This window comes from Lagenorhynchus albirostris, chromosome 5 (assembly GCF_949774975.1).
Source record: "Lagenorhynchus albirostris chromosome 5, mLagAlb1.1, whole genome shotgun sequence".
NCBI classification, from domain to species: Eukaryota; Metazoa; Chordata; class Mammalia; order Artiodactyla; family Delphinidae; genus Lagenorhynchus; species Lagenorhynchus albirostris.
The window spans coordinates 11,781,995-11,926,173 of record NC_083099.1 but is presented as its reverse complement, the minus strand read 5'-3'; the positions used below and the strand labels follow the sequence as shown (position 1 = coordinate 11,926,173).

General features: G+C 45.2%; 2 protein-coding genes across 4 annotated transcripts; one reads left to right on the top strand and one right to left on the bottom strand.

Moving 5' to 3' along the window:
• Positions 1-25,362: 25,362 nt before the first annotated feature.
• CAPN7 (calpain 7) lies at positions 25,363-63,124 on the top strand. 3 transcript variants are annotated; one of them, XM_060149584.1, is made up of 21 exons: positions 25,363-25,652; positions 28,131-28,239; positions 31,923-32,080; positions 33,595-33,662; positions 35,656-35,856; positions 37,608-37,694; positions 41,216-41,342; positions 42,144-42,229; positions 43,491-43,584; positions 45,611-45,757; positions 46,961-47,067; positions 48,194-48,314; positions 52,718-52,862; positions 52,992-53,091; positions 53,376-53,511; positions 54,106-54,181; positions 57,724-57,869; positions 58,646-58,708; positions 59,294-59,424; positions 61,723-61,815; positions 61,909-63,124. In XM_060149584.1, exons 1-21 carry the CDS (start codon positions 25,551-25,553, stop codon positions 62,051-62,053), a joined length of 2,442 nt encoding a protein of 813 aa, XP_060005567.1. In that variant the 5' UTR covers positions 25,363-25,550; the 3' UTR covers positions 62,054-63,124. The 3 variants fall into 3 exon arrangements, with proteins under 3 accessions (XP_060005567.1, XP_060005569.1, XP_060005568.1); XM_060149586.1 differs by lacking the exons at positions 53,376-53,511; positions 57,724-57,869; XM_060149585.1 differs by lacking the exons at positions 33,595-33,662; positions 35,656-35,856; positions 37,608-37,694; ... (1 more) ...; positions 42,144-42,229; positions 43,491-43,584.
• Positions 63,125-63,949: 825 nt separating this feature from the next.
• SH3BP5 (SH3 domain binding protein 5) lies at positions 63,950-141,434 on the bottom strand. Its single transcript, XM_060149587.1, has 9 exons — positions 141,215-141,434; positions 139,440-139,502; positions 113,324-113,452; positions 77,880-78,044; positions 70,929-71,059; positions 68,535-68,577; positions 67,640-67,859; positions 65,809-66,069; positions 63,950-65,407 (listed from the first exon to the last, which is right to left on the bottom strand). The coding sequence occupies exons 1-9, from the start codon at positions 141,347-141,349 to the stop codon at positions 65,196-65,198; spliced, it is 1,359 nt and encodes a 452-aa protein (XP_060005570.1). The 5' UTR covers positions 141,350-141,434; the 3' UTR covers positions 63,950-65,195.
• Positions 141,435-144,179: the final 2,745 nt, after the last annotated feature.

The window sequence follows — 144,179 nt, the reverse complement described above, 5'->3', positions numbered from 1 at the left end:
GTTTTGGGGTTTGGGGGTTTTTATAATTGAAGTATAGTTGATTTACAATGTTGTGTTAGCTTCAGGTGTACAGCAAAGTGATTCAGATATATATATATATATATATATACACACACACACATATATACACACACACACACACACACATATACACATATATATATTCTTTTCCAGATTCTTTTCCCTTATAGGTTATTACAAAATATTGAGTATAGTTCCCTGTGCTATACAGTAGGTCCTTGTTGGTTATCTATACATAGTTGTATGTATATGTTAACCCCAAACTCCTAATTTATCCCTCTTCCCCTTTCCCATTTGGTAACCATAAGTTTGTTCTCTGTGTCTGTGGGTCTGTTTCTGTTTTGTATCATTTTTTTTAGATTCCACATATAAGTGATATCATATGATATTTGTCTTTGTCTGGCTTACCTGACTTAGTATGATAATCTCTAGGTCCATCCATATTGCTGCAAATGACATTATTTCATTCTTTTTTATGGCTGAGTAGTGTTCCAGTGTATATACACACCACATCTTCTTTATCCATTCATCTATCGAAGGACATTCAGGCTGCTTCCGTGTCTTGGCTATATTGTACATAGTGCTGCTATGAACATTGGGGCATATGTACCTTTTTGAATTAGTTTTCTCCAGATATACGCCCAGGAGTAGGGTTGCTGGGTCATATGGTAGCTCTATGTTTAGTTTCTTAAGGAACCTCCATACTGTTCTCCATAGTGGCTGCACCAATTTACATTCCCACCAACAGTGTAGGAGGGTTTCCTTCTCCCCACACCCTCTCCACTATTTATTGTTTGTAGACTTTTTAATGATGGCCATTCTGACTGGGGTGAGGTGATACCTCATTGTAGTTTTGATTTGCATTTCTCTAATAATTAGCAATGTTGAACATCTTTTCATGTGCCTTTTGACCATTCTGTATGTCTTCTTTGAAGAAATGTCTATTTAGATCTTCTGCCCATTTTTTGATTAGGTTGTTTTTCTGATTTTTGTATTGAGCTGTATGAGCTTTTGAGTGTTTTATTTTGTTTTTACTTATCAATATATCTTAAATATCTTCCCATGACATTTATTTTTGTCAAAGAATGATTCGTACATATAGCTATCGATTCTGCACGTACTTTGTTGTTTCCTATGCAAAGGGTTTACTCCTGTGTGAGGGCGTCAGTTAGCAAAATGAGTGAAGGAACAAGGGCAAAAACAGAATTTATAAGAGATGGGAAGACCATAAAACTTACAATGGATCTTATTTGCACATTTTGGTGGGACAATTTTTTAGCTGGCAAAGGCGCATCCTGCCCAGAGTGATTCTGTAGTTGAACAGACCAACCGGACACATGAATGCAATTTTAGTGGTTTCACAGATTATCTAGAAAACCCTGGAGCGAGATTGTGGAGCTTCACGGTAGCTGACTCCGGGGAACATCACCCAGGATGTCCTATATCACCTCCACCTGCTCCACCAGGTCCGTGACATTCACCAGGGCAGAATTCGTCCAACGTTAAGCAACTCAGAAGTGCTTGGTCAAAATGCCCTCATCCCACCCTCCCTCTGTGGGGACCCCCATCCCCCATGGAGCTGGCAGAGACCCCAAGAGAAGGGTGAGCTCAAAAAGACTGGCCACACCCCTGCTTAGGAAGCCTACGCTGTTGTTGTTGAATCCCTGGCTCCCTCCCTACACATGGCTTCACAGGCAGAAGCAGCAAAGCATCCTTGTAAAATCCTGGCTTGCAGAGGCTTATAAAAACAGCACTGTCTGGGAAACCTCCCAGGTAGATGGGGGGAGACCTTCGGGTTCTCCCCTCCTCAGCTTCCTTAGAATTTCAACCTCTCAGCCTCCACCGGAATATGGAGCCCCCAAGCATGGCTTTTCCTGCACGCTTGTGGAACACAGGGAATTTCCCACCGTGTACACGGATCTCTCTCTCTCTCTCTCTCTCTCTCTCTCTCTCTCTCTCTCTCTCTCTCACACACACACACACACACACACACACACACACACCCTGGCATCATACGTTCTGAGGAGTGACGTGGAGGGACCAGGATAAAGAACAAGCCTGACCCCATCCCCATCCTCCTAGGATATAAGTATAATTTCCTGTCACAGGGCAGGGCTTCTAGAACTCTAACCTGTACATGAATCCCAGGGAGATCTTGTTAAGGGCTGTTTGTGATTTAGCGGGCCTGGGTGGGACCAGCAAGGCTACATGTCTAACAAGCCCCCAGGTGTTGCTAATGCTGGTCCGGGGACCACATCTTTTTTTTTTTTTTGAGTTTAACTATGTCCATACTGATTTTCTGCCTACTGGATCTGTCTATTTGTGAGAGAGGGATGTTGAAGCCGCCAACTATGATAGTGGATTCATCTATTTCTCCTCACAGTTCTATCAGTTTTTGCCTCATAGCGTTTGAGCTCTGTTGTGAGGTACGCAGATGTTAAGAATTGTTATGTGTTCTTGCAGAATTGACTCCTATCTTGTTATGTGATGCAGGGACTGCATCTTGAGCAGTAAGGTCACAGACCATGTGCAGGGCATCTCTGGAACTGGAGTGCACGGCCTAGGAGGTTGTGGCCAGCAGCCCCAGAAGGTACATAGGTCTGGCCTCCAACCTTGTCGGCACCAGCTTTGAGTGCCCTGTCACCCTTCCCCTCCTCTTTCTATGGTCCCACGCCCAGCAGTCAGAACCCTTCCACCCAAGCTCTCCAAAGCACTAAGCCCAGGGCTTTCCTTCTGTTTTATCACACCGGAGGCTGAGTCCTTGCCTCAGAAGAGCCATCACAAACTAACCATGTGACTTGGACAAGTCACTAAACTGATTGGAGGGATGTCCTCCCCTTTCAGATGGGTAGTGATATACTTGTATATTTATCCATCCATTCGACAGGTACTTACAGACATTCACATGGGCCAGGCCCTCCCCTGACAGATCTCCCAGACTTTGTGAAGCTCAGAGAAGGTGTGTACGAAACTACATAAAAGCAAAAAGTACTTTTAGGGCTTCCCTGGTGGCGCAGTGGTTGAGAGTCCGCCTGCCGATGCAGGGGACACAGGTTCGTGCCCCGGTCCAGGAAGATCCCACATGCTGCGGAGCGGCTGGGCCCGTGAGCCATGGCCACTGAGCCTGCGCGTCTGGAGCCTGTGCTCCGCAACGGGAGAGGCCACAACAGTGAGAGGCCCGCGTACCGCAAAAAAAAAAAAAAAAAAAGTACTTTTACCCAAAGCTTGGTCACAAATGTTTATAGCAGCTTTATTCTTAAAAGTCAAACACTGGAAACAATCCTAATGTCCAAAACTAAGTGAATGGATAATCAAATAATGGTATGTCCACACAATGGAATACTACTCAGCAAAAAAGATACAAATCATTAATGATATACACAAGGACATAGATGAATCTTAAACATATTATTCTGAGCAAAAAAAAGCCAGACACAAAAGAATACAAACTGTGATTCTGTATTTCTAAAACTCTAGGAAAGACAAAACTAACACATAATGACAGAAAGCAGGTCAGGGCTTGTCTGGAGTTGGAGGGGTGGGAGGTTGATTTGGGGTGGGGTATGTGGAACTTTTGGGAGTGATGGTGTTTACATGGGGTAAATAATTTTTCAAAATTGAAATGTACACTTTAAACATGTGCATTTTATTATTTGTAAATTGTACTAAAAATAAAGCTGCTTTATAATCTGTAAAAAAAAATAGGAAGGACTGCATAAATATTAATTATTTATTTATTATTATTATTACATTTTAAAGTTGCTAGCCAAGCAATGGTAATTTGTTATTTCACTCAACACATTTTTTTTTTTTTTTTTTTTTTTTTGCGGTATGCGGGCCTCTCACTGTTGTGGCCTCTCCCATTGCGGAGCACAGGCTCCGGACGCGCAGGCTCAGCGGCCATGGCTCACGGGCCCAGCCGCTCTGCGGCATGTGGGATCTTCCCAGACCGGGGCATGAACCTGTGTCCCCTGCATCGGCAGGCGGACTCTCAACCACTGCGCCACCAGGGAAGCCCCACATTTTTTATTTTTTTAATTTTATTGAAGTATAGTTGATTTACAATGTTGTGTTAATTTCTTCTGTACAGCAAAGTGATCCAGTTATACATATATATGTATATTATTTTTCATATTCTTTTCCATTATGGTTTATCACAGGATATTGAATATACTTCCCTGTGCTGTACAGTAGGACCTAGTTGTTTATCCATTCTATATATAATAGTTTACATCTGCTAATCCCAAACTCCAAATCCATTCCTCCCCCCACCCCACCCCATCTTGGCAACCACAGTCTGTTCTCTATATCTGTGAGTCTGTTTCTGTTTCATAGATAAGTTCATTTGTGTCATATTTTAAATTCCACATATAAGTGATATCATATGGTATTTGTCTTTCTCTTTCTGACTTACTTCACTTAGTATGATAATGTCTAGGTCCATCCATGTTGCTGCAAATGGCAGTATTTCATGCTTTTTTATGGCTGAGTAATATTCTACTGTGTATATAACACATCTTTATCTGTTCATCTGTCGATGGACATTTAGGTTGCTTCTATGTCTTGGCTATTGTAAATAGTGCAGCTATAAACACTGGGGTGCATGTATGTTTTCAAATCAGAGTTTTGTCTGGATATATGCCCAGGAGCAACACATTTTTTAAATTCCATGGGCCAGGCACTGGGAGTTTTAGGAAATGGACAAAACAGTTTACCTAGTAGAACGAGAAAGACCCACGCCCAGGGCTTCCCTGGTGGTGCAGTGGTTGAGAGTCCGCCTGCCGATGCAGGGGACACGGGTTCGTGCCCCGGTCCGGGAAGATCCCACGTGCCGCGGAGTGGCTGGGCCCGTGAGCCATGGCCACTGGGCCTGCATGTCCGAAGCCTGTGCTCCGCAACGGGAGAGGCCACAGTGGTGAGAGGCCCACGTACTGCAAAAAAAAACCAAAATCAGCCCAGGGTAGTCTCACGTCATGTCCTAGAGGAAGAGATGCTTGAGTAAAGTCCCAAACGTGGAATAAAAGCAAATAGGAGAGGAAGAGAGGATGACTCAGGCTCAGCTAGAGGCCAGAGCATTGAGCCCTGGGCATGGGGAGGACTGTGACTCCTTGGGTTTGGCTGTGGGGAGGTGGTGGCCATGAGACCTGAGAGCCATGCTTCCCACACTTGGGCTGAATCAGAATCACCCGGAGGAGGGGGCCTGCTCATACGCAGATTGCTGGGCCCACCCCCAGGGTTTCTGATTCTGTGGGTCTGGGTAGGGGCCTGGAATGTGCATTTCTGACAGATTCCCAAGTGATGCTGATTCTTCTGGCCCAGAGGCCGCACTTAGCGAAGCACCTTTCTAGATTTGAAAGGAGGCATGGGAAACTCAAGTCTGTTCTCAGCCAAGACCCTTGACCGTGGCCCATGACCTTGAAATTCCAGCACTCAGGGACTCAGCACATTGTGATGATGGTGCCGAGACGGGGTGAGCTGATTTCCTTCCCTGCCGTCCTGCCTCTGCCGTGTGGGTCTGTGTCCTTGAAGTGTCTTTCCTTCCTAATCGCTTCTTCTAAGACCCTTCAGGGTACTTTGCTTTTGACCCTGCGATGCGTCTGACCAAGCTTCACCATCTCGCACATTTGTAAGGAGACTGAGCTTTGATGAGTCACCTGCGTGCAGGTGAGTAACCCCGAGGTGCTCCCATACCCCCTCCAGACCCCATCCCTGATGCCTCAGGCCCCCACTTCTTACAGAAACTGTCAACCCCAGTGACCCCCTTCCCTTCCCACGTAATGGGAAAATGAAATAACTTCCCTACCCACAAACACCGCCTATGACTTCCCACGTGTGAAAAGCAAAACCAACTGCTTGTCCTTGGTTTCTTGGTAATATTGGCTCCCTTACTCTGATAAGGGACCAATTTTTCATGTCATTGACAGATTGGGGGCATTAAAATTAGAAACTGATGGAATTCCCTGGCAGTCCAGGGGTTAGGACTCTGCACTTTCACTGACGTAGACCAGGATTCAGTCCCTGGTTGGGGAGCTAAGATCCCACATGCCACACCTCGTGGACAAAAAAAAAAAAAATTTAGAGGGAGAAGGTTCTAGTGAACGAGAATACAGATAAGTTTTGTTTTCTAACAGATATAATAACTTTGGTCCATTTGAAAAATGTTAGGTCCAACTATATAAAACTGCCATGTTGGAAGGCCAAAACACTCAGTTATTTGCAATTTCATATGGTTCAACATAACTATGTATTCTAGTTATATTAAATATATAAAATTCTATATACATCTTAATTTTTTATAAATATTAAATATATATCCAAGGTTATGCCCTAATTTCGCATCCTAACTATATATTTTAATAGATATTACATATTAATTATACATCTAATTTTAAAGGTATTTTAGCTGTGTTCTATTATATAATCCTATATGTACAAATCATATATATTTTAATCACATATATGTTACTTAAATATATGTATATATACACCTAATTATGTATCTTCTAATTTTAAACTCCAGTATTGTATATGCATGTGTGTGTATGAGTAGATAAAGACATATACAGCAAGATATATGTAAAATTATGCTATATTTATATCATTGAGGTTACGTGCGCACTGTCACAGCAGATGGAATTCAGTCTGGCCAGTAAGGAAGATCAGGACTGATGTTCACTTTGTTTGCATAGCAGGCGCTTGTGGATTTCTGAGAGCACAGCACCACTGTGTGTCTCCTTGCAGAGCTACATGTGAGTATCAGCGTGTTGCCCTGGGGAGGACTTGGGGTCCCTTGTTTATTCATTTAATAAACATTTATTGACCACCTGCCATGAACCTCGCAGTGGCATAGACTCAAAGCAGGAGTTTTCCAGTCTGAAGCCTCCCAGGGACTCTCAGGGCACATTAGCTCCACCCACCCTCAGGCAAAGGATGTCAGTGAGAAGCATGCTGGTTGGAGGACGGGAGTTAGAGAGTGCACGTCCTACAGAGCTGGGGCAGCACGGCTCAGGCCTAGACAGTTGCTCCAAGAAGGGAATATGGGCCTAGAATGTTTTTTCCAAGAAAAACCAGAAATTCAAGTGTTGGTTTGAAAAATCCCTGGTTTTTAGATAACAACTAATTCTAATTATTTCTAAATACCATGAGCCGACATCAGGCATCTGTGGACTACATTAAGCTCACACCCTGCCGGGTTTGAACCCTTGGTTTGTGTTTTCTTTAACCCTTCCCATCATTCTAGGGTGTCTCACCAATGAGAGGAGGCAAATGCTGATCCCTGAGATGCAGTGGTAAGCAAGAACAGACACAGCCCTCCTCTCATGAGGCTACAAAAACGGCAGTTTTCCCAAACTCCTGATTTATCCCTTGGGATTGACATCTACACATTAGTTTGTATAAAATAGATAACCAACAAGGACCTACCGTATAGCACAAGGAGCTATACTCAATATCTTGTAATAATCTATAAGGGAAAAGAATCTGAAAAAGAATATATATAGGGGCTTCCCTGGTGGCGCAGTGGTTGAGAGTCCGCCTGTCGATGCAGGGGACACGGGTTCGTGCCCCGGTCCGGGAAGATCCCACATGCCGCGGAGCGGCTAGGCCCGTGAGCCATGGCAGCTGAGCCTGCGGGTCCAGAGCCTGTGCTCCGCAACGGGAGAGGCCACAACAGTGAGAGGCCCGCGTACCGCAAAAAAAATATATATATAAATAAAAAAGTAAATAAATTATGCCATTACACAAATGAATATCATATGGTAGTTTTAAAGGAATAAACCATTGATACTGTACATTCAAAAATATAGATAAATCTCAAAGATATAATGATGAGTTAAAAAAACAGACTAAAAGAGCACATAACTACATGACTCCAACCGCATGAAATTAAAGAACAGGTAAGACTAATCTACAATGAACCAAGTTAGAATATTTGTCGTTTCTGGGTGAAGGGAGATACTGCCTAAGAGGTGACACAACAGAGTCTTCTAGGATGTTGAAGATGTTTTCTATTTTAATTTGGGTGCAGTTAAATGGGTGCACACAAATATAAAACTTTATTGAGTTATACACAAAAGACTGGTGCACTTTTCTAAATGATTATTATAACTAAATTTTTTAAAGATTAAGCAAATTAGAATCCTTAGGGCATATGTAATTTGGAGGTGGATATACTAGCAAAAGAGTGGCTGTTATTAAATTTTATATGAAATTGTTCAGACTATTGACCCTTATAGCAATCCCTGGAAATTGAGGGAGGGGATCTTGGAAAGTGATACATATATATTTATAGTATATCACTTTCCAAGGGGTTATGAATATTCGTTGTATATCACTTTCCAAGGTGTATGTGTGTGTGCATGTTTCACGTTAAAAAAAAACAAAAACAAAACAAAACAGAAAAAAACCCATAATTTGGCGAACACAGAGATGTTCTGCTCAGAACGACAAGAACTCAGTGCCCAGCTGAGAAGTGTGGTTAGCCCCTAGCCTCCAGGTGTTAACCCCGTCACATCTGCTTCAGCTCTCAGTGGAGGGCATGCTCTTCTTGGAAAAGCCCCCAACCAATAACCACGCAAGGCAGCAATACAAGGCCTGGCCACCTGTGCCCAAAGCAGCACACATCTCCAGAGCAGTATTTGCTCAGTGTCTCCATTAGATTGGAAGAGACTTTGTCAGGTCTACATGGCAGGCTGATGGCTCCCCTTCCCAATCTTTCTTCCTCCCGTTCTCTTTCACAAACGTTCCAAGTAAGACTCCTTTTTGTCCATTTCAACTGATTTCGTCTGATTCCCTGAGAACCCAAAATGTGACATATGAACAGAATATCACCAAGACTTTGCCTGAAAAACAAATGTTACAGTCTGAAATGCACTAAGGGAATGTCTTAGGATAATGCTGCTAACAGAAATATAATATTAGCCATGTCGATGGAAATAATCAATAAGCAATCTATAATAGGAATAGAAAAGAGTTTTCTCTGAGCCCAACTGAGGACTACAGCCTGGAATACAACCTCTCAAATAACTCTGAGGAACTGCTCCAGAGAAGCACAGTTTTCAGCACAGTTTTATATCTTGTCAGAAAAAGAACGTCAAACAAGTCAGGAGTACATTCCTTCAATGTTGAAAAACAAAACGGACCAGCACATACACAGCAAGTCAGCGTGTCCTTGGCACCTGGGAAGGGAGTCTTATCATCAAAGGAGGACTAGCATTGGAGTCCCAGGAAGGGAGGCATTTAATCTTTATTTTTAACATAGACATTCTTTACTTCTGGTCAATGCACACTTCTCTTTAAAAATTAAAGAAGATGTATAATGTATGTTTGATAGGCCACACACAGGCTGTTCTAGTTAGCATAAAATGCTAGTTAAATCATGTATAAGCCAGAATGACTTCCCCAGACCTCAATGTGTGACAATTTCTTTCATCAGCCACCTGTGTAATTTTAAATTTTCTAATAGAAATATCGTTCCATAGAACAAATATTTATAAAGGAAACCAAACAGGTGAAACTGATTTTTTAAATGTATTTTATTGAATCCAATATATTTTAAATACCATTTCAACATGTAATCAACATAAAAGATAATGAGATGTTTTACACTCTCTTTTGTACTAAGTCTTTGAGGTCTGGTATAAGTTTTATACTGCAGCACATCTCAGTTTGGACCAGGCATATTTCAAGTGTTCCAAAGAGGAGAGGTCTGCCAAAAATAGAGAAATTGAGGAGCATTGGTGGCAAAGGAAAAGAGTGGAAGTGGCATTTGTATTTATTGCATGAATTAATACGACTGTTTCCTTCCGAGGTTCTGACTAGGTAGCTTCACCCTACCAGCCTTTCTCTTTTTCACTTCTGTGAGGCAGAACACCCCTCCTTTTCATCATTATCAGATCTCAAACCTTAGTTTGTTTCCTTCAGACTCGAAGATTTGAGCACTCGACACATTGTCGTCACCAGGCAGAGTCACCGATGACATTACTACCTCCGTGGATACCCCAGCCAGTGTTCTCTGAGGGCAGCCTAATGTTGCCCGGTGGGAGGATGTAGTCATGGGCCTCTTTGGGGATCTTAAAAATTATGGACCATTTTTCAGGGAAAATGTTTATCAACAAAATTTGCATCTAATTTCATGGTATTCACAATACTCCTGACGCGGTATATGGACCCCAGGTTAAGAGGGTCTTCTTTAGTTTATTATTTCTTCCATAGAACAAAGTCCAAGTTCCTTTACATACCATGTGAGGCCTTCTGTGATCCAATACCTGCCACTGGCCTCATCTGCTGCTTCTCATTTGCACTGTTCACAAGGGCCCTGTTCATTCTGAAATTACCTTAGCTCGTTCTGCTGTTTAACTCGTCTGCACATTTGCACATCCTGTTCTCTCTATTTGGAACCCTTCCTTGCTCCCCAGGTGGACTCCTCTGCAGCTCAAATGTCAATTTGGAAAAACGTTCCCTGACTCACCCTCTTCTTATCATTAAGTCAATAATTTCTGCTGTGCATTTGCTCGCATGTGATACTTCTAGCCTCGCATTTGGTACTTTGTGATACAACTGTTTGCTTAAATGTCTGTCTTCTTCCACAAAACTGTGAAACTACACCTTCAGGGTAGAGACTCTGTTTTCCACATTGTACTGCTATCACCTTGCACAGTATCTGGAATATAATTAATGCTCAACTGATGTTGATAAAATACTGTTTACAGAAATGGTTTTCTAACCTTTAGAAATAGCTTAAACAGTGAGATGGTGGCAGATACATATGAATTTTATATATTAATTCTTACACTAAGGATATTTGTTTGGGCCTTGAAGTAAACTTGATTTCCCAGAAAGTTTAAATGTGAGAAGAAAAAAACATTTTTCTCTGCCTATACTTTCCCCTTCATTTTACAGGAGAAACATTGAGTGAATTCTGGACAGTTCTTTTAAAAAAATCAAGTCAACAAATGTTAAAGGAACACCACCTCCAATGAGAGCACTTTTTCCTCTACTATCTAGTTCCTTCCTGAAAAGCCTTGTAAAATTCCACAGCCATGTGACATGCCAGGACACAGGGAGACGGGAGAAAAAAATGGAAATGCTCAGTAAGTCAGGAACTAGCTGATGACTCACTGACATAAAGAATTTTGTTAATATATCAAAGGCAGGTAATTTTGTCCTCATTAGGTTTGTCCTACTTTGACGTTAGTCATAGTGTACAGTGTTGCTATTATGTAATTATATTATCCTATAGTTAAAATCTGAAATAAACTGATAAAATTTGTTACTTTTTAAAAATTTATTTTATTGAAGTACAGTTGATTTACAATGTTGTGTTAATTTCTGCTATACAGCAAAGTGATTCAGTTTCATTCATATTATACATATATACATATATACACACACACACACACACACACACACACACACACACACATACACACACATATTCTTTTTCATATTCTTTTCCATTATGGTTTATCACAGGATAATGAATACTGTTGCCTGTGCTATACAGTAGAGCCTTGTTGTTTATCCATTCTATATATAATAGTTTGCATTTGCTAATCCCAAACTCCCAGTCCAACCCTCTGCCACACGCCCTACCCCTTGGCAACCACAAGTCTGTTCTCTTTGTCTGTGAGTCTGTTTCTGTTTCGTAGATAAGTTCATTTGTGTCGTATTTTAGATTCTACATATAAATGATATCATATGATATTTCTCTTTCTCTGACTTACTTCACTCAGTATGATAATCTCTAGGTCCATCCATGTTGCTGCAAATGGCATTATTTCATTCTTTTTAATGGCTGAGTAATATTCCACTGTATATATGTACCACATCTTCTTTATCCATTCATCTGTCGATGGACATTTAGGTTGCTTCCACATCTTGGCTATTGTAAGTAGTGTTGCTATTGAAACTGCTAGGTAGCGTTTCAGGGGGCCTCTGAGGAGTTCCAGTCCTTTGTCTCAGTGCAGAAAGAATTCAGCAAGAGGCAAAGTGATAGATAAGAAATGATTTATTAGAACAGGATGCTTGTGGGATGTACAAGCAGGTGGGCGAGAGGGTGCCACGCCCCGAGAACTTAGTGAGCTACAGTTTTATAATCAAAGGAAAAGAGGGGAGGGGGAAAAGACCACCTTCTTCCTCAGTCTTGAGTAGATGTCACGCTTCCATCATCAGCTTCTCCTCCACATCAGGTGGGGGAGTTTTCCTGTCTTTACATGGTCAAGCCCAGTCTGTCATGGCACAATGGAAATGAGCAAAAAGGTGGTAACATATGCTAAAAATGGTAAATCATCTCAGGGTTTAGTATAACATCACCCTTTACTTACACTTTTGTCGTTAGTGCACGCAGAGGAGTTGTGTCCTAGGAATCATTAACTTACTGATCTCACTGGGAAGGATGTGGGTCTCATGCCACTATTGTTTTATTGTTTGGGGACATGTCTCATGCTTCTGTTGCATGGTTTTGTTGCTAAGCAAGCCTGCTTGGTTTGTGGTTAAGCAAACCTGCTTTCTTGTGTGATCATTAACTTATAGGGGACTCCCATACTTTTTTCTTTACTTACAATCCCCTAGTGGGATTAACTATTAAATCACCTATTTTGTCCCTTTACTCTGTCCCTATCACTATGAACATAGGGGTGCATGTATCTTTTTTAATTATAGTTTTGTCCAGATATATGCCCAGAAGTGGGATTGCTGGATCATATGGCAACTCTATTTTTAGTTTTTGAGGAACCTCCATACTGTTCTCCATAGTGGCTGCACCAATTTACATTCCCACCAACAGTGTAGGAGGGTTCCCTTTTCTCCACACCCTCTCCAACATTTGTTATAAAATTTGTTACTTCTAATACTCTGTAGTATGCATTCCTTCTAGACATGATACATGTTTCTGGCAAACCTGGAATTCTGCAAAATTAAGCACTGAAGGTTTATGGGGAAACACAGGCCTGTGAGTAGGTCACTCAGAACATAAACAACTTTGTCACCAAAGCCCTAACAAAAGAGATCATTGTTACCTTGAAATAATCATCTTGGCAGGTTTCCCTGGATGTCTAGAGACTGCCTCAGAGGATATTTGTAAATGCACGAAAACACCATGTGGGAATCCTGGATGGCATTCTGAGACAAGCAGGTGGAATCTCCATTCTCTCTGAGCCAGTGGCTTCTCTTACTTAGGGCCAGCACAGGAAGAGGTACAACCCACCAAGTAGTGTGTAAATCCTGCAGGTGTTCATTGTCAGTTTGTTTAAAATGGAGCTGAAGAGGCTCCTGGCTGGGTGGTAGCCATCTGAGAGCTTTGCCTTTTGTTTCCTGCGGATGTTTTAAGTTCTGCTTGTATTACCTGGTCCCCCATGCCTAGGAAGAATTGTGTATAAACCAACATAACTGTGACCTATTGGATAATAGGAATATCTGCTATAGCAAAACAAAATTTCTTTGGAAAAGGGGGGAAACAATCATATTTTCAGTTTCTACTTAATAAACCAGGTTGAGATCATCAGAAAAGTATAAACTTCCTTAATTTGATATCATTACACATTTCACCTGTGGACGAGGAAGGTCGGCTGCCATATCAGTAAACAAAGGATGTTGCGGCCATCAAGCCATCAAGCCCTCAGCCACTGCAGCCACCCCTGACTGTGCACCCTGAGAGGATTCAGGATGGAGAAAAGCAGGATACTGGTCCCAGGCAGCTGAGGTGCATATCAAAGGAATGATTTCAATGAGCCCAGACTCTTGCATCTTCCCATACATAGAAAAGCACTAAACTAATAACCTTGAGATGTCTGTTTTCTCTTTAATTAACAGTAATCTTTTGATGTTCCAACTACCTGTGTGTTGTTGCAAAAACGCCTATGCATCCTAGCCCCTTCCTTACCTCTGCGGAGCAGTTCCTCAGAGCTATTTGAGAGGCTGTTTCCCAGGCTTAAGTCCTCAAAAAGTCTGTCCAATAAAACATAATTCTCGACTTTTACGTTGTGCTTTTTTTTTTTCAGTCTACACACCTCTGGGAATTTGTAGAGTGGAAGCACTTTTAAGTGGCTACCCAGAGAGGGATTGTGGATGCTATTTTAGACATCAGCCAGATGGATGCTGTAACTACAGAAACAATGAGAATCCTGTCTTCTAGTCCCAAGAAACTTTACCTACTTTACTGGAAACAATGTATTCTTTCTTGGTTCCAGATCCTACAATCAGTTGGCAGAGTTAATTACATTGTATAATAAAAAACATATTTTAATTATGAGATAGAAGTTATTAGGAGGTAGAAACCATACAAGTAATTTGAATAGGGAAATTAAATGTGAAGAAACGCTAGCTCTTAAAAGGAGGTAAACTGCTAAAAGGGATTATTTTTAAGGGTTCTCAGTCCAATGGAAGTAGTGTTACCCAAAAACTGTGTTTGCCTCTTGGTGGGTGTTGAGCCAATAGACTCAACCAAGCCAAAGATCGGGAGAAGGAAGGATTTATCATTACTTACAGCAAGTAAGGAGAACACCAGAGACCTTTTCCCAAGCAGTATCTCCATGAACAGCGAAACTGGGGAAGTTTTAAGCTCAGGGTACATGCATATTCATGAGGGGGCCTGGGCAGAGGAGAATTCAGCATAGAATTGGGGCAAAGGTTGACAGAGTCCAAGCTTTAGTGGGTTGAAGTCAGGAGGGTCAATGTCATCATACCATCCTCCTCCTGGGTGGGGGCCTGTGTTCCATCAGGACTCAAAGATATATTATTATGGATATCCCTTGAGAAGGAATTAGGACTCTGCTTTATCACTACACTATTGTTTGACTGCTTTTTTTCTTTGTTCCCTTAAGATCATTAATTACTGAGACCCGTTCAAGGGCAAGCACTGAGGCCAGGCTTAGGACCCAAAATAGCTTAGGCCGGAAGTGTGTTCTCTTATGTCAAGAAAGCCATGCTGGTTCTCTTTCTCTGGGGACCCTCTGATCTATCTAATTACAGTAGCAATTGCAGAAAGCGGCTACTGCTTGTAGGGCTGAGAGAACGTGAACGAGGAGGAACTGAGAAATTTAGGCAAGGGCCACGTGCCCTGGAAGGCTGAGCTGCAGGTCTCTTTGCAGAGGGCGTGGCTGCACGGGGATGTGCATCCTATCAGAGCAACTTGCTGGAGGGCCTGGGTGGAAACTGGTCCATATGAGTAACCTGTCTTCAACCATCATGGCATCAGCTTGATCTCACCATCTACATCAGGTTCAGGTGCAGATGAGACCCGTTGGGTACAATTCACTGGGTGCTGCTCCTTTAATAAGAGTCCTTTGTATTGGAGAGCTGTTGATTAAAGAGGCAAGTAATCGGCTTCCTTCTCCCTCCCCCATCACATCCAACAGACAACAACAAGACAACTGTAGGATGGTCACTACAGAAAATCCCATTCAAAAGCAGGTGGGGGGCTTCCTGGTGGCGCAGTGGTTGAGAGTCTGCCTGCCAATGCAGGAGACACGGGTTCGTGCCCCGGTCCGGGAAGATCCCACATGCCGCAGAACGGCTGGGCCCACGAGCCATGGCCGCTGAGCCTGCGCCTCCGGGAGAGGCCCCAACAGTGAGAGGCCCACGTAACGCAAAAAAAAAAAAAAAAAAAAAAAAAAAAAAGCAGGTGGGGAAGGGGAGCACACAGCTATAGTCCACACTTATTCTGAAATCCAGCTGTGTCTGTGTAAGCAGCATTTTGCCGGAAACCAACCTCAGCAGGAAGCCCCTTTCCTTGTCACTTTAGCAAAGCTATATTGTCACTAACTTTTAAACGAGGCACCCCCATGCTCTACTCATCTATGGCCCAAGCACACCTTTCAAATCTTTTCATCACACAATACCTTGCTAACTTGTTGGTTTTTTCCACAGATCAAAGAAGTAGAAATGAAGAATAAGTAATTAACAGATGACCAGATCTCTTTCCTACCTTCCCCTTCAGTAGTCTCACAAACAAACCGTGTGACCAAACTGTGTGAACAAGATAACCCCTAGAGGAAGATCCCGAGGAGTTGACAAGCCTGCACGCAGTAGGGGATGGCAATGACTCTGACCCCTTATCTCAGTGGTTAACTGAGATTGATCTCGGGTGGCCTGCAGTGGCTTGAAGCAGGATCTCAGTTCCACAACCAGGGATTGAACCCAGGCTGCGACCGTGAAAGTGCCAAATCCTAGCCACTAGACCACCAGGGACTAGTAGCTAGGAGTAGCACCCTGGCTCTTTGTCTGCTTTGAAGAAGGAATTCAGCAAAAAGATGGAAAGCAGCGAAACAAGTAACATGTTTATTAGGAGAAAAAATGTATGTGTGGATAGACACACAGGTGGGCTCAGAAAAAGAGCCACGCGCTTTTGGGGTGGATTAAATCACTTATATCGGGGCAGTTCTTCTGGGTTTCCTCTGGTCAATCGTCTTGCTTTGTCTGGCTTTGAGTCCATATTTGGTCTGGCTCAGGGTCCTCCCCTGTGTGCACAGATGTCTTGTAGCCAAGATGGATTCCAGCGTGAGGGTCTCTCGGAAGTTAGAATGTATTATGGCCTGGCGCCACCTCCCTTTTCTGACCCATGAGGAACCTTTCTGTGCATGTGTAGGGTGGGAGGTCTCCTTGACCTCAAGAATGAGAAATATGTGCTCTTTTTATCTTGTATCAAAGCAGGACTCAGATCCTCCTTGATCCTGTCATTATCTTTATCTTGAAGTATCTGTCCACAGGAGACAGATTCCAGCTGCTCAGCCTGGGCCCCATCTATCTCCTGCCTCAAGATTACTTCCCTTTTTCCCTTTAAAACTTTCATGTTCGAACAAACTCTTCAGAGGTGGTTTTTGGGGACACTGAGTCCACCATCTCCCCAGATTACTGGCATTCTGATTAAAAGCATTTTTCCTTTCTACCAACATCTGTCACTCTCTTGAGTACTGATTTTTGAGTGGTGAACAGCCAGACCTGATTCAGTAACATCTGGGCTTCCAATTCCTTATCAGGACTCTCAGGGGGTTGTGTCCTGTGAATTCCAAATTCTGAAACACATCTGGCTCCAAGGATGTGATAAAGGACGGTAGACCTGCACTCATAGACTATAAGAAAAGGACCTGATAAACGCTCACGTTGCCTGTTAACAGTGGAGCTCTTCAGATGATGCTGTTGTTGCTTCTGTTTCCCCATAGGGATCAGTCTCCAGGAAATGGGACTCCAAGCAGCTCAGAGGCAAGACTGTTCCAGGACCAAACGATCTGTCCCTGAACTGACAGATCATTTCCTGAAATAGCCAGAAGAATAATGAGTACAGTCAAGTGGAGCAGGACAGAGCTTTGTCAAATATCTCATATTCGCCAGGCGCTGTGCTAAAGGCTTTATTTCATTCAATCTTCCAGAAACTTAGCGAGGTAGGTATTAACATCCCCCATCCATGTCAGCTCATTTGTCCCCATTTAGATGAGGAAATTGAGGCTTAGAGATGTTAAGCAGTGTGCTCAGGTTTGCAAACTAGAAAATCATAACAAAAATTGTGACGCAACTTTCTCTGTCAATTTTCTCATCTTTGCTATTCTGGTGGAAATTTAAAATTCTGATTTCTCAACTTTGTTCCATGAAACTGAAAGCATTAAGACTGCTGTATTGTTACAATGCCAATTTCCTGTTCAGATATTGTACAATAGATTTGCAAGATGTTACCATTGGAAGAAAATGGGTAAAGGGTACATGGGATTTTTCTGTATTATTTCTTACAACAGCATATTAATTTAAAATTATCTCAAAGTAAAAGTTTGATTAAAAAAAAAAAACTAAAACTGCCCTACAAAGATGGTTTCTCCAGACTTCTTTTATACCTTTTTGAGAGATGATGCAGTACTTTGGCAATGCAATGAGAAAACTGAAGGGTGATGTAATAGTGAGGATTTATTTCATTATTACTTCATTGATTTATGCATTCCATCCTTCTTCTGTTTTCCTGTTAACTTAGTATTTCTTAAGCATAGATTGGAATTATTAATAATGAAGTAATTTATAGAATGATAAAATAGCAAAATATTATAACACACAGAAAAAGATCCCCAAAGCTTGCTTAGATACTAAAAGGTAGCTGTGATCTCTAAAAAGATCCAATAGACCCATACGATAACTGCTAAATAGAATGATAGATTTTAGATAGATGGATGAATAGATAGATAGATAGGTAGATAGATAGTAGATAGAAAATTTTTTCTTGGTTCCTTGGAACAACTTTAATGAAGAATAAAAGTCATTGAAATATCAATCCCTACAAATAATTAAAATCCCTCCAGAAAGCAACTCAGAAACTAAAATTGGGTCTAGTGGTCCTTATGGTGTACTGAGGGTTAAGACAGAAGCCAAACGCTTAGCTTGGCCAACAAGGCCCTGCATGGTCAGCGCCTGCCCCCCAACCTCCCTGGCCTCTTTGTGCACCTTGACCCTCTCACGCTCTCTGCACCAGCCACACCAGCCTTCTCCCCAGTCTTGTTCAGTCTTGTCACAGGGCCACTGTACAAGCAGGTCCCTCCATCTGGAGGGACGTCTTTGCTGACCGCCTAGTTAAGGTCAGTTTCTTTTTCATAAGCTTTTACAGGATAGAGTTAATTACCTTTGGAGCACTCCCTCCATCTGTAACTATTCATTCACTACTGGATTTTTTTTATTGAGGTCTGTGTCCCCTGGGAGACCAAAAGCCTGTGAGAGGAGGGCTGTTCCCGTTTCCACACATCACTGCATCCACAGCTGTCAGCAGTAACCCACATCCTCCCTGAGATCCCTCTAAAATTATGAAGAGAAATAAAGTACAAGCCAGAGGATCAAAATGGCAAGATGTGGGTCCAAGGTAGCCTGCAGATCTGCACTGTTGGTTCATAGTGTTTAGAAAAACACTGGAATTTGTGTTCATTTAAAAATCAGAGATTTTCACACTAAAATTTGAATTTCTGGCTTCTCTTGATTAAAAAAAAAAATTCTGGGCCCACATTCCCTTGAACTTTCTAGAGCTGAGCAGTGGCTGCCCCAGTTAGCAGGGCATCTCTCTTCAACTCAGCTGTCTACCACCAGCCTGCTTCCATTGTCCCTATTTCTTGCCTCAGGGATGGAGCTATAAACTCCATAGAGCCCCAGGGAAGCTTGGGACTGGGAATCACCGTGCTCTTTAGGGATCATGGTAGGTGTTTTAAATAACCATTCATTGAAAGAATAAATCAGTGACCATAAACATCTGTGTGGTAACCTGCCACTATGCCATACAGCTGCAGTGTCACATGGAAACACATGGTGACAGTGTGCTCTCAGAAATTCACAGATTTATTGTGGCTGGTAATGCTTTGCAGTAAACGGGATGAACTGTCCTACAAACCCTTTTTGTTTGGTTTTCAGTTCTTGATATGCTTGTTTGTTTGTTTGTTTGGTGAGATGGCAATGTAATCCTGTGTCCAAACAAGCACTTTCTCAATTTTTATTGCTAGCCAGACTTCAAATTCAGGACCATATGAGTGTGTGTGTATGTAATTAGGATGCGTATAATATTAGGATTATATAAAATTAGGAGATATGTAAAATTAGCGTTATGAAATTTGTATCTTAAATATATACTAATAAATTTACAGTGTGTATAAATAAAATGAAGATATGTATATATAGTTAGGATATATTTAAAAATTAGAATAGAGAGATAGAATTAGGGTATCTGTATACATGTGTATATATGATATATATATACACATTCTAATTTTGTATATCTTCTAATAGTGTGTGTGTATATATATTTATATATATATATTCTAATTTTAGGTATATATTTGATTAATTGAACATATGTAATTTACATATTATATATACTTAAGCTATATATAATATAACCTACTATATATAATATGTAAATTACATATATGTTCAATTAATATATTATTTATATATAGTTAAGACATGTATAAAATTAAGATACATGTATATAATTGAAATATATATATATAATTTAAGATATATAGTTGGAATATATAGAAGTAAATAGGATATATATACATTTTGGGATATAAAAATAATTAGGAGATATATATGTATATCAGGTTGAACCATAGGAAATTGAAGATTGCAGCAGATATTCAACTGTTTTTGACCTACAAAAATGGCAATTTCATATAGTCAAACCTAATATTTCAAATGGGCCAAAATAATCATATCTGTTGGAAAATAAAACTCATTTTGTACAGTCTTCCCTCAGAATACTCTGTTGTCTGTTTCTAGTTCCAGTGTCCCCAATCTGTCAATGATTTGAAAAACTGGTCCCTGATCATACTGGTGAGCAACTCTAACAAGAAACCAGGATCCAATGAGGTTTTGCTCTTCCCATGTGGGAGGTCACAGGGTGCTGTTTGTGGGAAAGAATATTATTTCATTTTTCCATTATAGGCGGACCTCATTACAGATAGTGTGTTTTTTACTAATTGAAAGTTTGTGGCAACCCTGAGTCGAGCAAGTCTATTTTTCTAGCAGCATTTGCTCACTTGGTGTCTCTGTGTCACATTTCGGTAATTCTCACAATATTGCAAATATTTCATTATTATATTTGTTACAGTGATCTGTGATCTTATTTATTTATTTATTTATTTATGGCTGTGTTGGGTCTTCGTTTCTGTGCGAGGGCTTTCTCTAGTTGCGGCGAGTGGGGGCCACTCTTCATCGCAGTGCGTGGGCCCCTCACTATCGCGGCCTCTCTTGTTGCGGAGCACAGGCTCCAGACGCGCAGGCTCAGTAGTTGTGGCTCACGGGCCTAGTTGCTCCGCAGCATGTGGGATCTTCCCAGACCAGGGCTCGAACCCGTGTCCCCTGCGTTGGCAGGCAGACTCTCAATCACTGCACCACCAGGGAAGCCCTGTGATCAGTGATCTTTGATGTTACTATTGTTATTGTTTTGGGGCATCACACACCGTGCCATATCAGATGGCAAACTTAATCCATAAATGTTGTGTGTGCTCTGACTGCTCTCTCTCCCTCTCCCAGGGCCTCCTTATTCCCTGAGACACAATACTGAAATTCGGCCAATTAATAGCCCTGCCATGGCCTCTAAGTGTTCAAGTAAAAGGAAGAGTCACACATCTTCATTTTAAATCCAAAGCTAGACATGATTAAGCTTAGTGAGGAAGGCATGTCAAAAGCCCAAATAGGCTGAAAACTAAGCCTCCTGCGCCAAACAGTTAGCCAAATTGGTGAAAGCAAAGGAGTTCTTGAAGGAACTTAAAAGTGCTACTCCAGTGACCACACCAATGATGAGAAGGTGAAAGAGCCTTATTGCTGATATGGAGAGAGTCTGAGTGGTCTGGATAGAAGATCAGACCAGCCGCGACATTCCCTTAAGACAAAGCCTAATCCAGAGCAAGGCCCCAACTCTCTTCGTTTCTATGAAGGTTGAGAGAGGTGAGGAAGCTGCAGAAGGAAAGGTTGAAGCTTAACAGAGGTTTGTTCATGAGGTTTAAGGCAACAAGCCATCTCCATAACATGAAAGTGCAAAGTGAAGCAGCAAGTGCTGATGTAGAAGCTATAGCAAGTTATCTAGAGGATCCAGCTAAGACATTCATGAAGGTGGCTACACTAAACAAGACCCCAGATAAACTCTTCTTATTCACAGCTTGCTGCATTAAGTTTTCGGTTGACAAATTCAAGCATCCCTTCCTCTGGGACGCGGTGTGAGTGTCCACTGGGCTGATTTGGTTGCTGCTCCTCTGGCCCTCCCAGCCCCTGACTTACCTTCTCTCGGCAATTATTAAAGGCTGTTTGAACTGTTGGCTTATGCATGTCTTACTCACTACAGGGTGAGCTGTTTTGGTCATTTTGTTTTGATCCCCACTGTCTGGTCAACAGAATTACTATTTGTTGACTGAAGTAATAAATTACCATTACTGGGTTAGCAGCTTTAAAAAAGAGTAATACTACTACTACTACGATTATCATTACACTATTGCTACTATTACTATTACTACTACTACAACTCTGTTTTCTACTTACAGTGGCTCAGATGGTGCTATTTCCATTAGCCTCTGCAAGGCTGGATTTCGCAAGGATGCTTTGCTGCTTCCTCCTGTGAAGTTGTGTGTAAGAAGGGAGCCACAGATTCAACAACAACAGCATGGGCTTCCTGAACAGAGGTGTGGCCAGTCTTCTTGAACTCACCCCTCTCTCTAGGTCTCTCCCAGCTCTCTGGAGGGTGGGGCCCCCCCATACTTCAGGATGAAGGCATTTTGACCAAGCACCTCTGAGTGCTTAACGTTGGGCAAATTCTGCCCTGGTAAGTATCACAGACCTGGCAGAGCAGGTGGCAGTGCTACTGGACATACTGGCATACATTCCCCAGAGGCAGCTGTCATGAGGCTCCACCACCTCACTCCAGGGTTTTCTGGATAATCCATGATTGCAGAATACAATGTCAATATATAAATATCAGCTCTATTCCTATATACTAGCAAAAACAATTGGAAATTGAAACTAGATAAACAACGCCATTTAAAATAGCATCAGAAATATGAAATGCTTGGAGATAAATCTGTCAAAAGATGGATGTATAAGACCTGTGCCCTACAGAACATTGCCGAGAGCAATGAGAGAAGGCCTGAATACGTGGAGAGGTTTACCATGTTCATGGATTGGAAGTCTCAATGTTGTTAAAGACTGCAGATACTTTGAAGCTTCGACTTGCTTTTACCCAGCTTTATCTCACTCTCTCTCATTTGTCTTTGTATCTTCAACGTGTCACTCTGTGCCTGGCACCAAGCAGGCATCCAGTGTTCAATGAATAAGTGAACAAGGAATAAGGGAATAAATGAGCAGGTAACAGGAGGGGTCACAACTGCCTGGGAGAGTTAGAAAAGCCCCCTTCAAGGTGGGCTAGGAATTCTATAAGCTGAGATGAGAGGGGAACATTAGACACAGAAGTCCTCTTATGAGCGGGTAAAACTGCATTCATCTGCTGTAACTTGGGGATCAGTTCCTGCCAGACAGTGGCTGCAGACACCTTGGGAACACACCCTGAGCTCCTGTTCTGAAGGACCTTCCACTCTGTGTTAAGGAATTTCTATTTCATTCTTCAGAATAAAGATGGGGGAGGGCACATTGAGTATATTTAGTTGGGGAGTTCACTCACTCAACATTTTGAAATATTTATCCAACACCTGCTCTGGGCCAAAGCTTGGGCTTAATTCTGGGATAAAACTGGTGAAGACAGAAACCATCCCTGCTTCAGTTATAAAACTGTTGTAGCTAATGATGGGAACCATCTTTGTGCCAGGCAGAGTCAAATTCTCCACCTATGCTCTTTACAACAGTCCAATGAGATAGTTATTACTATTAACTTCACAAAATGTGAAGAAATGGTTAAATTAATTAAGAAATGAGTCCCACTTAAATGCAGGCCAACTGACTAAAACAATTTTATTGAGGTGTAATTAAGAAAAATTAGAAGCATGCATTTATCTTTTTTTGCTGTACAGCAAAGTGATTCAGTTATATATACATATATTCTTTTTCATATTCTTTTCCATATGGTTTGTATATACAGTAGGACCTTGTTGCTTACCCATCCTATATATAATAGTTTGCATCTACTAATCCCAAACTCCCAATCCTTCCCTCCCCCACCACCCTCACCCTTGGCAACCACAAGTTTGTTCTCTATGTCTGTGAGTCTGTTTCTGTTTCGTACATATCTTCATTTGTGTTGTGTTTTAGATTCCACATATAAGTGATATCATATGGTATATGTCTTTCTCTTTCTGACTTCACTTAATATGATAATCTCTAGATCCATCCATGTTGCTGCAAATGGCATTACTTCATTCTTTTTTATGGCTGAGTATTATTCCGTTGTATATATGTACCACCTCTTCTTTAACCATTCATCTATCGATGGACATTTAGGTTGTTTCCACGTCTTGGCTATTGTAAATAGGGTAGCAGCACATATTTAAAATGTACAGTGTGATAGGTTTTAACAAATGGATGTACATTTTGACATCACCCACCAAGATACAACACATTTCCATCACCTCCAAAGGTTCCCTTATCCCTTCCCAACCATTGATGTGATTTTGTCACTGGATGGGATCTCTTTGAGGGCGAGAGAGTGGGCTCTTGTCCAACACTCGGAAATAAATTGTCTGAGGAGACACAGCACTGACAAAGCGAAAGACTTTATTGGAAAGGGTCCCTCAGGCGGACAGCAGCAGGGTAAGGGAATCCAGGAGAACTGCTCTGCCTCATGGCTCGCAGTCTCAGGCTTTATGGTGGTGCAGTTAGCTTTCTGGGTTGCGGTTGTCTCTGGCCAATCATCTTGCTTTTGCCTTCATTTGGTCCAACTCAGGGCCCTTCCTGGTGCATCCTTCAGTCAAGATGGTTTCCAGCACGAGGATTTCTGGGGAGATTGGCAAGACATCTTATGGACTGGTGTCTCCTCCGTTTCTTGGCCCTTCCTGGATTTTCCCTGGGGTTGGTTGTGGGCCCTTCACTGGTTTTGTGTTCTTTTGAAGCATCCCGAGGTGGGAGACTGAAGCAAAGGTGTTACGGTGCCCCGCCAAGGCAGGAAGTTTTAGTCGATGGCTCCCTAACAACTTCTTACGTTATTGATTAGATTCCTCTTTGCTAGTGTTCCTTGTAAACAAAGTCGCTCAGTCTGTATTCTTGTGTCTTGCTTCTTTGACTTAGCGTGAATTTTGAGTTTTATCCGTATTGTGGAGCCTCTCACTAGTTTATTTTTATTATTTCTGAATTCGGAGTTTTAGGGGAGAGAGACACTAATCAAATAATCACCTAACTGAGTATTTAATTACAACAGCTTTAAGTTAACCTAAGGAGAAGTACACAGGAAAATGCATTACCTTGTTTGTTGGCAATTCAACCAATACCATACACTGGGGCATGTATACAGGGTTAATTAAGACTCAGCTTGTGGATATAAATATTATTAAAAAGTATCTAAGAATCGTATATCCTTACTTCACTCCCCTAATTAAAAAAAAAAGTCATCTCAGATGATGTTGGGAAGAAGCACTGCTCACCTTCTCTTTACACTCAGGGGAAAAAGTGTTCCGGGAGGCGCATGCGCCCCTCCTCCCAGCCTGGCCGGCAACAGGCTCCACAGTCACTGCCCGGACAGGCGGACTGCGAAGCCGGCAGCCGCTCAGACGTGGCACCTCTTTTGCTTGCCCAATCCCGGGCGCCCCGGCAGTCACGTGCACACGGCACCGCGCAGGCCGGGCCCTGCCCACCGCCCGCGCCTTCCCTCACCCTCCGGCGAGCCCGGCAACCCAGGCTACCAAAACACCTGCGCCGGCCCGGCTGCGCCTGCGCAGTGTGGCCGGTGGGCGGGACGGCGAATGCGGTGGCCGCGGAGCGAGGCTGCCAGCGGGCTAGGAGTCGGAGTTTTGCCGAGGGGTCGGTCGCGGTCCTCTCTCAGCCGCCGGAAGTGAGCTCCGCCGCTCCTTCCGTGCGGCCGGGGTCCTCGCCCGGCACTCGGGCGCGCGGCGGTCGGCGGGGGTCCTCGGCGTGTGGCAGCCATGGACTCGGCGGCGCTGGAGCGGGACGCGGTGCAGTTCGCGCGGCTGGCGGTGCAGCGCGACCACGAGGGCCGCTACTCGGAGGCCGTGTTTTACTACAAGGTGGGCCGGGGGCGGGTCCAGGTGCCGAGGGGACGGGCGCGCTCGACGTGGCGGTCCCCCGTCCCGCTGTCCCTCTCGCGGCGGGGCCGAGCTGAGGGGTCAGGCCTGCCCCCGCCCCAGGGTCCGGCCAGCGGCGGGCTTGGTCGCCGCTTTGGGGTCGGTCCTGGCCGGCGAGTTCCCAGCTGACCGCTCCTGAGGGCGGCGGCGGAGCTGGACTGTCAGCTCGCAGCTTCTCACCGTCACGGATGTACACGGAAACAGGGCTCACGGAAGAACGCAGAAAGTCAATCAAAAATAAAACATCGCGTATCCTGGTATTTGACATCTACGTATCTTTGGTTTTCTACGCATGTGTGTGTGCACACCTTTTTTAAAAAAACAAACTTGGATCAGACTGTTTATACTTCTTAAAATCTGTTCTTTGCATTTGAACTTTTAAAAATTTTTGAATTTTTTTAAAGTTTCATAGTATAAACTTGTTAATGATAGATGTATAGTATTCCATTATGTGGGTGTGTCATAGTTTATTTACAGACTCTTCTGGCCATTTTATGTTCATTATGGATCTTCAGCATCATAATACCCTTATAGCTAATGCTTTACACGTTTCTTTGGTATTTCTTTTGGGTAAATTACTGGGGCCAGAAATACTAAATCAGAGTAGGAGCTCACAGTCCACCGCCTGCTCCCCAATCCTGAGCATTTGCAAACACACCCCTCCGGCTCCCTGTGCAGATAGCTTTATCCTCTTGACATTGTCATCTTTTCTTTTAGAAAGAATTTGATAATACAGTAGTCGTAATTTTTTTCCATAAACCTATATGCTGTCAATAATGTGTGGCTTGCTTTTCTCAGATTAATATTTGATTGCCTTCATTTTGTAATCTATATTTAGAGACTTTGGGTGTGTTTCAGAATCATTCTTTTTGGACTTTTTTTTTGACAATTTCATGACGATGGTATTTCTTTAAAAGTAAAACTGTTTTATTAGTTTTGTGAAATAACTGACAAATGTTCATAGGTGAAAATAGTGCCATATAAAATAGCTTTTTTAAAGCGAAAGGAAGTACTGTACAGTGCCTCTTGTTTTGCTGTAGGATTACATGCATGTTGTTATGAAGAATTTCTTTTCCTTGAGAGAATCAGAAAAGTGGTTGTGTTTCTAGGAGCTATTTATGTAAACTGTATCAGATATTTAGTGTTTTCTGCCTTCATGCTGTTCTATTAGGGATTCCTTAATTGTTAATCACTTTAAAGTGTAAGCAAAATGAGCAAAATAAAGTTGATACCAACAATTTAAAAAATTAGTGTTAATATTTACATGTACAGTTATATTTTCCTCCCCTGAAATATCTGAATTGCAGAATCTGAGGAAAACATGTTTTCTATCCCCGATTTCCATTTGGATCAAACCTGTACTCTTCTTACTGATTTTGTAGGTTCAGGAAAACAAGTCCTGCTCCAATAACTGGATTCAAAAAGTGATGCTCAGGGCTTCCCTGGTGGCGCAGTGGTTGAGAGTACGCCTGCCAATGCAGGGGACATGGGTTCGTGCCCCAGTCCGGGAAGATCCCACATGCCGCAGAGCGGCTGGGCCCGCGAGCCATGGCCGCTGAGCCTGCGCGTCCGGAGCCTGTGCTCCGCGGCGGGAGAGGCCACAGCAGTGAGAGGCCCGCGTACCGCAAAAAAAAAAAAAAAAAAAAAAAGTGATGCTCAGTAGATGGCTTCTTTGGATCCAGATAACAAGGCGTGAGGTTCCTTGAAGTGCACACGCTTAGATTACTGCAGTGAAGGTGGTGGTACTTGGGAAAGTCTCTCTGTGGTTCTTGTGTGTGGTAGCATTGGTCACCCTCCTGGAATGGTGATGGCAAGAATGGAGGCTTTTCCTCGCCAGCACAGCCTAACTGGCTGAGGAAGTCATGGAATAACTGGAAGACAAATCCAGGTTTTCTTAATTAAAATAAATTTATTTCATACAACTGAAATCTGCCTTAAAATGTGTCCCCCTTTGACAATATTTTCTGTGGAGAAAGATTTTCTTTCCACTGTGAGATATTTAACCTTTATAATTTCTTATAATCTTTCATTGATATTTAATTTAATTGTATCGGGTACTATCTGTTCTAATGCTTTTGAGGCTCAATTCACCTTTTCACAGTACATAATTTCAAGTCTGACCTGTTGCAAAAAGAAAAAGGAAAACAGAGAACATATAAATCACAGTTATTCTAAGAAAATACTTATAATCAACCCCTTCTATTTGACTTCATAAATTTTCAACAGTAGGAGAAAGAGAGCATTGAGAACTGAAAAAAAGTAGTAAAGGAATATATCTCATTTACTTTATGAAAAAAATTACTGGTATCAAAGACATTCTTGTTTTGTCATTCATAGAAACCAATAGCTAGAAAGTGGTAAAGAAAATTCAGATTGTAATTGATCTGTTAGATTCCTTTGAATTCTTTTTTTTATTTTTAGGAAGCTGCACAAGCTTTAATTTATGCTGAGATGGCAGGATCAAGCCTAGAACATATTCAAGAAAAAATAAATGAGTATCTGGAAAGAGTGCAGGCTTTACATTCAGCAGGTTGGTAAAGGACCACTAACCATGTCACTGTATTTTTTTTCTTCTGTCGCATCACATCTTACTTTTCCCCTGTGTTTCTCTTTCCTTTTCGTTTTCATCTTTGATTCTTGATCCTCACTTGGTTGCTGCTCATTTCTTTTTTGGTAATCACATCTTTGAAAATCATAATGTGGAAATATGTGATAAATCTGTGAAGAGGAACCTTAGAGGTGATATAGTCTGATATCCTAATTTCCCAGAGGATAGAGATGAACTATCTACATTCAAACAGTGTATCATTGGCAGAGTCAGTGTTAGGACCCTGTTAAAATCTGCTTTTAAACATCTGTCACGTGCCCTCTCCTGCTATTAAAATTAAATGACTCCTCCTCTTCAGTGTGTGAAGACTTCAACAGTGGGTTCACAGTCTTTACTGTATCGATATCCTCAACCTCAAGACCTTAGCTAAACTCTTGTTTTAAACCATATCTTGGAAAAGGGACATGTAAGCAGAGACCTGGAACAACCTGTAGTTATTTCTGCAAACGCTGTGAAACAAGTTCACAGGCTTAATGATCGCAGTTCTGTTAGAGGTAAGTGGTTCCTGGCGAAATCTGATTGTTCACGTAGTAGGAAAGAAAATGATCATCTATTGACATTTTGTCAGGAATGCATTCATGTCACGGAGGACTCTTTTTAACCCCTTTTTTTCTGGGGCTGTGTAATAAAGCCAAAAGCTTAGAGGAGTCTTATTCAGCATTCTCTGATGGACTTTGTGCTACTTTCTACCACTCATTCTGAATAGATAAGAGCAGTTACAAGCTCATAGTTAGGATAAAGTGGATTTGATTGTTGGATTTCTTATTATGACAGTCCCCTTACAGACATGGCACTTTCCTTTAAGACAGTGCCCAGAAATTGCATGCATTGAAAAGTGGACTGCCTGTGTGTCAGGGCCTCACTTAATACAAAGTTATACTGATTCATGTATTCAAAATACCATGGAATTCAGAGGCACTTCATTTTCCCAGCTAAGTAAATGAAGTTTTAAAATTTATAAATGTGATGTTTATATGATACTCAGGCACGGAATGAGACAGCCCTAATCTCTTGAAGAATGAAAACTTGCCAGTGAAACAGAAGTAAAGTTCAAAAAGGATTTTTAAAGCATAATATGCATTAAATGTTTTGCCGGTTTTTCGACCTGTTCTGTTCAATAAATGGCATGTAATCTGTAGAGAATTAAATGGTTTACTTAATGATTATTTCAAACAGGAGAGTCCTTTATCAAATAAAAATCTTGTTCAGAATCCCAATTTTTAAAACAGATAAAGTCTGCTGACAATCAAGAGACTTTGAGAGATGGCTTGACTTTAGGGTTGGGGAAAGGTAACCTAGTTTGAAATTCACCAGTGTAGTATAAGAAACTCAAGACTTGGAATTCAAAGATCTAAGTTGAGTCCCTACCCTTCCACTGTAGCTCTGAAACCTTAGGCTCGATAGTTATTCTCAATTAGAATCGGTTTTGCTCCGCAGGAGACATTTGGCAATGTCTGGAGAGATGTTTGGTGTTTATGCCAGGGTAGGGATGCAGTATACTACTAGCATCTGGTTGGGTAGAGGGCGGGGATAGTGCTGCAGGGAAAATCCTGTAATGCATAGCACTGTCCACAGCAAAGAATTATCCAGTCGAAAATGTCAGTAGTGCCAAGGCTGAGAAGCCTTGAGCTAAATATTTTAACATTCATTTAATAAATGGGATTAATACATACTTTAGAGAGGTGTTACCGAGCGTTACAGTTTTTAAAAGATCAGACACAATTTTGAGAGAAACAAAATTTAAAACTTAAAAAAAAAAACAGTTTTATTGAGATGTAATTCACATACCATAACATTCAACTTTTTACAGTGTACAGTTCAGTGGTTTTTAGTGTATTCCCAGAGTTGTGCAACCATCACCGCTATCTAACTTCAGAACATTTTCTTAGAACATTTTGTTCAGAACATTTCTCTTAGCCATTAGTAGTCACGCCCCATTCCACACCCTAGGCACTAGCAACCACTAATCTATTTTCTGTCTCCATGGATTTGCCTATTCTAGACATTTCATGTAAATGGAGTCATCAGTATGTGGTCTTTTGTGTCTGGCTTCTTTTATTTAGCATAATGTTTTTAGGGTTTATCCATTTTGTAGCATGTATCAGTGCTTCATTTCTTTTTATGGTTAATACACCATTGTATTAATATACCACATTTTATTTATCCATTCATCAGTTGGTGGATATTGGCTTGGTTCCACCTTTTGTCTATTATTAGTAATGCTGTCATGACCACTTGTGTCTAAGTTTTTGTGTGGACATATGTTTTCAGTTCTCTTGGATATATGCCCACAGGTAGAACTGCTAGGTAGCTTTATGTCTAACTTTTTGAGGAACTGCTAAACTGTTTTCCACAGTGGCTATACCACTTTACAATTCCACCAGCAATGTTCCATTTCCTTCACATCCTTATCAACACTTGTTATTTTCTGTCTTTATTTTAGCCATCCTAGTGGGTATAAAATGGCATCTTATTGTGGTTTTGATATGCACTTCCCTGATGGCAAATGATGCTGAGCATCTTTTCACGTGCCATTTGGCCATTGAATACCTGCTTTGGAGAAATGGCTATACAGATCCTTTGCCCATGGTATATGTCAGGGTTCTCCAGAGAAATAGAACCAGTAGGATGTACATAAAGAGATTTATTATGAGGAATTGGCTCATGCAATTATGGAGACTAAGAAGTCCCACTATTTGCCCTCTGCAAGCTAGAGACTCACGAAAGCCAGTGGTGTGGTTCAGTCCAAGTCCAAAGGCCTGAGAAGCAGGGGACCTGATGGTGTGAGTTCCAGTCCAAGGTCAGGAGAAGACCAATGTGTCAGCTCAAGCAGTCCTGCAGTGAGGGCAGATTCTCCCCCTCTGCCTTTTGTTCTGTTCATGCCCACAGTGGATTAGATGATGCCCACCCACACTGGGGAGGGCAGTCTGCTTTCAGTGTCAATGCAAATGCTGCTTCCATTCAGAAACATCTACACAGGCTACCCAGAAATCTTGTTTAGCCAAATAGCTGGGTAACCTGTGATCCAGTCAAGTTGACACAAGTTGATGACATCATCATCACACCCATTTTAAATTGGGTTTGTCCTTTTATTGTTGAGTTGTAAGAGATCTTTATATATTCTAGATGCAGGTCTCTTATGGATACGTATCTTTATATTAAAAACAAACAGAAGCACTTATTTCAAAGAGCAGTAAAAATACAGCTTATTCTGGACCCAGATGAATAGGAAACAGCATGCATTTTATCATCAAGGCCTAGTATATTACATAATTATTGTCTATACTGAATAAAAATTTAAATTACCTTAAAACATAGTTGAGTTTCTTTTGATTTAGTCTTTTCCAAGTTTCAGTTTTGTTTTTTGTGTGGAGAACTCCTATGTTTTATTTTTTAAATGAAGAAAGTGCTGGTAGGGACAGAGAAATTCAGGGGAAATTTTTTTAAGGATTTTTTTTTTGACCTTGCTAAGCTTTTTAAATGAAGGATTATAGAGTTTTGGTAAAGAATGAATTAAAATGGTATGTTGTTCCCTGGATACATATATAGGTATGTGGCTTTCTTCCTATGCTAGTTCTTCTGTGTGGCTTTTTTTCCTATCCTAGTTCAGTCAAAGAGTGCGGATCCTTTGAAATCAAAACATCAGTTGGACTTAGAGCGTGCCCATTTCCTCGTTACACAAGCTTTTGATGAAGATGAAAAAGGGAATGTTGAAGATGCTATAGAACTGTATACAGAAGCTGTAGATCTCTGTCTGAAAACCGTATGTATAATAGCTACAAGTTAAGTTTGGTGGAATTATGCTAAGAAATTTCTCCCCTTACTAGTGAGTTTTACTTAACAGTTCCTTAAAGAAAAAAAAAATTATCCTGTTATTATACATGTAACTAAGTTACTCCTCATTAAAACATAGTGAAGAATAGAAAATTAATAATGGACTTTAACATCTTGTTAAAAATTTGACAGTATTGAGGTTGAGTCCCTTGGCAATTGTTTTTTAAATTATAGGTACCATTTTTGACCTTTTTATACTCCTATAACTTAAATTAACTTATTATAGGAAGAATTCACCATCACAATCTGTGAATTTAAAATAAACTTCCTGGGGGAGGGATAAATTAGGAGTTTGGGATTAATAGATACACACTACTGTATTTAAAATAGATAAACAACAAAGATGTACTGTATAGCACAGGGAACTATACCCAATGTCTTGTAATAACCTATAATGGGAAGGAATCTGAAAAAGAATAGGTATATATGTATAACTGAATCACTTTTCTGTATACCTGAAACTAACACAACATTGTACGTACTTCAATTTAAAAAAAAAAAAAGGAAAAAACGACTTTGGTTCATCACAAAAAAAATAAAACTTCCCCCTTTTTTTCAATTTCATACACTAAGAAATAAGTTAGTGGTTTGGGAGAGCTTTATTAATATGCAGTGTAGGGTCTATATGTCGAGCGGTTTCTACTGCTTCCCGAGGAGCCCGGTGGGCCTGTTAGCTCTCCGGGGCATCTAGTGCGTAAGAGTAGCGCATTCACAGGGGATGTGATGTGGTAGAGAGTGGTGTTCTCAGCATTGTTCAGAGGGCCGGCTCTTTGTCCAAGGTCTTTTATTCAGAGGAACTATCTAGCCTCATTTCTGTAGGTACCTGAGACTACGGGTAAGTGCTGTTTTTTTTTTTTTTTAATTATGTAAGTTTCAGTGCACAGTATAGCATTATAATTCGACATCTGTACGCACAGCAAAGTGATCACCACCGCAAGTCTGGTTACCTTCCATCCCCATACAGTTGACCCCCTTCGCCCATTTCACCCGTCCCCCAACCCCCTTCCCCTCTGGAAACCACTAATCTGTTCTCTGTACCTATAAGTTTGTTTTATTTTGTTTGTTTATTTGTTTTGTCTTTTAGACTCCACATATGAATGAAGGCATACAGTGGTTGTCTCTCTCCTGCTGACTTATTTCACTTAGTACAGTAGCCCTGCTCTTCTGGGGTTCCTGCTGCCAGGCCTTCTGTGGCACTGTGATTATACGGTTGTGTTCCACTTACTACCTGTCCGAATTAAGTGGTGTTAGGTTAAGTGGTGATGAGTTTTCAACACAATTTAAATGCTACCTTTAAGGACAAAAATAAAGTGTCTTGGTTTATTCTCTCATAACTTTAAGAAGTGTAATGTGCATTGTAATGTTTTTATTTTGCTTAGAAATATCATGGATCAGGCAAATTAATAATTATGCTTTGGAACATCTGTCTCTCTTTCTCTTAAGTCTTATGAAACCGCTGATAAAACTCTGCAAAACAAACTGAAGCAGTTGGCACGACAGGCACTAGACAGGTGAGTTTTGGTCCCTAGAGTTCTTATCTGTGGATGGCAGCATACTGTGTTACTTCAGTGGTTTATCTGAATGTGTGGTGGAGCTCGTGGTAGCAAACCTGAGATCCAGAACAAAGTTGCCTTCTTCCTCTGAGTGAATTTACCCCTCTCTAGTTCCCTGCTGCTTTTTTCTACATGTCATTTTGACTCATTAGATGGTGAACTCCTTAGGGGAACAGAGAGCATCTTATTCATTTCTGTGTCTTCATCCGTGCTTTAAACTCAAAAAATAACAAATTAGTCAAGAAATATTTTACTTAGTTTTTGCTGTGTCTAAAACAAAAATGATTATGGTATTTGAAATGGTAGACTCCCTTCTGTTGTTTAATATCAGACTTCCAAAGAGAGAACTTCCAGAGAGCCCTTCCAGAGCTACTACTAGAAATGGAGAAACTGAGAGTGAGCCAGCCATGCAGATACCTCAAATTATACATGTGTGTAGCTCCCTTAACTCTTTGCTCAAATGTCAACTTCTCAATAAGGCCTGCCATCACCACTCTGTTTAAAATTTAATCTCCTCCAGTACTTTCATCCTGCTTCGTCTATTCTAATATTCTTTCCTGTAACTCTTACTGTTTTCTAAGGTATATGAGATTTCCCAGTTTATCATATTTGTTATCAATGTCTGTGTCCCTTCTAACCCCTGTCCCCCAAATATAAGCTCTTTGAGGACAGAGAATTTTGTCTTTGTTCAATGCTGAAACTAAGCACCTAGCAGAGGGCAGGCATACAATATGTGCTCAGTAGATATTTGTTGAGAAATAATGAATGTATTTGCACAAGAGAATTGTACCTCTTGTATAGACAAAGCATTATAGGCAAAGGAAAAGGGTGGAATGGCATTTATAGTTATAGCACGAATTACTAAAATATCTCCTTTTGAGGCTCAGACTAGGTAGCTGTGCTACCCCCAGCCCTTCTTTTTTATTGAGGTATAGCGGTTATCCCTCCTTTTCATTACCATCAGCTAGCATTTAGTTTGTTTCTCCAAATTCATGAAGTTATGGGCACTCGACACGTAGCTATCTTCTCCATTTTTACTTCTTTCCCCAGTCAGAATCATAGATGGCTTTTATTACCTATGTGGGTAACCCATCTAGTACTCTCTGAGTGCATCCTCAGCGCAGGGGCATGGGTCAGTCACGGGCTCCTTTTAGCATCTCTTCTAAAGAATGGACACGCTGTACAGAAAAGATAACGTAACATTTTATTTGCGTATAATTTCAGAGTGTTAACAAGACTCCTAAATCTCATATAAGGACCTTAGATTAAGAACTTCTGTTTTTTAGATTGTTAGTTCTTTGACAGAATAAAGTCAGAATTCCCTTAAATACCATGTGAGACCTTCCGTGATCCAGTCCTTGCCACTGGTCTCATCTCCTGCTGCCTCTCATTTGTACTGTTCACAGGGGCCCCGTCCATTCTTTTGAAATTACCTTAGCTTGTTACATGTTTGCTCATGCTGGTCTCTCTGCTTAGAACCCTTCCTTCCTCCCCAGGTGGATTCTTCTGCAGCTCAAATGTCAATTTGGAAAAATGTTCCCTGACTCACCCACTTCCCTTCAAGTCAGTAATTTCTACTGTGCGTTCACTTGCATAGAGTACTTCCAGCCTCGCATCTCACTTTTGATGCAATTGTCTCTCTCCCCACAACACTAGGAGCACCTTGAGAGTAGAGTTTGTGTTTCGTACATTATTGTATCCCCCTTACTTTGCATAGGATCTGACATGCAATAAGTGCTCAATTAATGTTGTCAATAAAATGTTGTTTGCAAAAATACTTACCTTTGGGAGTAGCTTAAGTAGTGAACTGTTGACTAGTATGTAGGAATTTTATATACTAATTTTACATTAGGGATGCTTGACTGGTTCTTGAAGTAAATTTAATGTTCTGGAAAGCTTAAATGTGAGAAGAAAAACTAGAACGGTTTTTCTATACCTCTCTCTATTGTAGAGCAGAAGCATTGAGTGAGCCTTTAACAAAGCCATCATGCAAAATCAAGGCAACGAATATTAAACCAAAGCCACCTCCAGTGAGAGCACATTTTCCACTAGGAACTAATCCCTTCCTTGAAAGACCTCAGCCATTTATAAGTCCACAGTCATGTGATGCACAAGGGCAGAGATACACAGCAGAAGAAATAGAAGTTCTCAGGTAAATCAGTTTATGATTGGTTGTAATGAACAGTTTTGTTAACATAATCAATGCAGGTAATGTTACTCTCATTAGGTTTGCTGAGTCGTAGTCACATCTTTGGTATAATGTGTCATGCTGTTATTATGTAATTATAAATTATGTTGTCACATAGTCACAACTTGAAATGGTTAAAATTTCTTCTAATATATTTTAGTATTCTCATTTCCGCTAGATGTATTTTTTTCTGAAAATCTTAGCATTCTTCAGAATTGAATAATAAAGATTATGGGGCAAAGTAGAGCTATGGCAGACCATTCATCATCTCTTCCACCTTGATCAGAGCCCTAATTGTTACCTTGAAATAGCAGTCTAGGCCAGCGTCAGCAAAGGGCAGCCTTAAGCTATGAATGGTTTTTTTACATTTCTTTAAAGGGTTGCAAAAAAGAAAACAAAAAAACCCAGAATATGTGACAGAGACCTCACTGCAAAGCCAAAACTAGATACTGTCTGACCCTTTACAGAAAAAGTTTGCCTACACCTGGGCTGGGAAGCCCGCTCAGTGTCTGGAAGCAGCCTCAGGGGATATTAAAAATACAAAAGAACAGGCTGTGGAAATCCTTGATCGCTTTCTGAGCCAGTGCAGCTGTTACTTCACTTGGGCTTTGAAGGAGATCAGGCTGCTTAGAGCTGTGCGCATCATGAGGTTGCTCTTTCTAGTTTGCTGAAGTTGCACTAGAAGGGCTCCTTCCTCTTTTAGCAGCCACCTGGGGGCATTTTTCTCTCTTCCTGCTAAAGATTTTAATTCTACTCCTACGAATCTGGGTCTCTTTGCCTAGAAAAAATGCATATGAACCAGCACAACACAAAGGAGGACAAAAAGAGTGGTTTTGGACCTGAGAGACAAGTTAGTAACAGTCCAACACTTTGGCTACTCAGCACCCACGTGCTCCCTTCCGCACACGTTTGAAATTCTGCACTACTACAGAACAGCTCTGTGTTTCTACCTAACAAGATGCAGCTGTCCTTCATACAAGTGAAAAGCTCTCACCATCTCAAGATGAGGATACACAGATGTTATGTTCATCACCCGCTGCATTAATTAGTCCTCCAGTTCAGTCATTGTCTCATTGTATATTGTTACCTAGAGACTAAATGGTGAAGTTACCCTGCAATTCCTTCTAAGTGAAAGGAGGGAAAGAAACAGAAGGAAATAGCTAATATATGCAAGTAAACATATAAACAAAACAGGAAGAGAACATGCAAAACTACTACAAGTCACATTTCTTAAATTTGTCAAGAGGCTGTAACTGTTACCTGTGCCACTACCTTCTTCACTACCCATTCCTTAGTCTCATAACCAGAAAATATAAAGAACATATTTCCCAGAATTGTAAATGTTATGTTTTTTAAATCCCCAAATAACTAAGCAATTGCTTTCTCTCTTTGGGCTTAGGAAACAATTCGCATTGTGTCCTGGTGACACTTTCAGTACCTCTAGTGTAGCCCTATCTTGAGATAGTTGTTTTGTTGTAAAGGATGTTAGTCTTAAAAGAATAACTGATTGAATTGAATTGGATTAGTTATTTTCTGGTATTCAACTATTTCGTGAAAATTTTGTTCAAATAAAGTTATCAACATTATATGAGGTGGTGAGTTTAATTTTATTACAGTACCATACCTTGTCATTTGAATTTTAAGAAGTTTAAATAAAATTGGTAATCAAGGTAGACTTGAACATCTACTTTAGATTTTTTTCTTGTATTTTATAGGACAACGTCAAAAATAAATGGTATGGAATATGTTCCTTTCATGAGCATTGATCTGAGGGAACGTTTTGCTTACCCAATGCCTTTCTGGTAAGTAAACACTACTGCAATGTTTACTTTCAAAATTATTTTGATTTTTCAGTACTTTTCCCATCCTCTGGAATCCAATTAAATCCATAGCCTTGAAATTAAAATGCGTAATAAAAAAATTCGATTGGGAAAGAGGTGTGGCTGTGGGAAGGAGGTGTGGCAGCATCGCGAGAGTGCCTCCGACCCTTCCCTGGTGACGGGACGCATGCGCCTCCTTTTGCCTAAGGTTATACTCATAGTGTCTGACGCGGTACCTGGCACAAGGTAAGTAGTGGGTAAATATTTGCCCAGTTGGTGTTGGATCACAGCAGAAAGGCAAGTCAGCAGAGATGTTGAATGGAAAGGTGGAATAGAATGACAGGGTTGTTGTTTACTAAGAAGATCCAATTCAAGAAAAGGGTTCATTATGAAAGTGTTAGCACAGCCTGCCAGGACAGTGGCAGCTTATGTCAAGAACCTTAAAACCATTGTTTGTTTCAGGACTCCCAGCTTCTAGCCTTCCCAGGGAAACTATAATTTGGTTAAAGATGTATATAATAAGAGCATTTACCAAAGTGTCTGTTACAGCAGAAAATTATTGAAACAAAGTTGGTATCCAGCGATATAGGAGTGATTAAATAATGGCATGTCCATATTATTATATTACGTATTATGCTCTCCACAAGAAATAATTCTGTAGAATATAAGGAAAACGCTTGCGATATATGAATATTAAAAGATAGAAAATTATATATAACATCCAAATTTTATTTTTCTTTTCTTGTGTTTATAGATATATAGAAAAACATGATGTTAAGTTATACATCAAAATGTTTACAGTGGTTATCTCTAAGCAGCAAAATTAGGTGATTTACTTTTTAAAACATATTTATTTTTCAAAATTTCTGCAGTGAGCATGTTATATTGTATTTATTATCAGAAAGCATCAGAGAGTTGAATGCTTATTGTGTACAGAATATATAAAGACTATAAAGAACAAAAGAGCTGCTCTCTCATTTCAAGTGTTTTGCTCTTCTTGGATGGGCAGAAGTTAAACATCTCAAAGCCAGTAAGTTATCAGCATAACGTTTTCCTCAGGCACCCATGTGATGCTAGTGACTGATTTGGATCTAGGAATTGTTTATATCTAAGAAGCTTATAGCACTGACGTTAAGGGCACAGAATCCAGACCCATGCTCTCCAGTGTCATATCCTGTGTGACATTGCAAGTTTTTTAATCTGTCTCAGATTTTAAAGTAATAATAGAATCCACCTCATGGTGTTACTGTGATGGTTAAATGAGTTATTAAAATATAAAGCACTTACAATGGTGCTTGTTCTGTAGCAAGCACTATATAATAAGGATTAACTATTAGAACATAATTATTTTGTTAAATACTAAGTTATATTACATAATTTGGCTATACATTTCAAATACTTTAAAAATGTTTATACCCCTGTGCCCAGTGATTTCAATTCAAGAGACCAATTCTAAAAAATATTTACAGATCTAGTCAAAGATTTATATAAAAGATATTCATCAATATTTTTATAATTATGAAAATGTGAATCAGTTATTCTAGAATGCTCTTAAATGGTTATATCGAAGCAGAGATATAAACTTCTGTTTATAAGTAGTTCCAGTCTTTGTGTAACAGATTGAGATAAATCATATTTTTAGTGCTCATACAACAAAATGTCCCTAAGAAGAATTTTGTACAATCATGAACAATCAAGTTTTCAAGAAATTAAGTAACGTGGGAAAATGCTTACCATGTAATGGAAACAGAAAAATATAACTGTACCAACTCCCTTAGTTTAGGCATGGCACTTGTCAGAGTTGGGATTTTACATTGTGTGTGTGACCCCTTGCTCTGTGCTTGTCCCCCACACGGGACCATAAGCTGCATGAGGACAGAGAACGTGTGCCTGCCTGCACAGTGTCTGGCATGTGGCAGGTGCTCAGTGAATACTTACTGAGTTAATTAAATTTTAAGAAAAATCAAGTAAAATTAAATGCTGTAACTGGCAAGATTTTTCGTTTCTTGTTTTCTGGATTATTTTACAGTAAGAATAATCAGAAGAAAAAGTAACAGTAAACATTTTAAAATTCAGAGATAGCAGACTGATGGCTAAAAGCTCCCCAGTGTATGAATCTTTGGTTAGAAAGATTGGGTGACTAAATTTTTTTCTTTTCTGGTCATGTATTATAATAAACATTATATTTATAAAATATTTTTAAAGTTCTAAGAAATAAGCATTGAATTTGTTGATTTAGTGGTGACTTGAGAGAAACAGATATTAAGGAGTCTTGGATTTACTGAATTCTGGTTTATATGGCAGGTTAGATTTGACTCAGCCTTATTTTTTCTCCTAAAAGTTTTATGATAGCTGTCTTTAAATTCTTCTCAATTCACCCAGCTCACTGTCTGTTTAGTCAGGCCCTGATAGTACACAGGTACCAAAATGTTGCCTAGAACACCAGTGGCTCTATGAGATGTATGAGATGATCATCAAAAAAGTTTGAGAAGTGTTATATACCATATTCTGCTCTAAGAGAGTTCCAGTAAACATTGGCTTATTAAAGGTTTAGAGATGTCCTTCCAATGAGAAAAACCAATACTTTAATGAGGAGTTTTCAGATCCCATCTGACCACAAAACTCTCTTTCTCCTAATGTCTATCAACAGTCTTTTTTTAAAAAAAAATGTTATATTTTTTCAGTTTGCATATCATACAACTTATATTATCCTAGAAATCTTTTGAAACCCAAAGATTTGTTGCCCTTGCTCTAGAAGCAGTTTGAAGAAAGGTAGATTTTTAAAATTTTGTGCTGTACGTCAATTTTGCAGAAATATTACACAGTATATTCCTTACACAGTGTGAGTAGAGGGTAACGGGTAAGATGGTGGATTTGGCACCAGAGACCTGGATTCACATACCCTTTCTTCTACTTCTTAGCTCTTCGACATGCAAGTTATTTAATCACTTAAAGCTTTTTCCAGAAAATTTGCTTTAATAGAATTGTTTTGAAGATTAAATGAATGATGTATGTAAAATACTTTTGTGTGATGCCTGGCACATGTTTATTACTCAGTAATTAGATACTCTCATTATTAGCCTTGCAGAGAAGAGTTTGTCAAGAGCCAGCATAAAGATCTGTAGCTTCCTCGGTCCTTTTGAATGAATCAGATTGTATTGTTGTTAATGGCTCCATTTTACTGAAACTGAATTTCTTGAATATAACCATGCTAAATTAAACTCTTAAAGTATATTCTTAAAATAAATATAAAAGAGTTTAGGTTGCTCTTCTGTTTTCAGTTATCTGTGTACATTTTTTTTAATTGAAGAGGATAATCAGATTGGATTCAAGGTTAAGTGTAAAGAGCCATATTTGACCAGAGGGTTTTTTCGGATTATATAGTTTAGCTGTGATCACTATACCAAAAAAAATTCTCTAGGAAATTTAATTTTGCTTTTGAGTCATCTTTTAAGATTAATTTTATCATTATTATTATTATTTAATTTTTGTTATCACCTCAGTGATAGATGTGGCAAGCTACCATTATCACCTAAACAAAAAGCTACATTTTCTAAATGGGTACGACCAGAAGACCTCACCAACAATCCTACAATGATTTATACTGTGTCTAGTTTCAGCATAAAGCAGGTAAACTTTTATTTTGTATAATTTTATATGAAAAGCCAACATTTTAAAGTAATTTGAATAGGCATTTGCCTTTTTTTCTTAGATTTTTATTATATATTTAGATGCATTAGTATAATTGGAAAAATTATTCACCCTGCATACTTTGACTTAGACATACTGAGATATGATAACTGTTGAACAATTACAGATTTTTATATACATCCTATTTATTGATATGTGCTTGTGGATGAGAAAGTTGAGAATCTGAATTTCACCTTTGATAAGAGAATAGATAGGAGAGATAGAAAGGTATTGGGCTAATTTAAAACACTTCAGTGGTAGAACAACTCTGTGACTTTATTGTAAAGTTTATTAATGACATTTGAGCATTGAAGTCACAGATGTTTTCCACATGAGTATAAAAATAATGGTCCTGAAATACTATGATTCAAATCTTTTGATGTGCATATTCATTTTAATTGGTCATATTATAGTAAACCAACTTTTTAAAAATGCCCGTAATTTTTTGTCATTAAAAAGAGTGTGATTCAGTTGAGTATGCTTTTTATCCATGTAGGAATGCTTCATCCATATTTAATTATTCTAAATTAACTTAATTGAAATACTTTGTCTTTCCTAGGATTTGTTGGAACAAAACACGTGTTAGCTGGCGCTATGGCATTTCTATTTCTTATTTTCCTGTTCAAGCAACAGTCAAGATATTTAGTGTAAAAAGTTAGGCTCTAGAAGCAATGCTTAAATATTGTGGTAATGTTGAAATCGCATGAATAAATGAATGTATTAATAAATTCTTATTAACAGACAATAGTATCAGATTGTTCGTTTGTGGCATCACTGGCTATCAGTGCAGCTTATGAAAGACGATTTAATAAGAAGTTGATTACCAGGTAAAATTTTATATTTGTCCCTTTAGCCCTTTTCATAGAATTGTCTCGTAACTAGAAATTAAAAGCTTGGGCTTTATCTGCACAGAAAGTGAGGAGGGCATATCACTTAGAATATTATGGCCCTTGTGTGTCAAGCAGATGGGTTGTGAGTGTGGAAAGATTTGCTAAGACAGTCTAAGAACATATGCACGTATAGTTAGCATAATGTAAGTGAAATAAATATGTTTTGAAATAAATTAAATTGGTCACATTAAAATCATGTCATATTTATAACTGCACTGTACTGTATAGTAGCCATAAGCCATATGTGGATATTACATAATTGAAATGGGCTAGTCTGAATTCAGATAGGCTATAAGTGTAAAATGGATCAGATTTTGAAAACTTAGCGCCAAAAAATGTCTCTTGGAAAATATCTCAAATTTTTATATTTATTATTTATTGAAATCATAATGTTTTTGATATATTGGGTTAAATAAGACTTTAAAATATAAGGTGTGAAATATAAAATAACATTTTTGTTGGCTAGAACTGCTTTAGAATGTACTGAAATGGTACTGGGAAATACTTTTTCTTTCAATTTTTAAAAGTTTTATTACCTTAAAAATACTCAGTGTAAAAATTAAGCATTATAATTTTTTTGTACAACTCTTCCCAAGTGGTTTTTGTTAAGTCCTGAAAGTACAAAGATGAATTAGATACAGATACCTTAGTTTCAAGCCGTTTACCACTGGATAAACAGACCATGTAAGTAAATAATGTGCATTTTGTGAAAGAAAATTGATACTGATAGTTTCTACAGGTTTCTTACTAGATAATTTTGTGTACTTTATCAGAGTTCTGCTCACTTTATCTCTGTCAGAGTTATAATTTCCTTAGTTGTGGTTAATTGAAATGGTCTTCTCTTTATGTCTTGGGGACAAAAGTAGATTATTTTAACTGGCTTAAAATATATCCACTGAATAGAAAATTTATTATAGTATATAATTAAAAACTGAGCATTTTTCAGAATATTGTAAAATGTATGCTCTGCTCTATGATTGCATAAGATATTTTCTTCATTTATTTATATTGAATAAGCACTTTGACTAGGGTAAAATTCTTTTTCTATTACAGGCCTATTATAGACAAATATTCTTATGTTTATTTTTATAAAATCTCTAAGACAATAGCATATGTTTAAATAAAATGTAATATTCTGCCTAGTAGTTTATATTGAATATTAATGTTGGTATTTCACTATTTCTTTTCCTTATTAAAGCATAATTTACCCTCAGAATAAGGATGGTGAGCCAGAGTACAACCCATGTGGAAAGTATATGGTAAAACTTCACCTCAATGGTGTCCCTAGAAAGGTGAATGTTTCTCCCCATATCAGCCCCTTCTCTCTTCCCCACCTTTGGCTCTTGAGTAGAATCATTAAGAAATGTTATTTGGGGCTTCCCTGGTGGCGCAGTGGTTGAGAGTCCACCTGCCAATGCAGGGGATGCAGGTTCGTGCCCCGATCCGAGAAGATCCCACATGCCGCGGAGCCTGCGCGTCCGGAGCCTGTGCTCCGCAACGGGAAAGGCCACAACAGTGAGAGGCCCGCATACCACAAAAAAAAAAAATGTTGTTTGTATAAACATTTTAAAAGTCAGTTTAGTTGATTTTGACTCTGTGATATTATACATATTTCTACAATAAGATCATCAGTAATAATTAAAAATAAAAATCATGACAAGCATAAAGTCTTTTAAAAAATGGGTTTGGGAAAATTTATAGAAAGTTGCCAGAAGTGACATTGAGCTAATGATTGCTAATGCTTAAAATGAATTTTAATCTGATGGTTGTTAACTATCTTTTTGATTAAAAGGATATCAGACATACTAAGTCTGTTAGGTCAGAACAATTTAAGTGTATAGTCATAAATTGAGATGTAAGATACCTTTAATATTGTTTTCCTTTGTGAAATATATACATAGTTTTTAATTGCACATCTTGGGACTTCCCTGATGGTGCAGTGGTTAAGAATTTGCCTGCCAGTGCAGGGGACACAGGTTCAATCCCTGGTCCGGGAAGATCCCACATGCTGTGGAGCAGCTGGGCCCCTGTGCCACAACTACTGAGCCTGTGCTTTAGAGCTTGTGAGCCACAACTACTGAGCCCGTGTGCCACAACCACTGAAGCCCGCGCGCCTAGAGCCCGTGCTCCACAACAAGAGGAGCCACAGCGATGAGAAGCCCGTGCACTGCAACAAGAGTAGCCCCCGCTCGCTGCAACTAGAGAAAGCCCACGTGCAACAATGGAGCCAAAAATAAATTTTAAAAATAAATAAATAAATAAATTTCACATCTTTAATTTCTTTAAGGATTCCGAACCATGTTGTAAGGGCCTTGTGTTGTTAGGATTCTCTAGCTCCTGTCGACTCACGGAAGTCCAGGGATCAACATTAGTATCACCTGGGAATTCGTTAGAATTGCAGAATTTAGGCCTCATCCTGGACCTGCTGAATCAGAATATGCATTTAAACAAGATCCCCTAGTGATTCCCGTGTGAGAAACTGAGAAGTTGCTCTGTAGCTAAATGATAATCAAACTTTATTGTGCACAGGATCACCTGGAGAGCTTGTTAGAAAAGATTGCTGGGCCCCGTCCCTAAAGTGTCTGATTCAGTAGGTCTGCGGAGGAGGCCAGAATTTGAATATCTGACGGGTTCCTAGGCGATGATGATGATACTGTTGTCTGAGAATACCCTTTCAGAACCACTGCTCTAGCTGATTTCTTAAAAACTAAACAAAATTATTGAGGATGTGGTTTTTCTGAACTATAATTTTTAGATAACCTCTTGTTTAAAGAATCTTTCAAAATACAGTTGCATAGTTCTTCTGTTAATATTAGATCAAAATTCTTCTTATCCTCTTGTTTCCCAAATCACTCTGTAATGTGAATTAGAAGCCGTATCTTTGTGGTGATTACTTCTATATTTCTCTACTATTTAAATGTATTTTTTAGCTATAATATTTTACAACTAAACACAGCATGAATCTTTCTGCAGGTTTAGGTTAGTATTGTTATTTAGCTTAATAGTGAGAAGCCCTTCTGTAATTATTTTAGATATAGTATACATTTCTAGAATTTCTAACAATTTTGCTGATCGATCCATAACATTTAACCAACCAGTTGGCTCAAAGTTAATACCTGACAGATGTCAACCTGAAGAAAGACATCACAAAACATTTTATAATTGATCAGATTCTGGAAATTTGAAACTATCATTACCTTAACAATAAGCATAGCATGCCTTTTATTTTATCAGTATGAAAGGTGTGGAGGTTTTTTGATAGAAAGGATTTTAAGATATTTTATACCACCTAAGGAAATTAATGTTCTCTTTCTCCAGGTGATAATTGATGACCAGTTACCTGTGGATCATAAGGGAGAATTGCTGTGTTCTTACTCTAACAACAAAAGTGAATTATGGGTTTCTCTCATAGAAAAAGCATACATGAAAGTCATGGGAGGATATGATTTCCCAGGATCTAATTCAGTAAGTAATAAGAGGATCCAGGCACAGACTTTTGCTATCTGATATGACTATTTTAAGTTCAAAAGATTATAGATGATATATTTGGTTTAAATGAAAACATTATCAACCCCTGAAAACTGTTGATCAGTCACCTTATCATGGGAGTACATATTTTCTTTTGTAAGGTTATTTGCACATTGTATAGATTGGGTGTTCAGGAAAGCCTAAAGTGTATGTGTCTGATGGGATATATGGCCAGTTAAATACAGTGTACCTTTCCAGAGAAGCCTCTGCAAATCAAAGGGATATGTCATATTGTCATCCTTGTATATTTTTTTTGATTTGTAAATTCAGGTTCAAGGAGTTTGGAGTTAGTTTTTCCCCACCTTAACACAACTTAACCTGTAAAATCAAGGTATGTGCCAGTGTCCTTTAGTTGTAAACCACTGGCCTTATGCCAGAAATCATTCAGACTAGCATGACTTTGAATTATAACACTAATGAGCCCGTTGCCTTAGAAAGGTATTTACCCCTTTCTTAGCCTTTTTGCTTGTCTGTGATGTGAGGATAATACTCACCTCTCAAGAACTGTAAAGATTAATTGAAGTAATATATGCAAATCACCCATTATTCATACCTAGTTAGTATCCTTGCCTAGTACCCAGGCTCCTTCATCCTTCTGGTTCTTATAATGATAGTCCAAGAATGTATAGTTCATAGTTAAAGGTAATAGGATGTTAAAATTTCTGCCCGGCCTCCATGTTCAGTTGCTCTGTCCTTTAAATATTTTTAGTTTAGCTTTCTAATCCATTGCCTGTTGATTTGCCCAGTCAGCTGAAAGAGAGAAGGAATGAGCATATATGTAAAATGTTAGGAAAGGTGACTGTCATATTGTAAAAACTCAGTAAATGGTGAGTGACTGTCATCATCATCATCAAAGCAGTTTTTTCTGTTAAACATTTTGAGTTTTCATCATATTTATCAGTAAAACAATTCTTTGAATTCAGGAAAAGCAGCAGAGATTGTAAGAAGAGAGGCTTGTGCTTAAATCCAGGTAGGAATTTGAGTTAAATAAGAGATTTATTACTGGTAGAGAACAACTTACTACCTTCTGATTTATTTCTATCAGAATCATCATATCAGATCAATGAGATTTAATAGCTACCCTGGGGATTTATTTATGACCTTGAAAACCACGTTGGCAGTCCTGTGTTTATGTTGCAGAATATTGATCTTCATGCACTGACTGGATGGATACCAGAAAGGATCGCCATGCATTCAGACAGCCAGACTTTCAGTAAGGATAATTCTTTCCGAATGCTTTATCAAAGGTAAACATTTCTCTGTCTCTGTCTTTTGTACTAAAAGAGGCTATTTAGAAACTTCATGTTGGGACTTCCCTGGAGGCGCAGTGGTTAAGAATCTGCCTGCCAATGCAGGGGACACGGGTTCGATCCCTGGTCCGGGAATATCCCACATGCTGCAGAGCAACTAAGCCCGTGCGTCACGACTACTGAGCCTGCGCTCTAGAGCCCACGAGCCACAACTACTGAAGCCCGCATGCCTAGAGCCCGTGCTCCGCAAAAGAAAAGCCACCGCAATGAGAAGCCCACACACCACAACAAAGGGTAGCCCCCACTCACCTCAACTAGAAAAACCCTGCACGCAGCAACGAAGACCCAACTCAGCCAAAAATAAATTTCAAAAAATAATAAATTTATTTAAAAATTAAAAAAATAAAAACTTCATGTCTTATTTAGAGTGGATATTGCAGAGGCTGTCATTTTCAGTTATTAGGGACGTTGTGTTTTTAAAATAGACTTCACTTTATGCACACGGTCCAGCCAGCCCTCAGTCATCCTCACTGATGCTTACAGTTAATCCAGATGGTAGATAATCCAAACATTTGAGTCTAGAATATGTAATTTTGTACTTCCTGAGTACTTACCAATTTGAGGGAAGGTGGGAAGAGAGAAGGGTGAGAACATAAAGAGGAAGATAGCTTAAGCCTTAAATGGATAATCCACATGAAGAGCTGGAAAACTGTCTGTACAATAATACACATTCAGTATTGAAACCAGAACGCTCACTGATTGGATAAATAAAAGGATGTGGCTTTGGGAAAAATATATTTGGTATTTCACATCTTCACCTTTATTTGTAAATCATTTGAAAATTTAGCATTTATTTGCCTTCATTGATCGGTTTCTACCTGAGAATTAAGTTGTCTAAAACTGGGAGGGAAAAGAAAGAAATGTGATAGTTTTTTTGATTTGCTGTAAAATAGAAATGTACTTGTTACAAGTTCTCTGGGGGCTGTTGGAAATAGCCCATTTTAGAAAAGATTTCCACTTTGTGGAGATTTTCATGTAAACCATGAGGCTAAAGGAAAGATGGTGTGATCTGAGAGTACAGATGTGTTTTCCTTTGATTATTGGTCTGTTGGGTCCATTCCAGGTTTCACAAAGGGGACGTCCTCATCACCGCATCCACTGGAGTGATGACTGAAGCTGAAGGCGAGAGGTGGGGCCTGGTTCCCACACACGCATACGCCGTGTTGGACATCAGAGAGTTCAAGGTTTTGCCTTACATTTGTTTCCCTTATTTTTCTTGTGTGCTCGTAAGACATTGCAAGGATTCCAAGTGATACGTGAGCCTTTTAAATACTGACAGATCAAGGTTTAGGCCAAGTTTTAAAATCATTCCACCTATTACATTAAACAACTTGACCTCTACCATTGGAAATTATGAATAAAAAGATGGGAAGTGTAATGACAGTAGCAGCACAGATATTGATGACAGAACAGGAACATTGTATGCCTCTTTTTTTTCTCATAAAAGTAGCAGGGTCAAAGTGAAAACATGTCCCTCAAGGTTCTGAGCTGTCTGTTGGCGGTGGGGGTCAATCGCAGTGTCAGGCTATAGAGCGTAGTAGACATTCAGTGAATAGCTGTGCACGGACGAAAAATAAGAGGATACCTATGAATAGGAAACATGCCAGTGGGTTTGTAAGTGTTTTCCTAACAGCCCTTGCATGCTATGAGGCTTTTTTCAGACCCTTTTTCTGTGTGTGGGTGTTGGCACGGTTGACTTCACTACTTCTCATGTTATTGATTAGTTATTTTTCACTGAAAAATAGATCTGTTCTATGGATTAGAAGATACAAAAATTATTAAGGAAGGAAGGACTCTTTTTCCCTGATGGTATAGAAACTAAGCTGTCTAGTTACTGGAAAGTTTAACTAGCAGTGTATTCCAGTTTCTTCTGTTTAAACTTATAGAAAGAAATAGTGATTAATTGGCAAGAACAGAGTACTACTGTGTATTAATTAGTCTGATTTTCTTATGTGGCACATGGAACTGTATGAATTACAAAGGCAATTGGGACCTGCTGCATCATTTAAAAATTTATAGTCTCAAAGCTTTCTAAATCAGCCCCCATTGTGATACCTCCAAACATTCTGTGTAGAATTGTCTCTTCCTTTTAAAGTGGAATAAATATTGACTACATAAAGCAAAAAATATAAAAATTTATGTGAAATTGAATAAGCTGAGAGGTTTGTGTTTGTTTCAGGAATGTAGTTTGCCACAAACACCAATTAAAACATTGTGGGGGGAGACGCAAGAGGGAAGAGATATGGGAACATATGTATATGTATAACTGATTCACTTTGTTATAAAGCAGAAACTAACACACCATTGTAAAGCAATTACACCCCAATAAAGATGTTAAAAAAAAGAAAAAAACAACATTGGGGGGCTTCCCTGGTGGCGCAGTGGTTGAGAGTCCGCCTGCCAATGCAGGGGACACGGGTTCGTGCCCCAGTCCGGAAAGATCCCACATGCCGCGGAGTGGCTGGGCCTGTGAGCCATGGCCGCTGAGCCTGCGCGTCCAGAGCCTGTGCTCCGCAACGGGAGAGGCCACAACAGTGAGAGGCCTGCGTACCGCAAAAAAAACATTGGGAATAACAGTTGCTATTATTTAGTAACAATTTTATTGTTAGAACATCCTTTGAGATAGGTGTTAATGAATGTGTCTGGCAAGAGATTTAAATTTAGATAATGAAACAGTCAATATGAAAGTAAGCTTGAATATGAGGAATATTTCTCTAAAGATGTATCATTTACTTCAAGTAATAAGACTATTATGATTGTTCACAGGAAACTAGAAAAACAACATATTTAAGAGAAAAATAGGTACAGGTGGTTTGACTTGAAAACAAAACATTAAAAAGTTGTTAAATTTCAGTAAAGTAAACATTTCAAATAATAGCCTTGTTGCAAATCAGTTAAGGGCTTCCCTGGTGGCGCAGTGGTTGAGTCTACCTGCCAGTGCAGGGGACACGGGTTCATGCCCCGGTCCGGGAAGATCCCACACGCTGTGGAGCGGCTGGGCCTGTGAGCCATGGCCGCTGAGCCTGCGCGTCCGGAGCCTGTGCTCCGCAACGGGAGAGGCCACAGCAGTGAGAGGCCCGCGTACCGCTAAAGAAAAAAAAAAAAAAAAAAGAAAAAAACAGAAACAAAAAAATCAGTTAACATTGTTTACACAGTATCAATCCCATGTGTCAGTTATTCTGTAATGATTAAGGCTGCCTGTTTTTTATTTTTTTATACATTTTATTTTTTATTTTAAATTGAGGTATGATAGATGTACAATACTGCATTAGATCCAGGTGCACAGCATAGTGATGCGATATTTCTACATGTTATAAAATAATCACCTCAATAAGTCACCATCTGTCACCATACAAAGTTATTACAATATTATTGACTGTATTCCCAGTGCTGAACATTTCATCCCCATGACTCATTTATTTTGTAGCTGGAAGTTTCTGCCTCTTAATCTCCCTCGCTTATTTTACTCTTTCCCCCCCCAGCCTATTCCCTTCTGGCAACTGCCTGTTTTTTCTCTGTATCTGAGTCTGTTTCTGTTTTGTTATGTTTGTTCATTTGTTTTGTTTTTTAGATTCCACACATAAGTGAAATCATATGGTATTTATCTTTCTCTAACATTGCACTTAGCATAATACCCTTTAGGTCCATCCATGTAGTTGCAAATGGCAAGAATTCATTCTTTTTTATGGCTAACATTTCATTGTATATATGGATACCAAATTTCTTTATCCATTTATCCATCAATGGACACATAGGTTGTTTCCATATCTTGGCTCTTGTATATGATGATGCAGTGAACATTGGTGTGGGTATGTCTTTTTTGGATTAGTGTTTTTGTTTTCTGTGGACAGATACCCAGAAGTGGAATTACTTGATCATATGACAGTTCTGTTTTTAATTTTTTGAGGAATCTCCATATTGTTTTCATAATGGCTGGACCCAATTTACATTCCCACCAAAAGTGCCCTTGAATGTCAGTGATACCTGGGACCTGCTTCTGAAAAGCTTAGCGGCAATTTCCTCTCCTTTATATGTATACTCCTTCCGTTAAGAAGTGATAGAGTCCTGAAATAAGGAGATTTCCTGCTCATGTAGAAATAGGTTTTATGAAAAGAAAGGAGTTAGAGTTCAATGTTTGTTGGCTGATGCGTGGCAGGGGCAGGGTGAGGCACAAGTGGTGTAGAAGAGATTGAGAACAGAAATTGTATTAATGAGATTCTAGGGAATATGGCCTGAGAGTAATTAGTCTGGCTTACGTCCAGAAATCACATCTTCCCCAGGCCCTGTTTTGCCACATTTGAAATAGCAAAGGAATGTGGTTTTTTTCAAATGTCTTCCAAATAGTTTGATTTGTGACATCATTAGAAAAAGACCACAATTCTCTAAGTTGACTCCTTGAAATAAGACAAATCTTTTGGATTTACAGGTTCTTTTGTTTTTCTGAATTAATGTAATGAACTCTGTAGACATGCCCAGTATTTACTGAGCGCATACTGTGTTCCATAAACTCAGTGGAGACGTCTGAAAAGGATAATAGTGTTACCATTTCAAGGAGTTTATAGTCGCATTGGGGAGACAAGACTCCTGCATTTGCACAAGTAGGAAACGATACAAGATAGGATATTATTTGTCGTAAACTAACGTAATACAGATTGTTAGGACTATGAACTTTAAAGGAGAGCTAGTAATTAAAATGAGAAGGAAGTTGCTGAGTGCTAGAAACTTTGCATATGTTACTCCATTTAATCTTCACAACAGCTCAGAGAGAGTAACGACCAACCAAGGCCCATAAAGCCGATAAATAGTAGAGCTGGAATTTGGTCCCATTTCATTATGACTCCAGAGTTCGTGTTTTTTTCATTGCTTCAGTCTTCACTGAGAGACAGTGGAACGAAGCTAAAGAGGATCTGAAAAGAAGAGTAGTTAAAAGGGATCAGAGAGCGCCTTCCAGAAACAGGAGCAGTGTGAGCAAAGGCATTTAGAGGTGAAATTGAATAAGGATCGTTTGTGGGATTGTGAGAGGAAGGACTCGATTCTCTGAGGCAGGGCAGCCCAGTAGAACTTCCTGTGATGATGACAGTGTTCTGTGTCTGTGCTGTGCGATGCATCAGCTACTAGTACATTTGGTCCTTGAACTCTTGAAATGTGGCTACTGTGACTAAGGAACTGATTTGTAAACTGAATTAAATGATACCAATTTTTTTTTTCTTTTTTTGACTGCGCCATGAGGCATGAGGGATCTTAGTTCCCCAGCCAGGGATCAGATTTGTGCCCCCTGCATTGAGAACTCGGAGTCTTAACCACTGGACTGCCGGGCAAGTCCCGATTTAATCATAATATAACTAATCACGTGTGATTAGCGGCTACATATGGACAGCATAGCTCTAGGGATAGGTAGCCATTTATAGTTTTTGATCAGATATGGGATTCGGGGAAGTATTGATTAAAGAATAGTAATTTCAAATTTATTTGTAGGGAAAAGAATGGATAAGTATTCAAATTGCATCCTCGCTTGGAGAATGATGTAACTAATAAAAATATGGTAAAACTGTTTTGCAACTTCATTACCTCCTGGTTTTTTAAATAGGGGCTGCGATTTATCCAACTGAAAAATCCTTGGAGTCATTTACGTTGGAAAGGAAGATATAGTGAAAACGATGTAAAAAACTGGACCCCAGAGTTGCAAAAGTGTTTAAACTTTGATCCTCGAACAGCTCAGAAAATAGACAATGGTACCTATATTTTTAATTTAATAATATTTGATCTTTAAATAAATAACATGCTTTAACAGTGTGAAATGTACTTAACTGACAAGTCATTAAGATTTTTTTTTTAGACTAACAAAGACATCTGATTTTCAGGAATATTTTGGATCTCATGGGATGATCTCTGCCAGTATTATGATGTGATTTATTTGAGTTGGAATCCAGGTCTTTTTAAAGAATCAACATGTATTCACAGGTAACTTTTTTTGCACATTTCAGAATATGCTTTATAGTAGTCTCCCTTTTTTCATTTAAAATGAAATTATTTGGGAAGACTAGTAGTCTCTCTTTTTGTCATACCCACAGATGACTATCGTGTAATAGTTATTATCCGTGTATGCTTCTTGGTTATGCCAAAAATTTAAAAAACAAGAAAACCCGATAACCTAATTGTATTTGAAACACAAAACAAAAATAGTATTTCAGTTTAGCTCTATGAGAAATTTAATTACTACTTTCTTTGTTGATTTTGTCCTTTAGCACTTGGGATGCTAAGCAAGGACCTGTGAAAGATGCCTATAGCCTGGCCAACAATCCCCAGTACAAGTTGGAGGTGCAGTGTCCACAAGGGGGCGCTGCGGTTTGGGTTTTGCTTAGTAGACACATAACAGACAAGGTACTGATACCCTTCTTATATCCCATACAGAAATTCTTTTAAATATAATTAGACCATTGTGAGCAAGATATGTAACTTGATCACCAGCCTGTTTCATTTATATAGGTGGCTTGAAAATAGTGTTTACTTAGATAAATGAATATTTTCCTTAAAGGAAATTGGTCATTTATAATTATACACTTAAAATCTCGTTCAAAAATCATCTATGAAGAAAAATATGAGGGAGTTTATTCTTTCTAGAGAGGGTTTTAGTGTTGATTCTATATGCTTAGATCTTAACAATATTAACATAAAAATATGCTAAAGAGGGTTTGGAAATGTTGATTCATTGGGCCTAATTTTATAAAGGGTAACCATGATTTTAATGGCTTTAAAGTGGTTTTTTTAGTATCTTGCTTCGTACAATATGGTCATCTATTGAAATGACAATTTAATTCAGAAAAATGACATTTTTTAATAACACTAAATAGAAATGCTCTTAAACTTAGAAATAATCTCCTTCCCCTCCCCTCCCCACCTCCATACATGAACACACACACACAGGAGCATTTTGAGCCCATTTTCCTAACCATATCGGATTCTCTGTGCTTTTAGGATGATTTCGCAAATAATCGAGAATTTATCACAATGGTTGTATACAAGACTGATGGGAAAAAAGTTTATTACCCAGGTATGTTTAGTAAACAGACATTCAAACAAACATTAAAATTCTATTTGTGTGATTAATTTGAAAATGAAAAATTTTATGTAGATGATATGCAGAAATTAATAATTATGCTGATAGACTAATAGAAACTACTCAAACAGATGGGTAGGTATTTATGCTACTTGTGTGTTTTGTTTTGATTTATTTTTAATTTAGAGACCTCAGGAATTTGGGATTTCTACACTCTTGCACATTGCTGTCAGAGCTTTATTTCTGAAATTTAAATCCTATCTTTTTTCCCTGATCAAAAATTCTGTGGTTTTCCGTGGACTCTTGGATAAAATCCAAGCTCTTCAGCTTGATGTCTAAGGCTTTTTATATTCCGCCTTCACCTCGCTGTCCCCCTTTATCTCATGCCCCAGCATTTCACAGTGGGTCTGGCTTCTCCTGAACACACCATGCCCTTGTTGCCCCTGTTTTCACACAGTTTCTTTTGCCGAGAGTCTCTTCTACCTGCCCTCTGCCCACATATTTCTTTTACCCTATTCTGTGTAATGAATGTGGTTAAGATCCAGTTTATGTTATTTTCTCTGTGATAACCTTCCTACCAGGCAAAGTAAATCTTTCCCTAAGGCATTAACATACTGGGTTGAGACCATTTTGCTTTCATATTAAAAAAAATTTTTTTAGCACTTCATGATAGGAGCTGTTAGTTTATGTTCTAGTTTGGGAGACAAACAATAAGAAAAAAAAAGACCTGATAGTGACACATACTTGTAAAGAAATGCATAGGGTCACATTGGTTACTTTGGTTGGGTGGCCATGGAAAGCCTCTTTAAGAAGGGATAAGAGGAACTCCAAATCACGAACAGGAGTCATGCAAAGAAGTAGAGGAAAAAGCATTAGAAGTAGAGGTAAAAGCATTATAAGCAGAGGGAACAGCAAGTGCAAGGACCCTAAAATGAGGGAAAGATAGGTGTTTTCTGGTAACAGAAGAAAGGCCAGGAGGCCTGGGCAGTGTGGTATCACAGAAACGGTCAGAGGTATGCAGGCTTAGATCACAGGAGGTCTATCAGCCCAGGAAAGGGTTTGGATTTTTCTCTAAGTGCGATGGGAAATCTTTGGAGGGTCTTAATCAGGAAAATGGCATTATCTGATTTTTTTTTTAAGAAAATTCTCTGTAGAATATATTGGAGGGGACAAAAACTGGAAGCAGAGAACCCAATTAGATGATTTTATTTATGTGAGAAGTGACGGTGGTTTGAACTGAGGGTGCTAAAGGGGAGATGGAGAGTGGACAGATTTGGGCTTGGTTAGGGTTGTCAGGACTTGGGTTAATGTGTGGTCAAAGAGGAGTCAAGGATGATTCCTGTGTTTTGGGCTTGAGCCATAGAAAGGTGTAACATTGACTGAGATGTAAATGTTGGTGGGAGCAGGGGAGGGAGCAGAATTGTTGTGGAGTAAAATCAAAAGTTAATTTTTGGTTTTGTTAAATTTGAGATCCCTGTTAGCTCTCCAAGTGAAGGTGCCAAGTAGGCAGTTGGGGTTTTGAGCAGAATTCTGGGACAAGGGTAGGGCCGCAGGTACAGACGGAGGAGTCGGGATAAGGAAAGCATTTGAAGGTAGGACTGTATATAAATCACCTACGGAGAGAGTTGTAGGTTCAGAGACAAACACCCAGCACCTGGTCCTTGGACTCTGGCATCTTACAGCTGAGCAGAGGGCAAGTTACCACAGAAGAGTTTGAACAGAGTACCTGACGAGACAGAGTAAGGTATCATATAACCCAAGGGAAGAAAATACTCCATACAGGAAAGAGTGGACATCTCCACCCATTGCTATTTCTGAGGTCCAGTGAGATTAGGCTAGAGAAGAGACTATTGGACCTAGTGCCCTGGCAGCATCTTTGACCTTGACAAGAACAGAGTTGGCAAGAGGTGGGCTGGAAGCCCAGGTGGGGTGGATTGAGGAGGGCCTGAGGTAAGGAAGCAATCACTGACCGTTCTTTCAGGAAGGCTGTGCAGAGAAATGGGCACTGATGGGAGAGATGGGATCAAAAGTGGTTTTGTCCAGTTTCGTTTTGCTTGATCATAGGAAAACATGGCCTTCTTCCCCATTATGCTGCATTGAGGGTATCCCAAGGTTTTCTGGCATGTGCATGGCACACGGTAGGTCCAATGATAAATGTCAAGTTAAACTAGCTAAATTTTCCATTTTTCACGTTGGTCATTATATAACCAAAAAAGCACAAATTTTGTGAGTATATTCCGAGCATTAACATGTTACATGGCTTTTGAATTTCAAACACCTTGTTACCCTTTGTACTTGGATTTTTTAAAAAACAATGCTTCCTCTCTTATACATAGTGACTTTGCCATTTCAGGATACTTTCTGGTTTCTAGTTTTATTTTCATCACAATACTCTGAGGTAAATCAGACTGTTCTCCATCTGACAGGAGAGTAAACTGAGACGTAGGTCACACCTTTCAGGACCACAGACGTGCCCATTCTTTTCCCCTTCACACTAGATCGCACCACCTCTAAGCTTGAGAGACTTATTACCTGTTTGAGATACTAAAATTTTTTCTACAGATTGCTTCATAAATATTCATTGTGCCTAAATAACCTCAGTGATATAGTATTGATCTTAAATGACTTAATTGACATGCATGAAATGATTTTATTGTATCAGCCTTAATTCATGAGCCCGTGAAAGGATATGACAGGCAGCATTGTGTGTGATAGCAAAATATTGGAAATAATCCAAATCTCCACATTGTCTGAATAACGAGATGGGGGAGTATAGATAAAATATGTCCTATTCATATGATGGCATACAATACTGTACACATTGATTTAAAAGGAATAAACTGTATCTATGTAGATCAACATGGATCTCAAAAACTTCAGTGAAAAATGAAAGATAAGACATATACTGTCTGTTTTTTTAGATACATGCTCGTGTGTGTGTGTGTGAGAGAGAGAGAGAGAGAGAGAGAGAGAGAGAGAGAGTCTGAAAGGATGCCCATCAAATCCATCAGAGTGGAATGGAATATTAAGGGTGGTGGTTAAAAGGAACTTTGCTAGTATGACAAAAAATATGTTAATTTAATTCTGAGTGGTGGGAAATAGATATATGTTTATATATATAAACATATATATGTTTACTTTTATATATGTGTTTATGTATATATATAAACATATATATATGTTTACTTCTCTGTATCTTTTTAAAAAATTTCCTTAACAGAAAAAAAGTTAATCTTGATTTTAAAATCCTCTACCAGGAGAGAAAAATAAAACATAGGGCAAATAGCAGGGATTATCATAACCTCATTGGATGTATTCCAAAAGATCTCTTTTTACTTATTAGAAACTATTTCATTTTAAAGTTTTAAATTGCTTAATTGTAAAGTTTTAAATTGAAATTTAATTCTTTAGTACATTATATTTTAAAGATGAATTAATTAAGGGGATGTCCATCCATTTAATTATTTTTCCTACATCAACCATAAAACTTAAAAACTAAAGTCCTGTCTTCTGTAAACCTACTTGTTTATTTGCAGCTGACCCACCTCCGTACATTGATGGGATTCGAATTAACAGCCCTCATTATTTAACTAAGATAAAGCTAACCACACCTGGGACCCATACCTTTACATTAGTGGTTTCTCAGTATGAAAAACAGAACACAATCCATTACACAGTCCGGGTAAGTAAACCAACATGACAGAACAATAATAGAAAGTACATAACGTCTCTGCTTTGTAAGTGGGATTATCTACAAAAAAGGTTATTTATAAAGATTAATCTATATATTGTTGAGTGTGTGTTTATCTGTATAACAATTCAGTATTAAATTATGATGATGCTTCATGCAGAAAATAATGCTTTTGAATGGTAAAATTTTTATTTTGAATAACATTTTGACTGAACATTTTAGTTTTTAGAGTAGTAGTTTAGTCCTGAGGTAATTTGGTATGTTGGACTAATAAATTCACAGAGCAATAAAAGCTCCTTTAGTCTATATAATACTTTTATTGAATTAAAAAAGAAGACCTTGAACTTAGTGAAAGGAAATCGATTGCCTATAAACATGTCTCTCAGATAGCTGGGAAGGTCATCGTAATTTTGTTCTGCATAGATTTGTTTGTCGTAGATCAGTCAAGAAGCTCAATTTGAATAGATTTTTAGTGACGAAAGGGGCTTTGGGAGCTGCTTTCACCCCTTCATTCTTCACATGTAGAAGCCAAGGCCTAGGGAGATTGTGGTATGTCCTGAGTTATACAGTTAGCAGCAGACAGAGCCTTAGCCGCCCAACCCGCAGTTGTTTATTCCTGCCCTGATGCCAGGCTGCCTACAGAATCAGGACTATTATATATGCCTACTAATTTCTTAGTCTTCCAAAACATTTTCATCACCTTAGTGTTTTTATAAGCATAAATTTTATCACTATAATAATTTTCTTTTTTTTTTTTTTAACTCTAGGTATACTCAGCATGCAGCTTTACTTTTTCAAAGATTCCTTCACCATATACCATATCAAAGCAGGTAAGAGAATTTTTTCTCTGGGTCATAATCTCATCGAAATCTTAGAATTCCCTTTCCTTTTTCTCCTTTTCTCATTTTTTTTTTTTCATGTTTAACAATTTCTTACAAAGTAAAAACATTCTGGGACTTGACAGGACTACAAGGGAAATGTTAGTAGTCTCCAGTCTGGGTTGGAATACAAGCTCTTCAGTGAGCACCGTTAAGTGATTCTGTGGGAAAAAAATTCAGAGAAGGAAGACTAATGCAAACCTTGGTCAGTAGGGAAGGCCATAAGCAGAATTTGAGATCGACTCTGCAGGGCGGGCTGGACGTGTGGAAGAGGATTTTAGGGAGAATTCTTGGCAGGGCAGACTTGAAGGCTGAGAGTTGGAGACAGGGCTGAGAGTAGCAAAGTAGCCGGGCTGCCTTGGAGAGGGATGCTGGCTGCTGGTGGCAATAAAGCCTGGAGAGAGAGGATGCAGCCACGGTGGAGAGTTGCTTTTTTTCTTCTTTTTTCTTTTTTTTTTAAGGCACAAAGGAATTTTGTCTTTTAAATAGAATTATAGAATGTGAAGTTTTGTTAATACAAAAGCTTTGTTTTATTAGATTAATGGAAAGTGGAGTGGTCAGAGTGCCGGAGGATGTGGAAATTTCCAAGAGACTCACAAAAATAACCCCATTTACCAATTCCATATAGAGAAGACTGGGCCACTACTGATCGAGCTAAGAGGACCAAGGTTTGTGATAAATAACTTTCTTAAATTAATAATGTTATATTAAAAATGAGTTTAGTGGAACCGAATAGGGTTTTGAAATATATATATGTGTGGACACTTAATTTATGATTAAAGAGGAGTGAGGAAAGGGCACCATTCAATAATGGTGCTGGAATAATTAATATCCACTTACCAAAAAGGTGATTAGACCCCTGTCTCACACCCAATCTAAAAATCAATTCCAGGTGGATTACTAATACAGGAGATGAGAACCTCAGGATAAGGAAAGACTTAAGACACAAAGAACACATAAAAAGATTTGTAAATATCCTACATTAGTAAGGAAAAGTCTGCAGTTTTTTTGTGTGTTTTTTTTTTGGCTACGTCAGGTCTTAGTTGAGGCACACGGGATCTTTGTTGAGGCATGTGGGATCTTTCGTTGCGGCGCATGGGCTTCTCTGTAGTTGCGGCGTGCAGGTTTTCTCTTCTCTAGTTGTGGTGCGCAGGCTCCAGGGCTCATGGGCTCTGTGGTTTGCGGCACACAGGCTCTCTAGTTGAGGCACACGTGCTCAGTAGTTGTGGCATGTGGCCTTAGTTGCCCGGCGGCATGTGGGATCTTAGTTCCCTGACCAGGGATCAAACCCATGTCCCCTGCATTGTTAGGCGGATTCTTTACCATTGGACCACCAGGGAAGTCCCAAGTCTGCAGTTTTTAAAAAATAAAAACAAACAAAAACTTGAATAGGCATGTCATAAGAGAAATAATCCAAATGGCCAATAAATTGTGTAAGCCCAAAATTAGAAAAGCCAGTGTTCATCAGTGGCATTTAAGATTATAAAACAGTTATACAGTAATAGAGTCCACCATAACAATGAAAATAAATTACAGCTCCCCACAGCATGGGTAAGTCTTGGGAGCAAGGATGAGCGACAGAAGCCACATAACAGGATATGTGACTGTTTACCTGTTCTTGACTTCCACTTGTATGAAGTCAAGAACAGGTAAAACTAAACTATTGTTGAAGGATGCACACTTACGTAGTCAGACTATAGACAAAGCAGGAAAGTGATGACCAGGCAAGTTAGCTCTGGGGGACAGAGGCGGTGATCAAAAGGGAGCACACAGGGACTTCTGCAGTGCTGAGAGGGTTTTGTTGACTGAGGTGGGCGTAACCCAGGTGTCTGTTCACTTTATGAATTATTTGTTAAGCTGATATTTGTTTTATGTGCACTGTGTTATATTTCACAATTTTAAAAGGTTTAAAAAATACAGAGAATACAAATAAAAATAGTACTAGCTTCTAAATAAAACTAGGCTTAACTTTGCCTTCCTGTAATTATAGACTATTTCAAAAGAAACTTACAATCCTTTAGATAAGACTAAGCTATTTTTCCACGTCATTTTAAAAGCCTTTACCAGTTTGATAAGTGAAATAAGGTACCTAATTGCCCTTTTGTATTTCATTACCATGTAGCTTGAATATGGAAAAATGTTTATTGACGATGTGTATTTTTTCCTTTATTCATATATTTATTCATGTCTTTTGACCATTTTTCTGTTGGACTTGTCACGTTTTTCTTAATTGTAAGCGTGAATAAGGGTATGTATGTAAAGGTATTAACTCCTTCACATATTTGCAGGTATTTTTCCCAGATTAATTTTTTTTCTCACATAGAAAAAAATGTTTCTTTATAATCAGATCTGTTTCTTTTGGTTTATTTTGCTGTGGGCAGGAACTCTCACCCTAATATCAAATAAATTTTTACCGTATTTTCTTCTAGTTCTTTTATGGTTTTATTTTTTACATTATTTGTTTCAAGTCCATGTGGAATGTATTTTATATTTGGTGTGAAATACAGTTTAACAATTTTTTTCCTAAGCTTTTGTCACCTTACCACCACCTACATAAGTAATCCTTTCCCTACTGATTTGGAATGCCATGTGTACCATACACTAATTATTTCTGTAAATTTAGATCTTATTTCAGGGTCCTCTCCTGTACTTTTTCTGCCTAATACACTATTTTATCATTTAAATTTAACATTATTCTCTGAGAGCCTGTGGTAAAAATAGTCTCTTCTAAAGTAAGTTTAATAAAATGTTAATCTTTATGGCATCAATTTCAAAACATAAATGGTGTTTTCTGTAATTAAGAGTAAAAATAGTATGCATGTGTCTCAGAGTGCTGTTTCCTCCTACTGAAGCTTTAGAAGCATGTACTTGATTTAATAGTCCATCTGCACTTTAGGTATAGTTATTTTGGGTATGTGTTTGAGACGACTTAATAACAGCAATAATTTGTTCTTTTTTACTGCTAGGCAATATAGTGTTGGATTTGAAGTTGTAACAGTTTCTGTGGTGGGAGACCCTGGTCCCCATGGCTTTCAGAGGAAATCTAGTGGTGACTACAGGTAATGTTGGCATTTTGATTGCTATCTAATTTACACTTTACTTTCTGTGGCGTCATCACCTGAAAACCTTGTTCTCATTTTCCCTGAATATAGGTGTGGGTTTTGCTACCTGGAACTAGAAAATATACCTGCTGGGATCTACAATATCATTCCCAGTACTTTTTTGCCTAAACAAGAAGGACCGTTTTTCTTGGACTTTAATAGTATTATCCCCATCAAGACAACACAACTGCAGTGACAGAGAAACCTCAGCAATAGCTGGATCTTATACTCAGCAAACGTCATCTCTTCAAGTGAGGACACAGATCTCCAGGACACTGAACACAGTCATCAGAACAGAATTAAATCTCTAAAAGCGTTCCTGTGGAATCTGGTGCTGAAGTCAGGGTGTGTGGTGAGAATTGTATGTAGTCAGAATTACCCTATGTCACTTAGAAGTACCATTTACGTGGTTTTGTGTATATATGGAGTGGGCTTGCCTTTAGGGGCCACATTGTACAAAAAAGTGTAGATGCTTAAAGATTAGGCTCAGTCAAGCACTGAGATAGATGCCCTTGCCAAGAGGGAACCGAGACCAGACGAGGAAAATGAGGGGTGTAGACTCACTCACTGAGTGGAACAGTAGGCTGGGAGAATACTCTGAAGTATTTATGTTATGTTGTCTTCTTGGCCGAGCATGTTGTTAAGGTAGACCTGCTTGTGTCGTGAGTCTGCTGTACATCCTGGGCACCTAATTATCAAATGAATCATATTACCATGAGATTTTAATTCTGCATTATTTATGGCTTTAAATGCTTACTGTTGCCCATAGGTTATGAAAGGATAAAGTTTTAATACTAATTAACTTAGCATGAAGATGCTCATGCTTAAGAATGAAGGTTGTTGAAGTTAGATACCTGTCTCCCATTGACTCATGTAAAGAGAACTGAGGTATATTCATCAGTGTAGTTTTTATCAGGTTGATGAAAGTAGTAGTCTGAGACATTGAAGACATTACAATATAGTTTGTCTAGTCTTTTTTAAATTGCTCTGTAGTTCAGTGTTCTTATGGTAACATCACTCTAAAGAAAATACAGTTGAGGATTTAATATATGGTAATTGGGTTGCGTTTGAAAAAATTGCCAGGATACTGTTATGTATAAATTCCCAGTTGTTTACATAAAAATTCATCGGAGTAGAATGATGCTCAAGACTTTAAAGATCTAAAAATTAACACAGTGGGATTTTTCATCATCTCTAATTATTAAAACTTCTTTTGTATTTCTGTTATCTTTAATTGAAATAAAATGTTTGTTTATACTTACGGAAACTGCATAGTTTAACCTAGAGAAATTATTAGAGGACTTCATGTGGTATGTTCCATCTAAAACAACTCATTAGTTGCATGAAAATTGACACTTTTACAAAAAAAGTCTGTTCTTTTACATTCAGGATAGTGGTAGATTGTACTAGTGATTGATAGTGAGATTTCACTTTGATAAATAGTGCTTTCACTTTTAGCATATTTTAGGTGGATTACTTTTCTATTACTTTTTAAAGAAAAATCTAAAGCATAAGAGGTACATTTATTATAAACATGATTTGAACCTTTTGTGTTAAAGATCTTATACGGGATGCAAACTAAGCCCTAATCCCTGCCCTCAAAATCCAATGGAGGAGACCTATATAAACCATTTACTATATTGTAATGTTGAATTCTGTAACAGAGCTCTAAATAGAACTCACGATGTACAAGTAAAGATTAATTTTGGTTGGACCAATATAGAAAGAGAATAGAAACAACTGGGGAGCTTTTCAAAGTCCAGTGCCCAAGTATACCTGAATCACTAATCAACCTCTGGGGCTGAGACCTAGGAGATGCCCAGGTGCCACAGACAGGAGAACCAGGCCTCCAGCATAAGCACCTCATCTTTATTTTCCTGCCACTGCGTCTCCATACTGCTCAGCTTTAGTAGCAGCAGAAGTGGAATTCTGATTCAAACCTGGTAATCAGGGCTTAAATTGTTAGGATCCAGGACCTTAACTGAAAATAAGAACAGATGACCACTGCATTCCATGCTCTTCTTATGGCAAGAGGATTGTCTGGAAGATTTAGGCAACATCAGGATTTCTTATTTGAAGTCACAGAAAGACATTTTCTTAAGCCATTTTTATTACACTCAAGGTATTAAGACAAGTACAAAATAACCTTGTAATTAGGATACTGTATCAGTCATTAAAAAAGGAGAAAACAGGACAGTATGAAGGGATTTACACAAATGACAAATATATAAGCTTGACAGACTTAATGGGCAACTTGAATGGGGTTGCTTTTCTTTCTTTTAGAAACGCTAAGTTTTCTTAACAAAAAGGGACAAATAAAATACAATGCTCTAAATATGTGTAACCATGAAAACAAGAAAAGCAGTAATAGAACACTTACACTTAGCATAACAGACACCATTGCTTCTGTTTAACAGCCTTTGCCAACATGTGCCTCCTCCCTTTCCTAGCTGTAAGGAACAATTTCCTCTAAGAAATACTAGTGCAGCATAACCCTTAAATATTTTTTTATTTTTAAAGTTACAGCCTACAGAGAAATTAACACCTTGTCAATCTAGAACAACACTGGCAACCATTCCCCATGCACTTCTCTTAGAATAAGTCCCCTGGGCCGGTAGGATGAGGTTTACGCCGTAGAACCTTTTCTTCCACAGCCATGAACCCCCTTCTGTGACAGGCCCCTGCTGCCCTCGTCCCGCCCCCCCATCCCCACACCAGCATTCACCTTTCCCACCCCCAAAAGTGCAGCTCTTGGTGACCTTTTACAGAAGATGATTTTAATGGGTGTCCCAGCAAATTCACTTTTTTAAAAGCCCCCTCTGAAAACCAGAGATGATGAAAATGAATTGTGTCCTTGGATTTTTTTTTTTTTTAAGCCTTCATTGGGTCAAAAAGGTGTCGTTCTGAATATTTGAGTTTTGTCTTGTGTACCTGTTTTCCTTTAGATCCCCTGGGATATAAAGGAGAGAACAAGGCCATTTCCCCAATCGAGCCAGCCGTCGAGCCCGCTGGGGCTCAGCTCCCCGGCCCCTTTACCGGCTCAGGGATTTTTCCCGGGAACTGGTTACTGCTTCCACAGCACTGACAGGGGACATTCCACAAAGGCCGTGGGCCTGGTCACAGCCCACCTGCAACGACTCTGTGCTGAAAAACACCAGCCTGAGAGCTCTTACCCAGAAGAAACATCTTCAGCTCTCAAGTTCACTGAAACGTCATTAGTGCAGTTTAGAGGCAATGCTTGGGATTTGGCATATATTAAATGATTATTGGCACAATTGTTCTCCATACAGTTTCATGTCTAAATATTGATATGCGCTTGGGCCAGAGCCGCGGCTCGATCAGCCGATCTGCACCACGTTTATGTCCTCGATGACCCTGTCCCTGCCCTTCGAGCCCTGCAGGGACAGCTGCCGCATCCTGTCCTCCAAGGCCTGGCCCTCGGGGGACGTGCTGCTCGGGCTCTCGCCACTGTCACCGCTGCTGCTGCCGAGGCCCCGATGGTTGCTGGCTCTGTCACTTGCTTTATTCTCTGCCCCTTCCGCCCTGTCTCCTGTAGAAACGTAAAGATCACGGGGTGAGTACCGACAATTCCAAGGGTCCCCTGGGCCCCAGCCCGTCAGCCAGCTCAACCTCCAGACTCCCAGTGTGGTCCCCCTGTGCGCATCACACAAGCGCTTCCATCACAGGACTGCCTACTGCTTTCGTTGTGCGGGAAACCGTATATGTCCCTCATCTTTGCAGATGAAATCTGTCACACTCATGTAACAGCTGGGAAACAGAAACCTCTCTAGCAGGTGCTTGTCAAGAGGACTGTTGTGATGGCAGATACAGAAGGAAGCAGGTTGGGAGTGGAGCTGGGCGCCATCTCAGGCCGCCACACCACAGCACGTGCACCGAGGCCCTGAGCGCAGCCTCCGGGGCAGGCTCCCCTGAGCAGGGGGCTCAACTCACCTCGCTCCACCTCGCACTCAGGGGAGGAGGCCCCGCTGCACTCACTGCGGGGGCCCAGCACCGGGAACATCATCCCGAATTCCGACAGGGACATGGGGCTGGGCAGGTCCAGGCTGCCGGGCCTCACGGCTGCGGGGAACTGCTCGGGCATCTCCATTGGGCTCGTGGGACCCGAGCTGAAGCTGGACACGGATTGGGTCTCCGAATCATCTTCAGACACAAAGGTGCTGCAGTTGTCATCTTCGAAGGCCTCGGAGGCCACTAGGAGGAGAGAGAATAGCCATCACCCAGGCCTGACAGACAGCCACCCAGTTCCTTACACGTCTCCAGACGCATTCACTGCAGGCAGGAGCTAGACAGGGCTTGGCAGCTGCAGGGTCCAACCACCTGATCCCAGGATCCCTTCACCTTGCAGGGAAGCCGCTGGACCCCATGGATACTCAGTGTCCTTACCAACACTTTCCAGCCCTGCCCTAGAAGTCAGCGTCACCAGACACTGCCTGAAGGTGGAAGGTGAATTCAGCCACAGATCGGGGGTTTTATCCACCCCAGTCCCCCAAACAGATCCCCCCGTGCACAGGAAGAGGGCTGGCCTGCGTAACGCACCCTGAACCAAGCCAGCCAGGCTTCAGGGCTGCCTCCTTCCACGGGATGGGCAGCAGAAGCTGCTGGACGAGACGGCCCTGCGTGGAGTGTCTGCTGGGACCATCTCCTGAGTAACCTGTGATCTCATAAAAGACGTGCTCGGAGCCCAGCTAGATCACTACTGGCCACAGGAGAACACAGTTCCCTTACAGTGTTCTGTAGCTTGTGCCTCGTTTGTTTTGTGGACCATTATGACCAAGGCCCAGAGACACGTCATTCTCCCGGTTTGAAAGCTGCCTCAGCTTTGAACTATTTCCCCCTCAGCCCACACATGATCCCACTCCCCTTTCCTCCTCCCTCTGCTTTAAAAACAGCCTGTAGCATCCCATAGATGATCATCCACGAGAAGTACTGTAATGCTGCACACAGAAAATGGGCTCAGCTCTGAGTTCAAATCCCATCTCCACTACTTGCTGTGTAGCCTTGGTCAAGGTACTTAACCTCTCTGAGCTTCATGTTCCTCTCCACACAGGGTTTATGAGATGATGTATACTAAAGTACTCACATCACGGTTGCTCAAATTAGTTTTCCTTTTCTTTTACCTGGGGCCTGGCACTTGAATGTTTATTGGCTGAATTAAGGAACACCCAAGGGCGGAGTGTGGGGAAGGGCCAACGGCCATCATTCCACAGAAAAGGCAGAGAAGGATGTGTGCAGAGACAGTGCTGGGGGGGTTTTCTGGACTGACATAGAGGGAGCCACCACAACCCTCTGTATCCAGTTCCCAGGGGTGGTCCTTGGAAAACAGGTCCCCAAGGACAGACACATGTGCAGTGACCACTGGAGGCCGGCGCTCCTTCATTTAATCCTGACGACCGCTCTCTGTAGTGGACGGCAGGGACCTTCATGTGCCCCCCGCTTTACAGGGGAAGAAACAGACAGGAAGTTACACCCTAGCCCATGTCATGTACTAGTCATAGTGGGAAGGTCAGGACTTGAATCAAATCTGATTCCCAAGTCCCTATTCCAGACGCCTCTTCTTCCCTGCGGGACTTCTCAGAGCCTTCAGTGCCCTAACGTGTACTTGGAATGTCAGGAGTGAAAGTGTAACATTTCCCAAACATATCTAACCACAGAATCCCGACTCTGAGGATGCTCAGTAGCATCTTGGTGAACACAGTGTCCCACCAATGGGGGAGGCCCCAGGAAGCAGGTCGCACTAGCTGCACACGTGCCCCTGACTCACCAGAAACAGCGTCAGGCTCGGGCTTGCGCCCCGACAGGTCCTCGGCAGCCGGGCTGCCCCCCTCGGCCCCGACACCGCACCCACGGGGCCCCATGGCGCTGGAGCGCCGCCGCTCGTGGATCTCGTCGGAAATCGTCTCCAGGTTCCTCAGGGCCGTCTTGTACTCGCCCTTCGCCAGGGCCAGCTTGGCCTGCAGTTCGTCCACCGTCTTCTTCAGCTGCTGCTCGGGAGAACGGGAGGCTCTGTGAGTGAGGCCACCCCCGCCGGCCTGGCGATGCTCTTGAGTGACGGGTTCAAACATTTGCGCCCATCACTCTACCCTCAAGACACGACTGGGGCCCTGATCCCCTTCCACAGCTCTCCACGCAGCAGATATGAGAGCAGCCACCACCCCGCAACTCCCAGCCAGGTGACAACTTGAGCTCTATACCCAGGAGCAACCCCTGAGAATAAGCCCATCAGGGAAGCAGCAGTGGGAGTCAAGTTCCCATAGAAGTCCCACACTCCAGCCATCTGATTCGGGAGCTGTGGTCCTCACACTTGAGGTGCATCAGGACCCCCTGGAGGGTGTGTTAAAACCCAGTTGGCTGGGCCCCGCCTGCAGAGCCTCTGTTCAGTCGGTCTGGGGCGGGACTGGGAATCTGCACTGCCAGCAAAGCTCCCGGGCCCTGCTGAGAACCACTAACCGAGTACAATATGGAAAGTGACTGAAGCAGGTTCAGAGGGCGGCAGAGAGCACTAAGGACGCAGCAAGACCACTCTGAAGGCTGAAGACTTGGTCAAGAATGTGTCCCCCTCACTGGCAGCCATGGGGCCATTTGAAAGCCCACTACAGAAAGGGGGGCTCTGAGGGCAGAAAACTCCGATCTGCTTCAAAGCCAAAGGCCACACGTACCTCAAGCTGCATGTAGTACTTCGCCTTGAGTTCAAAGTAAGGCCTGTAGAAGACAGGAAGGAAACCTGTAAGAGCTCGATAGCAGTGCCCCCAAACAACTCCACGGGGTGTCCAGGGGGCAGTGGCTGCAGCTGGCCAGGCCATCCTCCAGCAGTTACTCAGCTCTGATGAGCCATGAGATAAGGGGGTGCTCCCAGCTCCTGGGCCTGACGGATACAGACACTCCCCCAGGGCCAAGCTGCCAGAAGGCCTATCTCAAGACACGGGAAACCCACACATAGGAACACGTATCCCAGGGCCCCAAACCCTGGCTCACTGTCCTCTCTGGGGGGGCTGTTCAAGGCCACATAGGGTGTGCCCAGCAGCTAAGGTGGCCCAGCCTCCTCTCCTAGGGATGCCTAGCAGATGAGGCTGAGAAGAAGCTGCCTCAACACACACCGGCTCTGCTGAGTTCATCCAGGGAAGGGAGAGGCACCACCGTCCCTCACTGAGGACAGCAGGGCCACCACAGGGACAGGGGCTCAGGTCGGCCTCTTGGATTCTGTGCCGGACTAGGGGGACCGGACAGTGTGCTGACCCAGCCAGGTCACGGGCAAGAGAGAGGACAAGAAAGGCCAACATTCTACGGGTTGTGGGTTGTGGGTTGTGGGTCAGCGGGAAGACGCCGGCTCTTTCAGGAACTCGGGTGTCTGAGCATGAGGAGTTGACAATACTTTATTCTTGAGCCCTTCACCCTCCATGAGCTCGGGGTCTGTCTCTGGCTGTGGGGTCTAGGCCATTCCAGGTCCTATCTCTTTGCTTGGAGGCCCAGCAACTGTGAGTGAAGCCGGGGTTAGTCCCCAAGATCACTGTCATATGACAACATATAGGAGTGGTAGTGAGAAAAGCGGAAGAAAACTTCCATTGAAACCAGTCTTCCCAACACTGTAAATCAACTATACGTGAATAAAAAATATATACATTAAAAAAAAATAATTCCTTTGGGCCCATCTGTGTGTGTCAGTAATAAGATGAACTGTGCTTTCAGTGCTGTTTTATGGCCTACCTTTATTACATATAAATATTATGAACATATTTATATACTAATGAAGACAGCATCTATGTCATTATTTTAACTGCTCTAAACTATTCCAGTGTTTGGAAGTGTCAAGACTTATTTAACCAAAGACTATATTGTTGGACAAATTAACTGTTCCTAGTGTTTGGTATTATTATAACAGGGAAGAGCAAAATCTGACTCCATGTTGGATCTGTTTCTTTGACTTTAACCTTTGCTTTTCATTGCTTTTGTTATTATAATCATACATAATGGCCTGCCTCAGGAAACCCTGCCCCTCTGCCTGAATATTAAAGTACCTTTGTTCAGCTCACAGGGAGACAATCTGACCCTGCCCACCTGAGAATGACGGCAGAAAAGAAGAAATTAACACAACCCCTCCCTGATGCTGGCCAAGCCAGGCACAACTAATGGCCTTTTTATTTTACTTCCTCACTTCCTCCCCCTCTCTGTTCTATAAAAGAAACTGGCATCCAGACTCCGAAAAAATGGTTTTGGGGGACACCAGTCCTCTATCTTCTCAGTCTGCCAGCTTTCTGAATAAAGTCGTATTCCTTGCCTCAACACCTCATCTCCTGATTTATTGGCCTGTCGTGTGTTGAGCAGAGTGAGCTTGGACTTGGTAACATTATAAGAAACTTTTGAAATAAATATCCTGTGAAAAGAAAGAAAGAAAGAAAGAGCGAGAGAGCGAGAGAGAGAGGGATGGAGGGAGGGAGGGAGGGAGGGAGGGAGAGAGGGAGAGAGAAGAGAAAGAAAGAAAGAAAGAGAAAGAAAGAAAGAAAGAGAAAGAAAGAAAGAAAGAAAGAAAGAAAGAAAGAAAAAGAAAGAAAGAAAAAAGAAAAAGGAAGGAAGGAAGAAAGGGAAGGAAGGGAGGGAGGGAGGAAGGAAGGAAAGGAGGGAGGGACGAAGGAAAGGAGGGAGGAAGGAAAGGAGGAAGGAAGAAAAGGAGGAAGGGAGGAAGAGAGGAAGGAAGAAAGAAAAGAAACCAGTCTTGCTCCACTTCATCAGCTCTTGGTCTACAAGGATGTGTATTATGTACCTAGTTCACCCCATTGTGCTGACAGGTAATGAGGGACAGGGCCTCATCCACGCCACCAGCCACAGAGCCAAGGGCACGCCCTGAGTTTCCCAAAGCCCAGCCCCAGCCCACGGGCCAGCTAATGGTTTGCTCTTGAAATTCCTCTTCCTGTGCTCCCAGGTCGTAGCAGCCCCACCCCTGGGGGGTTACAGGTAGCCTGGGCAGGGGGCTCTGGTGGGGCAGGCCACAGAAAAGGTTGAGAAGATGAGGAAGAGGAAACGAGCAGCAGTCCGGGGACCCGCTCGCCCAGGCTCACTTGGACTTGTTGATAGCTCGCTTGAGTTTCTTCTCCAGCTGCCGCATGCGGCCCATGGCCGCATTGTACCTGGCTGCCGTCTCCTTGTGCACCAGCTCGCTCCTCGTCTTGGTCTGCTCCGCCTCCATGACCTTCAAATGACAGCAGAGGTCAGCCCAGCCAAACCCAGAATGGTCCCTTGTTGGGGTATTACTTATGCCATTTAAAAAAACTAGGAATTTGGGATTCCCATATACACACTACTATATATAATGTAGATAAACAAGGACCTACTGTGGAGCACAGGGAACTAAACTCAATATCTTGTAATAACCTATAAGGGAAAAGAATATGAAAAGAATATATATGTATATATATAAAACTGAATCACTGTGCTGTACACCTGAAGCTATCACAACATTGTAAATCAACTATACTTCAATAAAATGTTTTTAAAATAAATGAAAAAAAATTATTTGAGGAAATTAGTGGGCAGACTAAAATTAAATGAACTTCCAAAGAGAACAGGATTATTCTTCCCTATTCATCTATTCCGGAAAAATCACGTCAGATCACATGAAATAGATCGGCTGAGGCAATGAGCAGGAAAGAAGAGAGGGAAAAACAAAAAATCAGAGGGAAAAAAAAAAGAAACATTCTCTGATTCAGTTGACGTCCACTTCCTCTGAGTAGCCACCGTGGGTACCTCCTGTTCTCACCTGGGGTCAGGGACTGAGGGGCAGGCAGGCGGTACCAGCGGGAACTCAGACGTCAGGGACCTGGGAGTCCTACAAAGCCAGGTATGTGCGCGTCAGGACGGCAAGACAATGGTGACCTCGGCTGTTTGGCCCCTTCCCAAATATCCTGAGTTAGCTGGTGGACAAGAATCCAGGATCCAGAGGGTCAAACCGAACAGATTCTGGGGTTTACAAAAATTTGTGACCAGGTGACCAGTCAGTGTTCTGGTGGGAGATTCTGGTTTTAAAAATGAGTTCAAGGGGGCTTCCCTGGTGGCGCAGTGGTTGAGAGTCTGCCTGCCGATGCAGGGGACGTGGGTTTGTGCCCCGGTCCGGGAAGATCCCACATGCCGCGGAGCGGCTGGGCCCGTGAGCCATGGCCGCTGAGCCTGCGCGTCCGGAGCCTGTGCTCCGCAACGGGAGAGGCCACAACAGTGAGAGGCCCACGTAACACACACACACAAAAAAAAATGAGTTCAAAACCCAACAATCAAGGGCCCTCCATGGCAGCTCAAAGGCACATTCCTAGAAACAGGGACAGTGTTGGTTCTCTCCCCCATCACCTAAAAAGCATCAGAACAAGGCCAGCTGGGAGGAGAGACGATGCAGGAGATAAACAGCAGTTTAGGCCACATCAGCGGCTCACAACTTCCTTCTCATCTTTTACTTACAACTCACCCAAGTGTTATGGGATGAACTGGAAAGGCAGCAGTGAGGTGGGGCGAGAGGGCCATGCTTTATTTTACCCAAAGAGCAGCAGGGAGGAGACCCAGCAGGACAGTTGCAGGAGGGCACCACCCAGGAGGAAGCCAGCGGTCCATCACCCCCTCCAGGCAACAGCCACAGTCAGCCCGGGGAAGTTTACTTATGCACTTATAATAAGGGGTTTTTTAAGTGTCAGGAAAAATTCTGAAAGACTTCGATATGAGCATAAAACGACTGGGTGTCCTGTCCTGTCTGGGTGTCCTGCCCCCTTCCAGGTTATCTCTGCCTTTCGTTGTCTTGGAGCTATTTTATGACCCTGTAAGTTGGGGAAAACTGATAGTAATATAAATGATTTTTACCCCTAGAAATGAAGATTGTGTCCAGTAGAGACGCATTTGATTATTGATTGCCCTGTAAATATTGACCAATTCTGTATCTTGTAAATTCATTTCAGCATTCCTAAACTTCTGTATGAGTGTGTTTTTTGAATTCTCCTTTGAAAGAGCTGTAACATCTTATTAGTTCCATCCTTAATGAGTTAAATAAAATCTTTGACAGGAGAACACTTTATACTTATCAGAGTTCACCCTTTACCTTCTTTAAAATGTGTATCTTTTAACAATGTTTTTTTTGTTGTTTTCTGTTTTTTGTTTTTAACAATGGTTTTAATGCTTGAGATACTTTTAAAAACAGAATTAAAACAAAGTCAGAGAATGGAAATAGGGAAGTGAGACAAGCTGGCATGTGGTGACAGGCTTGCTAAAATGACCTCTCAATCAAGACCAAGGGGCTCCGGAGAACCCTTCCCCTTGGCTTCTAACACCAAAGATGTCACAGTGACATAAAATGCACTCGAAACCTCCCCAGCTTGGTCACTTAGGGAAACGGTAGTAACTCTTCAGTCTTGTCTTAAATCTTAATCTTTAAGGATTCACTGGTGTAACCTTTATGAACACACAAAACCCAAGCATATCAGACGGATGAAGGCAACCTATTGTGATCTGTTCCACTGCAAGAGGATTCAATGCAGGGTTCACCTTTAAGGACCAGTCTGAAAGCATTTTAAATAGACGATCTACAAAAGCTCTGATCTGAGGCTACAATACAGAGCATTCCCTGCAAGAAGCAGGGCTCTCACCGACTGCACACAGGCCCTTTGTCTTCCTTGGCCCTTCGTCTGCAAAAATCTTCCTAAAATTAAACACTCGGAAGGCTCCGAGCACTTGGCGACATTGCCAGCGCAGTGAGGCAACAGCAAGGACGCTGTTCACCCCCACCAGTCCATCTACCATCCCCCGTCCCAACCCCCCGACCCCACGTGCACATAACCCCCTGCTCTCGCAGGAGAGTCTCCACTCTGCTTCCCGCCTCTAGGGAGAAAGTCCCCAAGCAGGTCACCTTGGTTACGTCTCCTAGGTAACCAAGCAGCCCCTGAAACATGGAACCAGCTGTGAACTGTGTGGCCAGGGGTGGGAAAGGAATGTGGGGATAAGGGCGGATGCTGGGAAGGTGGAAGCCACAAATGGAAGCACAACGCAGATGTCCGTGCAGACCTCAAGGTGGCCAGATGCACGTGCAACCCAGCCCTGGGGCGCCAGCGCCCAGACCTCCGCGAAGGCTGGGCTGACAGATAATTGGCCTGGACTCTGGGCCCCTGAACCCCCGATCAGCACCACGCTCTTCAGTTTACCACCAGCATATTCAACTCAGAGCTGCGTACTCTGATTAAGCACCTACTGTGTGCACAGAGCACACCGGAGACCAAACCCGGACCGCCAGCCTCACGGGGCAGACGCCCAGCAGCACCGCGCTACTCGGGCAGCTGGGATCCAGGCTGTCGGGGCCACCAGGCCCAGGGGCGTGGGTGGGGGCCGGCAGCAGAGGCTGCGCTGGGGGGCTCGGTGCGGGGTGCTGGGGGAAAGGGCGTGGGCGGGGAAGCACCTAGGGCTGGGGGTGCTTAGCAGAGCCACCCGTCCACCCTCCGCAGGCAGCGCTCAGCTTCCTGCCTCCTTCCCCAGAGCTGGCAGGCTCCCGGAGAAATCACTATCTGGGCACCAACAGCCCTGGGACCCTCTTCCCCAGGGGGACCATGTCCTGGGGCTGACCCACGGGCTCTGTGCTAACCTCTGGGTGCACTGGCCTCTGCGGATTCTAATGACTAAGAAGTCAGCATCCCTGGGGTTCCCAAAACCCACAGACACACGCTCCTACCCCGCCCCCCGGGCCGACTCCAAACGCCCAAGGACTGACCACCCACTGCTGCCCAATGGGAGGCTTTGAGGTCCCAGGCGTGAGGCCTGAGTGACCAGAACAGCCGCAGCACCACGGCCCGGGCAGGCAGCAGGTAGCGGGCCCTGGAGAAAGCATGTGGGGAGGCCACCGCTGGTGCTCGGGACCCTGAGAAGCCACAGGCCTCCCCCTGGGTCAGCAGAATAGACAAAATGGGGCGCAGCAGTGCTGATGGGCCCCCTCCCGGGAGCCGCAGGGCAGCCCAGACCCTCTGCTCACAGCAACACACAGAAGATGCTCAAACAGATACTTCCTACAGGGACACCAATGGGCACTGCCAGCCAGGCTGGGTCCCCTGCCGGCAGAATGAGCTCAGCCGACCAGGAGACGTCCAGCCAGCCCGGCTCCTCTGTCTCACATTCAGCTCTCCCAACCTCGAGGCCATCCACCCTCATGCCCAACATCCCGGAGCTAAGAGCAGGGTCCTCCGCTCACGAGAAGATGGCTTCACGGTCTCCTCAGATCCTCGGCCCATTCAGGCTGATTTCTGATTCCTCCTGCAGCCCTGGGTACACAGGGCCAAGGAGGTAGCTTCCCAGGGCCTTGGGCGACAGGTGGTACATGCCCACCAGCACAGAAAAGTTGGCCATGTGCATCCCAGAGCTCAGATCCATGCCCCCAGGGCCTTCCTCTCCAGGAGCTGCTGGTCCCTGACAGTTCATGCCTCCCCACACCTCCTCCCTAGAAGGGCTGCTCCGCGGCCAAACCCGGTGAAGCTGGAGGGGCCTCAGCTGCCTAAAGCCCAAGTGGGAGCAGCAGGGATGCCACGTCCCCAGTAAGGCCACGCAAGTGCGTCGCGGCTTCCAAAGCCCTGCTGATCCCAGCTCTGAGTGCAGAACTGTTCCTCTGTCCCTGACCGGGGCACTGCATGTGGCCTAACAAGAGAGACCCCGGGGCTCCAGCGTGGCTCCAAGTGGGGCTGCCCGCTGTCACCCTAAGTCTGAAGGAACAGAAGGGACACACGGATGGCCTCAAGTAAGGAATGTGGGGACCCCAGGGTCCTTCCACTGTGCCTGGGCTAGAGGTCACACAGCCCAAAGCACTGCCACTTCCTCAAGACAGCCTGGACCTTTCTGAGCTCTGCATCTTTCTCTAGACTCTCACGTGGCAGTTTCTTCAGGAGAAGAGGGTGAGATGACGCTCCCTTCTCCTGAAGAAACAGGCTACCTGGAGGATCTAGAAGTCAGCCAAGGTCGGGGACATATTCCAGGCCGTTCACTGTCTTTGTCCAGCAGCGCTCAGGAAGCCGAGCGTGCCAGGCCCGCGTGGCCCCGGAAGCATGCTCAGTCAGAGCGCGGCTCACAGCAAAGCCACACGTGAGCGTCTGTACCATCCGTCACATCCCTGGAGTGTGCCCCCTCCAGGCTGGATTTCTCAGTGACACGGGGACATGGTCGAGGACAGCTCTGCCAAGGGCTCTGTCTCTTGCTAGTGTCAGTTTCCAATTCTGCTTTTCCCCATCAGCAGGTCAAGGAGCAGCATCTGAGGCCCATAAAACTGGGGAGGAATCTAGGGAAGAGGAACGGCAGCCCCAGGGTGGAAATCCTGGCCTGTGACCCAGAAAATCTGCTCAGCTGCAGGCGTTACACCCCCATGACCAAGAAACCTTCAGTGACCTCAGTGACAGCACACATCAGATGACCCTCCCCGGGACCTCAGGGGCCCCATGCGATGTCAGGAGGTCCAGGGCCGTTTGGTACAGCCCCACAAGTTGCACACTGCACAACCCTAAGAAGCGCCATTCCCAAAGACTGGTGTGAATGGTGCTTCCGGAGTCATGGGATGTGGAGGTCTTGAGGACGCCTCTCCCGGACTGCCACTCACCATCCACTTATGGTCCCAGGACTTAAAGAGTAGAAGGAAAAAAAAAAAAAAAGCAGAAACCCATTTTGTTCATTTTTAAAGGACAGATTAAGTGATTTCTGAATGATTCTGACTAGCTTGATTTGGGTCTTGTTTGGGGTGGACGAAGGGCAGGAAAGAAAGGCAGGCCTTCTGCTAATTTCTTGCAAGGAGCTACTCTAATTTTTTTTTTTTCTTGTCCTTTTCATTCTGTCAGGCTGTGGCTTGTAAACTTCCAAGATTTCCAACCTCCCCTTTGGCGTTTCCCCAGTGGACCCAGGAAAGCTGTGTTTGGCTCTCCCAACATCGTGTTCACTAGGTGGCAGGAGGCCCCAGGCCACACAAGCCCAGCCGGGAGCCCGGGGTTCAGGGGAGGTGCTACAGAGTCGACCCGCATTTGACACCAAGTCCAAGCCGTTTGTGTGCCAGGCATTCCATTTAAGGAAGCACAAGGCCATCTTTAATTATCAGGTCCCCCAGGACTTGCGCCACCATGGCAGGTGACATTGAAAAGGTTCTCTTCCAGCCCCGCAGGCGGCCTCTCAGGGAATCCAGACTAGCTCCCACCCCCTACATCACCCTTCATCCAAGGCCTCACCCACCTCCCCACAGCAAACCAGCTGGAGGAGGGGAGGAAAGAGGTGACAAGTCCAGCTATACCCACCACGTCCGATTCTCAGCAATATGGCCAGAGGGCAGATCGTGGGAGCTGGTAAAGGGCCAAACAATGATGGCACCAAACCTAGGAGTCAAAGCCCACTTTCTGTGCATACACTGGTTCCCCAGACCCCAGCCCAGCCCGAAGGCCAGCCTGCGCACCCCCTGTATTCTGGCCTCATCTGCCATGGCCCCCGCTTCTCACCAACTGGTACCCACCCCTGAGTCCAGGCTCCGCAAGTAATCAAGGTCCTCCACCCCGGGCTCCAAACCCAGCCAGTCCCCTGGGACTCAGAGGGAGGGGACTCTGGAGGACGATCGGGTCCCTCGGGAAAGCCCCATCCAGTCAGGACCGTCAGAGGTGATCTGAACCAGACAAACCTCAAACGACAGGGAAGGGGCAGGTACGCCTGTCACCGGGTGACTGTCATCGTAGAGTACGGCTCAGTCCCAGGCCCGCAGAGACCCCATGGAGATGACCGCCTGTGACGCACAACATGCATGGGGGTCTGCTTCCTCTGCTCGGGGAAACCAGCGGGGAGTCTGGGTCTGATGGGCACCTGCACCCCGAGGCCACAGGATCCCAAGGCGGACGCAAGCCCAGCCCGTCTCCCCACCCCACGCCCACACGCAGACGCATCCCCCGCCCCTGCCCACAGGCAGGCTCAAGGCAGAGGCGCGCACCCGGGCGTAAGCCCAGCCCGGCCCTGGTTCCACGGACACGTTCCGCTGAGACTCATACCCTCTGGGTGGCGTGGTTCAGCATCTCCTGCCAGGCCGAGTCAAACTGCCGCTTGTCATCCTCCAGCAGCCGCTGCTCGGCCAGCGAGATGGTCTCCTTGGCGGCGCGGAGCACCTCGGTGGCCCTCTGGAAGTCCTGCGTGGCTCTCTGAGCTTCCAGCTGCGCCTGCGCGAGAGAGAAACCTCATGAGGCCTCGGACACAGCAGGGGCTCCCGCTGGCTCATCACACCCTCCAGAAGGTGGGCGTCCCGAGGGCCTGGACGAGTCCAGTCCTTCTCTGCCTGGGCAGCCTGGGAACAGGCTGGGCACCTGCAGGTCTGTGTAGATGCTGGATGGGGGAGTGGAGGGTCTTCACAGCCCGGGACCCAACATACCAGATAAACACATGGTTCAGCTCACAGCACGTGAGAATCAGAAAAGCCCCGGAGATTACTGTCCAACAGCGTCATTCTGAGTGGGAACCGTGGCTTCCACAGGCCAGGGCCGTCCCTGAGCTCACGCGGCTGGACCAGACTCCAGCCGCTCCGAGGCCCAGCCTCCCCGTGCGGTGACCCTACGGGACAGACCCCAACTCAAATCACACGCGCCGACACCTGCGATGGGTGGGGGGAAGGCCCTGATCGTCACGATGCTGTCCCTGCTTTCAGGGAACTTCAAGTGGGAGAATCAACAGAAGCGGCAGCAGAGCCCCGTTAGCCTGGACTATCGGGAACACGAAACGTCACTGATCCAAACTGAGTGTAAAACACCCCACATTTTAAAGTCTTAGAACAAAAAGAGAATAGCGATCTCCTTTATAATGACCAGGTTGATTACATGATGAAATGACAATATTTTGTACCTAAGGGGTTAAAATATATTATTTAAAACTAATTCCACCTGCTATTTTTAAATCTTTTACTGGGACTAGAAAATTGTAAGTCACATAGTTGACTCGCATTCTGTCGTTTCCATTCAGTGGAAACGCATCCCCCAGGAGTGGGCCATGAGGTTGCACCAGAAATTTGCAGCAAATCCTTGTCACTGCTCTCAGCAGGCCCACCTTGAACTCCCCGCCAGGGTTCAGGCCAGCCACTGCCAGATGCTGGGCCGCTGCAGCCTCCCACTCACCCCTGGCTAACCGGATCCCTCAGTCAGTTGCATAAACTGGGGCACACCCCCGAGGCAGTCCCTGGGATCCAGGGGGTGGGTGGAACATCTGGGCCCACACCCATTCCCAGAGTGAGTCTCACGTGACTGAGAGGAAGTCTTCAGATACCACAGGCCAAGGACACTTTTCAAAGGCAGTTGAGAGGAACAAAATCAGACTTGGAGCCCATCAGCCCCCAGGGTGAGGGACAGCTCTGTGACCTCTCGGCGCCCCCTCCATCTTTTTGATCCTGTAACTGCGGGTCACACCCGACCCGACCCTCAGGCAACAACTACCTGGTCAGGGAGCCGAACTGCGGAGGGAGTGGACATTCAGAAGTACCAGAGGGAGGGGACACGAAGGAGAAATTTCTTCCCATGGAGGGAATCCAGGACGGCTTCTTAAATGAGGATGATCCCGAACTGAGGGCTGGAGATGGGGATGATCTGAAAATGCGGATTGGTGGGGGCCTGGAGGAAGCAGAGTTATGAAACAGTGTCTGTAGGAGGCTTGACAAAGGCTCCCATCAAGGTTTCAAGGGCTTCCCTGGTGGCACGGATTCGTGCCCCGGTCCAGGAAGATCCCACATGCTGCGGAGCAGCTGGGCCCGTGAGCCATGGCCGCTGAGCCTGCGCGCCTGGAGCCTGTGCTCCTCAACGGGAGAGGCCACAATGGTGAGAGGCCCGCGTACTGCAAAAAAAAAAAAAAAAAAAAAAAAAAAAAAAGGGGAGTCAAGAACAGAGGCTGTGAATGAATGCCAGGCTAAAGCTTCCACCAGGGGACCTGCCTGCTGCAGACCCACTGTGTGGCCCTGGGACCACACAGGTGTGCCTCAGGGACACAGTGGGGACCAGGGGCCGCCCTCTAGGACAAACCACTGAGAAGACAGCACCACCTGCTGTCAGCAGCACACTCACTGCTCCAGAGCCCGAGCTCCAGGTCCACCGTGCTTCTCCCGTGTGAGGACAGCCCTCGGGGGCCCTCCACCTGCCCAGACGTGCTGGAGGGCACCTGGCACTGAGAAGCTGCCCCATGCTGAACCACAGACCACCTAGAGGCTTCAAACCAGGACCATCAGACCATAATTAACCCCACAGGATTCTAACATTTTCTAAGAAGGGATCTGTGTTTAAGGAAATTTTAGTATTTCAATTCAGCCACGTCTCCCTGCTTCAGTAATGAAGCTTTTCTTTCTTCAGACAAGCCAAAAACAGATGCCCTCATGGGAACCTTCTGAAATGTGGCTGCCGTGACCCAGACCCAGCCCCTCCTGACCCGCTGCTATGCCTCTGCTGTGTTCCAAATAAGGGAACCAGATCCCTACAAAGAGGGAAAAGAGGATGCCCATCTGAAGTGCCCTGCAGAACATGCTCTCTTTTGAGTCCCTGGGGAGTTTCTGAAGTTTCCTCAAGGCTCTGTCCCTCTTGTGGTATCAGAAATGTGCTTTCCTTGTCATATTGTGGATCTCTCCATCACTTATCCCCTCACTCATTCATTCATTCAAGTAAGTGCTGGACACGTGTTCTGTACTCACTGTCTATTCACTGCATCTTTCTGGGAAATAGAGCCCCCATGTCTCCAGGTGAGGCAATGTCCCAGCTAAAACCTACTTCCCAGCTGTCACTAACTTTTAGCTAATGAGATGTAAATAGATATTGAGTGAGGCTTGTACCCGTTACTAACCTTGTTGCTAACTTTTAGCTAGTACTCCTCTTACTAACTTTTAGCTAACGAGATATAAATATATACTGAGTGAGACTTACAGGAGAGCTCCTTTGTCTTTCCATCTGTGATATTAATATGACAGCTGGTGCTTCAACAGCCTTTTTGGATCATGAGGCAACTCTCTTAAGGATGAAGGAACAGTACATTAGGTCCCTGCCCTGAACTGACTTTTTACATGACAGAGAAAATAAAGTCTCATATTCAAGCCAGTGTTATTTGGGGGTTTTCTGTTATGTTCCGCCAAATCTAAACCTAAATGATAACACATCTTCCACTCCACACAGCTGGGCTATTCTGTAGACCTGATAGATGTGACTATAGCAGCCCGCATAGACTGGTCAGATCTCCCTCAACTTCTTTCAGGCTGCTCAGAGCCTAGTTTATAACTGTTAAGCCCAAGGAAACAATTTTGGGGCTTCCTAAAGAACCCCAAAGCACATGGCCTGTTTGTAAGGCATTTCATAAGACATTTTCTAAACCCACACACACAAGGAAGGACCAGGCGGGTGCACACAATGTGGGGAGGGGAGCATGCCATCGCCCACCCCCAGCGGCAGGACACAAGCCGCTGGATGTTGATGAGGCATCTCCTGGGCGCTGAGTTCTGGGGAGGAGGGGTTCACACCAACATATAGGGTTCCAACTCCATCGGGTAAACAGACACGTTCATTACAAACTCCAATTCAAGACAGACAGTGACAAGTGACCAGTGTAAAGCACATGGGAATGTTGGAAAGAGAGAGTGATTAGTCCAAGGTTTCTTAGGGAAGAGTTCTCGAAGCAGAGGGTGTCAGGCACCAGGCACCATGGAGCACAGGAGGCATCCAAGAGCTCACACCCATGTCTAACGGAGGAGGCTTAACTCAGAGACTACTTCCCAGCCTCCTAACAGGAACAAGTGACCTCGAAAATCAGAAGCCAACTTAGAGTCCAAGAAAAGAGCAGGCTGTATCTGGCTCTCACCATCATACGAAAGATGATACCTAGAAATGTTTAGCCCAGCCAACTAGGTTTTACCTTCAAACTCCAACAAAGGACCCAGGCCCTGGTATTAATACATTATCTGAATAAGGGCCCTACACTCCCGGGCTCCCCAAGTGCACACACGGCCCAGCGGGGCTCACGCACGGCAGGGAAACCCAGTTAGCAAACCAGAGAGCTGAGGCCTGCCCGACACAGCACTGAGGAGGAGATGTTAGCAGAACCAGGCTGGCGCTGTACAATGCAACACAGGAAAAAGGTGAAATATCTTCATGACTCGTGAACACTAATGGCTTTCACGGAAACAGCGCTATGGGGAGAGTGTTAAAAGGCTGCTTGTAAATGGATTTGATAAGTGGGTTCCCACGGTGTCATCAACAAAGGGGGAGAGGGTGGAGAGGCTGGCCACTGTCGAGGCCATGGCCATGGCCTTCACTCCACTCCACGCCAGCCCAAAATCGGCCTCAGGAAGGAACAAAAGCACCCGGATGTTTGTGCTGGTTGCAACAGAGGTAGAAAGTGGAAGGAGGTTTGCAGGCCATCCAGTTCAACCCTCATTTTTCAAAGGAGGGCCCAGAGAAGCAAGGCCACCTGTTAAATATCACACAGCTACTTGGTAGCTGGCCAGAGCCAGGAAACCAGAGCCCCCAACCCTTGGTGGGGCTATTTCTGCTCTACAACAAGGCGCCTGCAACCTGGGTAACATTGCCAATGACATGATCGTGGGGCAAGTGGACAGTCTACCCATAAATACTACACAGCCAGAGGAGCTGTTGAGGGACCAAAGACCAGATAGTGGCTCAAACTGTGCAGGACTGCACCCCTACCTGGGATTCACACCAGCCAGTGAGCTGCAGAAACTGAAAAAGAGTAGGGGTTGTGTCACTCGGCTGCCCAAAGCCATGCTCTAGCTAGGGGTAGCTCCAGATCACGCAGAAAGCCTGCAAGACGAGACTAACCCAGTACCTGACTCCTAACAAACCCTAAGTGTGGATTTAGATGATTACAAAGAAAATCATAGCAGCTACTGTTGGAGCATTTATTCTGAGTATAATACATAATAAGGCGTTCTGGGACACATCTCATTTAGATCTCATAATTACCCTGTGAGGTCGTCCAAGTGTCATCCCTACTTTAGAAAGGAGACCAAGGTCAGAAAGGTTAAAGAAGTTGCCCAAGGTTACACAGATAGCAAGGGTGGGTCCAGATTAAAACCCTGACCCAGTGCCTCCCTGCTAAGCTTCTACCAAATACCACCCACTGGGCTACACACTTCTGACCAAGAGGTGCTGGTCAAGCGAGCCTCTCACTGTTGTGGCCTCTCCCGTCGCGGAGTACAGGCCCCGGACGCGCAGGCTCAGCGGCCACGGCTCACGGGCCTAGCCGCTCCGCGGCATGTGGGATCTTCCCGGACCGGGGCACGAACCCGTGTCCCCTGCATCGGCAGGTGGACTCTCAACCACTGCACCACCAGAGAAGCCCTTTTTATTTCCTTACGTATTTGTTTGTTTGTTTATATTTATTTATTTTTGGCTGAGTTGGGTCTTTGTTGCTGCGTGCAGGGTTTTTCTAGTTGCAGCGAGTGGGGGCTGCTCTTCATTGCGGTGCGCGGGCTTCTCATTGCGGTGGCTTCTCTCGTTGCAGAGCACGGGCTCTAGGTACGCGGGCTTCAACGGCTCAGCAGTTGTGGCTCGTGCGTTCTACAGCGTAGGCTCAGTAGTTGTGGTGCACAGGCTTAGTTGCTCCGCAGCATGTGGAATCTTCCCAGACCAGGGCTTGAACCCATGTCTCCTGCATTGGCAGGAGGATTCTTAACCACTGTGCCACCAGGGAAGCCCAAGCGAGGTCCCTCTTACTTCTCCTCCCTAATCACAGGGCCACACTGGCCACTGCTAAATAGATGGGGACGGGTAGGGGGTTTGCAGGGAGAAAAGATGTCAGCCACCAAGGAGACCACGTTTCCCTTCCACAGAGTGCGAGTGACGGGGGTAAGGGATGCGGGATCCCCGGTGTAAGAGCTGAGCGCTTTCCCAGTCAGGAGCCGGGGAGCAGATGGTGGGGTCTATAGAGGCTGATGCTGAAAGCTCTCTGAGCGTGACCTCTCCTGCACCCCGACCCTGTTCCCTCACCTGCTCTTGGCAACAACTCGGACCCCACTCCCAGGGGAGCATGGGGCAGTCACAATTTCTCTTCTATCAAAACCACACTCCCATTCAGGTCAGAGGCCTCTGGATGGCTTTCCCTATTCGCTATGAACGCCTTTAGCACTTGAAACCCAAAGGGATTCTCTGGGTTTACTTAGGAACCAATGGGCTCCATCTGCACCCACCTCCCAGTGCTCGATGGGAACAATCACGGATCAACAAGAGGCTTCCGGAAACCTCGGGACACCTGGGCGTGAAATGAACATAGGGTGCCCCATTGCCTCCTGAAGAGGATCAGAAAGTCACCAGCCTGGGGAGAGCAGAGGCCGTCCAGAGCGTGAGGGCAGCAACGGCCCTTCGGTGGCCATGGGCCTCGGAGCACCACAGGGAGGCCTGCCTTCTATGGCCCGAGTACTCTGGCTGGGATGACCCCGCCCCACAGGAGAGCAGGACGAGGTCAAGATGCCTGCTGCACTGGACACCCGCTGGGGGGAAGCCCCCTGTCCTTGCCTGTTTAAAAAAAAAGATACAATTTTGTCCTTGCCCCTTTACAGTGACTGTTGCATGTGCTGCTGGGAGAATCCATCCCCCAGCTAGAAGCTCATGAAGAAAAGCCACAGATGCCTCTCCGAGCCTTCTCAGGAAGATCAAAGATCCCCAGCGAGGGAGGGATATCAGGATGAACATCAAAGTGGGCGGGAGACGGGTCATGTGTTCTCAGTTTCACTCAAGCTCCCGTTGTCCGCCAGTGTTCCGAGCAATCCCAGGGATGGGAAGTTGCCAGAGTCTGAGACTTTCAATTCTGAAAACTTCCTCCTTCCACGCCCTTTCAAGCCTGTCTGAGGTTAATGGAAGAATGGCCAGAGATGGGCATCCGCCACCTTGACCCTGAGGATGTTCCGGACACAAACATTTTAATCAGAAGAATTTTCTGGAGAGAATGCCAAGAAGTCCATTTAGTTCCTTGATTATTTTTCATATCCAGTGTTCCTAATTATTTCATTTTTATTTAGTCAAAATTATTTTCATTAGGATCAGTTCTTTTCAATTTCAAATCAATTTGAGCCATTGAGCAGTTTCATCCACAAACTTTACTCATTATACAGCCTATGCCATGGAGTTTTCCGTTATTTCTGTCAAACTCAATTTTCCTGGACCAATTTTTTGCAGATCTAAAAATGTGTTGAACATATAGGACATCAATTTTTAATCAGTCCCAAATGTTACCATGTACAGTTTGAGCCGTTATCAGTTAATATTAAACTGTATAATATAAAACATAGTAAACAATATATATTACAAATTACATGAAAGATCCATGGTGCGTATTTCTCATTAGAGAAATACGAGGAAGCCGTGAGCAGTCTTAAGAGACATCATACAGGGCCTGCAGCTGGTTTAGTGGAAGGCTCATCAATAAATCAGAATGTCAAGAGTCCCAAGGGATGAGAAAACATCAAGGTCAAATAGTTGTGCTCTGTCCTGGGGTTAAAGATGAGCTGTTTAAAAACAAAAATTAAAAAGCTTTTATCTGCTTCAAAATAATACAGAAGTGAGAGCTGGGGTGGTCAGGGTGTAGGAAGGTAAAGACAAAACAAGACTGGCCAATGGGTTAGTGATTACAGAAGCTGTGTGAAGGGTATACAGGGCTCCACTACACTACTTTGTATATATGTGAAATTTCCAATAATAAAAAGTAAAGAAAAAAATGATTCTCATTTGCAATTACCTACTTACTGTTCTCTAGATCTGCAGTGTCTTATGCAGGCGCCACTGGCCACAGGTGGCTGTTTACATTTAATTACAATGAAATAAATTAGGTTTTCAGTTACTTGGTTGCACCAGTCATATTTCAAGGGCTCAGGAGTCACATGTGACTGGTGGTCCCACACTGGACAGTGCAGACACAGAACATTTCCAGCATCACAGGAAGTTCTACTGGACAGGCTGGCCTAGACACTGGCCAACAATGAATGAAGGCTGGTGGAAGGTCTCAGCTACCATCCACAATCTCTGGTTTGTGTTCATCAAAACAGCATCTTCATGCTCATCGTTGCTAATTATCAGAGAAATGCAAATCAAAACTACAGTGAGGCACCACCTCACGCCAATCAGAATGGCCATCATTAAAAACTCTACAAATAACAAACTCTGGAAAGGGTATGGAGAAAAGAGAACCCTCCTACACTGTCGGTGGGAATATAAACTGGTGCAGCTATTATGGAGAACAGTATGGAGGTTCCTCAAAAAACTAAAAATAGAGGCACCATATGACCCGGCAATCCCACTACTGGGCATATACCCAGAGAAAACCGTAATTCAAAAAGACACATGCACCCCCCCCTATGGTTATTGCAGCACTGTTTGCAATAGCCAAGACATGGAACAACCTAAATGTCTATTGACAGAGGAATGGATAAAGAAGATGTGGTACATATATTCAATGGAATATTACTCAGCCATTAAAAAGAATGAAATAATGCCATTTGCAGCAATGTGAATGGACCTGGAGATTATCATATCAAGTGAAGTACGTCAGAAAGAGAAAGACAAATACCATGTGATATCACTTATATGTGGAATCTAAAATATGACACAAATAAACTTATTTACAAAACAGAAACAGACTCACTGACAGAGAACGGACTTGAGGTTGCCTAGGGGGAGGAGGGTGGGGGAGGGATGGATTGGGAGTTTGGGGTTAGCAGATGCAAACTATTACATGTAGAATGGATAAACAACAAGGTCCTACTGTAGAGCACAGGGAAGTATATTCAATATCCTGTGATAAACCATAATGGAAAAGAGCATGAAAAAGAATGTATACGTATGTGTAACTGAATCATTTTGCTGTAGAGCAGAAATTAACAACGCTGTAAATCAACTATACTTCAATAAAATAAAAAAATTTTTTTAAAGCAGCATTTTTGTTCCTGCTCTTTTTTATAAATAATCATACAGTTAAAAACCTGTCATAAAGGAACCCTAGAGGCACACTGTGGTGAGACCCTGGGTGTGGGGAAGGCCCAGCCACTCAATAGGGTGCTATGACCCAGTTTCTGGCAGGACAATTCCCACTTCCCCTGGTCATCCAGGGCCCCAGAGTGACCAGGGCTGGGTGTGACTCAGGGGTTTCGGTTGGGGGCTTTGGGGAGGTTCATCTGGGATGGAGCCCACCTTGCTTGTCTCCTGTGTGAGCCATCAGCCTGTGCCTGACCTCTGGGCCCAGCACGCACGTCCACACCACACCCGGGGGCTTCCCGCTTCACTCACCTGCCGCTTGTCCCTCGGCCTCAGGTGGGCACCATCTGCCTCACTACAGACGGTCCCCGGTCCAGCCAAGAGCTGCTGGCAGGAGGGAGGGCATGGGGTTCTTAGCCCAAGTCAGCAGGTCAGGGCTGGCCAGCCGCTGCCGTCTCTGACCTTCACACTCGGCTTCCCCTGCACAATCACTGTGGCTCACCCAGCCTGCCAGCCACGCGTGGTGGGGTCTCCGAGAACGGCACATCCCACACGGGCCCCCAAACCAAATGCTTGCTGCCGCTGCTGGGACCCAACAGATGCCGAGCCTCTCTCTGCGCCCCCTCCCCAGCCTCCACATCCACCCCCCGGGCTCCCTCTTGCTCCCATGCTCACGTGGCTGGGCTCCAAGCTGGCACGAGTCGGTCCAGGGCAAGCCTGAGGCAGGGGGCGGTGCCCAAGGCCAAGGCCCTAGTGACCCAGCAGCACGCCGGGAGCTACCACCAGGCCCAGACCCCTGGCCCAGGGGGGGTCTAATCACAGTCTTTGGGCTCGAGGAGACAGCAACAACGGAGACCAACCGTTTTGTTTTACAGAAGCGAAATCAAGAGTCTAAGAAGTAAACTGGTCTGCTCAAAGGGCCAAGTCACATACCACCTCTAACTTCCTCAAATACGCGCTCACTTGGCGAGCCTCTCTGCTGTGGAGGGTTCCCCAGACTCAGCAGGGCTGTACCTTCCTCCCCGCAAATCCTCCCCTTTATTTCTATCTCTGCCTTGTCCCCAAACCGCCCCCACCGCCCCCCCCCCACCCCCAGGTCATTCCCAGGACACAGGAAGCACAGCATCTCCAAGTCTCGGGGTCAGAAAGACACACACATCCATCAGGGAAGCTTCCCTGGAAAAGAGCGCAGACCCCGGGCACAACAGGGTGCCCGACCATGGCCCGAGGTTTTGAGGGAGGGGAGGGGGCTGCTTTGCGTGGGCAGAGCCCCGGGCTCTGTAATTATGCCTCATGACGGCCCTTCACAGCTCATGAGTGGCTGCTGGCTTCCCATGGGGAAGAGGGAGCGTGGGAGACGAGAGGTGGATGAAGAATCGGGATGCCAGGATGAGTAACGGCATCTCCCTCCGCTCAGCCACAGCCAGAGTCTCGCACCCGAAGACAGCAGCTGCCTTGGCAGAGCTCTGTCCCTGCTCTCACCTACTACTCCTCTCCTTTCTCTCCGGCGGGGAGTCAGGTGGCTGGCTGGCCCTCAGCCCGTTCTGCCTCTGTGGGCACAGCCCTCCCTCTACCTGGGGATTGTGAGGGAGCTGCCAACATCTCCAGGGCCTGCTCTCCAGAAGGCAGGCCCACCGGGACCACGTGGACAAACACCCCCCTTGCAGCTCTCCAATCCCAGGGCCCCCGGTTCTAAACACACCATAGTGCTGACGAAAGAAACCTTCCCCTGCCCTGCACAGAACTGGCACTGATCGCCTGGCAGAGCTGGGCCGCTGTGAGGCACCGTCCTGCGTCCAAAGAACTGAGAGCACCAGGGTACACTCCCAGCACCAACAATGACCATTGTTCTTGGGTCTTCAACCTTGAACAAGTCACTGGATGTCTCAGACTGGAGGTGAAAGGACAAGGCCTCTCTTATCTCCCAGGGAGCCTGGTTCCCAGTACAGAAGACATGTAATTACAGCAGGATTTTTGAGGCCGCAGTCTGGAACGCAGCGTCTGGCTTAGACATGTGCAAACAGTCCATCAGCAGGTGAGTTTACCACTGGGCTAGTTTGCTTTTGCTGTCATCTTTATTGTATATATTTGGAAATATTCCATAATAAAAAGCTTACAAAATTGCTTCTTGATGCACTTCTTAATCAGCTGTTACTTTGCTATTTATCTACCACATAGTTCTTTCCTCACACTCAAAATTATGTCACTGGGTTGAGTAAGGGCATCACGTGAGGGAAAAGGAGAGGCCCACACTATTTATCAAATCAAAATATAACCGCTGTTTCTAGTCAAATGTTTTAAACTGATCATAAGAAAAATACATTGTTCAAACAGCCAGGGAAATCCGAAAAAGGACTGGGCATGAGATGATACAAAAAGAACTGTTATTCATTTTGTTAGGTGTGAAAATGTGATCTTTTAAAGGTTCTTATCTGTTAGAGATAAACACTTAAGTATTTATGGGTAAAGTGATACGGTATCTGTGAACAGCTATACCATTAAAACTGGGGACAGTGGGGAACATAGGATTGCAAGATGTTGCTGCTGGTGATGGGTGCCTGGGGTTCACTGATAGTCTCTCTACTTCTGTGCACACTTGAAACATTCCATAATAAAACGTGGTAAAGAAATGTTTTCTGAAGGCTTTGGTTCATCAGTTAACACTTTTGCTATTTACCTGCCACGTAATCACAAAACGCAAGAAAATGCTACTCACTGAAAGATTAGGGAAACCAAAGGTATTTTGTCAAAGGTGCTCCTCACTGAAGGCAAAATTTAAGCTAAATAAATAAAATAAATAAAAATTTAAAAAATAAAATAAAACACCTGTAGGATTGCCAATGAGGGGAAGTAAAGAGCCCAAATTTTAGCCAAGCCTGAGACAGGTTTACAAGACCGGAAAGGCTCCTGACCCTTCGAAACCCACCTTGCCCATGTGGGCAACTTACCAAAAATGTGGTGGCGTCCAACACTGCCCCGCCCCCGCCATCCTGTTAGTGGGCAAACCACTCTGGCTGTCCAGAATTTCTCATCTCTAGTCTTGATCTCTTCTGCTGTGATTTAAAACCCTCCCTCGCAGAGACGGGGGGAGGGGGGAGGGCACCCACTTAACAATGACAAAGCATGTTATCAGCACAAAGCACTTCCAAGGAGGGCAGAAACCAAACTGCAGAAACCTGGGTAAGCCCTGCCCTGCCCTGCACCTCACTTCTACTGCCGACAGGATAAAAGGAACCAGGTCAAGGGTGTTTATTCAACTCCTGCTGTACCAGTATTCACCTACGGAATCTAGCCTATAGCCCTGTTGGTAAGTATTGCTGTACCCATTTGAAACCCAAAGAAACGGAGGTTAAGGAACTGATCCAAGGTCACACGGCTAGAAAGAAAGGAGACCGAAGTAACCTAATGTCCATCAACAGATGAATGGTTAAAGAAGATGTGGTATATATATATGCAATGGAATATTACTCAGCCATAAAAAAGAATGAAGTACCATTTGCAGCAACATGGATGGACCTAGAGATTATCATACTAAGTCAGGTAAGCCAGACACAGAAAGACAAATACCATGATATCACTTACATGTGGCATCTAAAAAATGATACAAATGAACTTAGTTACAAAACAGAAACAGACACATAGACATAGAAAACAAATTTATGGTTACCAAAGGGGAAAGGGGGGAGGGAGGGACAAATTAGGAGTTTGGGATTAACAGATATAGACTACGTATAAAATACACAACAAGGACCTACTGTATAGCACAGGGAACTATATTCAATACCTTGTAATAACCTATAAGGGAAAAGAATCTCAAAAAGAATATCTATATACACAGATATATGTATCACTGAACCACTATGCTGTATACCTGAAACTAACATGACATTGTAAATCAACTATACAAGAAAGGGAGGGAGGGAGGGAGGGAGGGAGGGAGACAGACAGACAGACAGACAGACAGACAGACAGACCAGGCTCGGACCCAGGTCCCATGACTGCAGTGCCCTAGAAAAGGAAAAGCACCAGCACAGGCCCCGTATTACTCCACTTGTCCAGCAGGGAGGCTGACAAGACCCATGTCTCTAGACCCTGATGAGAAACCCAGAACCCACCGGGCCACCCTCAGTTTGACAAACTGTCTCTACAACGCCATCTGCACATTCACTTTGCCCAGCCCTCTGGCCAAGACATTCTCTCTGTAGAGCATCCAAAGCTGGACAAGTCCCGGCCAACCTCCCCACCCCCAGCTCTGTACCAAGGACTGAATGGGCTCCAAAGACATCTCCAGCCTCTACACTATTAAAACAAATGGGCTCAAAAAACATTCCTCCTGCCTCTGAGGTAAGAAATACTCAGAAGATATAACGGGAGTATCTGTCAAGGGCCCCTTCCCCGCCAGTCTGGGATCCACAAAAGGGGCTTCTCAATTGGAAAGCTTCCTAACATTGGCCAGGACTGGCCTCCCCCAAGCCAGTGCCTCCATCACACAGCTGCCTGGCTCCACACCCAAGAGGCTGCTGTTAACGGGGGCAGGGGACATGCCCATTCCAAAGTGACTTCCATTCACACAACTTCCTTGGCAACTAAAGATGGATGGTTGGGAAGAGGATTCACAAAGCTTTCTACTCTTGGCCTGGAGGGCTGGAAGACACCCACAGAGGAGCCATGAAGGGAGACAGGGAGGAGGCGGAACAGTAGGACAACTCAACCCCTGGGACCCCAACACATGCTGGTGACCAGAGACACCTGGTCAGTCCTCCGGGCTGAGGGCCCTCAGAGTCGCTGCCACAGCAGAAAAGCTCACAGGGAGTTTCCATGATCTCTCTACAGAGCATCATCCAGTGACCCTGGGAGCCCTAGTGATGGGGAGACCATTCCTGAACTTTTTTTTTTTTTTTTTGTGGTACGTGGGCCTCTCACTATTGTGGCCTCTCCCGTTGCGGAGCACAGGCTCCGGACGCGCAGGCTCAGCGGCCATGGCTCACGGGCCCAGCCGTTCCACGGCATGTGGGATCTTCCCGGACCGGGGCACGAACCCGTATCCCCTGCATCGGCAGGCGGACTCTCAACCACTGCGCCACCAGGGAAGCCCCATTCCTGAACTTTTAATGCCCAAAACCTAGCCAAGGGGCCAGTACATGGCAGACGTTTAAGAAATGTCTTATTTTAATAGTGTAGTCTGTTTAATTTAGGTACCAAGCTAGGGTACAAATGATAAGCCACAACTTCCTGGTGGTCAGTCATCCACATGCACCTTGTAATTTTCTCCTTCTGCGGCTCCAGATCAATGGAGACATTGATCCCCCTGGGTGCACGTATCCTCCCAAGTGCCCGTTTACGTGATGTGAAAACTCACCTGAATAAGGACTTCACAGTATACACTAAATCGTGTGGTGTGAATGTCATTCTCTTGAGATCTAAATAATTCCCCTTCTACTCGACCTCGCCTCCTCCAAGCTGACTGATATATAACCCAGGTCGCAGTGGGTCTTCGGGAAATTTGTTGCCAGGTGAAATTTTACCCTCTGAATTTACAGGACCAAACTTCTATACTTATATTTCAACAGTTTGCCACGTTATTAACACTTTGAAAACTGTCCAACATATGAACATACTGACAACGTATCTCGAATTATTTTATCCTTCACTTGGCCTTCTTGACAAGACTGCTAACTCCTTGAAGGCAGTGATGTTTGTTTTTTTAAATTATTTGCAGTTTACTCAGCAAACATTTTTATTTTATTTATTTATTTATTTTTTGGCTGTGTTGGGTCTTCATTTTTGTGCGAGGGCTTTCTCCAGTTGCGGCGAGCGGGGGCCACTCTTCATCGCGGTGCGCGGGCCTCTCACTGTCGCGGCCTCTCTTGTTGCGGAGCACAGGCTCCAGACGTGCAGGCTCAGTAGTTGTGACTCACGGGCCTAGTTGCTCCGCGGCATGTGGGATCTTCCCAGACCAGGACTCGAACCCGTGTCCCCTGCATTGGCAGGCGGATTCTCAACCACTGCGCCACCAGGGAAGCCCGCAGTGATGTTCTGTACATCTGTGAGTGCCCCCCACCAGGGCAGTGACTTAGAAACAGGAGCTGTTCCAAGCCCTTCATCAGCCAGGGACCTTGGCTGCCCCCTTCCCACCTTCTCCGGGTTTCAGCCTGCCCTGGATCATCTGGCACCAGGGGTTGCCTGGGACGCTGAAGCACAGCCAGAGGAGCAACTGATTCACCGAAAGGTCAACCCCCTTCCCCTCCAACTCATCTTCTGCCTCTGGGTTAGCATGACTTGGCTTAATTTTCACTACCACCGGCAAGATGAACCCCAAAAGAACTCAAGGTCAGGAGGACACAGATGAAAACAAGGGCCTAATATAAATAAGAGTAAGCACAGCACACCTCCCGCCTAGCTCGGTATATGGAAAAGCCAGCAGCCCCCAGCCAGGGCCAGAGCAAGCCGTCACTGCAACAGGACACAGGAGCAAGCACACCCAGGCCTCAGAGCCCACGCCACTTCAAGCCAGCTAGGGCGCTCTGAGAAAGACAGGGATGGCCTTGTGATAGGGCCAGGGTGCAGTGGGGCCCCCGGCTTGGGGAGGCCATGTGGGCACCCGCTGGCTTTCCATCTGGTATTGCCAAGCAAAGCAGGTCTGAGGGACTCGGGGCCTCTCCCGGCCCTAGGGGGTCAGGAACAAACCACAGCCATTGGAAGAAGAAAGAAAAAGGAAAAGACACCCAGGGGAAGAATCCAAGGTCTCAGGGCGGTGACAACTTTGCCTTAAGCCACTGTATAACTCAGGCAGTCCCAGCACCCTCCTTCCACCCAGCGATCATTTCACTTCTACCATGCACCATGCGTCATGAAGCTCTGCAAAGGTCAGAAAGATAAGATGCGATTTCTGTCATCAAGGAGCTCAGATTCAGGGCGGGCGGTCAGGGTTCTCAGCCCTCGTTGGAAAGGTTAGGAACCCAGACGCGGGACTCGGGCTGCCTGGGTCATTAGCTGAGTGACCGTGAGCACTTTAATTCTCGGTGCCTTGGTTCCTTCATCTGCAAAATGTGGACAACAGAAGCCACCTTGTGGGGCTGATCTGAGGAGCAAGTGAGCTAACACACGTAAAGTGCTCAGAACAGGCGTGCGCGAGCAGGACATAAGCGTCAGCTGTTACACCAGCAAGCATGACGTAGTATTAGCCCATGGTTATTAACCCACAGGACAGACCTGTCCTGTAGGTTTGTTATTCACCCTTAAGGGGAGCTGACGATCACCTTTAAATTGTGATTATGATGTATACACCCCCGTGCATATTCGTGTGTTCCCAGAGGACGACATCACAACCTTCATCCAGTTCTCAAAGCAAAGCTGCAGGAAAGCTTAGAGCGGGAGGGGGCCTGCAGCAAGAGTCTCAAGAAGGTGCACTGACCTGTGCCTTCATTTTATCAGGTCATCAGGCAAAGGGCAAAAGCTTCCCATAGAACTTTCTGCAACAATGGAAATGTCCTCTGTCTGCACTGTCCCCAAACAGCCACCATCGGCCACATGTGCCCAGTGAGCATCTGAAGTGTGGCTGGTGAGACCGAAGGGCTGAACTTTTGCTTGTATTTCATTTTATTATTTATATTTAAGTAGCCACGCGTGGCTACTGGCCACTGTTTTGAACCTCACAGACCTAGTCAGTCTGGGGAGGAAAACATCACAGGCAAAGAGGACAGAGTGTGCGCAGATGCAAAACACCCCATGACGTACCCAGAGGTTGTGACTGAAACAACACGATGCGGCCAGCAATTGTGAGTAGTGGCGGAGGCGGGCGCACGCGGGGCTCAGCACCGAGAGGAGCAGACGCAGAGAAGGAGGTGAAAGCTTTGTGTGCTCTGCTCAGACCTGGGCGTGTCACCAGAGACAGAAGAGGTGCTGTGTCAGGCAGCGTTCTCCGGAGAAACAGAACCAGTGGGCTGTGTATACACAGTCGGTCCCTGACTCACGATGGTTCAACTTTTAAGTTATCGACTTTATGACAGTGCAAAAGCTATATGCATTCAGTAGAAACCACGCTTCAAAGGTGGACCGTTCCCTGGGGGACCGGCATGCAGTACGACCCTCTCTCTGATCCTGGGCAGGGCAGCTGCAGCCCCCAGTCACGGGGGTGAGCAACTGATACACTGACAACCATCCCGACCCGCACTCCATTCTGTTCTTCCCTTTCAGTGCAGTATTCCATAAACTCCATGAAACAGTCAACCCTTTATTATAAACTAGGCCTTGCGTTAGAGGGTTCTGCCCACGTGCAGGCTAATGTGAGTGTTCTGAGAACGTGTGAGGTGGGCGGAGCTGAGCTGGGATGTCTGGGAGGCTGCGTGTATCAAATGCATTTTTGACCTATGATATTTTCAACTTATGATGGGTTTATCAGGATGTCATCCCATCATAAATTGAGGAAGATCTGTGTACAGAAAGAGATTTATATTAAGGAATTAGCTCATATGATTATTTCTGAGGCTGGAGGTCCAAAATCTGCGAGGTGGACCAGCAGGCTGGAGACCCAAAGCAGAGCTGATGCTGCAGGTCAAGTGCGCAGACCTCTGCTGCATAACTGCCTCTTGCTCGGGGGAGGGCAGTCTTCCGTTGTAGCCAGGCCTTCAGCTGATTGGGTGAGGCCCACCCACACCATGGAGGGCAATCTGCTTACTCAAATCCCACGGAAGTAAATATGAATCTCATCCAGTAAACTCCCTCACAGAAACATTCAGAATAAGGTTTGACCGTGTATCTGGGCACTGAGGTCCCGCCAAGTTGACACATAAAATTAAGCAGCACAGCTTGTCCCCTCCTCTCCTGCGCCGCGTGAACGCCTGTCACTTCTCAGCAGAACAGGAGCACCTTTAACACAGTCTATCACTGTGAGGAAGTATAAGAAGATTTTAGGAAAAAGGCCACGTGAGGACTCAGAGAGAAGGTGGCCATCTACAATCCAGGAAGTGAGCTCTCACCAGAAACCAAGCCTGATGGCACCTTGATTCCTAACTTCTAGCCTCCAGAAAGATACACCAGAAATACATCTACACGTGGAACAACTCCTACAGAACACCTACTGAACGCTGGCAGAAGACCTCAGACCTCCCAAAGGCAAGAATAAGCAGAGACAAAAGGATAGGGACGGGACCTGCACCAGTGGGAGGGAGCTGTGAAGGAGGAAAGGTTTCCACACACTAGGAAGCCCCTTCGCGGGCAGAGACTGCAGGTGGCCGAGGGGGGGAGCTTCGGAGCCGCGGAGGAGAGCACAGCAACAGGGGTGCGGAGGGTAAAGCGGAGAGGTTCCCGCACAGAGGATCGGTGCCGACCAGCACTCACCAGCCCGAGAGGCTTGTCTGCTCACCCGCCGGGGCGGGCGGGTCTGGGAGCTGAGGCTCGGGCTTCGGTCGGAGCGCCGGGAGAGGACTGGGGTTGGCGGTGTAAACACAGCCTGCAGGGGGTTAGTGCGCCACGGCTAGCCGGGAGGGAGTCCGGGGAAAAGTCTAGACCTGCCGAAGAGGCAAGAGACTTTTTCTTCCCCCTTTGTTTCCTGGTGCGCAAGGAGAGGGGATTAAGAGCACTGCTTAAAGGAGCTCCAGAGACGGGCGCGAGCCGCGGCTAACAGTGCGGACCCCAGAGATGGGCGTGAGACGCTAAGGCTGCTGCTGCCTCCACCAAGAAGCCTGTGTGCGAGCACAGGTCACGATCCACAGCCCCCTTCTGGGGAGCCTGTGCAGCCCGCCACTGCCAGGGTCCCTGGATCCAGGAACAACCTCCCCGGGAGAACGCACAGTGCGCCTCAGGCTGTTGCAACGTCACGCCGGCCTCTGCCGCCGCAGGCTCGCCCCGCATCCGCACCCCTCCCTCCCCGCGGCCTGAGTGAGCCAGAGCCCCAAATCAGCGGCTCCTTTAACCCCGTCCTGTCTGAGCAGCAACCTACTGGCAGAGGCGGCTCCAAATCCAAAGCTGAGCCCCGGGAGCTGTGCGGACAAAGAAGAGAGAGGGAAATCTCTCCCAGCAGCCTCAGAAGCAGTGGATTAAAGCTCCAATATCAACTTGATGTACCCTGCATCTGTGGAATACATGAATAGACAATGAATCATCCCAAACTGAGGAGGTGGACTTTGAGAGCAAGATTTATTATTTTTTCCCCTTTTCCTCTTTTTGTGAGTGTGTATGTGTATGCTTCTGTGTGAGATTTTTTTCTGTATAGCTTTGCTTTCACCATTTGTCCTAGGGTTCTATCTGTCCATTTTTTTTTCCTCTTTAAAAAAACATTGTTTTTTCTTTTTTTTTTTTTTTTTTTTTTTTTTGCGTTATGCGGGCCTCTCACATTTGGGGCCTCTCCCATTGCGGAGCACAGGCTCTGGACACGCAGGCTCTGGACGCGCAGGCTCAGCGGCCCAGCCGCTCCACATGTGGGATCCTCCCGGACCGGGGCACGAACCCGTGTCCCCTGCATCGGCAGGTGGACTCTCAACCACTGCGCCACCAGGGAAGCCCTTTTTTTCTTAATAATTATTTTTTATTTTAATAACTTTATTTTATCTTACTTTATTTTATTTTATCCTCTTTCTTTTCTTTCTCCCTTCCCTCCTTCCTTCCTCTTTCTTTCTACTTCTACTAATTCTTTCTTTCTACTTTTTCTACCTTTTATTCTGAACCATGTGGATGAAAGGCTCTTGGTGCTGCAGCCAGGAGTCAGTGCTGTGCCTCTGAGGTGGGAGAGCCAACCTCAGGACACTGGTCCACAAGAGACCTCCCAGCTCCACATAATATCAAACGGCAAAAATCTCCCAGAGATCTCCATCTCAACACCAGCACCCAGCTTCACTCAATGACCAGCAAGCTACAGTGCTGGACACCCTATGCCAAAGAACTAGCAAGACAGGAACACAACCCCACCCATTAGCAGAGAGGCTGCCTAAAATCATAATAAGTCCACAGACACCCCAAAACACACCACCAGACGTGGACCTGCCCACCAGAAAGACAAGATCCAGCCTCATCCACCAAAACACAAGCACTAGTCCCCTCCACCAGGAAGCCTACACAACCCACTGAACCCACTTTAGCCACTGGGGACAGACACCAAAAATAACGGGAACTACGGACCTGCAGCCTGCAAAAAGGAGACCCCAAACACTGTAAAATAAGCAAAATGAGAAGACAGAAAAACACACAGCAGATGAAGGAGCAAGATAAAAACCCACCACACTTAACAAATGAACAGGAAATAGGCAGTCTACCTGAAAAAGAATTCAGAATAATGAGAATACAGATGATCCAAAATCTTGGAAACAGAATAGAGGAAATGCAAGAAACATTTAACAAGGACCTAGAAGAACTAAAGATGAAACAAGGAACGATGAGCAACACAATAAATGAAATTAAAAATACTCTAGATGGGATCAATAGCAGAATAACTGAGGCAGAAGAATGGATAAGTGACCTGGAAGATAAAATAGTGGAAATAACTGCTGCAGAACGGAATAAAGGAAAAAGAATGAAAAGAACTGAGGACAGTCTCAGAGACCTCTACGACAACATTAAACACACCAACATTCGAATTATAGGGGTTCCAGAAGAAGAAGAGAAAAAGAAAGGGACTGAGAAAATATTTGAAAAGATTATAGTTGAAAACTTCCCTAATATGGGAAAGGAAATAGTTAAGCAAGTCCAGGAGGCACAGAGAGTCCCATACAGGATAAATCCAAGGAGAAACACGCCAAGACACATATTAATCAACCTGTCAAAAATTAAATACAAAGAAAACATATTAAAAGCAGCAAGAGAAAAACAACAAATAACACACAAGGGAATCCCCATAAGGTTAACAGCTGATCTTTCAGCAGAAACTCTGCAAGCCAGAAGGGAGTGGCAGGACATGTTTAAAGTGATGAAGGAGAAAAACCTACAACCAAGATTACTCTACCCAGCAAGGATCTCATTCAGATTTGATGGAGAAATTAAAACCTTTACAGACAAGCAAAAGCTGAGAGAGTTCAGCACCATGAAACCAGCTTTACAACAAATGCTAAAGGACCTTCTCTAGGCAAGAAACACAGAGAAGGAAAAGAGCTACGATAACTAACCCAAAACAATTAAGAAACTGGGAATAGGAACATACCTATCGATAATTACCTTAAATGTAAATGGGTTAAATGCTCCCACCAAAAGACAAAGACTGGCTGAATGGATACAAAAACAAGACCCATATATATGCTGTCTACAAGAGACCCACTTCAGACCTAGAGACACATACAGACTGAAAGTGAGGGGATGGAACAAGATATTCCATGCAAATGGAAACCAACAGATAGCTGGAGTAGCAATTCTCATATCAGACAAAATAGACTTTAAAATAAACACTATTAGAAGAGACAAAGAAGGACACTACATAATGATCAAGGGATTGATCCAACAAGAAGATATAACAATTGTAAATATTTATGCACCCAACATAGGAGCACCTCAATACATAAGGCAAATACTCACAGCCAAAAAAGGGGAAATCGACAATAACACATTCATATTAGGGGAATTTAACACCCCACTTTCACCCATGAACAGATCATCCAAAATGAAAATAAATAAGGAAACACAAGCTTTAAATGATACATTACACAAGATGGACTTAATTGATATTTATAGGACATTCCATCCAAAAAACAGTAGAATACACATTTTTCTCAAGTGCTCATGGAACATTCTCCAGGATAGATCATATCTTGGGTCACAAATCAAGCCTTGGTAAATTTAAGAAAATTGAAATTGTATCAAGTATCTTTTCCAACCACAATGCTATGAGACTAGATATCAATTACAGGAAAAGATCTGTAAAAAATACACACATGGAGGCTAAACAATACACTACTTAATAACGAAGTGATCACTGAAGAAATCAAAGAGAAAATTAAAAAATACCTAGAAACAAATGACAATGGAGACACGATGACCCAAAACCTATGGGATGCAGCAAAAGCAGTTCTAAGAGGGAATTTTATAGCAATACAATCCTGCCTTAAGAAACAGGAAACATCTCGAATAAACAACCTAATCTTGCACCTAAAGCAATTAGAGAAAGAAGAACAAAAAAACCCCAAAGTTAGCAGAAGGAAATAAATCATAAAGATCAGATCAGAAATCAAAGAAAAAAGAAATGAAGGAAACAATAGCAAAGATCAATAAAACTAAAAGCTGGTTCTTTGAGAAGGTAAACAAAATAGATAAACCACTAGCCAGACTCATCAAGAAAAAAAGGGAGAAGACTCAAATCAATAGAATTAGAAATGAAAAAGGAGAAGTAAAAACTGACACTGCAGAAATACAAAAGATCATGAGAGATTACTACAAGCAACTCTATGCCAATAAAATGGACAACCTGGAAGAAATGGACAAATTCTTAGAAAAGCACAACCTGCCAAGACTGAATCAGGAAGAAATAGAAAATATGAACAGACCAATCACAAGCACTGAAATTGAAACTGTGATTAAAAATCTTCCAACAAAGAAAAGCCCAGGACCAGATGGCTTCACAGGCGAATTCTATCAAACATTTAGAGAAGAGCTAATACCTATCCTTCTCAAACTCTTCCAAAATATAGCAGAGGGAGGAACACTCCCAAACTCATTCTACGAGGCCACCATCACCCTGATACCAAAACCAAACAAGGATGTCACAAAGAAAGAAAACTACAGGCCAATATCACTGATGAACATAGATACAGAAATCCTCAACAAAATACTAGCAAAGAGAATCCAACAGCACATTAAAAAGGATCATACACTATGATCAAGTGGGGTTTATTTCAGGAACACAAGGATTCTTCAATATACTCAAATCAATCAAGGTGATACACCATATTAACAAACTGAAGGAGAAAAACCATATGATCATCTCAACAGATGCAGAGAAAGCTTTTGACAAAATTCAACACCCATTTATGATAAAAACCCTGCAGAAAGCAGGCACAGAGGGAACTTCCCTCAACATAATAAAGGCCATATATGACAAACCCACAGCCAACATCGTCCTCAATGGTGAAAAACTGAAAGCATTTCTTCTAAGATCAGGAACAAGACAAGGATGTCCACTCTCACCACTATTATTCAACACAGCTAGCATTTTCTCCTAGGACTCCAACATAATGCAAAGGAAAGGAAGTTTCCCATGTAGCAGAAAGGGACAGAAGTGATGGAGCAGAGAGGTACGGGGTTTGCAGCAGTTCCCTCGGAGGAGGAGTCCTATGCCTGCTCTATGGGTCACATATGCCCACCTCTAAGTCTTTCCAACCAAGAGCCTCCCTAGAAGATGAATAAACCACAGCAAAGACACGGCAGAGGTAGTTAGCTGCCTCTCAGTATCCATGCTTCTCTTCATCCTTAGAAACAACCCTGCTAGCTAAAACGCTCCAAGCCAAGCCTTTCTTGCTACCCACGACTATGCCCGGGGTCAGTGTGAAAACACCTCCCCAGTCTTCTCTGTACAAAGAGAAACTGTGTTCAGCTGTAAGCCTGAGATCAAGAGACTTAAATTCAAAGAATGAGAGAACCAGCAATGAAAGAGAAGCAGCGTGTTGCCTGGGACTTCTGGGTAGACTCTTTCAAATACAAGGGGCATACGTCCTTTCCCCTTCCTCTTTTCCTGAAATACAGATGAGATGGCTTGAGCGTCTGGAGCTATCCTGGACAATGAGGTGACTCCGAGGATGGGACTCACACACTAGGATTGAGCAATAAATACGACACTGGATCTCAGATGACCCTGGACTCAGGGCATCCACCTAGACTGCCTAATTCAGGTCTTCTTTCAGGTGAGAGAAAGTACTCTTGTGTGTTTCGGCCACTGTTTTTTAGCCCTGTGTTACTTGCAGCAAAAGGAAATTCCTGGCTGATACAGGATGAGGCCATTATTTTGTGTACAAGGCAATATAAATTTCAGAATTTTAGGTTGTAGAAGTTCATTTGTATATTTTTTTACGGGCTTGGGGTGGAGCCAGATTGAAGAGGAACCTACCTGAACTAATACATTGCCTCACATGTCAATTTCTTTCCAACAACTGCTCTCAGGAGAGCCCGCTACAGGTGCCTGCAGCCACCCTGGTTGACTGCCCAGGGTCAGTGTGAAAACACCTCGCAGTCGTCTCTGTATAAAGAGAATCTTCGCTCAGTTGGCTTGAGCCTGAGATCAAGAGACTTAAATTCAAAGAATGAGAGAACTTAGAAGACACACCATGATTTTCAGAAATAGAAAAGGCCCATCACCTTCTCTGCAGTACAGTGCTTTGCCAAAAGGCTGTGGAATGCACTTGAGGCCAGTAACAAATTGATGAACACATGGTATTTTGTTTATTTTACTTCCATTTAAACCACTTCTTCAAAGTGAGGCTTCCTAAAGCCAGCTGATCACTGCCTTAATTGAAGCAAAGAGGCACCCTTTCCTCTAGTGCCTAAGGAAGTTCTAAATGGAAACATGAATAAACAAGCAAATGAATAAATGATCAAACTAATTAAGGCACTCGAGGATGGGGAAGGAGAGAGAGCTGGAGGGAGGCTTACGCCCGGCAGCGGAGGGAGGACAGCTGGGGAGCTCACCTTCTGGAAGGTCCTTCAGAGGAGACTCAGTGCTGTGGCCTCCCATGAGGCCCTTCGGAATGCAGCGATCAAGCTAGGGAGGGCCAGGGAGGGCCAGAAAAAAATGTCAGCCTCAGGCACCTCTCTTAGGAACCCCATTTCCTCCTAGAAGCACCAAGCTGAGTGCATTTTAGTCATTTGGAATCCTAGCACAAGTGCCCGTCCTGTACCTGCCAGGTGGCAAGGTGGGGACCACAACTCTCCAACGGCTGAGCGCTGTAACTTCAGGAGCCCCGAGAAGGGGCGGCCAACTCTGAAACTACTTTCTCCGCCTGGCTGATGACTCAGACCACAGCTTCCCTCCTCAGCAGGACTGCCAGATTTAGCAAATAAAAATACAGGACTCCCAGGCCCATTTGAATTTCAGATAAACAAATCATCTGTTTCAGTGAAGTGTGTCCCAAGGTTTACATGGGACAGAGTGATGCTTAAAAAAAACGATCTGAAATTCAACTTGAACTGGGTGTCCTGTATTCTGTCTGCCAACCCTACCTTTAGGGCTTCAACTCCACAAGGATCTTTCACCAGGCAGAAACGAAAACTCGTCTATGGCCTGGACTCCTCAGCACCTCCCTCTTGGTGTGATGGGCATGGTTCCCTTACACACATTTCAAGAAGCTCCCCCTGTGTGATGAGCCCCAAGCAGAAAAACCCAAGCTATGGGAGTATTTCTAAGCAGAACTACTTGAACATCCAAAGACCATAAACCTCGAAGCCTATCAGTCATCCCCTCCTCAGCGTGAATAAGTCCATCAGATTCTCAGGGGGAAGTTTTCCTAGAAGGGAAGGGGGGACAGGAAGTCACACTGGGAAGGGGGAGAGAAAAGGAGGAAAGTAGGGTGGGCAGGGGGTGTCCCCAGGCGAGGAAAGCTAAGTCAAAATGTTCAAGAGAAACGTCACCGCTGGCTGGGGACCAAACCCTGTTGCCTGGCAACATAAGAGGCCTACCCGTGTTGACAAAACTGGTAGCAAAAATACATCCCATACTCTGATTTTCTTCAACTGAGAAATCAGTCACCCTGCTGCTCCCTCTAGGGAATGCCAGTGGTTTACAGGAGGGGGAGGGAAGGGCGATCCATGTGGAAGCAGCAATCTCACTGATTTTATTGATAATAGACGGAAGGGGGGATGGAGGCGGGGGAGGGAAGAAAGAAAAGACGAAGAGAAACATCCAAGGAGCCTCATGGTTTCAGATTCGGGACAGAACTCCACATCCTGCTTCCCCTCCTGTGGTGACAAACCACATCTGTCAGCTTCAAGCAGCACTTATGGGAATCAGCCAGGCCTCAGCAAAAGGCCATTGAAAGGAAAAGGGGACTGTCCCTGAGAAGCCCCCAACAGACCAGGCATCGGCGGGGGGCGCGGGGGCAGCACCCCCAGCATCATACTGCCCCGCTGAGACCCTGCTGGCCACTAGCCCCATTCCTGGCTTCCTGCTGCCCACCAGGCAGGAAGGGTCAAATGCAGGTGGTCCTCGCACCACAGAAGAGAAAACCTCAGATCTGCCACACTTCTTCTACAGTCATGGGAGCGTGGAGGATGCTGGAAGCACAGCCAGCCCAGCAGGAGGGGCAATGGCTCCAAAGGGGGTTGGGTCCTTCTGGAAGCCTCGAGACCTGCTCTATGTCGGGAGCCTTCACCCTGGGTCAGAGGCTGCCCCTCGTCTCCCCACTGACCCCATCTTGACGCAAGATTCTAGGCCTCCCAATGTGGCTGCTTCTTCCCTGGAATCTCCAGCCAAGACTGCAAGGCAGGGCGGTCCTGCGGGCCAAGGTGGGTTAATAGCACATCCCCCTCCTGCCGTAAATCACCAGGGACTCTGCTTCGGGACAGGTGCCCCCGTCACCCAGCGGCCTGCCCTCAGCCCGGGTGCATGGGTGATGCAGTTCCCAGGAACCGGCCTGTGGCCGCCCAGTGGGAATGTGACCAGGATCACAGGGACGGACGTCACTGACCCGGCCCTCCTCACACGGACAGCTGCCACCCAGGCAGGCACAGGCTCAGCAGAAACAAAAGTGACCGGGAAAGAGGGAGGCAGGACGAAAGTGCACTCAGGTCCCAGGAGGGGAAGAAGTTTCAAGGGGCCACCAATGACTTCGCAAGAGCCTCCCAGGTGCCCCAGGGCAGCAGAGGCAGGGAAATAACTGCAGATGAGCCCAGCATCTCCCCTTAGCCCTACGAGTCGAGTATTTCTCTTACCTGTTCCCATAAGATGTGTCAGGACGTGGTCAGGTTTTCAACAGTCCCCAAATACCGTCATAGTGCCAGCACCAGGCTGCAGGCAACAGCCAGAAGCAGGGAGACGGGGGTTCAAATCTTCGCTCCTCTCCACGGGGTCTGTGGTCTGGGCACGTTCCCTTACCTCCCAAAGCCTTAGTTACTGTCCCCTCCGTGTGACGGCAGTAATGATACCATCGCCTGGCCACCTTCCGTCAGGCCCCAGTGGGTTCATGTCTATAAGGGACCCACCCCTGCAGGCCCAGGCACCCCACAGATCCAAGTAAATGAGGGCCATGGGAGCCCCTTGAATAACCTTTCTCTAAGCCTCAGTTTCCTCCTCTGCAGCAGGTTTTTTAAAAGTACTGCCCTTCTTCCCTGGTGGCGCAGTGGTTGAGAGTCCGCCTGCCAATACAGGGGATGCAGGTTCGTGCCCCGGTCCGGGAAGATCCCACGTGCCGCGGAGCGGCTGGGCCCGTGAGCCATGGCCGCTGAGCCTGCGCGACCGGAGCCTGTGCTCCGCAACGGGAGAGGCCACAGCAGTGAGAGGCCGCGTACCGCATAAAAAAAAAATATTGCCCTGGTGCTTGGGAAAGTGCCTGGTGTACAAAGAGCGTTACAACAACCCTCCTTCCCCTCCATCCTTGACCTCTGATGGCTCTGTCCACATCCTGTCTTCCCGGAAACAGTCACGTCTGTGCTGTCCACGCCCAGAGCCCCCCTGCAACGTGCCTGCATCACTGTGAGGCTCCCACTCGGGCACCAGGTGCTGCTAGAACTTTCAGGGGAGGAGAAGCTCACCACCTTCTCCCAGGGCTACACCCGACTGCGCTTCAGCTGCCTGCTGCCTCTTCGGGTCACAGCCTTGGAGTTCTCATGACTCACTCTTGGCAGCCGGTTAACCACTGAATCCGATCCAGCCCCCTCCACGTCCTCCCAGATCAGATCACAGCACGGGAAAGGCGCATGTGAAGGCCCGAGTGATGGTCTCTGGGCTGCGAGGCTCGTTTCCTCATCTGTATTATGGGGACACGTGGTGCCTGAGACACCGCTGGACCTCCTTGCGGAGCTGCCACCAGTACGGACCCGACATGTGGCATCAGTGCCCCATCAGTTTCTCCAACACAACCTGAGCCCACACGCAAGAGCCACCGCGGCTACTCTACCCAGGCAGGAGGCTAGGCTGAGGCTGCACCCTCCCTCATCGGGCCATGCGGTTCCCTCCCTGCCTGGTCCTTCAGCTGCCCGAGGCCCCACCACACAGCCCTGGAGCTGACGGACTCAGGCCAGGTCCCGTCCACGCCGGCTCCACCCTCAGATTGCGGCTCCTCTGTCCTTTACCCAGACTGTCTCATACTCAGGGGCCCAGGTGTGTTTCCAAAGCTTTACACACATGCGCACACACCCCGTGACCTCACTCCACCGGCCTCCTCCACACACTGTCTACACCTGTGCCATCTATACCTGTTCTCTAACAGATGTTCCTCCCCACCGGGCTCTCCACTTCTTGAGTACGGTGATCCTCATTATTCAATGGATTCCATATTTGTGAATTTGCCTACCCGCTATGATTTATTTGTAACCCCAAAATCAGCATTTACTGCACTTTTGGAGCCATTCACGGACCAGCCCAGAGAAGCAAAAAAAATGTGAGTCTTGATGTGCACGATGCCAGCTGAGGCCAAGCAGAGAGGACCCCCTGCCTTCTGTTCCGGCTGTCAGGTTGCAAACACCCATCCTTCTCACGGTCTACTGAGTGCCATGTTTTTCACATTTTTGCGCTTTTCATCGGTGGTTCCTCTCTAAGGTGGCCCCCAAGCCTAGTGCTGAGTGCCATCTGGGGTCTTCCCTAAGCACAGGACAGCTGTGACGTGCCTTACAGAGAAAATACGTGTTTTAGATGAGCCACTTCCAGGCGTGAGTCATCATGCCGTTGGCCATGCGTTCACTGTTAATGAATCAACAATACAGTACATTCAGAAAAAGGAAGAGGAAATGTGCAGATCCGTACAAGACGCCGCTCCAGTAAGCGCTAACGTCAAGTCTGTAGGGCAAGATGAAGCCATGGAAACGCAGCTAAATGTGTGGCAACAATGCCTGAGAGGTCACGACAGAAGCACAATACGGTGTGGGGCTGAAAGCCAGAGAAATTTTTGGTTCCCTCACGCAGGGGCAGGGAAATGTTCATCCCTTCTGGGCTAGTGTTTCATTGTAAAGAAACATTGTATAGAATTAGTAAGACATACAGATTAAAGAAGGTGCCTTTAAAGAGAAACATACATAAAACAAAATTGTGTTTGATGAAATTGTGACCAGAGGCTCTCAGGAACAATCCTGTTTCCCTGGGAGCAATGCTTCACTCCATTTCTCAAATGAAGGGGGAAAAACCACACACACACACACACACACACACACACACACACACAGACACACACACACACACACACACACAGACACACACACACGAATCCAGATCAGTAACAAAGATTCTACTTTTGCCCAAAACATTCCATCCCACACAACTTTTATAAGACTGCCAAGAGGGGACTGTCAGCTCTACGGGACACAGTCTTTCTTCTGTTCTTGACAAGTGGCTAAAATAGTGCATGACACTTAGTAGGAACACTGTAAATATCTGTCGAATGAAAGAAAATAATGAATTAGAAGAAAAAAATTCATGGACAAGTAGAGAATAACCTGTATTGACATACACTTGCATTTTTGTCCCATCTCTGCAAAGTCCCAGGCTTCCTGTTCTCCACTTAGGGAAGGTCTTCTGTAAACAAAATCAACGTCCAGATTTCCCAACAACAGAAGACTATGATAGTGATTAACATAAGAATTCAGGGGATTATCTGACATATTTGACTTACTCCTTTCATTGGAAACATGACTTCCCTTCCATTCAAGGTCCCCGCCACTCATCCGTTTGGGCTTGGAGGGCTTTCCATCAGTCGCAAGGTAAGTCAGCTATCCCCTCATCATCATTTTCGATCCTCTGCCACGTTTTATCTTCACAAGCAACTTGGTATGTACCCACCCTGCCTGGGGCCACCCTTCTGTCTCTACATCTTCCATATCCCCTCCCAGCCAGCAGAGGACTGTTTCTTCTTCCACCCACAGGGTATCTTTTTGCGGTGGCGGTGGTGTATTTGTTTTGTTTTTTAACATAGCAGATCCACCTTGGAGATATAATATTTGATAGAAAAATACATCTGGAATAATAACTTAACATTCATTTTCTTTCATCCAAATGCTTTATATGAACTAACTTAATCACTGTGGTAAACTGCAAAAATGGCAGTAATACTTTGCAGGTATTTTTGCAGGTGGAGTTTATTTTTTCCCTACCTCTTGCTTTTGGACGAGCCATGTGACTTACTCAGACCAGCAGGACATTAACAAATGTGATGCAAGCAGAGGCTTGGAAAGGGCTTGCCGTTTCTGTTCCTAGAATCCCAGCACCATATGAAGAAGCCCACACTAGCTTGTTGGATGAGATGCACGTGGTCCAGCCACCCGACACCTCAGCTGACAACAAGTCAACCGCCTGACAGATAAAGCCATCCCAGGTCAGCCAGCGCCCCAGCCAACCCACCACCTGACTGCACATTCATGAGATCAGCCAAAACCTAAGTTCAGAAAACTTGCCCAGCAAAATCATGAGCTAAATAAATGTATTAAGCCACTGAGTTTGGTTTGTTTCACAGCAACAACTAACTGATACACAATTCCATTTTAGAGATGAAGAAATTAAAGCACAAACATTAAGTAACCTGCAGAGGTCCCATAGCTATTAAATGGTAAAATGGGATTAAAAGCCAGGCAGTCTGGCTCAGAGGCCAAGCTTTGCCAGTGGTCCTACAGTTAAGTCAGCTAAGTTTCAAACATTTCCCCAACCACTTACTTCCCCCAAAGGAGGTTAAAGCACATGGACTTACCTGGTCCCATAAACACAAAACGGGCAACCGTCAGCACTGAATAACCCTCACTATTTTGCATTTATGCTGCCCTTCAGGGTTCCAAAGTCTCCGGACACATTCCAATCATTTCAAAATCCGAAGGTCCGGGCTTCCCTGGTGGCACAGTGGTTGAGAGTCCGCCTGCCGATGCAGGGGACACGGGTTCGTGCCCCGGTCCGGGAAGATCCCACATGCCGCGGAGCGGCTGGGCCCGTGAGCCATGGCCGCTGGGCCTGCGCGACCGGAGCCTGTGCTCCGCAACGGGAGAGGCCACAACAGTGAGAGGCCCGCGTACCGCAAAAAAAAAAAAAAAAAAAAAAAAAAAATCCGAAGGTCCACCGATGGATGAACGAATAACAAAATGTGGTCTACACATACAGTGGAACATTATTCAGCCTTAAAAAGGAATGAAATTCCAACACAGGCTACAACATGGATGAACCTTGAAGACATTATGCTAAGTGACAAAAGCCAGTCACAAAAGGACAAACTCTGCACAACTCCACTTACATGGGGTACTTAGAGGAGTCAAATTCAGAGACAGAAAGTAGGACAGTGGTTGCCAAAGGCTGGGGGAAGGGAGGAGTGGGGAGTAATTATTTAATAAGTACAGGGTTGCAGTTGGGAAAATGATAAAGTTCTGAAGGCGGATGGTGGTGAGGGTTACACGGCAATGTGAATGTACTTAATGCTACTGAATCGTGTACTTAAAAACAGTTAAAACGGTAAATCCTATGCTACATACAGTTTACCACCATTTTTTAAAAAGGTAAAAAAATCACAAGGGTTGGAACAGGCAGTGATAAAATGACAGGCCCGGGGCCACTGTTGGACTAGTTAGAACACAGGGAGCAGAGAAAGCAAGAAACTGTCTTCCATTCAAGTTTGCTGAGTCACACAGGCTCCACGCCCACCCACCCCCCTTCAGAATGTCCCCCGCCACACACTGAAGGCCAGATGGGCTGGCAGATATGTCAAAGCCACCTTAAAAACAAGCTCTGGCTCACGGACAAAACCCTCAAATAAATCAAAGCCAGTTTCCTGCCCCCACCTGGCCCAGGAAAAAAAACAAGTGCTCTGCCCACTCTTGGCGGAATGTGGATTGGGTTTTCAAGATCACAGAACTGGATCTGACTCCTGGTAGGAAAATGAGTTGACATCAGGAACAATAAAGTCAGTGCAAATTTCTGATGATCAGACACAATTCCTACTGGCCCAACAATCACAAGCCTTTGTAAACGCTTTATGGAAAACCAAGCTGTAGAAGTCTTTTTCTTTGAAGTCTCCGCTGTTCGCTGAGACTCTGGATGGATGGACAGGAGCTTTCCAGACATTATAAAACCATCACTACAGTATTACCGCTTCTTTTTTTTTTTTTAAAGGAGGTATACATCAAATATTAACAGAAGGTATGGGGACTTATTTTCTTCTTTTTGTCTATTTTCTGAATTTTCTACAATCTTTTTTTTAGTGAAACCAAAATCTAAGATCATACAGGGATTCCATCATCAAACATTAGCTCATTTAAGTCCTAAGGACACCTCAGGACTCTCACGGTCTCAGGACTCTCATGTTTCACTGTTTTCAGATCACTGTTTCCACAGAGACGAGGATGCTGAGGCTCTGAGAACGCAGACACACTTGGAGGAGACGCACTTGGAGGAGACGCTTTGAAGCCATCTCTCAGAGACCATCCCTGCTACACACAGTCAGAGGTGTTTGTATATACAGAAAGGAAGGGGTGGGGGTAAGACCAGAGGAAGAAAACAGGAAGCCCCACTTGGCAGCCCCCTTCACCACCAGGAAGGTCAGAGACAGACTCAGCCTCCTGGCCAAGCCCAGACGGCCCACCGTCCGCAGAGATAAAAAGTGACATCCTCACCCGGCCTCAGCCTGTGAGCGCCCTTCCAGTTCCTCGGCCAGAGACCAACAAGGTCCCTTGGGGCTAAGGGGTAGGGGTCACGCTGAGCCTTTTCTACCCTTCTTCCTGCCCACCTGCGAAAGGCAGGAGTTTAAGGGGGGGTTTGCAGGCATAATGCCAGGCAGGATTCCCTCAACATTCATCCTGGGCTCTGCCAGCTGACAGGGAGTCACTCAGCCCCAGAGTCTGTATCACCTGATGAGGCCTGATGACTCAGTGACTTGACCACGGGACTCAGTAACTGCCCGGTAATTGTCCTCACTGGCCAAGAGATGAGAGGAAGGCGCAAAGCCACACTTCACTGCTGCCCAGCAGTGGGACCCTCCCAACGTAGCTCCCTCCTACCTCTTTTTCCATCAAAGACGATTGGGGTGAGGAACAAAAAGGGAGTGGTGTGAAATCTATTCCAGGTGTGTCACAGCCAACTGGAGACCCACCCACCAAATGAGATTTGAACAAACCCAACCCAGATGAAGCTGGATTTGCCAGTCATGCTCCTATCCCTCTGCAGGGAAGAAGTTGCGAGTAAAGCGGCAATGGAGAGGGAAAGCTCGGGATGCCAACGGAAGGCCGGGAGGAACATCTGGTCAACCTCGTCATTCACTCATTGGTTCATTTGTTTGTTTCCTCAAGACGTGAACACCTTCTGTATGCTGGCAATGACCCAAACAGACCAAATTCCCTGTCTGGGAATTTGTGGAGTTTCACTACTATAAACAAGTAAACAATAACAGGTCGGGGGTGAGAACTGCTATGAAGAAAAAGCCAATCAAGGAATGAGGGCTGGGGTGGCAGAGATGGTGGGCTGGCAGTTGTCATTTAAATGTTAGCCCAGGAAGGCCTTGTTGATAAAGTGACATCTGAGCAGAAAGCTGAAGGAGATGGAGTGGACCGTGCAAACCCTATGGTTAAGACAACAAGAAACAGGGGGAGCAGCAGGTTCAAAGACTCTGAGGTAGGAGCATATATGACATCCGTTCAGCCAGAGGAGGGTAAGGCCCATCAGCTGGGGCTGGTGGCTAAACGGCCAACCTCCAGAGGCCCCTGAACACAAAGGTCCCTTTCCCAGCTCTGCTCCAAAATCTGAGCTCAGGGGACCCAGTGGGGAAACTCCCGTGGGGAAGCCACTGTGGAGGCTCCAAGGGGATGCTTTCACAGACCACTATGACATCACCCGACGGCATGGGGACATGGATGTTCTTATACAGATATTTGTGTCCTCAAAGGGACCATAAATCCAAGTGTTGAAGACTTTCAGAAGAGGAGGTTTCATGACCTCCTCAGCACTGACCCAATGTTTACATTCAATTATCAGAAATTTCTCCTCAAACCTAACCAGAAGCCTTCTCACTGCAAGGTCAAGACCACTACCACCCTGGGCTATGGTGGGTGAGACACATCGCCAACGTGGGGCACTTTGGAGGGAGGATGCCTTAGGGTTGGGGAGCTTCTGGGGACTGGTGAGCACCTTCTGGAGAAGGGCTCCTTCTCTCTAGAAAGCTGCAGCCTGGGTGGGGCCCCAGAGGGAGGCGGAGAGAAGGACGGCTGCTCAGGCTTGTTGCAGGCCAACAAGTCATGGGCACTTGGATGTTGTACAGTCCAGGGCAGCAGGACAGGGAAGGAAGGGTTTCGGGCAGCTGGTCTGTCTAGGAACAAAGGCCACATTATCTGGAAGGTTCCAACCAGAAAGCTCAGTTCAGCATTCAGAGTGCAAAACCCAAATACGTAGCTAGAATCTCGGCAGAACCACCAAAGCGTCAAGGGGATGAGAAATCTGAGGGGTGCGCGGAGCGGGGCAAGGAAGAGGAATGCCCGAGTCCTGGCCCCTTATCCTCGATGGCTCCCGTCTTAACACATTCCTGGGGCTTCGCTTGCCAAGGGCTCGCTTTCCCATCGCCTCCCCCACCCCCGCCCCAGCCCAACAGCACACTGCGCACACACAGTGGGGGCCTGCCGTGGTACCTGCACTCACTGAGCATCCGCTTACAGGAAGAGACCCTGGGAGGCGACAGCATCTTCTGTCACATAACACACAGCAGGGACAGGAACTCAACCGGGACCAGCTCCTCAAGAGTCACCTGAGCAGGAAGCCCCAGTGTGGGCCAAGGAGTGTGAGAGCCCCCAGCCCAGGGCCTGGCACACAGCAGGTACCACCATGTGTTGGGAGCTCTTTTCCTTCCCATTCACAGGGCCTGCATCTCAGGCTGGGAAGTCCTCACATCGGTGACGATCCAAGGAAGACACTCTGAAACCAGCAGCCCCGGCAGTTGCCTGACCACAGCCCCTCTGCCGCCCCTTTTCTGGTCTTGGTTCCTCTGTTGCCTATTTGGGCTCTCAGGACAAAGAACCAATGTTCCAAGAGAAGCAGATGGCTAATTTCTCCCAAACCAGGGAGGAGAATACGAGGGAGGGAGTGTTCCTCCTGCTGTCCGACAGGCAGTCATCAGGGAGGGCAGAGGACAAGCCCGATGTTCTAAGCACAGCCTCTGGTCCGGCCGCCTGGGAGGTGGACCTGGGTACCAGTTCCAGCAGTAAGGCAGCACCCACTGGTAGGGGCAACCAAATGCCAGCACGCTCACCCTACTAATAGTACCAAGAGCGGGAGTGAAAGCAACCTGTGGGGGGGAGGAAAACAAGGGGCTGACTCCAAACGCACCTGTGGACAAAGCCACAGCTCTCCTGTGCCCCTGAGCTTCAGCAGGAGGCCCACGAGTCAGAGATGCGCCCATGGCGCGGGGTGGGGTGATGGGCAGAGCAGGAGAGCTTACCTGCCTCGCCACCCTCCGTGCCTCCCAGTAGGGCTTCGAGTCTTCCACAGCTTTGCCAATTTTCTTCACCAGCTCATCCAGTTTCACCGTTGCCTCAACAAGAACAGAGCGGAACTTCTGACGAATGTCCTGCAGACAGGAAATTGAGGACACAGTTCAGGCTTAAGAAGGAACGTGCGGAAATCTGCTTTACTTAACCGGAAGAACCCAGAAGGGCCTCCACTCGGCCTACAAGCCCCTGATTTCATGCCTTTACAAGACGGTGTCTAGAGCACCACCATCCAAGAGAAACTTCCACGATGCTGGAGTGTCCTATGAGCTGCACTGGTCAGTATGACAGCCACTGACCACACATGGCTACTGAACACTTGACACTGACTAGCAAGACTGACGAACTGAGTCTTTAACTTATTTCATTTTAAGTAACTATATTTAAATTTAAACAATGTGGCCAGTGACTACCTCATTGGACAATGCAGGTTAGACTGAAAGGCTCCATCCAGGGGAAGATGCCCAGTCCGGCCACGCCTGGCAGCTTCACTCCCTAATGACGGCACCATTTGCTACACTCCCATGATGTCCCCACCCGTGTAACGTGGTCAACATTAAACAGCGGGTACACATTTCCCACATGCCAAACCCTGTGCTAGGCCTTGGGCTTGGTCCCTGCTTTCAGGGCACTTCCAGTCTGGTGAGTGAGGGAGGCATTTACAGCCCAACCCAGCGAGTCTGAGCCAGGATGGGACCAGTACAGGTGCCGTGGAACCCAGGGCAGAGAACCTCACCAGGCCAGGTCAGGCGGGCAGGGGGAGGGGGGCGAGGTTAGAGGGAGACTCGCAGGAAACTTCCAGGGGTTACTATCTGCACAGAAGCCTGAATCATGGATGGGCACCTGGGGAGGAGACAAAACACTGAGTCCAGAGCAGGTGGCAGACCAGTGCCCACCGGGTGGGGGGAGGGAGTAGTGTGGCGTTTTCCAGAGACTGAAGGAAGCTGGACGTCTGGAATGCAGAGAATGGCTAGAGATAAGGGCGGCCACCCCTCCCAGAGATGCCACGAGCAAGGTGGCCTGCATAAGAGTTTGGGAGAAAAGAACAGGCAGGTGGGCGGTGCCAGGGTTAACCACGTTGTGAAAGTCAGGAAACCAGATCCATGGATGCCACAAGGAGGAAAAAAAAATTAAAAAGACAACATTTAGTCCCAGGTCTAGGAGGACACGTTGGATGGTCGGTGAGGGCTTCAGAGACCCCACGTCCCTCCCCTCTACTCCTCTGCCCTCGGGCACTGGCCTGTCACAGCCATGCCTCAGGGTGTGTGCGGGCGTTTGAGAGCAGAAGTGGGTGCCCAGGGAAAGAGGAACAACACATGATCACCAGCCATGGGGCTGCCCCAAGAGCAGCCGGCCGCACTGCTGGTAAAACACGTGAGCTTCGCTGGCTACAAAGGGGCTGCCTCGCTATCTGAAAACTATTTCTAAACATAAAATTATATGGGCCTCTTGGGCCAACAGGATGGCTCATGGAGGTGAGGAAGGCCCCGATCACTTCTAATTTCCTTTCCCCCATCATCTCATACCCTGGGTTTTCTAGATGGGTTTGAAAGTGCCAGGGCTGCAGCATATGAAGACATGGCCTTTGTCTTGTATGGGAGCTTCTCAGCTCCTGAGTCCCATCCTACTTCTGACAGAGGCCTTGGTTGCTTCCCCCAGGCCTGTATCCTCCTCATTATCATAATTTTCTCTGCCTTCCCTCCTATCTGGCCAGGCTTGCAGTCACGTGCTACAGCTACAGCTGCCGAAGACGGAACAAGGCTAGGCTTGTCCTCCAGAGGACGCGCCACAGATGCATGCAGGCCGCCAGGGACAAGCAAAGCTCCACCGAGCTCCTGTTAGACTTGACTTCCTGTACGTGGGAGGTAACAGGTTGTCTAGAGCTCGGGATTTGTGTCAGAGAGATGGATCTAATCCTGGTTAAACCTCTTTCTGTGAGGCCCCCATCAGGTAACTTCCTTATGAATAATTTTTATTACCTATAAAATGGTGACTTTCCATCTCACAGGGAGGGCTGTTGGAAGGAATAAGAGAGAATGCAAACATAAAACACCTACTAGTTCCTGGGCACACGGCAGGTATTCAATAAATGCACACAATTTTTTTCCCCCGGCATAAAAAGAGACCCACGATCCTATTAAACACCACCAACGGGGTGGCTCTGAGGCAGGGGGAGCTGACGTGAGGGCGTGAGGGAATAACCTGCTACCGTGTGGGCAGAGGCTTGGCAGACGCACCTACACACATGGCTGAATCCTCCCACTCAGCACCCTGGTGGGCGAGGGGCCAGCACCACGTCCAGACCACAGGTGGGAACACCAGGGGCCAAATCAGTCAGCGTGTGACCCAGGGCAGGTCACGCCATCACTCTGCACCTCCTCCGGGAAATGAGAATTGTGCCCCAAACCAGTGGCCTATGGGCCCACAGGCTTAGGGCCTTCAGCCGCTACGCTGTGTACTAAATGTCAGGAAAAATCGTATATTTTTTTAAATGCGGATGCTCACATTTCTCGTAAAAAAAAAAAAAAAATTTTTTTTTAAATCGGATGATCTGGCCAAACTGGGCCCCCATTCCTACTTGGCAACCACTGGCTAGAAGTAAAGGAGAAGACACCCCTTGGAGACTGTCCTTTCTAGTCCCCACGTCCTGTGCCTGAACCACACCCAGCCTGCTTCACTCACTGAGCTCCCCTGCCAGGCCCTCAGAGACTTCTGATTTGCCCAGAGCTATTCTGGGCACCAGTGCCTATAAGCCACCTGCCTGCATGAGGCGGGTACAGGGAACAGATGGACAGTTTCCCTTGGGGCAGACACTTACAGATGCTTTCATTCCATCAGCATATGCAATCACTAACAACCTTACCAGGTTGTTACCTTACCTTATGGTTGTTCCTTTTTTTTCTTAATTGAAGTATAGTTGATTTTCAATGTTGTGTTAGTTTCAGGTGTACAGCTCAGGTGCACAGCACAGTGATTCAGCTATACATGTATATCTATTCTTTTTCAGATTCTTTTCCATCATAGGTTATTACAAAACCTTGAGTATAGTCCCCTGTGGGTGCTATGGTTGTTATCCACATTTTACAAAGAGGGAAACTGAGGCACAGAGCAACTAGGTAGCTTGCCGAAGGTCGCAAAGCTGGGAAAACAGCACAGCCAAGATTTAAACTCAAGCGGTAAATAAATAAGCACCGTGCAGTGTGATAAGTACTAAGACCTCAGTCTACACACTGCAGTGAACACACAACCAGGAAGGACACACCCAGAGAAAGCACCATTCCAGCCAGGCCTTGGATGGAGGAGCATTTCACCAGACAGAGAAGGGGGCATCGAAGGACCAGCAAAGCAAAGGGTGGCAGGTGGGAGGGCTGGTAGGACGGAGGAAGGAAAGGCACGTGGGCCACACTGAGACCTTTGAACTCTATCCCACACGCAATGGGAGACAGGGTGGGTTTCTCGTGTGAGTCTCAATTTACTTGCCACATGCCTGTCGTCAGCAATGCTTGAAGAATTCTCTACCACAAAAAACAAAAGTTCGCATCGTTCCCTGGACGGCATGTCTGTGAATAGATCTTTCCTAGCTGTAACAGTGTAAACGTCGAACACTGACTACAACGCGGTCCTGCTGGGAGGGACGGGGTTGGTGGAGGACACAGGAGGAAGGAGACTAAAGCCTCATCTTCCATAGGGGGTGTCCGCAGATAAGAACTAAAACTAGGGCTTCCCTGGTGGCGCAGTGGTTGAGAGTCCGCCTGCTGATGCAGGGGACATGGGTTTGTGCCCCGGTCCGGGAAGATCCCACATGCCACAGAGCAGCTGGGCCCGTGAGCCATGGCCGCTGAGCCTGCATGTCCGGAGACTGTGCTCCGCAACGGGAGAGGCCGCAACACTGAGAGGCCCGCGTACCGCAAAAAAAAAAAAAAAAAAAGAACTAAAACTAAAAAGTCAAGAAGTAGCCACACAAAGCCTACTGTTTAGAGTCACAGAAGTAACAGAATCCAACAGCACATTAAAAGGGTCAGACACCACGATCAAGTGGGGTTTATCCCAGGAATGCAAGGATTCTTCAATATACGCGAATCAATCCATGGGATACACCATATTAACAATCTGAAGGATAAAACATACGATCATCTCAGTAGATACAGAAAAAGCTTTTGACAAAATTCAACACCCATTTATGATAAAACCTCTCCAGAAAGTAGGCACAGGGGGAACTTTCCTCAACATAATAAAAGCCATATACCACAAACCCACAGCCAACATCGTCCTCAATGGTGAAAAACTGAAAGCATTTCTTCTAAGATCAGGAACAAGACAAGGATGTCCACTCTCACCACTATTATTCAACACAGCTTTGGAAGTCCTAGCCACGGCAATCAGAGAAAGAAAAGAAATAAAAGGAATCCAAACTGGAAAAGAAGTAAAATTGTCACTGTTTGCAGATGACATGATACTATACATAGAGACTCCTAAAGATGCCACTAGTCACAGATGTAAATACCTAAATAATCAGCTAAAATATGTTAAACTGATCAACTAAATTGCCTCTAAGGGAGAAATAAATGGGGATGGGGTGGGGGGAGGGTGTTGTCTGTTTTATTTTATTTTCTGCCCTTTTTAAAATTGTAGTAAAATATCACGGTGGATTTTTAAGCAGAGGCATCACCAGATCAAATCTGGGTTTTACCAAAGAGTGGACTGGGGTCTTCATTTGAGTCTGGTCGGCAGATTCAGGGACCACCAGCCTGGTCAAGCATGTGACCATCAAAGGGTGTTGGGCCCAGGAAATATGATTTGACGTCAGTGTCTCCCTCTATAAAAGAGGCTGTGTTGCCAGAGAGGATGACGCATGGCTGGCCGACAGCCAAGCACCAACAACTTATTCATCCAAGACGTGTTAAAAGCTAAACATAAAGCCAGCCTTCTTCCTGATAAAAGAGTGGGCCTAGTTCTGGTACTATCCCACAAAGGGTCATGGCTACCTGAGTAATAATTCACTACAAATGCTGGGGTGTGGGAGCCCACAAACCAAAACCTTTCCTGCCTACCCAACATAATAGCCCTGATTTTCCCAGGCCTCACCCTGGTCCCAGAACTGGTCCCATGCCTGGCCAATCAGTCGGGGATACTCCTAGCCTCAGGGATTGCTGAGGGAGGGCACGGGACTGATCAGAACCAGTAAGATTTCATTCTGGGACTTTTCTAAAACTGTTAGAGGAACTTTTTGCACTGAGATGGCTGAGAAGATGGAATGAAAGCTGGAGCAGACTGCAGCCATCTTGGCACCATGAGGGCAGAGCCTGCCAAAGGCAGGGAGGGAGTCCCTATGACACTTTGAGCTCTTGGTCCTAGCAATGCTTTACAGTCTAACCCCATACTCCACTCTCCTAGAGCCAAAATAATGCACACACACACCCAATTGTCCCCCCTTGCTTTATGTTGTGTTTAAGTTATTTGGAATTGAATTTCTACCATTTGCAACGAATTAAGTAAGCTTTTAAAAAAAACCGAAAAATACTGTATGCCTTAAGGTAGTCATATTAATGTATTCAGGGAGGGGAAAGTCAATCCACAGTCTATAAGGTGGCAAAGCACTGTAACTAAATACAGGTAACTGCTGGAGGGCTTCTGCCCGATAATAAAGCCATGCTTATGAGGAGCAGGGTCTGGGGAACTTAATTCAACCTACCCTGTATAAAGCATTTCTTTTTTTTTTTTTTTATATCCATCTTAAGGCCAGCTGGCCACAATTGAACTTGTGTTTTTTGCCTTATTTCCTAGTGCGAGAAAAGACTCGACCGTGGTTCTTTGTCTCCTACAATTACAGGCAAATGTGTCTCCCAAGATCAGAATGGGGGCTGCTTCCAGGAGTGTCCAGGGAGGAGAGCTGGCTATTTTCCCTACGATAAGTGATCCATGGAGGGAAGCAGTTCAGAAGTACAAACACCTCAGGAGAACGAGTAGGGCTTTCACCAGTCAACAAAAATAAGCCACATACCAGCCAGGGCTGTTTACCAGCTGATTTTTTTTAGATCACCACTTGAAGGAGTTCTAAAAGGGCTCCCTCGGCCTGGATGAGGCCTCAGATCTTCCAATCTCAAAACTGTGTCACATCCATCAGGTGACTCAGACTGAGGGCAATTTCTTCACGCAGAGAACTGCTGAGGGTGGCAGTCTCCCTGTTTGAATATGTCAGTGTGTCAAAAATGCAGCGCCCTATCAGACAAGAACCTCAGCCCCACGAAACCAGCACCCGTGTGCCTTGGAAACAGCGGGCAGGGGTCACCACCCTGGGGACAATCCTGTTTTCTGGCCAATCCACTCACTCAAGCCTCGATGATCTCACCTGTAAGCTGAGAAGGGCAGCCTCTCCCCTTCACAAAGACGTCCCCAGAACCAAGCGAGATTAGGACACGATGTCAGTTTTTAAAAATAACTGTCCTACAGATTAAGGGTGACACCAAACTTCAAAAGATCCCTAGTAACGCCATTTATAAATACACTGCTTTCTGCTCATGGAAAGATTTCACAGGCATGATCTGAGACTCACAAGGACCCTGTAGGACAGGATGGCCAGGCTCAGCAAGAAGGGCGTTCCCCAGTCTCCAGATAAGAGACCTCAGCCCCAGGGGAGAAGTGCTGTCTTGACCTAAGGTCACACGCAGGGGAGCATCAGGCTAGCGTCAGGAGCACAGACCACTAGTCCTAAGTTCCATGCGTCTTTCCCTTCGCCTCTGGCTCCCAAAGTCTGGTCCAGGGAACAGGGGGGTAGGGACTGGGGGTTCCCTGAGACCTTTTCTGGGAGTCTGCAAGGTCAAAACCATTTTCATAATTGAGTTCGACTTAATTTGCCTCTTTCACCTTCATTCTCTCATGAGCGTTGAGTGGAGTTTCCAGAGACTACTTGAGCGGTGACATCAAGAGACAGAATGCAGAAGCATAAGTGAGCATCCAGCTCGCCTATTAAGCCAGACATGAAAGAGACTCATAAAAACCATAAAATGACAGCTTTCTTTTCACGGGTTTCTTTTGGTTTGGGAAAACAGTTATTTTTGATAAGATATATTCTTTACGCTGACAGGTAATAGGCTTATTACTGTCATTTTTAATGAATGAATACAAGTGTTTAAAACAACTCTGTTTTAATCTCTAACACGGCAGATACTGTAGATGTTCCCCACAAAAAACAAAAGCTCTCTGAAATGCTCAGTGATCACAGGAGTGTAAAAGGAACCTCAGGCCCAAAAGCATCGGGTGAGGTTTGCAAGGCACAAATAAGAGACACGGATGTAGAGAACAAATGTATGGACACCAAGGGGGGAAAGCGGTGGGAATGTACTGGGAGATTGGGATTAACATATATACACTAATATGTATAAAATAGATAACTAATAAGAACCTGCTGTATAGCACAGGGAACTCTACTTCACTTTGCTGTACAGTAGATACTAACACAACACTGTAAAACAACTATACCCCAATTAAAAAAAAAAGAAGCATCGGGTCAGCTGGTGCCACCAAACCACACCCTGCCCCTGGGCTGCCCTGCAGAGACCCTGCTGGAGGGAAACACCAGTGTATTTTCAGTAACAGAGAAGCAGCTATTCCTTCTCAGGCCTTCGCAAGAGGAGAAAGCCTCCATTTGGGGTCACTATCTCTTCATAGCCCTTCTTCACGTTTGCTAATCTCCTTTTTAAGAAAGGGGGAGTTAGGCTCAGAGCCCTCCCCAAAGGGAATCTGCTAGAATTTGATAGGCAACACAATAAACCCACTGGAAACAAAAGAGCATTGCTCTGCAAAGTCAGCAAGTGGGACCCTATGAGTTGGGCACGTCCATATGATTCTTCACTGAAGTGAAAGAGTGGCATTGACATATATACGCTACTAAATGTAAAATAAATAGCTAGTGGGAAGCAGCCACATAGCACAGGGAGATCAGCTTGGTGCTTTGTGACCGCCTAGAGGGGTGGGATATAGGGAGGGTGGGAGGGAGGGAGGGAGACGCAAGAGGGAGGGGATATAGGGATATATGTACACATATAGCTGATTCACTTTGTTATACAGCAGAAACTAACACAACAATGTAAAGCAATTATACTCCAATAAAGATGTTAAAAAAATAATAAAAAAGAAAATAAAATGTTAGAAAAAAAGCCTGCTTGAAACAAAGTTATTTCCCTTTGATGACTTTTCACTTCTGGTCATGAAGTCTCATTTTCAAACAAACTTAAGTACGAATGTGAATCCAGGAAAATACGGAATAAACAGTACATAAGAACTAGAACAAGGCAAAAATTATGACAGAGGCTGAAGAACGAGAGAGTGGGGATGTAAAGTCTCTGTATCAGGAATGTTCCAGAATTCCACGATGAAAGGCACCCCCGGAAACACTCCAACTTCCTGACCAATTCTAAGGTATCTGAAACGTTTTTAATGTTACTACAACATGTTTTTTCCCCACCCATCCAATCTATTCTTTAACAGCACTTGTGGTAGCTACTAAAACACACAAAGAAACCACTTTCCTAGAGCTTCAGTGAAAGGGATCAAGTGTCCTCCAGGCCTGGCTGCTAGAACTTTCTGCAACAATGCAGATGTTCTGTATCTGTGTAGCTCACTACAGAGGCCACCGGCCACAGGCGGCTAAATGAAAACTTGAAATGTGCTTAGTGCAGCTAACTGGATTTTGTATTAAATTTTAATTTTTAAAGTGTACTTCAAATCGCCCCATGGGGCTAGTGGCTGCCATCCCGGACAGCACAGGTCCAGCTCCTGGACCCCAGATTTCACCCCGCTCCCCACTCGGAGAGATCACGCCACGCTCCTGGGTCCTCCTGCTGCCTTGTCTCCTTGCCTCTGCCTGGTTTTTCTTGCCACAAGGAGCGGCTGTCACAGCCCTGTGAGAAGGGCGGCCAGGACAATCTGATTTCACCTTCAGGAATTCTGCAGCAGAGGCAGAAGTGGAAAAACGGCGCCAGGGCAGAGCCAGGACCTGGGGAGCCAAACCAGAAAGGCCGAGGCAAGAGGGCCCAGGGGCAGAGAAGAGGCAGAGGTGGAGAAGGGGAGGGGCGAGGGCAGGAGCCCCTGGGGGGCTGGAGCCAGCCCCTCCCCACCCAGCACCCCTCAGGCCCAATTCCCCATCAACGAGTTTCATCCAACCAGGGAGCCTGGTGAAGACAGCTGCAAAAGGATGGAAACGTGCATGGAAAAGAAAGAAGGGGGAGACAGTACCAGGGCCTCCGAGTTGGAAGCAGCAGAATCGCTACCGGGACCTCTAGCCTAGCTCCCTCCCTCCACCCCCCTTCTTTCCCACCTCAAATCCCAACTTCAGAGGCAGAGGCTTCTTGAGGCGTCTGCCAAGCCCACCTTCTGTGGGGACTGTGCCTCACGCGTAAGCAGAGCCCCGCTGCTGTGCTTCTGACACAAGACCCTCTCCCAGGGGACAAAACGGAGGAAGCCAGAGGGGGGAGAGATGGGGACACAGAGAGAGTTGACCGAGAGGGAAGAGAAAGCAAACGAGAGAAGGGGAGGCAGCAGAGGGGGAATGCGGGCGATGATCCTGCTTCCCGACCCGAATTCTGCAATTACACAGCCACATCATTTATCAACCTTTGGCAAAGGCACCTTTGAGAGTGAGGACTGCAAATAACGATGCTGGGATGCTTGGTGTCCCTGCTCAAGGCTCTACAACGCCCTCCCCACCCTTGGGGTTCATGAAGGAAAATCCTGCCTTTTATTTAAGCCGTTTGAGTGGTTTGGAAGAAAGTGTAGGGGATTCCATCCCAGCTCCAGACCCAGGGTCAGGCCCTGTGCAGATCGGCAGCCTTGGTGACAAGGTCAGCCCTGCTTCCTCTTTCCACAGCACCACACCATCTGTCCTGGTTCTGGGCCACCAAGAGCTTCCTTCCACTGAGAGAGGAGAAAAGGAAAGTAAGAAAAGACGGTTGGTCAGCATGGTTTCCTGGGCCCAGTTGGCCTCTTCCGAGGTTATCAAGGGTCTGAGAGCTTTTTTAGGCCTAAGTGGAACAAAGTTACTCCCAGGCAGAAAGGCTGTGCTCTAGAATTCTGATTTGACTAGAGGGATGTTTCCAAACAAGCAGGTGAGGACCCCCTCCCATCTCCCAGAGCACAAGCAGCCCCCGCAGCTGTCCCCACACTGGACCACCCAGCTTCGTGCAACATCAAGATTCCACAGCCATTTGGAGGCCGAGTTAAGGCAGTCGGTAGGTCTGGGAATAAGGAAAAAGCTCTTTTTTCAACTTCTTTAGTTTGAAATAATTTCAGACTTGGAAAAAATGAAGGTAAGATGCAGACTTGATGTCCCTTTACCCTGAAGTATTTCAGTGTGTATTTCCTAAAGATGAGGACATTCTCTCACAGAACCAGAGTACGATGATCAAAATCAGAAAATTAACATCGATACGATGCCATTAATCCAGTCTATGACTTTGTTCAAATTGCATCAACTGTCCCACCAACGTCTTTTACAGCAAAGGGAAAAAGATATTTTTCCTGGTCCAGGATCCAGTCCAGGACTCAAACGGCATCTACTGTCAATCTCTCTCTAGTCTCCCTACTCTGGAAGCATTCTTCAGTTTTTCATGGCCTTGATAGTTTTCAATAATATGAACCAGTTATTGTGTAGAATGTCTGTCACTGGGAAAGACTCACTTTCAATTCACCTTTTTTGTTGATGTTACGTAGGCAGGAGCCACCAGGATGGAATCTAACCAATTACAAAAAAATACGTTTAAATAGCCTAAGGTCCAAAGCACCACAAAGGAGAAAACCCAACAGCCCTTTAGTCTTCAGGCACAACGGTCAATTGTATGAGGCCCAGGAGGAGGGACAGAAGCTACATAACCACCCTACACACACACACACACACACACACACACTCAGACACACATACACAGAAAGACACAGGCACACTCATGCACACACAGACACCCTCTCTCACACACACAGTGACACACACATACACAGCAGAGCTGAGAAGGCTGAAAGGACCCGCTGCTTTTTTCACTCAGAGCCAAACGCATGTGTTTTTTTTTTGGTTTTTTTTCGGTACACGGGCCTCTCATTGTTGTGGCCTCTCCCGTTGCGGAGCACAGGCTCCGGATGCGCAGGCTCAGCGGCCATGGCTCACGGACCCAGCCACTCCGCGGCATGTGGGATCTTCCCGGACCGGGGCACGAACCCGTGTCCCCTGCATCGGCAGGCGGACTCTCAACCACTGAGCCACCAGGGAAGCCCCAAACACATGTTTTTAAATCCACAAGATTCTTAGTGTGAGAGGAGGCAGAACTGCTGAAACTGAGGCATTTTATGGAGTTCAACCACAAGTGAACTATCTCCATGTCTGCACCAAAAGGCTTAACATATTTCCTCAATTTTAAGACTCACTTTTTTTCAAACATTTGCAAATATTAGGGGTACTTCCCTGGTGGCCCAGTGGTTAAGAATCCGCCTGCCGTTGCAGGGGATATGGGTTCGATCCCTGGTCCAGGAAGATCCCACATGCTGTGGAGCAACTAAGCCCATGCACCACAACTACTGAAGCCTGCGTACCCTAGAACCGCAACTACTGAGCCCACGCACCGCCAACTACTGAAGCCCGCACGCTCCAGGGCCTGTATGCCGCAAATACTGAACCCACGTGCTTCAACTACTGAAGCCTGTGGGCCTAGAGCCCGTGCTCTGCAACAGAGAAGCCACTGCAATGAGAAGCCTGTGCACCGCGACAAAGAGTAGCCCTCGCCTGCCGCAACTAGAGAAAGCCTGCGCGCAGCAGCAAAGACCCAATGCAGCCAAAATAAATAAAAAAATAAAATAGGCCTTCCTATTTTAAAAAAATGTGCAAATATTGGATTTTAGATGGATCATACAAATAATGTGAACATTTATGAGGGGTGATGCTTCAGCCACCCATCAAGCAGTTATGCAATACAAGTTCTGTTTTAAATTAACATGAGTGTCAGCATCAGGGCAATGGTGAGTTCACGGCCCGGCCTAGGGAAGCTCGAGGGACCAGGCAGTGAGGCCTCTGTGGAAAGCACGCACCCCCCTCCCAGCACTCCAGGCAAGCTGCTGCCTTGCTCCTCTTGGAGGACCTTCCTCCTGACTGCAGCTCACGGAACAGAACGGAAAGAAAGGAGGACGAAGGATGCAAAGGAAACAAAGTAAAAATCCACTGCCATTGGTTTAAGAGACACGGAAGAACCCGGAAGTGGCTAAAAACAGGAAAAGTGGCTGCTTCTAGCAGAACTGGGGGTGGGAAGGAATGAGGCAGAGGACTTTCATTTTCTCAGGGGCTTTTCTTCAACTATGTGCAAGTATTGCTTCAATAAATATCAGACTTTAATTTGGCTGCAGCACAGATTGACCAATGTTTTGTATTTCCCCATCATCAAGACTGAGGGGGACTCAGCTCATTCAGCATGTGGCTAGATTCAAATCAAAATCTCAATCATTCCAGTAAACTGGTGCAGCCACTATGGAAAACAGTATGAAGGTTCCTCAAAAAACTGAAAATAGGGACTTCGCTGGTAGTCCAATGTAAGACTCCGCACTCCCAATTCAGGGTGCCTGGGTTCGATCCCTGGTCAGGGAACTAGATCCCGCATGCCACAACTAAAGATCCCACATGCTGCAGCTAAAAGCGCCTGCATGCCGTAACTAAGGAGCCCACATGCTGCAACTAAAGATCCCGCATGCCGCAACTAAACATCCTGCATGCCACAACTAAAAAAGATCCCGCGTGCCACAACTAAAGACTCCGCATGTCACAATGAAGATCCTGCACGCAGCAACAAAGATCCCGCATGCCCCAACGAAGACCCAGCGTAGCCAAATAAATAAATAATTTCTTTCTTTTAACTGAAAATAGAGCTGCCATATGATCCAACAATCCCACTCCTGGGCATATATCTGGACAAAACTGTAATTCAAAAAGGTACATGCACCCCAATGTTCACAGCAGCACTATTCACAATAGCCAAGACACGGAAACAACCTAAACGCCCATTGACAGATGAATGGATAAAGAAGACATGGTACATATACACAATGGAATACTACTCAGCCATAAAGAAGAATGAAATAATGCCATTTGTAGCAACATGGATGGACGTAGAGATTATCATACTAAGTGAAGAAAGTCAGACAGAGAAAGACAAATACCGTATGGTATCACTTACATGTGGAATCTAAAATATGACACAAATGAACTTATCTACGAAAGTTTGTGAGGACTCACAAACATAGAGAACAGACTTGTGGTTGCCAAGGGGGTTGGGGGAGGGATGGATTGGAAGTGTGGGATTAGCAGATGCAAACTATTATATAGAGAATAGATAAACAACAAGGTCCTACTGTATAGCACAGAGAACTATATTCAATATCCTGTGATAAACCATAACGGAAAATAATATGAAAAAGAATGCATATATATGTATAACTGAATCACTTTCCTGTACAGCAGAAATTAACACAACACTGTAAATCAACCATACTTCAATAAAATAAATTTTTTTTAAAAATCTCGGTCATTCAATATCAGGGCTGGAAAAGCCACTGCCCATCATTTAGCTCAGAGGCTGCCATTTCACAAAGGAGAAAACTGAAGCCTCTCCCAAGGATGTGTATTTGGCGAGTGTCAGGGCAAAGACTGAAAACTTGTTCTAGATCAGCATTCTTTCATCTCACCAGCCTCAGTGAGGACTTGTGAAGCGGAGCTTCCACACCCACAAACACACATATTAAAAACTACTTCAGGGGGCTTCCCTGGTGGCGCAGTGGTTGAGAGTCCGCCTGCCAATGCAGGGGACACGGGTTCATGCCCCGATCCGGGAAGATCCCACATGCCGCGGAGCAGCTGGGCCCGTGAGCCATGGCCGCTAAGCCTGCGCGTCCGGAGCCTGTGCTCCGCAACGGGAGAGGCCACAACAGTGAGAGGCCCGCGTACCGCAAAAAAAAAAAAAAAAAAAAAAAAAACTACTTCAGGGCATGGGCTCCAGCCTCAGACTCCTGGATTCAAATCTTGGGTCCTCATCCCATTGGCCATGTGACCCGTGAGAACTGGTTCAATCTCCATGTCTCATCAATGTCCTCAAGACATTGTGTTAGTTTTGAGAACTAACAGGATAAACTATACAAACCACTTAGCACAGTGCTTGGAATAACAATAAGCTTTTGATAAATAATCGTGACTTTTACGCAGGTGTTGTTATTCAATAAATAGCAATGGTTAGAAAGGGAAGGGCCGAAGCTGGCTGAACGTATTATATGCTAGGTACTGTGCCAGGCACTTTACAATCATGACCTTATTTAATCCTTAACAACCCTGCAAGATAGGTATTGCTCTTCCCACTTTAGAGAGCAGGAAATGAAAAACCCAGAAAAGCTAAAAACCTTGCCAAGACTGCACAGCTTATGAAGAGGCAGAGGGAGAATTCAAACCTAGCTCTCCTGAACTCCCAAGCCCATGCTTTTCCTCTATTAGCTCCAAAACAAGTTTTCCTATGCTTTTTTGATCCCAGGGTTCACAGCATCAAGGTATGATTTGCTTGAACAAGTTCCAACTTGGGGAGTGGATCCAATTTCCAGCAAATGCATGCAATACCAGGATCCTATTTCTGCAGTGGGGACGCTAGCAAAACCCGTGGCAGGGAAAGAAAGCAGCGCTCAAGAGCTATCCAAGGAGCTTAAGAACCTTCCCCCTGAATTTATAAAGTGTCTGTCTAGCTACCGTACTTTGGGGACTCTAGGCTCCACTAATTTTCTGTAATAGGCATTGAAGCCATGGCATAATATTCTCTCAGACAACATTTTTAAGAAACAGGCAAAGCAAAGAATTCCCTATCGCAAGACCCACGGCACTGCTCAAAACTGCTCCCTCTTGCTTTAATTGTAGCTGGTTGGTTTAAGGGTTATTGACAGAACGAATCAAAGTCCTTGCTCTGCTTTGGTTAACTATTAACGCAGTTCGGCAAGGCACTGTGAAATGTGGCTGTTCATGAAGCAAACGGACATCCTGCAGGCCTCAGAACGAGTCACTGTCTCTGTATCACCACCAGGAGTGTGGCCATTCTAAAACAGGGCTCGAAATGCTTTAGGACTGCTCCCATCAAGAGATGGCGTCTGGGCCATCTCCTCTTGAACCTGGGCAGGTTCATGGCTGCTTGGACCAGCAGGATACGACAGAAGTGCTGCTATGGGACTTCCAAAGCTGTGATGCTCCCACCTGGTCATCTTGGGATGCCCACTGTGGGAAGCCAGGCACCATGAGGAGGTCAGAGTACCTGGGACCGCCGTGCTGGGACGGTCGCATGTAAACACTGACCACTGACCAGCTGAGCCCCCAGCCACGGCCAGACACAGGAGTGGGCCTCCTCGGACATCCAGTCCCGCGGGGCATTTGGATGAGCACCCCACCCCACCCCCAACCGACATCTGCCTGCAACTGCTCAAGACTCCTCTGGCGAGAACCACCCTGCAGAGCCCTCTCCAAATTCCCGACCCAACAAATCATGGGCAAAATAAAGCATTTGATTTGGGGTAAAGTAGTTTGGGGGGTAATTCATTAGGTAGAAATAGGAACCAGAACCATAAGGAAGGACATCTTCGTTTCATCTCTTCTTCCAAAAAAGCTGGGACTCCCCTGGTGGCACAGCGGTTAAGAATCCGCCTGCCAATGCAAGGGACACGGGTTCGATCCCTGGTCTGGGAAGATCCCACATGCCGCAGAACAACTAAGCCCGTGTGCCACAACTACAGAACCTGTGCTCTAGAGCCCGCGAGCCACAACTACTGATCCCGCATGCCACAACTACTGAAGCCCGTGCACTCTAGGGCCTGTGAGCTGCAACTACTGAGCCTGCGTGCTGCAACTACTGAGCCCTGTGCTGCAACTACTGAGGCCACGTGCTGCAACTACTGAAGCCTGCACACCTAGAGCCCACGCTCTGCAACAAGCCACCGCAATGAGAAGCCTGCTCACCGCAAGTAGAGAAAGGTTACGTGCAGCAATGAAGACCCAACGCAGCCAAAATTTTTTTTTTTTTTAAAGCCAAAAACCAGGGAAGAAAACATCAAATCTGCAGGTTTCATATATTATCAGAATGAAGCTGAAGCCTTTTGCGTGTTGGCAACAAAAGGGTCAGGTGGACGAACATACCCGAACCCTGTTCATCATGCTTCGGGTGAGTCTGATGCCACAGAGTATGCGTTTACATTAAGTGGGTTTGGCTGCAGTGAGAATAAACAGCGGATGTTCCTGTCATTGTCTCCCTGCTGGCAGTTTCTTTCTGTCAGAGCAAACATTAATATCTCTTGGATAATCCAGCAAAACACAGCAAAGGAAAAAAGTCAGGCAAAAATAGAACGAAATTGTTTTCCATCTTCCTTTAAGGAAATGAAAGAGGCTGATTCTCTGAGCTCTCTAAGAGTGCCTTTGCAAATTTGCAAATTATCGTGAGACTCTTGGTTAAGATGTGTTGCATAAAAGGGATAAGTCGCTACTGTTAGAAGCATCTATGTGGTGATAGGCAGATTAAGTAACTCTCGGAAAGGAGGGCTGGTCGAAGATACCCGGGATGCTGCCAAAGGATGAGGTTCGATAGATGTTTAATTCATCCAGCCGACACACACACAAATACACCGCTATGTTCAAAGTTCCTACCATAAACGCTCAGAAGGAAAAATGACAGCTCATTATTAAAAGGCTGCAGCCCACAGGGACCACAGCTCTCTGCCAACAGGGGTATCTGAAGATTCTATCAACCGTGGGGACAACAATGGATCCGCCAACCCTCAGAGCCTGTCTTCTTTTGAGGTGGGGACACCTCTAGACACCCTGAAGTCAGAGGGAAGGTATCCCGGATAAACGTGGGGACACAGTCATGTCACTGTACTACAACAGCAATGGCCCGTGTTCCCACAATGGTGCCAGCTAAGGGGCCAGGAAAGTTTACATACTATCTCACTGGTCTTTATAGTTTAAAGAAAGACACATCTGATATTTTCAAAGCAGTAGACTCCATTTCAATATTGACAGCTATTTCTATATTCTAGCCAACAGCCCACACTAATAATCATTTTGCCTAAGTGACTACAGTGAATGACGCCCACTTATATGTGCCCACAAGTCTTTATCCATGTAGAAAGGATGCTACTACTCAAATCCATATAGTAACTAAGTTTGAATATCTAAATATTCTTAATGTTTGGAATGTTTTCCACCGCTCTATCTTGGTGATTGTTTTGGATTTTCATAAATGAGGGTTTCTTGGCTGCAGACAATTCTAAAATGCCTTTAAGTCACTTTTCATCCCTCTGTGAATTACCACATGAGAGTTTAACAATACAGTAATTCACCAAGCAAACCCACCAACGTCTGCGTTTATCTACAATTAGGGCAGGGACTACCAATCTGAAAGTTTTTTCCCACCAGCCCTCATCATTCCTAAAATTCCTTCCGAAGGCATTCGTCTCTTTGACTCATAAAGACATCTTTTTATAATAGTGCTTTGTTCTCCACCCTCACGCCCTGCCTATGAAAATGATAAAATATGGTCATTGCAAATAATTCAGAAAACATCAAGAAATGAAAAATTAAAATCACCAGCATTCTTAGCGACCAGCAGTAACCACTAGTAACATCTGAGGGTATGTACTTCTCAGACTCTGTGGTAATGCATCCCTCCACCCCATCACCAACCAACAAGAATCAACACTTCTGCAGAATACAACAAAAATAAACTAGAAAAGTGAAAAGCCACGTGGATGTCACAGCCATGTCAAACTGCTAAAGAGAAGAATTTCTAAAGTCTTACTCTCAATTTCTGTATGTACTTCACCTTAATTGGTAACAAGCAGTGGCCTGTGGACCACACTATGAATATCTCTGTTCTAGACATTTTTTCTGTTAAATGTACATGTTCTTTTACTGTATGTATATATGCTTTTACATATACTCTACACATAGCTTTATATGTTTTCCCCCACTAGATTTTATTTCCACTAAATAGATCATGGCCATGGGTCCACAACCACACATGTCATCCTATTTTAATGCAAAACACTCTTCAAACCCTGGCATCTCCAAGCAGGGCAGAATCTTATACCTCCATGAGCTAAGACCTCCGGGAGTGAGGGCTTAGGGGAGCGGAAGGAGGTCACAGGTTGTGCTTTAGCAGCGCTGCCATTGTGCCCAGGGTTGGCCCTGCCTAAGGAAAGCCCAGGGACCAGTGCATTTCCAGAGCAGGCACTAGGGAAAAGGGACCTGCCCGTTTTGCAGGACACTGTGTATGGCAACGCCAAGAGCCACGAGTCCACAAGGTGTTTGGTTCTAACCACAAACTCTAGCCGTTCATTCCGACATTCATCGTACCCCTGTGTGCAGGCACTGCATGAGATACTAGGGCACAAAGATGGGGAGGCCAAGCCCCTCCCTCCAGGGAGTCTAGCGGGGGAGCCAAATACACAGATGACCAGAACACAGCCTAATGGATATGCGCGAAGCTGCTAGTGCCGGTGAGGACAGACTCCTGGGCACCGCCGCCCCATCCCCCACCCCCGGAGATTCTGAGTCATCAGGTCTGGGTGGGGCCCAAGACTCTGCAATTCCAGCTTGGTCCTGCGATGCAAAGACCACACGTTGATGGCACTGCTCTAGGGCACTGGTTCACCACCAGGGGCAACTTTGCCCCCCTCCCCTGGGACACTTGCAAGTCTGGAGACATGCTTGTCTGTCACAACTGAGGTGTGGGGGTGGGGTCGACTGGCCTTTAGTGAGTCGATGCTGCTAACCCTCCTACAGTGGGCAAGACAGCCCCCCACAACAAAGAACGTCCATAGACGATGTCAACAGCGCAGTTGGGCAACTCCTTGAGAGCAAGACACTTGAACTCCAGGCCTCAGTTTTGTTATCAGCAAAATGGGGATGATAGTATCTATCACAGAAAGTCGTGCTGAGCATTCAGTGACTTTACGCAAAGTGCTTAGAACAGGGTCTGGTACCTGGTAGGCATTTATTATTATTATTATTAACTATCATTATTATTGAAGAGCAGACAAAAACAAGCAGAAAAGACATTCCAGGATGGACACAAGTCCTTCCTGCAAGTACCCACCATGCTGCGGCCCTCACCTGCCCTGCTCCAGTAACAGCAGCAATGATGTTTATTCATGGCCTACTACGCACCAGCAGTGGAATAAGGAAACTGAGGCCCAGAGACATTAAGTAACTTGCCCAAGGTCACACAGCCACGAAGGGGCAACCTGTTGACATTCATCCACTCAAACATCTACTGAGCACCCATTATGTGCCGGGCAAATCCCAAGAGAAGACAGCCTAACACAGCAGGGCTCATGCAGGGAAACAACTGATTTCCACACCCCGCAGACCAGCCATAGAGCAAAGCCCTCTTGCTCCAGAGACTGCAGAGTCCACCCTGCTGTAATCCTAGCCTTGCGAGCCCTCTCTCTGGCCCCTTGCCCAGAGCCTGTCTCTGACAAAGAGACGTCATGGCGGGGCCTGGGGGGAAGAGGGCAGAGCTGCGGTGGGCCTGGCTCCAATGCACATCTCGATGGAACTTGCTCTGCATCCGGCAGTCCCCGGCGCTCGCTGCCAGCCCCGCACGCAGGCAGCCTCTCCCTCACCCAGGCTGTGCCGCTAGCAAAGCCCTCCCTCACACAGTGTCTCCTCCTGTCCCCCAGGCCACCCAGGAAGAATAACGACACCAGTTCACAGACGAGGGGACTCGGGCTCCAAAGGGGCAAGTGCCCCCCAAAGTCAGCAGAGCTCGGGTTCTAACCACGTCACCTGATGCCAAGACGTCCCTCCACCCACCCCTTCCCCATGACTTTGGGTTTTTTCCCCCTTGATTCTAAACTAATACAATTCAGTGCAAATAATTCAGAAAATATAGAAAAGTATCAAGAGAATATGTCTTACTCAACTCTCACCAGATATAACTGGCATGTAATCCTTTCCTGATATTTTTATGCATATAAACATATTTTTTAGAATAGCATCATGAGTCTAAATCATGACTCCAAGCTTTTGGAACCTGTTTTCCATTCAGATGCCTTTCTAGGTTAATAACAAGCTGTGTCATCATCTAAAAGCCTGGATTCTCTTCGCTATCGCCTAGGCTTGGTATTCATTTATTTCCTCAACCCCCTACTGACAGTCATGCAGACTCACAATTTTTCCAACATTTTTAAACAATGCTGCAGTGAGCACTGTTGGACCTGCATCCTTGCCCAGTTAACCCCTTAAAATAAATTCTTACAAGCGCAACTGCTGGGTCAAAAGTCACTGTCCCCCAACATCCCAGCAGCAGTGTGGGGACCACTACCCAAGCAGGAAGCCCTAAGGCCTACTATTCCAATGGCCAAACTTCAGGTCAGAGCTGTGGGGACAGAAGTAGCCCCAGCTCAGGGGCCCAGGAGGCCCAGTAAAGACCTCAAGTGTGTTGATCTTTACAACCAACCAATGAACAAAGGGTCGCATCAGCAATGCTCCCCGCCCCTAGCACTGCACAGGCTGCAAGGGATGTCTGCACTGGTCCCCTCCACTTGCTGGCTGCTAATCCTCCCAAATAACTAGGGTCCCCAGGCCTCGACTCTAACGCCCCCTGTTGCAGCAAAGCGTCCCCCGGCTCCCAAGACCCTGCCTGGGTCCCTCGCTCTGTGTCCAAGGCCTGAATCCAGAACCCCCTCCCCACCCCCACCCCCGCGAGGTGAGAACCCCACACAGGACTCAGCCCGCAGGGGGCCCTCGGTGCCGGTTCCATGAACGCCTCCAGGCCTCTGTTTCCTCAAACTAGATCTAACCTGGCTACAAAAGAGATCCCAGCCTCACTCACGCACAACACACACACACACACACACACACACACACACACACACACACACACACACACACACACACACACACACACACACACACACACACACACACACACACACGTCTTCAAGGGGAAAGTGCTAAGATGTGATGGCACTGTCCTCTCAGAAAAGAATCTCTCTCTTCCCGTGACTTGTGTGAAAAATTCATTACGAGAGAGTCCAGGCTGCTCCCAATTCCCCCCCGACCCTGGGTTTCCAAGCTCAGGACAGTCTTCTTTCTTTCTTTTTTTTTTAAAGAGAAAATGTTTGCTGGTTTCTGGCAGGGACAAAGGCAGATTCTGGGTGCAGGCCTTATGCGAGTCTGAGGAACACAGATGTCCAGAATCAAATGCTTTGCAAACTGCCCTCGCCCAAGCACCGAGGGGAAGCACACGGCCATTTACAATCAACCACCTTTGCCTCCCCAGGTAAGGACAGGCTGGAAAAGCCAGCTTGTGATTACTCAGAGACAGAAAAGCTGTCTGTGGGCAGCTAGGCCTGGCTGTGTCCTTCCCCCTCCTCCTGGACCACCTCACACCCTAGAACAGCCCGCCTTCAGAGGAAGCAGGGGGAATACAAAAACACTACACATCATAGTAAAAAATAAATAACTGGCATGGACTATTACAAATCTTGATTAAAATGATTTAGAAATTGTGCTGCCTCTTGTTTTAACAAACATTTGAGACGAGATCGTGCTATGGGCTACGCATTGTAAAAGTGCATCAGTACATTTACCTGGACTGCCTCACCTGGCAGGGTTGCTGCGCACTGAATGACCTGTTTATCTCTCTCCATCCATCGCTCTCCCCACCCCCAGCGCACTGGCCCCCCTGGCTGGTCCTGAGCCGGGCCAGGCCCCTCTCTCTCTCACCTTAGCACTGGCTGTTCCCGCTGCTGGAACGCCCTTCCCGCACAAGGCCCCGAGGCTCGCTCCCTCCAGATGGGCTTTCACAGAAGCAAATAGTAGGTGCTCAAGAAATACTCCATGAGTTAATAATTAAAGCTAACTAACCAGTGCGCCTGTGAGAAAATATATGCGCTTTCTTAACTTGAAACGTCAGACTTATATCCAAGAGCCTCTCTGGTTAAAAGGTTACTCCCTTCAACAGCTTGAAAAGGCTGGCTCTCTCAACACAAATCAGAGTGTCAAGGGGATACCATGCTGTCCAGACAAGGTCAGAGGCAAACCATGGTCATGGGAAGGAGCAGGTGTCTGCCTGACAATAGGCCAGCCATCAGACACCTTTGGTCATCTCCCATTTAAACTACCGAGAAACAGAATGGGATCCAAGGGCGAATCCCAGCTGACACCTCAGCTGCAGCTGCCCAGAGGCAAATGCGCCACAAACTGGTCACCAATTCGTTGTTTTTTCAATTTTTTTATACAATTTGGAAAGGTTACTTTCCATTTACAGTTATTACCAAATATTGGTTATTTTCCCCGTGTTGTACAATACATCCTTGAGCCTCTCTTACACCCAATACTTCGTACTGGTAACCACTAGTTTGTTCTCTATATCTGTGAGTCGTTTCTTTTATGTTATATTCACTAGTTGATTGTATTTTTTTAGATTCCACATATAAGCACTATTATACAGTGTTTGTCTGCCTTATTTCACTTAGCATAATGTCCTTCAAGTCTATCCATGTTGCTGTAAATGGCATTATTTCATTTTTTATGGCTGAGTAATATTCCACTGTATATATGTACCACATCTTCTTTATCCATTCATCTATCAATGAACACTTAGGTTGCTTCCCTATCTTGGATATTGTAAATAGTGCTATGAACATTGGGGTCACCAATCTGCTTTAATCACTCAAAGTCAGGAGGGGTGCTGGGCCCTGCAGACCATAATCAAAAAGCAAAGGAAAGGAAACGCAGACAGCAAAAGACCCTCCCCTAGTGGCTACGAATTATATACAGTCAGTCCTCATTATCTGTGGATCCCAAATCTGTGAATCTGCCTACTCACTAAAACTGATTCCAAAATCAATACTGTGCTGCTCCACGGTCATTTGTGGACCCGCACAGAGTGGCAAGAAACTCCAGTAGCCCGACGTGCCTGCTTCCAGGGAGGATGAACAGACGCCCTCCACCCTGGTCCAGCTCTCATGCTGTAAACAAACATCCTTTACACAGTCCATTTAGTGCCAGGCTTTCTGCACTTCTGTGCTTTGTGTTGGTGATTTGGCTGTTTAAAACAGCCCCCAAGCCTAGCGCTGAAGTGCTGGCTAGTGTCCTGAGCCCAGGAAAGCTGTGGTGAGCATTATGGAGAAAACACGTGTTAAATGAGCTTCGATCAGGCTGAGCCATGGTGCTGATGGCCAAGTTCAACCAACAATACACATTAAGTAAGCTGTCTTTAAACAGAAACACACATAACACACGGTTACATACTGATCAGTGGATGAAGGTGTTGGGACCAGAGGCTCACGGGAGCCTAATGAGGTTTAAGTTCCCGAAAGCCGCTGGTCACAACATCTCCCTTGGGAGCCACGGCTCAGTATCCACTAATTCAAGGTTCACGGCGACCTTAGTGAAAACTACCGCGAATAAGGACAACTGACCATATACTAAGGTGGCTGCTTCCTGACCCGCGTCCTCTGGCATTCCCCCTCCCCGCCCCCCCGCCATCAGCCCCACTGCTCTCTCCATCTGCCACTCCACACACCGGCTCCCTCGCTCGGCAGGCTTCTGCTCAGGTGTCTTCTGGAGACTCCTCTGTCACATCACTCTCCTACTGGACTCATCACCATCAGTAAGTACTAGCGAACCCTCCACGCCTCACCCCCACCTGAAACGTCAACTCCCGGAGGCAAAGCCTCTGTCTTGTACCCATATCTACCTGTATCTGCAGGGGCCACAGTGCCCAACACAAGGTGGGTGGCCAGCGCTTGCCTGAAGGGACACAGCCCACCACACACACGGCCACAAGGTCCCTGGCAGGTTCTGGGAGCATGACAAGCATCCAGAGAGCCTGCACGGAGGCTGAAACCCCACAGATTAGACGCCCACTATGGCCCAGGGCCACGTGCACCTCCTGTGCACTTGAAACGCGGCTGGTCCAAAGTGAGATGTGCTCTAGGTGTAACAGATGCACAAGATTTCCAAGACTTGGTACAAAAATATATGTAAAACATCTCATTCATGATTGTATTGATTCCATATTGCAATTATTGCATCTTGGACATTCTGGGTTAAAGGAACTAGATTAAAATTAACTTCACCTGTTTCCTGTTGCTTTTGAGCATGGCTGCTAGGAAGTTTTCATGACGTACAGAGCTTGGCACTATAGTTGTCTGAGTCCAGCTGGGTTATAATAATGCCATGGAAAGGGCAGCCAGTGACACAGGCCAGCCCTGACCACCTCTCTAGGCTACTGCCTGATACTCTCCAGAGGCAGGCAGGAAACACCCGTCCCGTGGCTTCCCGTGACACACAAAGACCTAAGTGAGTTCCGACAGAGGGCTCAGAAATCAAGGAGAAAGAGTTAAGAGATGAAACAATTGTGCCCTCAGAAGGGGAGCACCGCCAGAACAGGGGCCAGCATCGAGCAGGCCTACAGGTATGTGTTGAATGAATAAACCAGTACTTTGCAAAAAAAAAAAAAACCATTTCTAAGTTGTTTGTTCATATTTGGGATAGAATAGGAGAGCTGGAGGGGACCTGGAAAATGACCAGGCTCCGCCATGTCGCTGAACTGTGAGGACGCTGTGCTTCCGTGTCCTCCCCTGGAGAAGAGGCGGTCCCTGCCGGTCCCTACCTGCCAGTCCCACGCCGTCCAGTAGAACTTTCTATGGTGATGGGAGTCTTCTCTGATCTGTCCAATACAGTGCCTACTGGGCCCTCGAAACGTGGCTACTGTGACTGAGGAAGTGAAATTTCACCTTATTTAATTGTAATTAATTTAAGTTTAAATTCAAATAGCCACATGTGGCAAAAGGCTGCCATCCTGGACAGCGCAGCTCTGGCCTGCTGTGACAGGCAGGAAGGAGATAAAGCTTGTAAAAGCACTTCGGAAATGCCAAATCCTGACAGAAATGGTAGGGGTTTTGTTGTTGGATGTATTACAAACGCGAGATTCTGAGAGATTTCAATTGCCCAACGAAGAGACTTGACTCATCGTAAGTGAAAAAAATTTAAACACACAGACTGTACTTCACCTGGGGGAGAAGAGTGTTCATAGATACCTGGAATCAGAACAGAGCAAGAACACTTCACACACAGCTCAGAAAACTAGCTTTAATCCTCTGGGCCACTATACCTCCAGGGCCTGGACATGCAGGCAGAAATCAAGGTTGCCAGGGTGTTGCTGGTAAGATTACATTCCTATCTCCCACCCCCTCACTCTAGGGACCAGCGGTGTCCTGCCCCTTCCGCTGACCTTCCCTGCCATTCCTCCTGCTACAGAAACGGGTCCTCCCACAGCTCTCAGACAGAAGCGGGGGTTGTTCAAATCTGATGGATGGTAAAACCAACCGGTGCTGAAAAGGGATGCGGACTAAGTGGGAGCTGTGAAGAATGCTAATCTGTTTACACTCAGGTTGGAAGATGCTCATGAAATTCAAATCAAGTTCTCGGCTCCCAAGATTCTTCCCAGCAGGAAAGCCCTTCCCAGTCTAAACAGCTTTTCGGTACCATTAAGATCATCATATTCTACGCACCAGCAGACAATAAAGATAAAAAAAGCAGGGGAGTGGAAGGGGGGTGAATGATTAGGGCCGGAAAGTCAAACAAGTCTAAGTCTGTCTGAGGAAACACACAATATTTCTGAGTAAAAGTGTAAGGAGCTGCCCTAAAATAGTTAAAAGATTTTGTGAGCTCATTCATTCTTGTCCATTAAAGAGCACAGCTACTCTTCCCCTCAGTCCTTTTAACTTTTCCACAGACACATTAACTTTAGGGCTTAAGCGTGTGTAATGCCCTTGGTTTGGGCCCCTCGGGGCTTCCATGATGAAAACCACGTGAAACTGGATCCACACGTGTTCCACCCACAAGCTGGCCTCAGTGGTGTAATTTATTCCGTCAGGCAGCAGGCTGTTGCTCAACTTGGAGGAGGGAATGCCAGCAACCACCCTCCAGCTATTAAAACAAAATGAACCAGCGTGGTGTCCGCGGGACAGACGCCACTTCACTGAGAAGAGAGACCCAGCTTTCCGTACCTCAAGTTCAGTCTCCCGTCTGTTGATATCATCCGTGGACTGATTTAACTTCTCCAGCTCTCCCTGATGAAGAAAAGGGACAGAAAGAAGATTCAGGGGTTTGTCTTTTGCTGCCAGTATGACTCAGCCCCAGAACCTGCAAATTGCTCTAGCACACTTTGTAGGAAGAGGAAGAAGTCAGTGGTAATCCTCAAGGAAAACAGTTGAGCCTTGGCTGGACGAACAAATGAATGTCAGCATTTCTGAAACCTTTTTCTTGATGGTGGCCTTTGTGAAAATGACTTTAAGGTCCTAGGAATTTGTCTTTTCTTAGAAGGTCAATTATTTATTCCAGGTATGTGCCTTCAGGTAAACCCACCTGTTACAAATGGTTTAGAGGCTGAATCAAAACAATGCTTTCTGCTTTAGAGCAAGGATTTTGCAGAAAAGATAATAAAAGAAAACAAAGCCAAGCCTAAAGTATAAACCCAATGAAATAATGTAAATCAAGGGTACAATTCTGGCATTATCTCATCCATGGTTGAGTATTTTTCTGTAGGGATGAAAAGTCTTTCAAACTGCTAGTTATTCAACCTACCTGGCTGTTTTACAAAACAAACAACTAAAACTAGCTTTAATCCTGATCCTTTAAATAAACATTCACACACTGACATTTTGTAAAAACAAAAAAAGTGCCCAGCGTGAAGTTAACTCATTTTACTTAGCAAACAAAGGACCTTGTGAACAGAATTCCCCTACCAAGAAAACAAAATTGAGTAGCCCGAACCGATTTTATTTAATAGAATTCCTAATGCAAAGATTTTTCCACCTGATTTTTATCTTGCTAACCTGCCATAACAATTCATTTAAATGCAACAGCTGAGTTAAATGAGCTTTTAATTGATCTGCGCGCTGAAAAACCAATTAAGTCTCCAGAAACTGCAGCGCATGCTGAAAAGCAATATTAAAAAAAAAAATCTTTATGGAAAGGGTAGAAACACGGGTCTTCGAAAGCGATGTGCTGTGCTTTCTGCTTGGAGGGTGAAGAGGTTAAGCTGTCACTCCGAGATCTCGGCTTAGAAATCGTTTTTAATCATCTCCCAGAGAAATGGAGGCACAGGAACCGGGCCAACCCTCTTGCCTTCTCGCGCGTCAGCTATGCGCACCGCTTGTCCCAGATTTCTGTTCACACTCGACCTCATACGGAGGGAAAGCTGGGTTTTAAACCGTTTGAGGCCAAGCGGAGAGCTGAGCCAGTGGTGACAATAAGCCCTTCGGTTTGCTAACAATGAATCAGAGGAGAAGGGAGATGGCTCAGGCCGGGCACCTCTGCCAGCAGGAGGCTCTGACCCCCAGGCACGGGTGGCCGCCCACCTGCAGGGGCCGACGACGCCCACCGCCCCGGGAGCCCGCGCCTAAGCGGCCCGCCCGGCTCCCGGAGCCCGGAGGTTGTGCAAAGCCCGCGGCGCCACGAGCCCGGCCGGGTACCCAGACGCCGGCGTGGCGCCCCCGCCCCCTTTCCTCTTTGTTGCGCAACCGCCCGCAGCGCTGGGCACGCTACTGCGACCCCCGGATCCTGCCGGGGAATCCCGGCGATAGAGTCAGGCTGCGTCCACGCGGGCACCGCAGCCTCCCAGGAACTGAGGGAAACCGGGTACTCAGACCCCTCTCCTCCAGCCCCGGACTTAACGCTGCCACCTCCCTCGGGCGCAGGCACCGGTGGGGGGTTGGGGAGGCGGCTGCGAGGCGGGCTCAGTGCAGATGCCGGGGTCCTTGTGCACCCCCGCGCGCCCTACCTGGATCCGGGGGTCCACCTCTTCCTCCTCCTCCAGCCCCGGCTCCATCCCCTCCTCCTCCTCCTCCGAGTCCCGGGCTGGCGGCGGCAGCTCGGCCGGCTCCTCCGGACGGCTCCGCTTCGGCGCCGCGTCCATGCGGGCGGCGGACTTGGGAGCGCGGGGGTGGCGGCCGCAGACTGGGCCGGAGCCGTCTGGCCACCGCCCGGCGAGCTCAGAAGGCGCCGCTCGCCGCCCTGGGTTCCCGGGCCCAGCTCAGGAGGAAGTGGGCGCGGTCGCCCCCTCTCCGCCGCGGCCGTCAGCGCAGCGCCGCCCGCTCCGCCCCCAGCCCGCCGGCTCCGCGCGGCCCCGACTCTAGACCTGGCCGGCCGGCCGGCCGGCCGGCCGGGATAGCCAGGGATCCGTCACAAAACCTCACTCCCGGAACGCGTGAGGGTGGTGAAATGGGGGAGCCCTCACCCCCTTTTACCATAGCAGCCCGACTAGATCACAATTTACCGAACGTCGGCCGCCTGATGTCAGGGTGCTTTTCTCTCCCTCCCTCCTCTGCTAAGGCAATTGACTGCATGCAAGGAAAGTTTGGGGTATTCCCACCATCTGAAGGCACCTTTAGAAGCTTGTACTCAGTGACCCTGGACCAGTCCCAAGACTCACTCAAACCCCCGTGTACACTCGAAGCACTTTTGTCCCCTTGGGTTAACCTGGGGAAATGTGTGTACCTGAAGATTTCCCCAGAAAAGGGAACTGAAACATATGCTCACATAGACACAAAAGAACAAAGAAGGGAGCCAGCTGCAGCTCCTTGCGTGGATTCCTTGCCCAAAGGCTGCGGCTCCCATTGAGCAGAGGTCCATACGCAAGCTCCTGTGCTTTCACAGTTGCAGGATGGTCCTACCTGAAGAGGCAGGAAGCATGGAAAATCCATTGATCAGGGATGTGCGAGAGTGAGCGGGTGCCTGCCAGTACAACCTTCTCAAGGAGATGCGAGTGTAACCCCTGTTCATGGGCACGCGCCATCCAAGGATTTATGAACTGGTGAGGTTTCCTGCCCACCCTGAACAAGCGGAGAGCCAGAACTTGCCTGGCAAATTCAATATCACAAAAAACCAAAGAATAAGGGGAATGTTTGTGCTTTTATGAAATGGCCGGGCCACTATGATGCCAGGAGAGCAGAAGGTCCGATGACCTTAGCAAAGCAGGCAAGGACATTGCCACTGGCCATTGCTAATGTCTCCTTCACTACAAAAATGCAGAGCGTACACACTTTCTACACAGAAGCTTGTGGCCTGTGGGCTCTGTGAGTTCGGAGGGCAGACTTGCTTGAGACAGGAGCTTCTTTCCGAGAGCCTGTCATTAAAGCCAACCTTGGGAAACCTGCTTATGATGGTTTTATCAAAAGCTAAGTTGGGGGGTTACTCCTTGGGCAAGGTTCCACCCTACACACTCTGGCACTGTGGTCCACCATCACAGGAGCTTCCTTGTCTCCTGGAGGTCACACAGGTGTACACCATGGGTTTGGTTCTGAACAGGTCACACCTCTTCACTGTTCTTTAAATCAAGTGAGAGTCAGCAATTCTTTGTGAGATGTTCTCAAATTCCCTGCTAAAGCCATAGTTGCTTTTCATTTTCCAGTGATGGATGAAGGCAGGGTCAAGATGGCCATTAAGAGTCACAAACTGAGACAGAGGTTGAAAACAAGTGAGGTCAGCCCTGATTCTAAATGCTTCCCAAGTGATGGAACCTCATCATCACCATTCAAACAGTAGCCTCCAAATTACATTAAGGTTTAAGCTTAGATCTAAGAGCAATAGGGTGGTTCAAAATGCCTTTATGGGGGGACTTCCCTTATGGTGCAGTGGTTAAGAATCTGCCTGCCAATGCAGGAGACACGGTTTTGATCCCTGGTCCGGGAAGATCCCACATGCTAAGGAGCAACTAAGTCCGTGCACCACAACTACTGAGTCTGCATGCTGCAACTACTGAAGCGCACGTGCCTAGAGCCCATGCTCCGCAACAAGAGAAGCCCGTGAACTGCAAAGAAGAGTAGCCCCTGATCGCCACAGCTAGAGAAAGCCCCCGTGCAGCAACGAAGACCCAACACAGCCAACAATAATAACAATAATAATAATAAATACATAAATAAAATGTAGTCTCTTTTAAAAAAAAATGCCGGGCTTCCCTGGTGGCGCAGTGGTTGAGAGTCTGCCTGCCGATGCAGGGGACACGGGTTCGTGCCCCGGTCCGGGAAGATCCCACATGCCGCGGAGCGGCTGGGCCCGTGAGCCATGGCCGCTGAGCCTGTGCGTCTGGAGCCTGTGCTCCGCAACGGGAAAGGCCGCAACAGTGAGAGGCCCGCATACCGCAAAAAAAAAAAAAAATAGCCTTTATGGGATATAGGGCAACTGCTCCTGAACGCTGAACATCACTGTAGACTTTTGTTGTTTTATTTTTAGAAGACCTGGGCCAGCTATAGTATGATGTTCTAAAGTTAAAATAAGGAAAATAAATAAACCACAGCAGTACTATATATTTCTATTGACACATACATATGCACATCAATGCATACAAAAGGGTCTGGAAGGAAGATTCATACCCATCAAAGAGTGGCTAGCCCTGGAAAAGGCAGTATGAAGGGGCCCAAGATTGGCTAGGATGGGGTTGGGCATGTCAAAGGGAACTTTTAATCTCTCGATAATGTTTTCATTTCTTACAAGGAGGGTGTATTTATGATTATTTGTGTAATTCTAAAATAAATTTAAAATAGTGCATACTGTATTAATTTTCTATTGCTGTGTAACAAACTACCACAAATTTATTGACTTAAAACAGCACTTGTGGGGCTTCCCTGGTGGCGCAGTGGTTGGGATTCCGCCTGCCGATGCAGGGGATGCGGGTTCGTGCCCCGGTCCAGGAAGATGCCACACGCCGCGGAGCAGCGGGGCCCGTGAGCCATGGCCGCTGAGCCTGC

Bases quoted from the DNA above. Each gene is read 5' to 3' on its own strand.
- CAPN7 (XM_060149584.1), top strand. From the start codon at position 25,551: ATGGACTCGGCGGCGCTGGAGCGGGACGCGGTGCAGTTCGCGCGGCTG. The intron at 42,230-43,490 runs GTAAAATTTTAT...TCCTTATTAAAG, and splicing joins AATAAGAAGTTGATTACCAG to CATAATTTACCCTCAGAATA. The intron at 53,092-53,375 runs GTAACTTTTTTT...TTTGTCCTTTAG, and splicing joins GAATCAACATGTATTCACAG to CACTTGGGATGCTAAGCAAG.
- SH3BP5 (XM_060149587.1), bottom strand. From the start codon at position 141,349: ATGGACGCGGCGCCGAAGCGGAGCCGTCCGGAGGAGCCGGCCGAGCTG. The intron at 78,045-113,323 runs GTAAGCTCTCCT...TCTCTCGCGCAG, and splicing joins CACGGAGGGTGGCGAGGCAG to GCGCAGCTGGAAGCTCAGAG. The intron at 66,070-67,639 runs GTGAGTCAGGGG...CTCTCCTCCTAG, and splicing joins CGAGCCTGACGCTGTTTCTG to TGGCCTCCGAGGCCTTCGAA.